Genomic DNA, 144,179 nt, shown 5'->3' with positions numbered 1-144,179 from the left:
TAAAGAGGTGATAGAAGGCTAAAACTAAATATCATTATTATTATTAGCCTTTTAAGTAGAGTGACTCACATACATGACTACTCTCACAACATAAACAAAAATCAACTCATCTCCTACGCTGAAAGATGCAGAGCCACGCATCTTGCAAAGGCTATTTCCCTTTCGATTTCTGGAGTATCACGTTCACTCCTTCCAAGTGCAGACACAGATCTCCATGTTGTTACATGCTGTGTGTATACAGAAGTATGCATAGACACACTTCGGATATCAAAATGATCCACTTTCAACAACTGATGATTACAGCTCCCCCAAAGTCAAGTTCAAGAAAGTGAATGTGTTGCTAAGAGCAGGGGCACAGAGAGTGGACCAGAGGTGCAAATCCCGCCCCCCTCCATGTTCCTGCTCCCCTCTCCATCTGCGGTTTCTCTCTGCCCGGGCCTTCCCTGCAGAGCCGCCGTCACCTGCGGAAATGGCCAGGCTCTGCTCGGAGCACCAGGCCGTCTCCCAGAGTCCTTGCGCAGCCGAATGGAGCCGGAGGCTTGATCCCGCAGCCCCTCTACACAGTCCTCTTTTCACCACCTTCCGTTTATACAAAGACTGGCTTATCCCACTTTTTTCCCTGTTGCCTTTGCAATGAAAAGCTCTCCACGCGCAGCCTAATAAAATCCTATGCCTGCCCCACCCCCATCCCAAAACTCCCTGCCAAAAAAAAGAGAGTGGGGAGACTTAAACCTGGAACTCATTTAGCTAAAGGGACTTTAGTTAACAAGAAAGTTACCCATCATGAACTGCAGGTAACACCTCCCGTGATCCTAAATCCATTAGCTGGAGTCCCAGTCCAGGCTGAGTTTGATTTTATGAACTGTGAGGTTGCGATGTTGAAAGTCTGCAAATTGGACATAAATTGGACGCAAAAGACTAGGGGAGCCTAGTGATTTTCTTTCTATTGGTGTAACAGGCTTTGGCTCTTACTAGAAATTTCTGTAATCGGGAGCAGAGACAAGGATGAGTGCTCGTGTCTGTACGTCTCTCAATTTAGGAATTCTCCCTCAAAAAAAAAAAAAAAAAAAAGGTTTGGCTCTAACTCCAGTGGCTCTATCGAGAACAATTATATTCTACCAAGTGAATTGCTGATAATTGCAATGAAGTCTTGGAGCAAAGAATGCTATGATGGGTGTGGTTGAATGCACATGCGGATCCATGTGCAGTCACACAAACACACTGTCTGTGATAGAAAAGTGGATTTCTGTGGCTTGCTTAAGCTGTTTGGCCAGTGCTGCTGCCTGCTCATATGTCAGCATCGTGTGTGAGTCCTGGTTTGACTTCCAGTTGCTCCACTTCCAGTTCAGCTCCCTGCTAATGTATCCAGGAAGGCAAGGCAAGATGACTCAAGCGCGTATGTCCCTGTCACCAAAGTGGGAGACCCAGAGGGAATGCCGGGATAGTGGCTTCAGCCAGGCCAGCCCTGGACATCGTGGACATGTCAGGGGACTGAACCAAACATGGGAGATAATTTTCTCCGTCTGTCTCATTCCCACATTCTCTGTAACTCTGTCTTTCAAATGAGCAAATAAATCTTAACAAATACACATTTTATTATTTTTGTAAAAGCAAACTATGTGTAATGTTCTATTATTTAAAGAAATTATAGATTTTTTATGTTAATGCCCTAGTAGCCATTCTCTATGAGGGAATTTTTATTTCATTGAAGAAAAGTAGAAAAGGTGAAGTTGAAATCCAAAGCAAACATCACAATATTTAATATCTCTTTCACCTGGGTAGTGGATGCACAGTTCTTTGGGCTTTTATTAAACATGTTGCAATTGTAAAGATGCAAATGGCCTCATGTCTGTCTCCAAGTACTTGCTCTGTATTTGAGCTGCACCTAAAATGCCTCAAGTGTTTCTCAAAGCAACCAAGGAAGATGCCTTTGCTCCAACATCAAGGTGTGCCTCGTACATGCTCACAACGCACCTGCTCAGACAACAGGTGCTATACCTGGTGGACTGCTCAGTGGACAGGTGGCATTCCTTTCCCCTTTGTTGACATATCTGAGTATCTCCATTGAGTGTCAGAAAGATAGAAATGTTTCCTCCCAGACACTGTGCCTCTCCAAAGGCCAAGTTAGCAAGATGTGGCACTGGCATCCCCTTCTTCACTTTGATAACACAGCTCTAGTAATTTTTGTATTAATATGTAAGCTACAGTTAGGATTCTACAGTAATGGTTATTTTCCCTTTGAGTATATGGGGTTTTAGTAAAATATCTCTTGCAAGTGTCACTCCTCTGCCATCCTCCATGGTGAAGACACAATGTCAGATAGAACAATTGTGGACTCCTTGCTGAACCAAGAGACATCTTTTGTCCCTTGGCAACTGAGCTTGCATTTAGTGACCAAACTTTAATTTTCGTTTCCCTTCACAATGTGTTTTTCCTAAAGACTTCCTAAGGCTTCCTAGCAAAAACTTTCTTGATGTAAGTGACAACAGTTTCGGCTTAAGTCAGGCTCTCTACTCGACCAGGAACTCTACTCCACATAGTCTTGCAGAAACATGTGGACAGCTTGAAACAGCAACAAGCTGGAGTCTGGGAGGCCAACACAGAAGGAAGCTAGGGCAAACCATTGGACACACTTCCATTTTCACATTCCATCATCGAAGTCTATGTTAATGATGAATTGTAGATGATCTATCAGAGATGTATTATATATGCATTGTGATAGCATTCTTTCCAGTACTTCAAGCACACACACACACAAGAATGTAATTAAAAACGGTCTTGATATCAATGCCTCTTTTGTTTACCTGCTCTCCCTATGGTACACTTAAGGGGTGACTGTTTGGTGTGGCTGTAAATACCCCACTTGGGATAACGACATCCATATTTGGAGTACCGAGATTCAGTCATTGCTCCAAATCACGGCTTCCTGCTGATGCGCAGTCAGTGAGGCAGCAGACAAAGCTCACTTACTTCAGTTCCTCACACCTGTGTGGGTAACTTGAGTTGATTCTCAGTTCTTTCTGCTCTTTAGCCAATCTCCAGCTGTTTGGGGCATTTGGGGAATGAATTTGAACACGAAATCCATCTCTCTCTCTCTTTTTTTTCCAATATGCTTAAAATCATTTCAAACTGATTCCTCCTAATCCATGGTCATCTTCCTAAAACAAAATTCCTGGGCAGATGTGAGAGATGAGAAAACGACCCTGAGGGACTAGATGATTAGCTTAGCGTTGCAAACATTTCATTGTTACCTTCTGTCCATATTCCATTGCCTATTTAACGCAACCACCTGCATGTCCTACCCACAACAACTGCTTATAAACTCTGCTGAGTAAAAGCAATGTTCAAACCAAGGAAAGCAATGATCAGCATCTCAATTCACTGATCAAGTCACCTTCTATCATCATCTATTAAAATGTGGAGTCCTACAACAGAGCTTCTTTAGGATCTCAAGAGTGAGATTATCTTACTGTTACTTACTGGCATGGCTCGAGGGAGACGAGGTAATAATAAATATCACTTCAACGTCACCTTGTAGTGAGTAAATTATTTTGTTTTATTCCATTATTAGAAAATCTAGTATTGTAAAGAAAACACTGTTCTAACATCTCATTTGCAAACAAGTTAGATCTCTGCTTTTGTTTGTTCACAGATTTTGATGGCGCATTTTGGAATTCAGAGTGTAAGAGGAAAGAAAATAAATTATTCTGTGAGTGGCCTATAGTACAACATCAATATGTAAATTCTCTGCATTCTTTCAAGTGAGGTGTGCACGTTTAATCTCTGCAGCACAGGGAATAAGCCTGGATTTTGATGTGAGTGTTAAATTTTCAGATATCTACACTTGGAAAAAAAGGACAGAGAAGAGAGGATCATGTGGTTACTCCCAGTCTTTGGTAGCTGTATGCGGTTAGCTCAAGCTCACTTATACTGCGCACTGTTCAATTAATTGCCATAAAGCAAAATCTAAAACAAAGCTTTTCTAGTGTTTTCAATTACTATCACCACTATTGCCAGAAAAACAGTCAGATGCTCCAAAATCGTTTCCTTACTCCATTTTGGGGGAGGGATTAGATGTCAAGTAGGTCCTGTTTTCTTTCTATGCTTTGGGGAAATGAAGGAATGCTATACAGAGAGAAGAAGAAATCGTTTCATTTCTTTCTCCCCTTGAAATTGACAAAGCAAAGTTAACCAGTAAAGGTGGCACCTTTAAATAGCTATACACCAACATCTACAACAGTATTATGCACTTGCATTTCATTTTGTCCCACATACAGTTGAAACCAATATATATATATACATACACACCAGCGGCTCAGGAATCCATTTTTAATTTATCACCTGATTTGAAATGCATTTTATTTACTTCATGTTTCTGTCCCTCAAATGGAAATGCAGTGTTCCCTTCTGACACAAGGCAATTGGAAAGGAATTACCTGTTGTGAGAAGTAGACATCACAAACACTTTAAGTTTAGTCATAAGAAGTGGATAATTGTCTAAGCAATTGTGAGCTCAAGTCACGGTAACAGTGAAATTGAGTCCTCAGCTGCAGGGTGTAAACTGAGTAACTTTCGTGGCACAGGGAGGCATTTTTACTTCTGCTTCTTCATTGATTATATTTCCTGAACCCTCCAATGGCAGGAAAAGCCTGAAGGCACAGTAATGGATGGCCAACTATGCTACCTTGAATGACATCTTTTATCTATTTATTTATTTTTCTTTCTGCATCTTACAGAGCCATATAAATGCAGGAAAGACTCCCAGCGAGCAATCGTTGTGTTGGTTGAGCCATATTATGGGCTGCTGATGTGCTTCTATATGGATTTTTCATCACCCTGAAAACACTAGGGATCAACTTCCATGAACATAATGTGTGTTTGAGTGGGACATTATTGGGCCTTTGTCATCATGGCACAAGCTGTACTTTGTGGCTGAATTAAGTCAAGAATATTACAGAGTAAGAATGAACATGTGGGAAAAAAGGAATAAAGCTGTTTGGATTTTTTTTTTTCTTAGCACATATGTTAGTGACTTTCGACAATTTGAAGCTGTTATTTAATTCTTAGACGTCGTATCACTAGGGTAGAGTAGGTGGAATTACAATATCCACACTGAGGTAGACCGGAAATGACAAGGCTCCCTAGGACATGTCATGAGCAGAACACAGCACTGGTCAGGTAACGGAAATGATGGGGCTCCATCTCTCCGATTTACTGCCTTCGCTGATTGCTGTTTGGGAGAGCAGCTCAATGAATAATCTGAACTAAATTATGTAATATGTGTCCTTTAAGACAGATAACCACAGAAAAGTCTCTAAAAATAAAATTCTGAGTGTTGAGAAACCACTACAAAAACAAAAATATGTAAAAAAAAAAAAACACACACAGAGTTGGTGTTGGTGTTGTGGCATAGCTGGTAAAACTACTGACTGTGATGACGGCATCCAGTATGGGTACTGATTTAAGTCCCACCAGCTCTATTTTCACTACAGCTCTCTGCTAATGTCCTATGAAAAGCAATGGGAGATGGCTAAGATGCACCATGTGCTGGGGCCCCTGCACTCATGTGGCAGATCTGGATCCTAGCATCAGCGGTGAAGTTGTGTTTGGAAGATGACCCTTTATCCCTCTCTCTGTGTGTAACTCTATAAAAAAATCAGCAAATCTTCCAAAATTGGCATAGATTGCCAGGACAGCAAGCAGAGAAAGTCCAATTTTATCTTCTGATGATTAGCAAGCATTATAACTGCCAGCTCCCAATTCTAAGATGAATAATTTTAATTCCTACTCTGTTGTTTATTTCTTTTTGGTTGGGATGCAGGGAGGCAAACTAGAGAGAAAAACAGACAGCAGACTCTTCATCCACTTGCTCACTCCGCCACATGTGTCTCCTGCAGGCAACAGATACATGTTTGTTTCTTTTTTATAAACCGGTTTGCTAATCTATGATGTTTAATTGATGGGTTAAAGCTATTTACATTCAGAGCTAATATAAATTAGGTGATGACTTGGTCCTGTTATTTTAGCAATGGGTTATTCATAGTTTGATTAATTTACTTTTGTTAATTTTACTGGGATATTCTTCACATTTGCCTTTGGTTTTGGTGGGTGCTATTCCTTCTCTCTGTCAAGAAAACACCTTTAATGTCATTTGTAGGGCCGGTCTGAAAGGGGAGTATTCTTTGAGCTTTTCTTCACTGTGGAAGAATTTTATTTCATTTTCGAAAACAAAGGAAAGCTTTATTGGGTATGTTATTCTGAGCCAATATTATTTTCCTTTTAGAATCTGGGCTATGTCTTTCCATTCTCTTCTGGCCTGCAGAGTTTCTTGTGAGAGGTCAGCTGTGAGTCTAATTGTCATTTCTCTATGGATTTCTCAATTGATTTTCTTATGTTCGCATTTAAGGATCTTTTCATTAGGTTCAATTGAAGAGATCTTGATTATCATGTGTCATGAAGATCGCAATCAACCCTGTTGGGAGTTCTGTGCTCCTCCTGTTTTCTGTTTCCCAATTCTTTCTCCAAATTAGGTAAGTTTTCCCTTATTATTTCATTGAATACATTTTTAAACCCTGCTTCTCTTTCTGCACCTTCTGGAACTCCCAGAATTCTTGTATTTGGCCTTTAGTTATGTCTCTTAATTCTTAAATGTATTTTTAGCTTGACCCAGCTAGCTCCCAGATTTCTTACTGTGACAAGAATTATCTTCCAGTTCTGGAGTATCTGGTAACTGCAACACCACATCGTCTCTGGTGCTTTCTCATGCCCACCAGGCTTCAGGTGCCCCTCTGACACTGGCCTGTACTCTTCTGTTTCCTGGAATGTACCTTCTCTGCTTCAGCCTGGCTAATGAGTCTCCGTCTATTGAAACATGTCCTTTGCTTGTTCTGCGTCTTGATTCTCCAAAACAACATTTTCAAAGATGCATGCTCATTAGTTGCAAACATGCATATGTAGCTAACCCTGTGAGCAGCATGCAGTTTCTATCCCTAAAAGTAGATCAGACTCTATAATCTGTTTTAAAATGTCTTTCAAAATATTGTTATATTTTGAACATTTTCCTATGCATGAAATACTTTTCTGTATTATAAGAAGTGTTGGTATCCATATTATTTTAGTTATCTAACTGTATCTTTCCAAAATTTTTACAGGTGTACTACAGTGGACCAGAACTAAGGCTTTGGCTAAATACTTCATTTTTCTACAGTATTCAGGGTGTATCAAATGACTGCCCAAATACTAAAAAAAAAATTATTACTTCCACCCTTTAATGCTATTCTTGAATTAATAATCAGTAGAATGCACCATTTCATTGTCTACACTGAAGGAAAACACCCAACTATTTCATGCATAGGAAGTATTCCTTTTGTTTCCTTATGATTCTGGACACTGTCTTCACTTTCCCAACTTTGATTTTGTAGGCTACTATGTATAAAATGCATGACACCAATGATCGATGCAGAACTATGCAAGATTTTTTAATGATTTAGCAGTGCATTATTGAAATTAGATATTATTTATGAGCATTATATTTTTATATGCAAGGTCAATTTTTCATCGAATTTGTTAAGTATGTCCTTTGTGGGAACAAACGATATACAAATGATATGTTTACCTAAGGTTGGACGTACAAGTAGAAAGATTTTCAAAAGCCAAAATAAGTGTATCTGGTCATAGGGAAGCAGCAGAACTTGGGGAGAAAAGAAAAAAGCCTTGAGATTGGTTTTACCTATGTTTGTGATTGTAAGCAACCAATCTCAGAAGTGATATAAACCAGTCCTTTTGTGGAAATTAGAAAGAGGTAAGCATGAGGTCAAAATGAGAACAGTGTTTTTTCCTCAATAAATCTAATTACTTGGATCACTGGATTATTTTAAGATCTGAAAAATATCCACCTACAATGCCAATAGCGGCATACTAAAATAAAACCCCAAAAACAAAAATTAAAATACATTACGTCTCTCGGGAGTTAACGGTAGCATCTTTATTCTCTTCTCATTAGTGCAAACAGGAGGTGTCTAACTACAGAATGCCAAAGGTAGGGAGAATGCTGCTCAGGATCATCACTCTCTGTGGGACACAAAGTACAATTAGCAGTGAGAAAAAAATCAAACACTCCTCTTTCCACATGTATGGGAAACATTGTGTTTGTTACAGGGAGTGTTTGCGTATTTTGGCATTCTTGTGAGAGAGTTCAGGGTGACAAGACTTCTTTCTATCCTTTCAAATACTGTATCACTTTTACGAATCCTAAACCGATATTTGAAGATTAATCTGTTTTGTGGATTTTCAAATACCACACATTTTCTTTTTGCAGCATTTCTGTAGTGAGATCGGACTGGAAAATTAAAGAAAATAAACATTCAAATGAAAAACAGTTAGCACTCACTGGATCTTTTGGTAAGTGAGGAGTGGGGTGTGTTCAGAGCCAAGCTCCTCTAGAATTTTGAAGAGAAACATGAAAACATTTCCGTTTAACTTTTGGCTTATAATTAATTTAGGACCACTAACATTATTTGGGGAAACAACAAAACTATTCCACAGCATCTCAATCCCCCGCTAGAAGAGTGTCCAAAATAAATGCTTGATACCATGTTATGAAATACATTTCTAAGAAAATCTTGGCACTTTTTCTTGGATTTCCATCACCATATACTAAAGAAAATCTTCAACAAAACCACACAGGTACCAGCTGAGGAAAAGTTTTAAAAAAAATGCGAAAACCTAAGGACCCAAAGAGCATTTTCCAGCCAGCTACTTGGCAATAGTCACATGTTTTATATTAGCCAATAGATGTTTGGAATAGCATAATTTCAGACTTATTTTCCTAATGGTTCTGCTTTCTGGGTCCGTGTCTGTTTCTCTTTATTTCTCCCATTTCTCTTTCTCTTCCTCCCATTGTTTATATGTTAAATCAGTATTTCCAACAAAGTCATCCTAAACACAGTGGACTTGTCAACATTTCAGGATCTTATTCCTGCTTTAAGTATTGTTTGAAGAAATCATAATGTTAATATTTCTTTAATAATACTGATTCTATTACGCATTTTTTACAGACACACATCACGAAAAATCTGTTTAAAAAGAAATTATTCAGAGAAAAGATTTAAAATGTGTATAAAGCAAACATATTTTTCTGTATCTAAAGAAAAAATATGCAGATATGTCTTAGCAAGAAAGAGTTGCACCTAGGGTATCTTCAGATAAGAGACAAAAGCAAAATAGGAAATAGATCAGAAGCATTCAAACAATCATATTTCTAAAATTATAATTATGTATCATCTTCATATTAAAAAGTTTTATGGGCTCTTTGAATGTCAGGAACCCTGAGATTTATGAAAGCAGAGTCTCTCCCTGGGCCCCAAGAATGAGTTTAGAAATGTCATTTACTTTAGAACGATTTGGAAATGTCATCCAAGACACCACAGAGGGGAGCCTGTTGGTCTCAGTTTTTGTTTTCTTCCTTTGAAGCCCTTTCTGGTGCTCCCCTATGGATGGGGATGCACAGACTTCTGACTCTTGGATGTGTGGCTCCCTCACTCTGGGGGCATCCCCTGGCCAACAGGCCTTTCATACCTGAATTACTGTCATTCTTGCATTCCTGTCTTCACTATCACGCTTGACAACTGTGACATTCCTATGGATGGATCATCCAGTAGCCTAAAGCTCCATTTATTTAGATCCTATGGTATGTCTTCATTCATTTTATTTCCATGCACATTGACTACATTCACAATAATATATCACTAATGCTGATTCTAAAATATTGACACTCTATGAACTACAGATGTTTAGCTTACTCTAGTGTGCCATCAATACCACCAAATACTGAAAGTCTTGTGGTTTTATGATCCATCAAACTCCCTTTAACTCTATGTCATCTCCTCTCTTCAACCATTTATGCATTATCTAGTACTACACTCATCCTATTACATGTTCCCATACTTCTACAATCACCACTATCCCCTAGACAACCTAGCTAAGTACTTAACATGACTGCACGGGAGAGAGAGAAATTTTCTTGCAGTAACATGACAGATTCATGATCTTAAATCCCAGATAATCCCCAACATTCCCAGCAATCTCAGCATTTAATCCTACCATTTGTTTCACAGATGTCTTTTTCCCACCATCTCTGTCTAGACATCTTCAACACCTTCTTTCCCTATTCTCACCTGAAGACTTCATTCAAATATCACAAAGCAGTTCCTGTTAGAACTGTTGCCGAATCACCACAACCACACCTGGAAAGCAGCAAGAATCTCCTGCATCTAGATCACCTGTTGTGACTTATTTCTCTTTGAAACATGTGAACTTTGATTGTTCTTAGTTAATGTCCTTTGTGTACTCTGGATCCACATTGGATCAACTCCCCCACAGCTTTTAGAATTTCAGAAGTTCCTTCTTTCCTTCCTACTGTACCTACTATTCATTCTTAAAACTCATTCCCGTTATGATCCAGACATGCTTTAAACTTCACCGTCCTTAAGTTGAAGTGCCTAGAGTCCACATGCACCCCATCAGTAACTGTTCCATTTCTCCAGTTCTTTGACTGACAGCAATCATCCAAGGGATTGTCTGTAATCTGTGTACCTGCTTCTTCAAAAACGATTATCTATTCACTCCACTTGGACTTTGGTCTTCCTTACTGCTTATGTTAATGCTACTAACAAGTTAATCTTTTGAAATATGTTGCTCATTTTTTGCTGTTGATGGTAAATCACCTTTCAGTATCAATTCACAGAGAATAATGTTGCTTGTTCAAGCATCCTGCTCTTTGGGATATTTTTCCAACACCAACATCCACATAGTTTAATCTCCTCCCCCAATCTTGTAACTTACCGCCCTTCTTCCTATTTTACTTCTTCCTCTCTTTAACTGGACCTCAAAACTGCAGGAGTTGTCGGAAGCCCCACAGTCAGACTTGGTATTTTGTGGTTTCACTGAACACTGGGCAGATTTAACTTACTATTTTTTTATGGTTGAAAATATTTTCTAAACTATAAAGAGCCTCAAGTTTGTTCCTCTAAATCTGTCCCTTGAACATGAACATGACACACCTGATTGCCTATTTGAGAGTCCACTAGAACATGTGTTACCATCTCAACACAAAGTGACTCCAGGCAAAGCATTGATCTTCACCTACAGATTTGCATTAATCATTTTGATAAACCAGTATGACTACCAAATTTATGATACAAATAGTGTAAGATTTTCCACTTGTTCTGTTCTCCTTCATGCAAAACATGAACTCAATTAAAAAAACCATGCCAGCTCTGTCTCAAAACATTTTGAAAGTTCAAATATTTCTTATCATTACACTGTCAAATAACATGGCACCAGGTCAGAGTCATCTCCTAACTTTATTCTGACCATCTTTCTTTTAAAAATAAAGATGTAGTTATTTTTATTCAAAAGACAGACTTACAGAGAGAAAGATCTATCCATTGGTTCACTCTCCAGGTGGCCACAACAGCCAGAGCTGAGCCGATCCAAAGCCAGGAACCAAGAGCCAGGAGCCTCTTCCGGATCTCCCGCACAGGTGTAGTGTCCCACGGCTTTGGGCTGTCTTTCACTGCCTTCCCAATCCACAAGCAGGAAACTGGATGGAAAGTGGAGCAGCCAGGACACAAACTGGCACCCAAATAGGATCCTGGAATGTTCAAGGTGAGAATTTAGCCACTGAGCCATCATGCTGTGCCCTCTGATAAGCTTTCTAACTGCCTTTACACCCATACTTTTTCTTAAGATCTACTTAATTGAAAGTCATAACTCAAGGGGGCTAGTTGGGGGGGCAGGAATAGAGGGAAGGAGAGACAAACAGAATCAGAATGAGAAATAAAAGATTTTTATATCTTCTAGTTTATTCCACAGACAATTATAATGAGCAGTGCTGGACCAGTCAAAGCCAGGGACCAGACACTTCTGCTAGGTTGGCTATGTGGATACATGGACCTACACACTTGGGGCATTTTCCACTGGTGTTCCCACTTCATTAGCAGGGAGTTAATTGAAAGTAAAACAACTGGAACATGAGCTGGTGCCCATGTGGAATCCCAGCATCACAGAGAGTGGCTTTACTTGCTATGAAACATCCATCCCTTATTTTTCTCTGCAATCCTCTTCAGCTGAAATTATCTTATATCCACCTCCACCAAGATATGAACTGCTGAGCACTTAACAAATTACAGCCAAGTTTGATGAGTCCTCAAGAATGGATTATACATGAGTGAACAACAAAAAAATCAACACACTCTCTCTGATAAGTTTCCACAAATTAATATACAGAAGATCTCTAACACAGAGAGCACACTGTACCAGAAGATCAAATATTGGGACAGCATGGTCTGGACCAGCGAGGGTGCCTGGGTGCCTTTCCTTCACGTAGGACATGATGACCATGCCTGTCAATGGAGTGCCTCTGTGTTTTGGGGTCTTTGGAAAACAACTGACTCATATGAAAGCCTTCTCTGTACCTCCTTTCCTGAGTGTCAATCTTTAATTTAGAAGAAAAGAAAATTACAGCTCTTTTATTTGGCTATATGAAAATTTATGGGGCAGGGTGGTTTCCAGGCTGCTGCTCCTGCCAGGCAGCACTCTGATGATGTATGCCTATGACATGTCACCAGGGTAGCTGGGCTCTGATGATCCATTGCGGCAACAAGTCATCTGTCATACATCACTGTCTTGACGGCTGCCCCCATCTGGGCCTCTCCTATACACTCCAGCAGGGAGTCCTGGCTCCACACAGGCTCCGTGTTCCACTAAGCTTCCATGATCACTGAGGTCACTGTGTATTTCTTACCAGGAGCGGGAGAGAAGAAAAATAATGGTTAGTAGCAAACTCTATTGGAATATTTTAAAACATTTGAAGGTAGAGCATTCATATGTTGTGATTCCGGAAGCTATTAGCAAAGACTGAATATGGGAAGTTACATTTAGATTTTTAGATTTTCATGTACTACAGCACTACTGTTCAATAGACATGGAGCATTAATTCTTTGCCAATTAGACTGCAGAGTTCACATGTATTGACTTATGTAATCCTGTAGCAGTCCTGTGGGACTGTGGGACTGTTTAATACTGAGAGAGTAGTATTATCACCATTTTATAGATGAGCAAAATGTAGCTCAATAAGATTAGCCTGCCAATTGTTGCCCTGCTACGTAGACTAGACAGGACTTCAACTAAAATAGTTGAAATTTGAGAACATTTGCGCCCAACCACTAGCCCAAAGTTGTATACATATTTTCATTGTACTATGGGTCTTAATATAGGCTTGTAATGGCACCCATCTTCTAAGATGAAATGAATATATAGACAGTGTACAGACATTTTACTCCATTATAATAGTTATTACTATTAATGATAGCTTCATTAAGAGTTACATGTCAGAGTCAAAGTGACATTGCAGGAGATTTTGTTTATGTTACTTAGGTCATTCAGTCTTGCAGAATATTGTGCCCTTTCCTTTTCTTTCAAATAGTTGGGTAGAAAAAAGTACAGAAAATATATTGAAGGTATTTTAAACACAGGTCATTTACAAAGTGATCAGGGAGAGAATCCTGAATAATTAGGAGGAAATTATAAATTTAAAAAATGAATGGGGCATTGGAAATAACCTCTCTAGAACAGTAGAAATGCAATTTGTGTGCATTCTAAATTAGCTTAGCTCAAATATGTCCAAATATTATCAACATGAAATCTATAGAGTCTACTTTATTCAATAAAAATCTGAAGTTGTATGGGAATAAAGATACGTTTACACTTTATACGTTTTTTCATTCAAAAGGCAGACCAACAGAACTCTCAGTTATTGATTCATAACCCAGATGCTTGCAGTGGCCGTCACTGGAAAAACACGTCACTGGCTTGGAAAAACATGGAGCTAGTAATTCAGCTCAGGTCTCTGTGGCTGGATCGGCCATAGCTATTCCAACAGCCCCCCATTTCCTCCCAGGCCCAATAGAAGTATGAGCGGGGAACCAAGTCTAAAGCCCAGGCACTAGGCTTGGGGACACAGACGTCCCTAACTGCTTCTTCACTAGTAAGTCAAATACTGGCTCCCCCACAGCTTAACATTCAATTATGACAGATTGTGGCTTTCCATGCCCAAAAGAAAGTAATGACATTTTATATTCATTTTAATAAACTAAAATAAGTCGCATAAATATAACACAATATATAAAATAGAATAAATAAATAAACATAAATAAAGAGATAAATAAAGCAATCTGGACTTTTTAGTATCTGTTATAAATGACCTTTATTGCTATTGCAAAGAATCGAGACTAGGAATAAAGATGTTTGTCCTACATGTTGTGTATCTAGTATAAATGACCTTTATGGTAACAGCAAAGAGTTGAGACTAGGAATAAAGATGTGTTTCCCAGGCCACAAGCAGGGAATTGGATGGAAAGAGACACTGCCAGGCTTAGAACCAGAACCATATGGGATCCTGGCACGTACAAGGTGAGGACTTTAGCCACTAGGATACCACGCTGGGCCCTAAATCCTACTTAAATTTTAAGGTAAAATATAAATGGCCACTATCCTCCAATGGAGTCTCTCTCTCTCTCTCTCTCTCTCTCTCTCTCTCTCTATATATATATATATATATATATATATATATATATATATATATATATATATATCTTCATGATTGAATTCCTGACTCTTGTCTCCAGCCCCACCCAGGCCTATTTTGCACAGGCATTTGAGGAGTAAATCAGTCCACAGAAGTTCGATCTATCTCCCCATCAGCCATTTTTAAATTGATTCAGTAATTTAAAATCAAATTTAAAAAAGAAAGAAAAAGCATTGCCAGTTAGCAAGGCAGATTTTATGTAAGATTCATTTTTTTATTTTTATTACAAAGTCAAATATGCAGAGAGCAGAGATAGAGAGGAAGATCTTCCGTCCGATGATTCACTCCCCAAGTGAGCCACAACGGCCAGTGCTGTGCTGATCTGGAGCCAGGAGCCAAGAACCTCCTCCAGGTCTCCCACGTGGGTGCAGGGTTCCAGCACTCTGGGCCATCCTCGACTGCCCTCCCAGGCCACAAGCAGGGAGCTGGATGGGAAGTGGAGCTGCCGGGATTAGAACCGGCGCCCATATGGGATCCCAGTGTGTTCAAAACGAGCACTTTAGCTGCTAGGCCATACCGCCGGGTCCACAAGGTAGATTTTTGAAATGAACTATTTTACGATGAAAAGGAAAGAGAACTTGAATTTTGCTAACATTAAGAATTATTTGCACTGTGAAATACTTAAAGGAATGAATGTATGAAAATATGAAGAATACCAACTAAAATCGATAAAGGAGTGTATCAACAAAATGAAATAAATAAATAAGTAAATGAGAAACTCAGCTTACCAATGAGGCAAAGATTTGCAGAAGATAATTTATAAGAGACATGCAGGTGACAAATAATGTTATGAACATATGCTCATCACTTGTCATCAGAAAATGAAATAAAAATAACAGTGAGCTACCGTAGCACATATACTAGCATACATTAACTTTTGAAGATTTACAGATTTACAGAGAGGAGCAGAGACAGAAATGTCTTCCATTTGCTGGTTCATTCCCCAGATGAACGCAATGACTAGAGTTGAGTTGATTCAAAAGCCAGGTGCCAGGAGGTTCTTCCAGGTCTCCCACATGGATACAGGGTCCCAAGGCTTTGGGCCACATGAGTTACATGGGAAGTGAACTGTCTAGATTGTAAGTTGGAACCCATAAGGGAGGCTAATATAAAATCCATATATAAACCAAATAAGCACATGCATGTTGACAACAGATTCCTTTACAATCTTCAAAAAGTGCAAGCAACCGAGGGGTCCTCCTAAAAGTGTGTCCCAACCCTGTAATAGAACACAATTCACCAAGAAAAAGAAATGGGCTATTGAACTTCACAAAGACATAGATAACTTTAGGTCTTGTTCATTTATTTGAAAGTCAGAGTGATAGAGAGTGTGAGAAAGTGTGTGTGTGTGTGTGTGTGTGTGTGAGAGAGAGAGAGAGAGAGAGAGAGAGAGAGAGAGAGAGAGAGAGAGAGTTGAGGCAGACAGAGAGATCTTTCATTTGCTGATTCATTTCTCGGTGGTTACAACATCTGGGGCTGAGCTGGGCTAAAACCAGGAGCCAGCAGCCTCTCCTGGGTCTTGCATGTGGGTGGCACAGGCCTAGCACTTGGAGCATCTTCTGCTGCTTTTCTCAGGTCATCATCAGGGAGCAATGGAGAAACAAATCCATAAGGAATACTGGTGTTGCAGGTGGCAGCAAGTCACTGGGCAGGCGCACAATGGTTAAGACAATGGTTAGGTATTCACATCCCAAAGTGGTAATGCCTGGATTTGAATCCCTGATCTGCTCCTTTGTCTAATTCTCTGCTAGTGCACACCCTGCGAAGCAACAGGTGAAAGCTCAAACATCTGGGTCCCTGCCACTAGTGCTGGACATCCAGACTGATCTTCAAACTACTGGCTTTGGCTTGACCCAGCTCCAGCTGTTGCTGGCATTTGAGGAATGAATTAGCAGATGAAGGCTACCTCTCATCCCTTCCCTATGTCAATAAACCTGGAATATTTAAGAGAATGTTTTATATATTCAACGTCATTCTCTTCATTTCACTTGGAGTAAGAATTCCCAGTGCGCCAGTAAACTCTTCAATCCCAAGACAAGCTCTGCCTTTGAAAGAGATCTCCATAGATCAGGATCTTGTCTTAAACTCTACCCTCAGCTGTTATATCTCCCTTTACGCGCCACTGTGTCACAGAAAAATGATAATTCCACCCCAGGTTTCCTCATTCAGACCTTTTTGCTTGTTGTTGTTGTTGAAGTAAAGGCTAATTGTTTTGAATTTCTGTGCCTCAACGATCCCCAAAGCTGGACATTCCTCCGCAATATTTCCCCAGGGTCAAACCTTTAATTTCAAGCCGAATACCAAGACCAGCAATCTCTAAGTTGGTCCCCCTGCCTCCCCCATCTGCCTTTGACAGAGTAAACATGGGGCTGCCACCAGCCCGTCTGGGATCAGCTGTTTCTCTGCCTTTGATCTGCTGGTTTAGGGCCCTCTCAACTCCAGAGGGCCTCTGCTTTAGCTTAGATACAGACCCTGTCATGCTGATAACTGTCCTAAGATCTATTGTGGCCATTGTATTTGGGGAGGGGCTCACCTGTCAAAGTGACTGGTTACAACCCCTCCTTGACTGCAGGAAGCCTTTTTGATGCAGGGCAGATGATAATGAGAGTCTAATTGAGTGATTAACTGCCTTGACTGACTTGCAGGTTTAAATGACACCACCACATTCAGGTCCCTATTTGTCAGCAGGATCCCAGTTTGTAACTGTATGGCCATGATATTTGCAATTATAAGCCTTTCCTTTTAACCAGCAGGGATTTAACAAATGGATTTGGTTAATCACAGCTAGATGGCCCTCACATCTGACTTGGTTATGGGAAAGCGTGCATACATTCAACTTTATGATGTGGTTTCATACAACTCCCTTCCAGGATGCATAGGACCGGTAAACTCAATTTCAGAAGACACAGGGGCTCATCAAAACAGATCATGACCAACGCACATTCAGCAATTCTGACACACCTTAAAGAGAAGACCTGGTGTTCGAGAGCTGTCGAACACATGATCCTTCCAAGCAATGAAAGTCTGCCCAAATATACTGTCTTTAATTAACTGAGTCTGAAGGGCCTATTAAGGCAACGTTAAAAGGAACCAGTCTCAGCGGGTTCTCACAGTGGGAAGGGTATCCAAGGCTTTCAATTTACAAGGTCTTATTACAAAAAATGCCCTGCTGTTCTGGTCCTGTTGTTTCTGCTTAGGAGCAATTTAATGATCTGCTTTAGAACAGAGAAATGGTCCGAGAGAAAACGTCCAGGGTTGTGTTAGTGATCAAATGTGTTATGGAATTCACAATGGAAACCAGGCACTTCCTTTTCATATCAAAGTAGACCCGGGACAATGACATCAATACATTTGACTTGAAAAACCCTAATTGAACAAACTGGTAATCCCTCCGTGAATGTTTGCTGACAATATGAGACCGATGCAGGCCATGGTGACCCTACATATGACACAGACTAAGAAAGCAACGAAAATGAAAAGAAGGAAAAAATGGACCAAAAAGATAGTTAAGGATGAACATGGCTTTGGACTTGAAAGCCACTTCATAATTTTTCTCTCAGTGATTCAATGTCATTCAAGGAGCAGATACAATTATGGTACCATGTTTCCAGCTCTCCGCTGTCTCTGTCTACGGTAACTGGTGTCTTCATCCTTTATACATGTAAGGAATTGTTGATAAATGGCTATAAAGTGACAAGCTTTAGGATACTGTCTTGGCAATATGAAAATTTTTCCATTTCTCCAAAACAGCATACAGAAGACCCAACCCTGCCCTAGGTCAATGAATACACAAGTGAGTATTTATAGACAGATTTTTCCAGAACTGGCATTGGCTGCGTGGATGGAGTTCCTGGCCCATTCTGTGGTCGTTTGAGGGTTGCAGGAGATGGAAGTACTCTCCTGTTTGCCTTTCTAACTAAAGGGATAAATCCTTAAAGAAGATACTGTACAGGGCACCTGGATTTCGTCTTGATTACTTGCTCTGCTTGGATCCCTTTCTCCCGTGTGAAAGATGGGATGGAGTTTAAGGCTCCTGACCATCCACACCTGGCCAAGTCGGGTATTTGAAGATAGATGGAAGATTTCCGGGCCCAGTGCAATAGCTCCCAGGTTAAATCCTGGCCTGCTGGGCCTGGGGCAGCAGCCTAACGGCCCAGCTTCCCATCCAGCTCCATGCTTGTGGCCTGGGAAAGCAGTCGAGGATGACCCAAAGCCTTAGGACGCTGCACTCTCATGGAAGATCCAAAAGAGGCTCCTGGCTCCCGGTTTCAGATCAGTGCAGCTCCGGCTATTGTGGCCACTTGGAGAGTGAATCAGCTGATGGAAGATCTTCCTCTCTGTCTTTCCTGCTCTATCTGACTTCCCAACAAAAATAAAATAAATCTTTTTTCTTAAATCCCTTTTCAACCTCTCTGCCTTTCAAATAAATGATCTTTAGCCTGATGAGTGTAGTTCTGTCTGAAATGAAAGCACAGATGTCATGAAGCATTCCAGTTAAAAAGGAATAAACATTTGTACACAATACCAAAAGAACAAGGAGGAAGCTGACTAACTCTCTTAGCTGAAATAAAACAAAACTAAAGATGGGAACTAAAACCCCGTGTGGTGAGTTCAGAGCCTCACAGAAGGCACACATTCTGTGTCGGAAATGTGCTTATCTCTTCGTTAAGGACATACATTTGAAAATGCCTCATTTTATTGTATACGTCTAGAATGCCTTTCTTTCCGAAAGACCAACGACAGGCGAAATGGCCTAAGAAAACTGGAAGACTGTTCTAGTTTTTGTTCTCCGATCACAGTTCTCCTTTGGAGCACTGTCTTATACCAGAAGGTAGGTGGATCAAAGGGCTGCTTAGACTTCAGAACGGAAGGAAACCCTCTGTGATATTAACTTGATCTTCTTATCTGGCCTGCCCTTTCAACACAGCAGTTCTCCTTTCTTCTAGTAAAACTGACTGTTGGCACAGCCCTCCATGAGTAGTTTGAGTTATCCCCTAGTCAAGTCCTTGCACCACAATCTACATTATATGACTATATTTCTCAGAATCCAGAGAGTGTCTATTTCAGAGGTGCCCTACAATCAGAATAACGAGCTCACTAATTAAGCAAGCAAGCTCTCAATGGCCAAGCCCTTTTTCATAGCATCAAGTTTGGTAACTTGAGACTTCTTCCAGTCTAATTCATGAATTATTTACATCCAAAGATAGCTCATGTCAATTAAAATTAAGAGTGGATTTAATGTGTTGGGATGCTAAGCATGTTGAATTCATTAATAGATATTTATATGAAATAATTAGAAACTATTATGCATCATATACAAAATATGCAAAATAAAACACTAGATACTATTCTTCTCTCCAAGAATAGTAACCCAAACCATACTAGATAGAGAACAAGTCGCTTTAGTACACATTTGGATTCATTTACTCATGTGAAAGTTGTAAAATAATAGTAAATCTCCAACATTAGTTATTCCTGTGTAGTTTTGTTGGCTGCCACTCAAACTGTATCTTAGCAAATGATGAGACACTCTACAGGCAGATACAATAATCCACATTTTATCTCCAGTTTTACTTTAGCCATAGTTAACCACAATATGAAATAATAAATGGAAAATTCCAAAAATAAGCCATATTAGAAAATCATTCTGTTGTTAGTAGTGTGATAAGCTCTTATATATTTTTTTCCATGCCACCTGGAATGTAAAACATCCCTTTGTCCAGCCTGTTCACACTGTGCCCAGTACCATCCCTGCCTTGACCACAGAGTAGCCATCTGGGTTATCAGAAACACTGCTGTGGTTTTATAGGACTTGTGTCCAAGTAATTCTAAGTTTATTTAACAATAGTCCCAAATGTAAGCATTGTGATGTTAGCAATTCATGTAAGTTTTCTCAGCGTGAGAAAAGAAAGAAAAATCATGGAAAAGTTGCTAACATCCAGGGTAAGATGGAATGTTCTATCCATGGAAATGTAAAGAATGAAGAAAAGGAATCATCGTAGTTTTGATGTTGCACCTCACACAACAGCAGTTATGACTGCAGTGAGTAAGTGCTTAGTTAAGTTGGAAAAGGACAATATTCAGCACCATCCAGTTTCAGGTACTCAGTCAGTGTTTGAGACAAATTACCCATGAACAGGGGCTGCCTCCTCTACATGTATTGAATAAGCAATGGGTGATGTTAACAATATGATTAGGCTGAACTGGATCAATGACACTGGGTGATGTAAAAAATTAAAAATCAATATTCTTTGATTTTTCTGTAGTCTTTGAAAACTGCTCTTCTAGCGTCATATGTATCATTTGTTAACAAATGACTTATATATTTGCCCACACAATACAATTTCATTTATATATAACTTTTGCATGATCATTTGGGTTCTCATGGGACTTGATATCCATGTACTTCCCTAAAAAGGAAGAATTTGAATATTTGGCCTCAGTAAAGGTTATCCTAAAGTGAAGGCAGCAGAAGTAAAGTATCTCTCTGACCTCTCATGCCCTCCTCTTTCTTGCCCCTCACTCTCCCCAAGGCAAGCCACAGAAGCTGCAATTCCTCTTTCCTAAGGGGGTTATGGAAACCGTAATCTCTTTTCTAAAACAGCCGTAAGCCTAGAAATATTACTTTAAATACCTCTCCCTGATCAGCCTGCCTTTCTGTATAAAAGCAGGCCACAAAGAAATTAAGATGCTTATCCTGAAAAAGTCCTGCTCTAACTAGAAAAGGAAGAAACGCTACTACTAAAGAATCTTGAGAATATGAAATACAGAGACCCTGTTGGGTTTCCTGTCAGTCTGTTATGTTGCTATTGGTTTTTACCGGGTTTGTTCCGGCATATATTGCATGGATGTCTCCGTTGAACCTAGCTATACGATGAGTAGTGTAGCCTGGGTCTTCATCCTGAAGGCTCATACGTTGTACGAGACCATGATGGAATACCTTGCTAAGCTTGTTTCTTCACCTGCTTTATGCTACAGAGGTGTCAGTCATGACACTTCCTGAGAGGTAGGAAAGCACTCAATCCCTTGGCAAACCTTGAATTAATGAAAATTAATTTGATAAATAAAACCATTGCATCTTATAAGATGTGGCTTTTAAGATGCGGCATTCTAATTTTCTTTTTATCTAAGATTTACTTATTTTTATAGGAAAGTCAGATATACAGAGGAGAGACAGTGAGGAAGATCTTTCATCTGCTGATTCACTCTCCAAGTAGCCACAACTGAGCTGATCCAAAGCCAGGTGCCAGGAGACCCTCCAGGTCTCGCACAGGGGCTCAGGTTCCCAATGGTTTGGGCTGTCCTTGGCTGCTTTCCTTGGCCACCAGCAGGGAGCTGGATATGAAGTGGGGTCTCCAGGACACGAACCAGCACCAACATGGTGTGTGTAAGGTGAGGACTTTAGCCACTAGGGTATCGCTCTGGGCTCAGCATTCTAATTTTCGAAGCTTTGGCTACAGCGATTGCATGTATCACTGATGACAGGTTATTGCGCACATAACACTTGCACTAATTAGTCTACTTGTATAGACATTAAAGAAAAATCGATCCCAGGAATGTGCCTAGCCTAGTTGTACAGCCTCTGGTTAGAGAACTTCAGCTCAGCTGCTGGCTACAGCATCTGACTTGAACATCCTGCTAGACCCTGAGAGGTGGCAATGATGACTCCACTAACAGAATCCCAGCCACCACTCAGGACACAGTGGTTGGGCTCCCAGGTCTCAGTTTTAGTTCTGGTCAAACTCCAGTGGTTGCAAACTTTCATAGAGTCCAACTGCAGATGGAAATTTTTTCTATTTCTTTCTTTCCTTCTCTGGTGAATGAATGAATGCATTTTTCTAAAGATTTTATTATTATTGGAAAGCTGGATATACAGAGAGGAGGAGAGACAGAGAGGAAAATCTTCCATCCGATGTTTCACTCCCCAAGTGAGCTGCAACGGGCCGGTGCACGCCGATCCGATGCCAGAAACCAGGAACCTCTTCCGGGTCTCCCACGCGGGTGCAGGGTCCCAAAGCTTTGGGCCATCCTCGACTGCCTTCCCAGGCCACAAGCAGGGAGCTGGATGGGAAGTGGAGCTGCCGGGATTAGAACCGGCGCCCATATGGGATCCTGGGGCATTCAAGGCGAGGACTTTAGCCACTAGGCCATGCCACCGGGCCCAAATGAATGCATTTTAAAAATCCCCCTAAGTCTCAACATTTCTTAAGTTGAAAATGAGTAGAACATGTCTTTGTTTTCTTTTAGAAATACGGCTTGGAGACATTTGTCTGGAAAATGCACACACACGCACACACACACACACACGCTGCACAGAAGAGTCACATTATCTAATGTCCCACTAGAGATAACCCTCCAACAATCTGTGGTGGGAATGGAAGACTCACTGCACTTTAACTAATATATTTTAAGCAAGTAAAAGCCTCAAAATCCCATTGCCTTTCCCCATGTGAAGGGAGATTAAACGTTGTAATTCACTAGGAGAGTTATTAGCCATTATTTTTTGGTAGAATCATAGACTTTTAGTGTCTTATGGCAAGGGAAAGAACTGGCCCAGTAACAATATGGAAATGACCTTGGATATTTACTTGTTTAATTAGTGAAATGAAAGCTCGGAGAGAATATGGCTTGTCTACAACCACAGAACCACCCTGTGGCCTAGCTGGTATTAGAACTCAAGTGTTGCTGATATGTCACCTTGTTTTTTATCTTTTCACATGCCACGCTTATTTTTACTTAAATATGGATGTGAGTTGTGTAAACACAAATATGAGTTTTTCCACTGGAAGAAAGGAACTAATGTCCACTAGTAGGGTTGCTATTGATTCGGGTTAGGTCCTATTGGAACATGGTGGACTGTGGTTTGCTTTATTTGGCTGGGAGCATTTCTCTGTAATCTGAGGATTCATTAGTTTGGAGTCCTGGCCTCTTGCCTCTCTCTAAGGCCATTTTAGATGCAAATTGTACCCCAGACATCATTTTTAAGTGACAGGAAAATCTCTGGAGATAACAAGAATCAGTCTGTTAAATTTATGAAGCCTCTGCATTTTCTAATCCTTCTTGATGAATAACTCAGTTTCCAGCCAGGGTTTGAATTTAAGACTTGATAAAGCATCAATCCAAGCTGCTGGCTACTAAATCAATGTAAGCAATGGCTTAATCAAGCCTACACACTCTCTCTGCTCGCTTCCCACACAATTCCATCAGACTTCTACCAAGCCAGGTCCGCAAGAGGCAGACAACCTGACACCCTATTTGTAGAAAATAGGCAGTGTGAGAAGAGATTGTTGGCCAGCAAAATGACTTGATCTGGCTGTGGTAGATATTTACATTCTAGGGAATAAAAGAAAAACACTGACTTAGTCTGTTTAAGAAAGCATTGCAAATCAGAAGGAGCATATTGTGACAAACCGGAGAAGCAATAAACATGATAGCATTCCAACAGCTGAGTTTATTGATAGAGAAGAAGCTTTTAAGGATGCTGTGGCCATAGATAACAGCGATTGATACCTGGGAACGAAATACGCAACATACAATATCAGGAATCGAGTGCTATGATGGCCCCTACTTACGCTGGGAGAATGACTTTTGAGTTAGAACGGGTTCACACTCTCTGGGAGCTGTGATGAAGTCTTACCTAAAGAAGCTCCTCTTCTTTTGGCGGCTTCAGAAAGATGAGTAATTTTCTGAAGCCGACGTTTTGGCTTCCTGTTTTAAGTGCAAATTAGTGTTACATAGAGAGAAGTCTACTGCCATGAAATCATCACCCAGCACCAAAGTTTTTTGTTCCAAAATGGCACTATGCATGTGAGATGGAGTGTGGTTCCCACTGAGATAAAGTGTGGGTAAGATGTGTAGTGTTTAATTCACCTGCATGCCTCCCCTCTCCGACCCACGAGGGGATGCTGGTCCCTTTCTCCCTTTTGTGCACAGGGAATTTGATTATGCCTTTCTAAGCCAGTTTTCTGGAGAAGACAGCCAGAGATAAGAAACTGCATCATTGTGGAGAGACGGTAAATTATTGGAAAAAAAGGTCCAATTTCCTGTAACCTGTTTCTTAAAATCCAAATGATGGTCATTGAAAATCTGTCACCAGGGAGAACATGCGTAAGGTTGTTTGACAATAAATAAATAACCACGAGGAAGTTGGCCTTTGTTGAGATTCAGTGTTTCCTACATCCTGAGAAACACGGGGTGGATAAAGTGCTGCTCTTCAAGGGGTGATCCAGGACCACCAGTCACACTACGTATGTCCTGAAGATCTTCAGAAAACACGTCATAGCAGTTTTCAACCCAAAGAAAAATCTACAATTTAGCTACATTTGGGGGATAATCCAAATGCACCTAGACACATGAGAATCATCTGAATTCTAAAGAATGTGCCAGATGTTTTTCTCCATTGAAGGCCTCAGAGTTCCCTCTTATACCCCACAGGTATCCAAAGTTTCTGTAGTTAAATCCAACTCTAGGACTACAGACAAAAATCTATCACTGTGATTTAAATTTTTGAAATCAGTTTTCGTATGCATGTATGCAAGCAACATTCAGGTTTTTAGATGATTGAGACTAATTTCTTTTCTGTTCTATGTCTCCTCTGTGTGTCTCTCTCTCCCCCTCACTTCATCTCCCCCCTTCACACCATCTGGGTATTCAAATCCATCAGTCCATAAGCCTCAGATTTTCCTGTGTGGGGAAAAAAAGCATTTTATCTAGCATAAACTTGAGATTTTATTGGCAACATAATGAGGTGGAGTCTATGATTTTCATCAGGACTACAACAAAGTGCCCACAATGTTACTCTGATTGCCAAAGCCATAAGGGAGCTGGATCTGTTACACAAATGTCAATCTATTTCTGCAGTTTGAATTTTTACCTAAATGGAAGGGCTTGCAAAACACAAAGTTTACTTATTTATCATTTACTTATCTATTTTAGGGGGTGAGTTTGGTGGGGAATATACTTACATAGGTACAAAGAACTTTGTGGCCAGAGGGGACTTTGTGCAATTAACCAAAAACTCACTCTAGAAGGATCTGAGTAAACAGCCCTTGTTGGATTCCCCGTTTCAATCTATTATCATTAGCTTCGACCCTTTCACACAGTCACATTTCTACTTGATTTTTATATATAGAAAGAGAGATGCAGAGAGAAGGTCTTCCATCCACTGGTTCACTCCCCAAATGGCCATGACAGCAAGAGCAGAGCCGGTTGTAAGCTTGGAGTCAAGGACCCCTTCTGGGTTTCCTAAGTGGGTGCAGAGGCCCAAGAACATGGGCCATCCTTCACTGCTCTCTCAGGCCATACACAGAGAGCTGCAACGCAAGTGGCGCAGCTGGGATAGGAAGCAGCACCCATTTGGATGCCAGCAGCACAGGGTGAGGGTTAGCCTGTTGAGTCACTGCACTAGCCCTTAGTTTGTTCTTTTGAAGTAATTGAGACCTAGAGACAGGGAGATCTTCTATTCATGCCTCAGATTGACATACTAGGCAGGGTTGAGTCATGCCGAGGCTGGGGCCTATCCCTTGTTGTCTTCCAGCGTGCACATTAGCAGGAAGTTGGAGCAGATGTGGAGAAACCATGACTCAAGCCAAGTTCTCCACGATGAAATTCAGGTGTCCAAACAATGATTTAACTTCTGCACTGAATGCCTGCCCCTCATTTCCAAATTTCTAATTAACAAGGTGGCTAAGGTATTTTTCAATAAGACATTTTAATAATGGAAAACATATTAATGCCTAAAATTCATAAAAATCCTTTAGTGAATTGAAGATACAGCGCATGAGCTCATCTCCAGCAAGAACAGCATAAAAATCAAGAGAAATGGAGCCAATTGGCCCTTGACATCCAGAGTTCCCACATTAGTGGATTCAGGCAAATACAGTTGGGAAGCATAAACCAAATGTCACCTGTTTTTAGAATTTATTCAATTTTCCTTGCCATTTTTCGTGAAACAGTGCAAAATAATAATCATTCACATTGCAACAGATACCGTATGTAATGCAGAGCTGCTTTACAGAACATATGAAGATAAGTATGGGTTATATGAACATACCTCACCATGCTATATACGAGATTGGAGAATTCTTACATTTAGACAACTGTTGGGGAGTCCTGGGATCAAAATCCCCAAGATGCTATGAGGATACTGTAATCAGGGTTATGACATTGACATTGAGGAATTGGGAGCTGGGAAGAGATTGAATTTTGCTAAAAAAAAAAATCTCAATTAAGGTACATAATGAAATAGCTAAAGAAAAAGAAAGTAAGTTCTTTGGGACAGATACCATGCAGCCTAGCTTTTCTTCCTCTGTTATTTTCCACTGCTACTTACTCTACTTACTCAGAAATAGCAAGAGAAGGAAAGTGAAGAGAACATGCTTTTGGAACAACCTGGTTCATAAGTTTTGAAACCGTGGCCACGTGCTACCTGTTAGTCATTTCTGGATTTTAAGTTTCTGGGCCAATGTGAATAATCACGTAGAGAAAGTACACACAGTCATAATGCCAGGAAGGTCTGGCCAGTCATTGTGGTCAGTCTTCTATGCAATGTCTGCTACTGAGTAACTCCACACAAGTGTGGGCCAAAAGCAATCACCCCTTCCACTCTCGGGTCTTCCTACCACAGGAGCTGTGCCTGGTCCCTGAGCACTTTGTGGCTCCAAAGGACTCCGGGGGTTGCACACGTCACAAGAACCAGTTCTTGCTTCAAAGGCACTCCAGTTCAACCTGCGATTTTTAAAAGTCTGGTGAGAAAAAGCAGACTCTCCGAGCTTGATTCTTGATTTGTTTTATTTTATTTTTATTGGAATGTCAAATATACAGAGAGGAGAGACAGAGAGGAAGATTTTCTGTCTGCTGATTCACTCCCCAAGCAGCTGCAACAGCCAGAACTGGGCCCATCGGAAGAAGCCAGGAGCTGCTTCTGGGTCTCCCACGTGGTTGCAGGGTCCCAATGGTTTGGGCTGCCCTTGGCTGCTTCCCCAGGCCACCAGTAGGGAGTTGGACGGGAAGCAGAACCCCCAAAATACAAACTGGCATCCATATGGGATCCCGGCCTGTTCAAGGGCGAGTACTTTAGCTGCTAGGTTACCGTGCCAGGCCCTACTCTTTAAATTTTTTTAAATTGACTTTAAAGGGTGAGTTTTTTGCTTGAAAGTTCTGAGGTAATCCCAAAATCCAAGATGTGGGACAAAAGTAATCATTACACTTTAAGTCATGACTTGTTTAGTTGGTTTTAATTAGATGTTTATTGTCAGTGATGGATCCTAATATGGAGCATATTAGACCTTTGGTTGAAAGTTTTCACAATCTGTTGTACCTTCTGAGACATACATAAACTCACATTTTTCTTAAATATCTACATGTTGTAAAGCTGGGTCCTTGAGACTTCTATCAGATCTCTGTAGCTTCAGCTTCCAGAAGCAGGAAGAGCCAAACCCTGCACCAATTCTGTGTAGCTTCTGAACTCACATTGCGATTGTCCTCTTTCAGTCCAACTGTGCATGTCCAAACACAGGAACGTGCTCAACAGAACAACTTTCCACCTGCCAATATTTTTTTTTCAAGCAAGAAAACAGCATGACTGTCATTAAACAGCATCCCATTTTGACACACGCAGAAGTGTAAATCCTGCCACTGAATACTTCTCACAGACTTTAGAAGAGAGTGGGAAATGTGTTGCTTAAAAATCAATTCCTGTTATACCAGTAAGACTGGGCAACATATAACCTCTCCTAAGATCATTCACGTGTCCAATGAGCTGGAAAATGTCTTTTTGTTTCTTCTGGCATTTTGTGATCCTGATTTCTTTGGTCTGAAAACACAGGTAAGCCTCTATGCTGAAGGAAACTTTTTGCTTAATTGCTTTTGTGTTTGTAACCCCATCAGAAATCTCTGGTGCAGGAACATTTCTAAGAACAATGACTTAGAGATTCATCTGCTAATAAAGGGTTCGGTGGATCTAGCGAAATGATATAAACATACCTTGTATGGCACAAGCATGTTTATTTTTTAATGTAAGTGCTTGTTTATTTTTATTTTTTTTTAAAAAAGCAAAGTGATATACAGAGCAGAGAGGGTCTGGGACTGTATTTATTCTTATATTTCTGCAAGGATGCAGTTGCACGTTTCACAAGTACATTGAAATTAGAAGAGGGCCTGGCTTGGCATTTACATCAACCTGAAAACAACTTGATAGATGGGAACTGCAGAGACCTTGGCAATGTGACGGCGTGGAAAATCCCTGCTAAGGTCTCTTCTCATGGAGGATTCAAAGTCAAGCTCTGGACTGTGGTTTTGTCCCCTGAACCCTAAGCAGCTGCTGAAAAAGAATAGATTGCATCAAATCATCTCTTTCTAAATATATCTTTAAAAATGAACCCTGGTTTAGATATTCTCTTTAAATTCGAGAACAGTTTCTGCCAGGAAGTGTAAAAGGTATGTTAGTCTTAGCAAGAAGGTGTTTATCCAAAGGGTTAATACAGATGAGTAATCTAGCACTGAAGTGCCAGTTCTCTGGAGGTGGGATTCCCACAAACAGCCAGACACTTTGAACTTATGGTTTGCACTTTACGTCCTTCTCCAACCGCTAAAACAACACACAACTGTGCAGTTCTTCTCTGCTAATCCAAAACATACCTGCCACATGGAAAATAATTCTGAAAAAAAAAAATACCAGGACAGAGAAATGCCCTCCAAGACAAGAATCAGGTTCATCTCTTGGGTATTCATGAGTCTTTTCATTACACCTTAAACATATCGTGACTATAATGCATTAATCATTCACGAATACACTGCCCTCACTAGGCTGTACCCTCAGCAAAACCAGGGTCCACATCCTATTATTTTTTTAAACTCCAAGCACATAGTAACACTCAATATGATTGTGCAATCATAGAATATTTTCAATTTTAGCCCAAGTTCTTCCATTTATTATTAATTTGAATGAGAAGCACTGTGTATACATTGAAATACACTGATTTTTAAGTACAGTGAGCTTTGATGAAAGCATGTGGTCAGGTGACCTACATCCCTGGCTAGCAAAGAGCACCCCCAGCACCACTGTGAATCCCACTCTGCTTTCCATAGAGTCATCACCACCACCTCCAACTCACCTGTTTTGGAGAGATCAACTTGTATCATTCCTTTGCTACGTATCATTTCACCTATTGCAGGGCTTCTTGTGAATGAAATTAGATCGCTTCTTCTCATTTTTTTCTAGTATTTTTTATAATTATTTCTTATTTAATAATAACACTATTCTACAATATGGTTAAATATTTTTAAAACATTTATTTTTACTGGAAATGCTGATCTTTCATGTGGTGAGTCACTCCCCATACGGCTGCAACGGCCAGAGCCCGAGCTGATTTGAAGCCAAGGGCTCCTTTTCCAGGTCTCCCGAGTGGGTGCAGGGTCTCAAGGCTTTGGGCCGTCCTCCACTGCTTTCCCAGGCCACAAGCAGGGAACCATATGGGAAGTGGAGAGGCCAGGACAGTAACTAGCATCCATATAGAATGCTGGTGCTTCTAGGGTGAGGGTTTAGCCATTGAGCCATCTCACAGGGTCCTAAATATTTTTTGGTGGCCATTTGGATGGTTTTCACTTATTTTACTATAAATGAAACATTTGTGTTTGTTCATGACTACATTTTTCATTAAAGCCATTAAATCATTATTATTGACCTAAATATTTCCATTGCTAGCTGTGAGATCAAGAAAAACAAACACTTATGTCTGCATTAAATGTTGTCTATAAATGAATCCATAATAGCTGAAAATGATAACAACCCAGAGATCAATAATAAATAGATAAATAAAAGGTAGTATACTTGTGACTTGTAATACTAGTTTTAGTATAGTTGAATGCAGAACTTTTAAACGCTCTTTCGTAAATGAATCTTGAAAAAAAAGAATGACAATCTCCAAGGGAAAAAATGTTATATGAATCCACTGTAAAGCAGAAACAAATCTGAATCTCCATTCTGAAATATCACATACTCTGATACTCAAATACATAGCATTTTAATGTTCACACCTGAGCATACAGATTGAAAGGCTGAATTCTATTACATATTCAGTTGCTTGAAACGGGATCTCTTTTTACAGAATCATTATGCAGGTATGAAGGAAAACTCAAGATAACTCTTTAAGTGGCAAATTCAAATTCATATTTTGTGTGGCAAGTAAATAAATGCTCAGTTCTTCTTTATAACCCCCACAAGCTTCTGATGTGAAAGGAAAATGCATCTCTATTTGAAATTATCCCAAACTCTATTGCTCCAGGGAAGAGTTCACGGAAGGTGTGAGTGATAAAAGTTGTCTTCATATAGAGTTGCAAATTCCTCCAAGGCCATGTTTTTATATGACAAGAAAAGCCAACGCTCACATAACTCATTTACCAATTTGGCTTCCTCCATCTACGCCCTTCAGTGAGCCAATGTCTAAATGTGGGTTGCTACAGGCAAAATGGTTCCAGACACAGAGCAAATAGAACAGACTAGACGGAAAGCTAGAGAACTGGTGAAGAACTTTGGGATGTGAATTTGCTATGGGAGATGCAAGATGATGCAGAACCTCAAAGAAGGAAAACTACCTGTTCTTGGACGCTCAGGGCAAGCTCTTAAGAAAGTTTAAATCTTTAAAGGATGATGAGGCTTTTCCATGATTCAGAGAGGTTATGGCAGAAAAGGGGCGTTTAAAATATAGTAATTGACAAGGTATAAAGTCAGAGTGCAGAGTACGCAGTTGATGTACAAGATTATTCATATTAACCTGTGCCTCACTACAGAAAAAGCATTCATTAAATGTTAACATCAAAATGATCAAATGCATATATGACAAACCCCTAGTGAATATCCTGAATGAGGAAAAACTAAAGACATTTTCCATAGCATTTGGAGCAAAGAAGTCCACGTTCCCCATTCTTTTTTATTCTAAGATTTATTTTTCACTTGAAAGAGTTACAGAGAGACAGAGGGAAGGATAGAAATCTTCTATCCACTGGCCCACTCCTACAATGGCCGCAACAGCTAAATGCATCGGAAGCCAGGAGTCAGGAACTTCTGTTGGGTCTCCCAAGTGGTGCAAGGACCCACAAGTTTGGGCTATCCTACACTGAATTCCAAAGCCACTAGCAAGAGCTGGATGGAAAGTCGAGCAGCTAAAACACGAACCTGTGCCCCAGGAGATACCTCCGGCAATACTTGGGTCCCTGACATTCATTTGGTGACAAGGATGAAGGTCCTGGCTCCTGGATTTGGCCTGCCCCAGAAATGGTTGTGTGTGATCATTTGAAGAGTAAACTGCTGATAAAAGATCTCTCTCTCTCTCTCTCTCTCTCATGCTGATTTATGAAAGAAGGAAGGAAGGAGGAAAGCAAGGAAAAAAAGAAAGAGTAAGTAGGCTAGAGAAGTGTCTAAATACATTTGTAAGTTACTTATCTAGCCAGATATAATATCCAAAATTTAACAGGAGCTCAAAAATTTCAACCAAAAGGAAAAAAAAAAACAACTAATGAATCTCATTAAGATATAGGTGAAAGACCCGAGTACACAATTCTCAAAAGAAGAAATATGAAAGACAAGTAAGTATATTAAAAAAAATGTTAGTATCACTAGTCATCAAGTAAATGCAAATTAAAGCCATGGGGAGATAAGTATCCCAGTCCTGCAGGAACGCTTGTACACTACTAGTGGGAATCACTATCGTAGAGTCACTATAGAAAAACATATGGTGATTACCTAAAATTAAAATAGAACTGCTCTATGAACTATGCTACTGGGTATATATCCAAAATTTAAAAAATCATTGTTTGAAAGAGACATGCACCATCATATGTATTGCATCAGTGTTCACAATGGCCATGATATGAAATCCAACAAAGCGACCATCGTTGGGTGAATGGCTATATATTCAGTGAAATAATATTCAGCCATAAAATGGGAATTATTTGTTGACTCTTGCAGCAAAACTGGAAGATATTACGTTATAAAAAAAGAAGACAAAAAATACTGCATGTTTTTTTCTCTTGTGTAAGAGTTAAAGCAAAAAAAAAAAAAAAAAAAAACAAAGAAAATCAAGCTCAATTTGAATACATACAGTGACATCTAGAACCCATAAGTGAATGATTAGAAGGAATCTGGATGATGGTTCTATTCAAGGTCAGAGCAACAAAATGAGTTTCTAGAGTTGCAAAGCATGGGAAGTACAGCCTTGCACACACCAGGATACCATAATCAGTTCATGTCCTGGCTGTTCTCTTCTCCTCCAGCTGCCTGCCTATGACCTGGGAAAGTTCTGGAGCATGGCCCAAAGCCTGGGGATCCTGCCACTATGTTGGAGACTGGGAAAAAGCTGCAGACCCCTGGCCAGAATTTCAAGTAGGTAGAAATACTTCAGCAATCACAATGATTGGATTTTAGGGCATCGACATACAAATAATTTTGACCCAGCTATCCCACTTTTGGGAATATATATCCAAAGGAAATAAAATCGGCATTTGAGAAAGGAATCTATAATTCTATATTTACAACAGTACAATCTACAATAGGGAAGACATGGGAACAACTCATATGGCTGTAGAAAGAGGAAGAGATGAAGATACTGTGGCACATCTCTGTGGAACACTATTCAGCCACTGAAAACAATGAAATTTGCAACAAGAATTTTCCCAACTGGAAACCATTATGTCCAGTGAAATGAGCCAATCTGAAACAGACAAATATCATATGTTCTCTCTGATATAAGGCAATCTCCATGCAAAATAGGAGATCATAGAGATATAGTTAAATATGCATATGCATAGATTCATCTTGAGGAACTGTATAAGGGTGATTAGCATACCGAGAAGTAAAAATACAGTGCAGTATGAATCTCTGTTTCTGGATAAAAAATGAACTCCCAATGAAACTGTTAAATATATGCTATCAATACGATGCTGGACTTTCGACCGTTGTCTGTATCTACACTTCAGTTACAGAATGATGGACTTGTGTCTGTTGCTGAAGGACTCTACCACTGCAATAACACCAGGGAATCCAGCGGCTGGGGAAGGGGTTTGGGGAGGGTAGAAGGGTAAATCCCTGAACCTATGGAAACATATCATGACAAAACAAAAATTAAAAAAAATGAGAAAAAAATAAAAACGAATTTGTAAGGGGGGGGGGGTTATGCCTTCCAGGTTTTCCTTTTTATTTTCATTTATTTTTTTCAGCGTAAACCAGGATAGTTACCATTTCTTGAGATAAGGGGCTTGGAAGAACACGGAATATTGCTCTGGCAACAAGCTGAGATGTGCTTTGCTCACATGTTTAGTTGGTGGTACTTCTCAAGTGTCATCGAGATCGTTGAGCAATGAACTTTGTGGTGCTGGAGACGTAACCACAGTCAGGCAATCACTGAGGGTCTGTATGCTGTTTATTTGATGAGTGAGAAGCATTGCCTGTAGGCAAGTCTAAGAATGACCACAGAATTGAGGGCCTGGCTTGATAGCATAGTGGTTAAAGTCCTTGCCTTGGATGCGCTGGGATCCCATATGGGCGCTGGTTCTAATCCAGGCAGCCCCGCTTCCCATCCTGCTCCCTGGTTGTGGCCTGGGAAAGCAGTTGAGGACGGCCCAAAGCCTTGGGACCCTGCACTCACTTGGGAGACATGGAAGAGCTCCTGGCTCCTGGGTTCAGATTGGCTCAACACCAGCCATTGCGCTCACTTGGGGAGTGAACCTTTGGGTGGAAGATCTTCCTCTCTGTCTCTCCTCCTCTCTGTATACCTACCTTTACAACAAAAGTAAATGAATCTTAAAAAAAAAAAGACCACAGAATTATTGGAGAGGATTGCAAGTGTATCATGGGACAATGGAATTTACAGAAAGGGAGATTTATGCCACAATAAAATGGAAAGTGCGTATTCGATTTTTTAACAAATGACGTACTCTAAATTTTTAAAACATTGTTTTTTCAATATTTATGTCTTAAATGTAAAGGAAGAAAGAGAAAGAGACAAAGACACATATCTCCACTCATTGTTTCAATCAAGCCCACAAGATTTCTGCAATAGTTCATGCTGGATCAAGTAAAACCCAGGAGCCTGGAACTCCCACTCTCTTGTGTCAGTGGCAGGGATGCACGTATGTGGGCCGTCACCTGGTACCTCACAGGGATGTGTGTTATCAGGGAACTGGATTGAAAGGAAATCTGGAACTTGAACCAGACATTCAGATGTGGTATGTAGATGTCCGAAACTCCATCAAAAATCCAGCTGAGCCTGCAGAACATGGTGATATCCGTTTCGATGGACGTCCCAGAGTGGGGCTGAGCATGTGGATGGGGGTTAAGTCCTCTTGGAATGTGAGTAAATGATCATTACTGAAGAAAAGTATTACTGTGACAGGAAAAGGGGAAGTGTCAAAATAAAGAAAAGACCAGTGACAGAGAACCCAGCAAGCATAGTTGAATTTGGACAGTTCAGGGACCCTGCTTTCTCAGCAGAGGTAAGACAGTTAGAAAGACAGGTAACTAAATAAAACCTTTCCTTATTTCTGTTGGAAATCCCAAACAGCAAAGAAACACAATTTCACTGACCATTAATTGATGATGCCATGTCCAAATGTCTCCGTCTGGCAGGAAGAGCCTATGATTTAAGGTGGAGAGTCTGCCTGTCTGTCTGCTAAGGGCCCATTAGATAGGGAACAAATGGGCTCGGTGAGAGGGGGAGGTGGACAGGACGACTGAAGTCTCCCTGGATCCATTTTCACTCTAATTTTATTCTCTGTGGAGGAGAACAGATGTTCTCTTTTTCGTGGAGAAAGCACCATGCTTCCTTCTCAACTTCATTTTAAATAGAAGGTTTCAAGAGAGGCCACCCACCGTTCTGAGTGTTCCCACTGAGAGGAAAAATAAATGCCAAACCCATGTGCACTGAGCTAGGAAGAGCTGCCGAAGAAAACCGAAAACAGAAAACTGTCGCCAGACCCATTGGCTAGCTTATTAACAACGTTTAAATTTACTAAACTTGAAAGAGCAAGTTCACGTTAATTGTTCACTGCCATTGATAATAGGTAACCCGTTGTCTAATTAGTGATAGCTCAAGATGCTAAATGCAGACAGTATAGCACTTCTTTTTTTTTATTAATTATTTTGCATTATGTGACAGTTTCATAGGCTCTGGGAATCCCCCCACCCCTCCCCACGCCCTTCCCCCCCTGGTGGATTCCTCCACCTTGATGCAGTATTACAGTTCAAATTCCATCAAGATTCTTTCCTTGCAAACATCTACCAAGCATAGAGGCCAGCTACTTATTGTCCAGATGGGTTGAACAGTTTCTTGGGGAGACCATTTCTGGTCCGAAGTTAGAGCTGGTAGAATATCATCCCAGTCAATTAAGAGTCCCAATGTAACATCAACAGCAATTTGCAACATTATGGAATTGACATGGTTTTGAGTAACCAGTATGTTAAAAAAAAAAAAAAAAAAAAAAAGCAAGTCCTAACCACAACCTATGATTAGCTCATTGACATTTCAATTTTAGTTTATATACAGCACCGGCTGCTATATACCTTAAAATGGCTATAAGGTGCCATTCAGCTGTCTTGTGTCTATTTCATTTTAGTATTTAGCCATTTGTTGTGTTGAAGTATAATTTTGCTGATCTTGGCAGATTTTAGGATAATCTAGACTGGCTTGTAACTCTAACAAGACATTTGTCGACAATTAAAGTGCAGAACATTTTTTTTGGGGGGGGGTGTGCAGGAAAATCCTCAACACCATGGTGAGGAGTAACTAATCTTTGTGTCCCACCCAGCGAGGCATGAGCCAATCCACGCCAGCTCTTTCCTGTCAGATTTCAAGCTCTACTTTCTGTTGTTTGTCTATTTATTTTAGGTTTTTTTTTTAGTTTGTATGATTGTTTGTTTGCTATGAGGGGTTTTCGAAGCGATCCCGATGGTCATTGCGAGGGAGGGTGGGGGTCCAGAGGTGGAGCCAGGCCCGGACCAGAGAAAGCTCTCCTCCCTGGTCCCGAAGGACGTTTATTGTTCCTCTGTTTCTGCGGACCGCTCAGGGCTTCTGGTTGTCTTTCCGATGACGTTGGTTTCTGCACGGTAGTGTTTGGACTTCTTCCATCCCCTGCGGAAGCTCCGGTTGGGGGTGTATAGCACTTCTTGAAACATTGTGACTATTTCTTTTGGGACATTCAAATGGCAAGAGGCTATGAGGCCATCAAAGATAGGAGTACCAGCAGCAGTGACCTGAGGATTTTCTCGAAGAGGAGTTGGTGGGCCCTGAGAACCTCTGGAATCAGAAGCAAACAGAAATCTAGAATTGGATAGGGCTGCTGATTTTCCAGTGTTGCTTTGTACAGCTTTGGGGGAAATTCTTTATTATTTCTATGTATCGGTTTTCTTCATCATAAAATGCTTGCACTAGCAGCACCTTCCCTACAGGGTTAGATAAATAAACAGACACATATGTGTAGTACATGCATATACCATAATATTTTTATTGATTTATTATTATACATATTTTATATTTATCCTTGTCTCTTTATTAGTATGTATGTTCTACACTGTTGGACATCTTCCAGAAAGTAGAATTCACAGATGACTAAGATGCAGACACTTTGAAGCAATATCTGCATCCCGGGGTGAGGGGCAGACGGGTGTGTCTGAAGTTGCAGTAAGATGCGCATGGCCTTCATCACCATGGCCAGGCATTGCACACCAGTGATGGTCTCACCAAGAAACCATCGATCTTACCAGGACAATAAGATGCTGGGCTTCATGCTTGGTAAATACCTCCAATGAAAAAATCTCAACTGAATTTGAACTATGGTAATGCAACAAGGTGGGGCAATCCACCATGTGGGAAGGGCTTGGGGAGGGGTGGGGGGAATCCCAGTGCATATAAAAATGTGTCACATAATGCAATGTAATTAATTAAAAAAAAGACTGCATGTACTGCAAATGATAGAGATGAAAGACAATTAGAGGTTTCACATGAGTTTTCCTTTTCCTAATGGAGAGAAACTGAGGCACAATGAAATACCTAAGCTGCACAAATATTTAGAGGTATGTAGCTTAAAGCCAGATTTCAAAATTAGTGCCAAGGTGAAATGTGGAAACAATGGGTTAGCTCTGATATATCTACAATTCCTTAATCCATTATTTTTCACTGTTTTCTTGTTGGTTGATACTTCTAGTTTTCTGTAGGTTTTAGTATCACTGTGTGGCTTCTTTAAGGTTGCTCGGCCTACTGTTTGCGTGGAAGAAGTACGAAGCCCTAAGCACTGAAGCCGTGGAACGGTATCCCTCTCTTTGTAGCTTAGCAGTTTCCTAAGATGCTTTATGGGCCCTTCTAGGGGTGCTGTTTCCTTGAATGTTAGTGGTCATCTGAATACACACGTATTTTAAGAGTAATTTATGGAGGACAACAGGCAGCTGTCACTCTGGAGTTCAAATATTTGGTAGAAATAGCTGGAAAATGACCCACCAAAGAGGTCTAAGTACATCTGTACTCTCTTTGCAGGAGCTGTGTGAACCCAGAGGCAGAGTTTGGAATCTGAATTGAGCCCCGAGATCCTGGCAAAACAGCCTGGCATTCACATAGAGATGACCACAGAAGCCCGAAGCTTAGTCCCTGGACTTCCTTATCCTGCTGCATAATGCTATTAGCAATGTTGCACATCCTCACGTCATTCCTGCCTCTTATTTGAGAAAGCACCAACATTTCTCTATCGTATTTAGCGCGGACTGACCTGCATTTGAAAAAACGGGCAAAATCAATTTTCAATTGACCATACAATTATAATGCACTCTGAGGAAAACATAGTTTAGAAGACCAACTCAAGTTACAGGCAAGCAGAATTATCTACTTTAAAATGTACTCACACTAATATACTTTCAAACTAGGTTCTTTGAGGGTTAAAAGCCTTTCAATACGCAAAGTTGTGACTTACACAGAATCTTGAGTCTATAAATGCAACAATCCTATTTGCCTCCAGCCTGCTCTCCCTGGCCTGCCCCATGCTCCCTTCCCGGCCCTAAGCAATTTCTCATGTCGTAGCTTTATTATACATGATCTTAAAAATAAACTTTATAATGATGGTTCTACTGTAGTACATATGTCTGTAATACATGGGCTGTTGTCACACATTCTGTGCTCCCAGAATCATCATATCTTTATGGAAGCTATAAGGTAAAACAAACTAGGCTAGAAATGAAATCAAAATGGGAATTGAACTTGGGTTTATTCTGTTAAGGCATATGCATGCAAAATGATTTCCACTGTATGTGTTTAAAATTTTTAAATACGAAAGTATTTTTCATGTATGAGAAATTCTTGGACAAGGCTCCATTTATTTTGTCATAGAATAAAAGATGAGATGATGGTAATGATGACATCAGAAAGAAATTCACATACTTTTTAAAGGACCTTAGAAATTTTAACAAGAAAAAGCTGAAATGGCTTGATTTTCATTCATGACCTCATCTTCCACTCGGTGGACGATCCAGAATATGGTCCTGATAAACAGACTTGGAGGGAAAGTAACTTTCGTTTTTCTTTCTTTTTTTTTTTTCCCCTCTTGAGCTTGTCTTGTCTCTTTCGAGGAGGCCTGTCCCTAGTTTTTGGCTTGTCTTGTCTCTTTTGAGGAGGCCTGTCCCTAGTTTTTGGCTTGTCTTGTTTCTGCGAGTTTGCTGGATTCACATGTGGGGCCACGTTGTGTCCACGTCCTTCTGCATTCTTGGCCTCAGTTAGATGTTTTCCTTCTGCTTTGTTTTTTAATCCTCTATTTTGTGTATTCGTAATTTAGAACACTGTATTAATGATTTGCCTTTCCTGTTAACACAGGAAATCATCACATTTGTGGCTTCAATCTTAAGTACAAACAAAGGACCTAGCCATCTGAAAGCCTGCCATGTATTCAGTAAACATGGATCGTCTAAACCAATCTAGTAAAATCCCACAGTAGATGTACACACATGTTTGTGCTAGGACTGTACACTATTCCGAAGTTCATGTCGACAGCCAGAGCGAGCATCATTTATTATTATGCTGCCAAGATTAATTTTATCTGTTTCGTTTCATCTGAGTTATTGTGCTCCCGATAAAATGGCTAACTCATGTTTCAGTTTCACTCATTTGGCCTTTCACAGTAGGGAACCAGACGAAGTCAGCATTTTTATATACTAAACTCCCTTCTAGGCATAAGGTCCTACTTAAAATAATAAATGGTCACCCTTCAAAAGTCAATTAGAATCAGAATCATAACAAGCTCTTCCTGGGAAGGATAGCTCTGAGAGACATGTGCTTCAGCTGGAGTTGAACTGACTCATGAATTTGATAATTGCTCCTCATGCTGTGAATGTTAGCATCTATTCAACAATTAGCTCCAGATACACGACCCTTTGCAACTGTACAACCTGTTCCTAACAATTGTAAGTTTGCATGCAACACTCTCCTCTTATTTGGAGCCTGTTTCAGTCATTCAGAAGTCTGAAAATGATAACATTTAATCCAACCAAAGTTACAGGAGTGAGGTCCCATTATTATTTTTCTTCAAACATCCTCTTTTAGCTCCGCAAAGAAGTAAACTTTAAAAGGTTCCCTTTAAGAAATATCTGATATAGTGTTCCATGAATGAAATTCAAATCCAGGGGCTCTCCCTGGCAGAGAAACAACTTCACATAAAATCTTGAAATGCCTTGGATGCAAGGTTTGTGTGGTTTGTAAGACATGTGTGGGCACATGCATGCCCAATTGTATGTGTATGCAAATACACATAATAAGGCCACCATATATATGCACAAACACATATGCACGTATGTATATGCATATTAATCAGCTGGATCTCACGAAAGACACTGTCCTATGGAAACACCAGTGAGTTAACAGCTCCAGCATCTGAAAATATTCCCAGGAAGAACTGGCAGAAAAGCACATGTTTAATGGAAAGGTTAAGAAGGAGAGACGGAGCCGCTAGTTACATTACACAAAATGTGAAGTGGAGCATGGCATGCGGAATGGAGCAGACAGGGACCACATCTAGGAATCTTACAAGTGATGTGCCATTATTCAAAAGACAGCAGAGGCCTGGGCTGACCAAAGTGAAGGTGGCAAGGTGGGAAGAAGCCAGGCAGCTGATTCTTGAGGTGTATGTGTGTGTGTGTGTGTGTGTGTGTGTAACGGGATGGCCCTATAGAGCTTTAGGAAGATGTAATCACAAATTTTGTTTTGAGAGAAAACTCTTGAAAGCTCTGTGCAAATTGGAATGTATGAGGAAAGCAGAACAGACTGGACATGGCCACATCAGTCCATGCTAACGATGCTGGCACCTGGAGTAGAACTTCCAGACTGGAATGAAGATAAAGCCACATAGATGCAGCATGTTTGACGTGTAAGGAATCCGTTGTAAATAAAATCTAAAATTTGCTGTATGTGTTTGTTTCACACCAAGCACATGGTGATTTAAATGAAGGCTCTTAGACTTACCATTTCAAGTTTGGCCCAATGGCTTAGTAGCTAAATCCTTGTTTGCACGCTCAGGGATCCCATACAGATACTAGTTCATGTCCAGGCTGCTCCACTTGCCGTCTAAGTCTCTACTTCCCTGGGAAAGCATCGTAGAATGGCCCAAAGCCTCAGGATTCCACACCCACATGGGAGATCCAGAAGAAGCGCCTGACTCCTTGCTTCAGATTGGCTCAATTCCAGCTGTTGTGGCTCTTTTGGGTGTGAACCAACAAACTGAAGGTTTTTCCCTCTATATTAAAGAAAACACAATATCATTTCTAGATATTTCACTCCACCACTACCTCATCATGAACTCCATGTATATTCCCCTACCTTTGTACATATGTGCATACACACACACACACACACACACACACACACACACACTGGCTGCATACCTTTACGGTGTTCACGCCTAAAGGGCCAACATTACTGCTAATTGTATCACAATTGAAGTAGAAAAATTCGATTTAGGTCTAAGCCTAGCTCTCATTAAAGTCACCTCGATTTGTAAACTTAAAAAAGGAATGTTGGAGGGAGAAGGATACGGCATAAAGTCTTCAGGGAGCTGACTCATACTCGATTCTTCATTTCACTTTGAAAGTAAATACGTTGGCCTTGGGCTCTGGGCTGCAAAGAAAATAATGGGCAATTATTCAGTTAATATGATCATTATAGACAGTGAAACCAGATAATGTCTGCTGCACTCCTCATTACAACCTCCTCCCCAGGAGCGCGTTGTTTTGTCTACACAGAAATTTCCCAATGTAGCCCAGGTATGTTGTTTCAGGAGCCGAAGCAGTGTTCGCTTTTGCAGAGTGCCCGTCTCAGTAAATTACAGAAGAAATGCTTTCTGGGACATGGGGACTACTGGCTATCAGAGGGTGTTAGGACTGCTTCGACAGCGTTGATCTGCATTTGGCTCTAAAATACACTGAAATGGAGAAACAAATGTGTTGATCCTGTGATTTTTAAAGCATATTGAGAAGGAATGGAGCTTTTCATTGGTTAGTAGCTCTGCTGCGTTGACCTATTTGAGCTGAAGAATGCATTTGATGTAAAAGCAGTAACCCCTCTGTTTTGAAGGAAATTTCTAATGTGTAAAAAGTCTTTTCTCATTGCAAGTAACCTTGTTTTCAAATTTAGGCAGAAAGAAAAAAAATTCTTTTTTTCTTGCTTTAATTTAAGTAGACTGTGCCTAAGTGCATTTTTTAAAAGGCTACAGAGGTAAAACTGGGCCATGGTGCTGATGTTAGCTCCAGGAAAAATAGTCTGATTTACACTTGAATGCAGTTATTTCAACTTTTCAAGTAATGTAATCTTAGAGAGGGTTTGGTTCCAAAAATATGACAATGTACAAAGTAGAAAAATCAGACTTCACAAGATCATTTTATTTCCATTAAAATCTACTCTGAATAGTGCACAAGGCAATATTCAGTTTTATTATTGTTAATTCCAAATATAATAAATATTCGTCTCAATCTCGGTTGATTTATTATCATTTTAAATAGTAGAATATTTGAAACTTTCAGTATATAGAAGCTATCATAGGATTTGCTCCAAACTACTGTTTCTACAATTCCCCTTTTGCTAAAAGCAGCATGGTCTAAATTCTTAGAAAGCATACATTACGGGCATGGCTTCTTGAGAAAGCAAAAATACACGTGTAATTATTAAAAGACACATTATATAAATGATTACTTTGAGGACAACAAAAATAATAATGTCAAGTGCTTAAAAAATTTTTTTGAAGATATGAAATTAGAAGTCCAGCAGCTGGTATTTGGTCTAGTGTTTAGGCCACTGGTTAGGTGCCTTCATTCTTTAAGGGAGTGCCATAATTGGATAAGAAGCTCTGATGTGTCCCTTCCATTGCCTTGGTGACGGGGCCCTGGGAGGCACTGGGGGGTTGAGGGGGGTTGGACTTCTGTCACACCTGGAGTGAGTGCTCAGGGTCTGGCTGCAACTTCAGTACAATGGGTGCTGGAGGTTACAGAGTTCTCGGTCTCTTGTGCTTCCTGCATCCTAAGTAACTCAACAACATTTTTGAAAGGAAGTAATAGTACTACTAATAGCAATACTAACAGTAATAGTAAACCTTACTGTATTTTAGCATATTAAGATTTATCATCTCAGTTTTGGTTATGTATGAATATTTAGCTCTTTTGTCCTGGGGTAACCATTCAGAAGTTTTGTACATTCCTACAACCAGTAGTTCACCTGGCTAGCTTTAGTTATGTGTAACTTGTAAATAATATCTATTTTGAACTTTGGTTATTAAAAATGGATGGAATTTTATGTCTGTTAGGTATGTATAAAAGCTCTTTAACTGTTGCCATATAGACATTGGTACAACAATTGAACAGTGATGTGTCATGTTTCTTGCTGGTGAATTAAGTACTTTGCACCTAACTGTGCTTGAATTATGTATTGTTAGCATTTATACTCTTCCAAGCAGTGACTTGTGAATGTTTTGGTTATCTGAAAAGTCTTAGTAGGCACAGATTATAATACAGTGGTTACCAGCGGCCTGTAAACAATGCTGGGAGCAGTTGTTGCTACAGCAATCCTGGTGGAGAAAGTCACAAAGCCGACTTGAGGTTCAAATGCCACATCTGCAGGATAAACCTCTAGGGAATCCAGATGTTGAATGTTTTTCTGATGGGGGTAACCGCATAAAGGGGAGAGTCAGACAGGTTAGATCGTTCTGGACTTTACCCAGCTAACAACTGGCCTTTGACTGCCAGACTGTTATTTATCCTATAAAAGAGAGGATCTTCTGGGTTACCTAAAAGCCTGTCGCAACATAGGGACGTTTAAACGTCATGCTCATTTGGCAGCAGTGGAATCCTTTACTGTTCAGAAGCAAATGAAAGCTAAATGTTTCAATTGTGGCAAGCCAGGTCCCAAACGTTCAGAGGTTTAAAATGTAGAGGAATGTTATGGCTAAGGAAAAAATTGTGATCCTTAGGAGCATCAGGTCAGCAACTCCCTGGAGGAGATCAATTGACTTCTGATAAGTTGGTTGGAGATGGGCAGTGGATTACTACAGAGCAGAAAACAAAACTACCTCAAGCTGCACTTATTCATATACGGAAAGTAGCATTGTGAGCCTGGGAGAAAGTTGACACTGGGCCTGAATCTGCAGGCAGTTATGCAAAAGTCATCAAGGAGCCAGAGAATCTTATGCTGACTTTATAGGTTGGTTGACGGATTGCACAGAAAAACAGGTCAGGTATAACAATATAGAAGCTCAGGCTGAAATTCACTGCTTTACGTAGAACCTAACAGTTGGAAAAAAGCTCAGCTTTTCCAGCAATCCCTGAAATCTGTGGATACTCTGTCTAAACAGTTATAGATAACTGGCTGGCCTTAGAATGTTTATTTGCTCTGTTCCAGTTTTGCTCACACCAATCGAAGTTGTGCATTTCAGAATTCAGCAAGTACTTGTGAGATTGCAGACCACATGGGGGCATAGTCATTGGCAGTGCCTGCTCATGAGATGGATCCACGAGCTAGGTGAGATAGGAAGAGATTTCCGAACCCCAGAAAGGCAGGGCCTACGTCCCTACTCAGCAGGAAGCAGCTACAGAAGATATGATTTTGCGTTCCTCAGCAACCCTTAAAATTAAGGGTTGGGAAGTCCAAAGGGGAAGGTAAGGTAGGCAGCTAGTTCAGGGTAATGAGCTTGAAAGTCACTCCCTCAGCATTTAAACTCCAGGACCCGGTCAGTGTTCTGGACTACATGTAACTGAGTCAATGCTTTGATTCAGGTGTTAGAAGATAAGTGGGAAATGTTATGGGGTGTAGCCAGTGATAGCCAGCACCCAGCAATGGAATGTTAATTCCATCCTCAACCACTTCCCCACCACCACTTAGGTATTCACCCCTGGACACTTGTCACTCACCTATCATCTGAGAGGGGATGGTATTACATTGTTGTGTAACCACTCCCCTCACGAGCCCCTTTAAAAGGCCTATGAAGTAGAAGCTTGCTCTCTTTCTGGTCAGGTGCCTCCGTTTCTCTGGCACCTTGACTCTTCATTGACTCAGGACATGTAATCCCCTGAGCATGATCCCTGTGTACTGCTTAGGTGGGACAACGGACATAGCAATGTTGTGTCTGGTTTGTGTACTATCAGGAGTTCCAGGAGAGGTGAGTTCTAGCAGTGATGGAATGTGGGCAGAGAAGCCAGGGAAAGGTGAGTGTCTGCAGCTTTGTGAGTGTGTCCAGGTTATTCGTTGCATGTCTCTTAGGATAACTTATATTGTTAGAGAAGCTGGGACATAGGTCTCCAGCTTAACGGATGGACTTAAGGGTAATGACCATTTGTTCCTCTGGGGTTATGTTTGGTTGGATTATGACTGGTACTTGTAATTTGTTATTTTTAGTGTGCTCTATTATCACCAAGCTTGGTTAATAAAGACTTCTTAATAAACCTTAAAAAAAAGTTAAGTTTATTTTGAAATCCCTGACCATTTGTTTTATAAAATGAATTCCCTTTCAACAATTTGGAGATTCTTTATTTATGTGCAGTTGTTCAAGAATATATATATATATATATATATATACATACACACACACATATATATACGTATACACACATATATGTGTATACACACAGAGACAAAGATTGTATAATATGTGCTATATCGGAATTTTCTTTTTATAGCCTGGCATTTTCCAAAAATTAGGCATTTTCTCGCTTATACAAGATCCCTGAATCAGGCACTACAAAATATTATCAAACACAAATATTAAAAATACCTTTCAGAATAGTCTCCACAGTAATGGATAAACTAGTGCTATTATTCTTACCATAAACTGTTAATGTGTTATAAGGATGGAGTAAATAATATCTCAAATGCAACAGGAAGTGAAAGCAAGCTTCTTGTCACTTCCTGTCACTGTGTTATCGACAGGTGGTGAGTTCTGTTTGAGCAGCAGTGCAGCATAACATCAGGGAAATATCTGCTAGGGTTCAAATTCTGACTCTTCAATTTATTATTTCTTGATCATGGGCAAGCTGTCCTTCCTGAAGTATCTTTTTGGTGCCAAATTATTTGATCTACTTCATTTTAAAAAACAAATTTTAAAATGTTTTGTAAGAGGATGAAATCATAGACATGTGAGGTTCATTGGAATTTAGGATAATGCATTATTTGACCCATAGCTGCTCAATGCTAGCCTCAATTCAATTATATTATCTTAACTAGGTGCTATAGTATTGGAGATAAGAAATAAGCATTGAAGTAAAAACCTACAAGGAAGGCAGTAGATTCCTTATATGCTGAAAAAGAAAGGGGGATGAAATGAGACCTTGGTTAAGAAAAGATCCTGGGGCAAAGGATATATTTGGGGGTTGAAATATTTCACTTATAATTTCTGGGATCAGATCAGTACCATTATTTATCATTCATCAGATTCTAAATATCTGTACTATTCCTCTCAACACTTTCTAAAAGCCTTAGAATTTAGATGCCAAGAAATACGTTTGCACTTAGGTTCAGCATCGTTTCAACACTTGCAGAAAAGGAGCAAAGAAAATGGAACATAAACTTAAACGAAACAGCACAGTTCTTCCTAACGTGGACAAAAAGATTCTTTGTAGACCATGCTTTTAAAGAACGCTAATCTTTTATTTATTGTAACTTCAATTCAGATAAGGATACGTTATAGTGGAGAAAGAGAATGTGAATTTTTTTACTCTGAATATAAAGAACATCTCTGCCAATGTCATAGTGTGGAGAGTTAATAAGCACAGCATTTGAGTGTCTTCTTTCTGCTATACAAATTACCTACAAGATCCTTTATCTTTTCTGGACATGATTAATGTGAGCCTACGTCAATGCTAGGTCTCCTACGTTCTCTGCTAAGTGTCCCTTAAGAGGATTACTTACTGTGGGGAACAATAAAAGATAGCTGGAATCCTAAAAAAAAAATTGAATCAGGCTGGAGAGAAAAATCCATCTATTTCATCACTAAACCTCAAATAAATGGATGACCCTGTTAGGATCGCCCTTGGAGCCCTAATGTGATACAAATTGATCATCAAATATTCTCTCAATGGAGACTTGTGACCTATTCAGCCCAACAGAGCCAAAGACAAAGTGAAATCTGTTAAAATATCACACCCTTGGTGCTTCAAATACGTCCTTTTGTTGCTCTTTACTTTGAGACATTTGTCAAGTCAAGAAAATATATGTCTTGTGGGAATTCCCTTGTGGAGTTACAAAGGATGCACATCTGACCAGAAATACAGGGAGTTTTCCAAAAATGTCAGGCCTCGCGTTGTTGCTTTCCTCATTTATTGCCCCATTTGTCAGCTGGAGCTGAAACGTGCTCACCGAGTCCCTCTGGCTCAGAGGAGAGCCACCACCTAGGAGCAACACTTGAATCATCTGCTAGATACCAAAGGATCTTTGCTGAAGCCAAAATTTAATTTGCAATCCTCCAAATAAAGAAAATGAAAAAAAAGGAAACAAGATCCAGGGTACAACATGAAGAAGAGGAAGCTGATGAATCTTGTGGTGTATTTTGTGTGCATATCCAGAAAAATGAGACACTTAGCTGGGATTTCTTAAACAGATTTATATTGTTTCGTGCAAGCTGGTTTCATCCCAGAGTCTTAGCTCCATTTTAGTTTATAGGGAAGATCAGCATGTATAAATTCTATGGTATATTTTGAATTTATGATTTAGTTTGGAAGAATTAGAACCTAATAAGAAATAAGCACATTCAAATAATGAAAATCTTGGAAAAATATAAACTTTTGACATTTATAAGAAAAAAAACACAAAGCAGTATAGGATGTTCCCTTAAATACATTTAGGAAATTTCTTCATCCCAATACTCTTGATCTAAAATGTCTCTAGTTCACATAACCTCAAGTTGCAACTGGATTGGGCTTCTGTTCCTACTTGTTTATTTGAAAGAGGAAACAGTTGACTTTAAATCTGAAAACTCCCAAGCTGCAGCAGACACCAAAAGGTGAGCAATAATTGCAAAAGTCAACAGCAATAGATTGCCACGTCATGCGTGCTGTCCACACACGCACATGGGGTTAATTACCAAGACGCAACTGGATGGCAGGACAAAGTTGAAAAAACTTTGCTCTTTTCCAAAAACAAGCAGAGAAACTCTGATACAATGCTATTGTGTATTACATTATATACTATTCATTACATATTATACATTATGTAGCATTTATATATGTGTATATGTATGTGTGTGTGTATAATTGATTCAGAACTCCTTTATGGAAGTTTCTTTATGTATATACATACATATAGAATCCTATGAATGGAAGTATGTCAATAAGAAGATAATGTGGAGCAGGATGGCAATTTTTCACAGGGAAAACAAAGACTGGTTGGAGGATATGTCATTGGAGCTGTGCCCTAAACCATTTTTGAGTAAAGGAAAAAAATTCACCAATTTATTTGCTCATTTTTTAAATTACTCACCATTTATTAAGCAATGACAACATAGGCGGCTGTGAGATCAAATAAAGCAAAACCTTTACCTTTTGGCATCATTACTTATATAAAAAGCAGCTAGGAGATTAGTTCATCTGCACTATAAAACATCTAGATGAAAACACAAAGCATTACATGGGGAAAATGGTTTAGGAAGTAGCTGTGAGGGGCTTGGATCTCAGCTTAGTCTTTATTTGATAGGCAGCAGGAGGGACATAGCATCCACAGCTTATACAACAACGCTATAGAAGTAAAAGTTGCCACATAGGTTGAAGCAATATTGATAGGTCAAAATAAGATAAAGCTTGATCTGGACGAAGAAAAACACAAAGCTAGCACACACATATACGTTTATCATGGCCCAGGGCCTCTATTTTCAAAACCTAAGGTGGATAATTCCCTTTGTCTATGGAATCACAGCTTCTTCCCAGTGGCTCTCTTGAGGCCTTTGTACAGGAGGTCAACATCTGAGACCTCAGGAAGACATGAAGGACTAAGCCAAAGTGGATCAAGAAACTTGGAAAGACAGCAAGATTCACCAAGGCCATAAAGTGAGTCAGAGATGCGTCAGGATGGGGCTGTGTGAGTCATGGCTTCCATTCAGTTCTCTGACCATAGTACCAAGCCCCTCCCTAGCAACCAAGCGACCACTCAGTCCAAACCTGACCAGGTGTCCAAACCTGCTGTTTCTATCTCTAGCCTCCATTGATGGCAGAACCATGTCCATAGCATTTGTTCTGTAGCCTGGAACAGAGACATTTTGGACAGATGGAGCAGTGATAGCAATGAGCTCATTCAGCTTCTAGTACTGGCCCCAGACCGCCCACAAAGACAGCAGGGCTAAAGCAAGAAGCAGAGCAAACAGACTACAAGGAGTGTGAAAGGTGGAGTTGCAGTTGAAGCAGGTGAGAAATTCAGCAAGTCAGGAACACATGGGAAAGAGGAACCTGGATAGAATGAAATGTACAAAGCACTGTGTCTTTCCAAATAAAGCACGTCTGATCTGGGATAGTGTATCAGGATGGGAAATGAGTGCATTAGTGGAAGATGGGATGACAAGTTTGCTAATACTGGCATGGGTGGTTTTCACTTTGTTAAGATGTATTTTCTTGTTACTGTTTCCCCAACCTTGAGATTCTAATTTATCCTTCTAGCAAAGATGATTTTTTTGACAGTGATAAAACATTGCAAGCCAACTTTTATTGGAAATTCTTGTTCTAACATAACAAGATCAGCTGTTTGGACTATTGGTGCACATGCCAGTGTCCTTATTGTGGTACCTGGGTCTTAAACTTGGCATGGACCCAGGCTCCAACTTCCTACTGATATGGACCCTGGAGAGCAGTTCAGGTGCCTATGTCTTGACTGTATAGATTGTCATTCTGGGCCTGGCCTAGCTCTACCAGTTGCAGATTTTGAGGAGTGAAGAGCAGATGGAGCGGGTTCTTTCTCTCCAGTCCTCTGCCTCTCAAATATTTTTTAAATAAATGGCAGATTTAAAAACTAGATTTAAATTTTAAATGTATCTACTGTTGTTGAGATTATTTCTATTTGTCAGTCATTTTTTAAAACTACCGTTTGGATCATTAATATTCTTAAAATTGTGTTATATGTTTTGTATGTTTTTGTTTTTTAGTTTTATCTGTTCTTATTGGAAAAGCAGATATAAAGAGGAGGAGAGACAGAGAGGAAGATCTTCCATCCTCTGATTCACTCCCCAAGTAGCCACAATGGCCAGAGGTGAGCTGATCCAAAGCCAGGAGCCAGGAGCCTCTTCCAGGTCTCCCATGCAGGTGCAGGGTCCCAAGGCTTTGGGCCGTCCTTGACTGCTTTCCCAGAACACAAGCAGGGAGCTGGATGGGAAGCGAGACAGCCAGGATTAGAACCGGTGCCCATATGGGATTCCGGCACATTCAAGGTGAGGACTTTAGCTGCTAGGCGACCATGCAGGGCCCCATTTTTGTTTGTTTTTAAGATGCTCGTTTGTGTAGATGCGCGCATGATGCACTGTAGCCGACATCCAGTTCTTCAGAAGGTCTTCCTGCTGTCAGGTGCACTGCACCAGCTCCATCCTCGCTGCAGTGAAACGTGGGACTCAGCCCTTGTGAGAAAGTGATCGCTGTGGGCAGAGGCGTTGTTGGAGTGGGGGTGGGGACGGTGATCCTCTGGCATCTCTGCAGAGCTGGGGATGAGATGGTGGAAGAGATGAACCGGGGGACGACGCAGCATTGCTGCCCCACAGTGGGGCGGCGTCTTCGTCATTGGTAAGCACAAGTCATCTTCTCACCGATGCCATCCATTCATCCGTGCCATCCCAGGGTGTGATGCCATCTTCTTCAATCGTTGTTACTTGTTCTAGTTCCTTGTACTACTCCAAGTTGTATTCACAGCGCTTTCAGGTGTCTCTGCATCTGGACTTCACAGTAAACCCCTGTGGTGGCCCACACTGGTCGGAATAGCCTCGTTTGGTGGTCAAGAGTCCTGAGCTGAGGTTAGGTTCTCTGCCTGCAGCCTCACAGGCAATCAATGGCTCTACCTATTAGAACTCAAATACTCTGCTCTCAGTGTAGTGCTCACTGTATGTCGTTATGTGCATATTGACCAATATTCACTGATTCAACAAATAATATGTGCAAAATACACACATATCGTGTTCTCCAATAGGTTTATTTTTAATTTTATTTATTTTCATTGCAAAGGCAGATTTACAGGGAGAAGGAGAGACAGAGAGATCTTCTATCTGCTGGTTCATTCCTCAAATGGACACATTAGCTAGAGCTGATCTGCTGTGGAGCAAGGGGTAAGGAGCTTCTTCCAGGACTTGGCCATCCCCACCTGCCCTCCAAGGCCACAAGCATGGAGCTTGATGGGAAGTAGAGTTGCAGACATGAACCAGCACCCATGGGGGATGCCAGTTGGAAGTGGAGGATTAGCCAGTTGAGCCATTGTGTGTCCCCAAGGGTTTAATCTATAACATTAAAACTTAGCTTTAGTGGTGTGGAAAATAAGTATTCCTTATAAATATATATATTTATGTATATTTGTACACAATATATGTATGTGTATATTATATAATATATACATATATATTTATGTATATATTATATATAACATATTTATATGTGTGCATTATATATACACACATATACATGTGTAAGGAATATTTCAATTTACACACACACATATATATACACATATATATATATTTACTGTTCCAAGCAAGGGCAAAAAATGAATCATAATATTTGTCTCTTCTGAAAAATCAATTTTGGACAATTAATGTTCATCACTCTTTTGGATGAAGGACTTATACAGATTTAATTTTTCTGTTTGTACACATAAGACAAAATTTTAAAGTTGAATAAGCTATATGTGCTAAAAATTCAAGCAGTAAACATCTTGAAAAGCTGGGCCATGGTGTTGAAAGACGGATACATAGATGTGGACATGGAAATACATACACATACAAGGAGTATCACAAATTCAGGTTCAGACCACCACTGGGAGAGGCAGGTTCCTTTTGCTGTTGTTTGTTTTATTTTGTTTATGTCAGAGGTGTACAGGGTGAGGTACACAGTTCTTTCAGGGACTACACATGGTCTATTTTTGTTTTTACTTGACTGGTGTTTATATATATATTGTGTTGTTAAACTGTCCAAGTGTGCTTTATGTAGTTTTATATCTGTATGTTATAATTCACACACACACAAAAAGGTTTTTTTTCTTTTATAAAGTTGACGAATAATGAGAGGATGTAATGAAAAGCATCCGCTCTAGCGCCATTGGCTCTCAGCTTTAATCACTATGCAGTGGGTGTAGCTGCTCAACAGGTTGCTAAAGATGCTGATTCCGGTATCTCTGAAGACAGTGTCTGTATGGCTGTCTCTCATGTTTAGAGTGGTGGACATGACAGTGCCACTTCCCTCTGTAGCTGATGAGCAGTCAGTCCGGTATTCATCATTCAACAGGAATGCCCTTCTCTCACTCCTGCACTTACGGAGTGGGCTCAGCTGATTTTCAGCCCCCACTTTTTTAGGATTGATCGTTTTTTGCATAAAGCTGAGCCATACTGTATTTTGATATTATATTTTTCTCTGTTTTGTACATTTTTATGCTGCCCTTAAATAGCTGCTCCTGCTTTGTTTTCTTTTGCATTCGACTCTGTGTAACTACCATGTATTTGTCAGCAGAGATTTTCAGAGCGGAAACATAGAATTTCCTCGGAACACTGCAGGATAATCTAGCAGTTTAGGGGTGTGTGTATGTGTGTATCTTTCTTAGGAAACGTTCTGCTACCCCAACCAACACAAGCTAGTGTTTGAGCTTGTTCTATCAGCTGCCTTCCTAACACTTTGCTTTACTATCATCCTGGGAGTAGTCTTTAGCTCTTCCATATTTCATAAACACTCCATATTCCTCTTTTATGGATTACTGCCTCAGAGTGTGACGCCAGGGGCTTCCTGGAAAAGAGACGTAGGGCAGGCAAATTTGGGGAAGTTGACAAGTCTGAAAATATCTCAATTCTACTATTACGCCCCCTGATGGTTTGGATAGGATTCTAATTCTAGTTTTGGATGCTTTTCAGAATGTTGAAGATTTTTCTACTCTCTCTCATTGCCAGTAATCTCATTCGTGATCCTCTTTGAATATGACTTGGGAGGTTTGCTCTAAAAGCATTTGGGATGTTTGCTTTATACTTGGTGTCCTGAAATGTAGTGAGACAACCTGATGTTCATCTATTTTCTTTAAAGTAGGATATTGAAAATCTGCATTAAAAAAAAAAATACTGATTTAGGGGCCCAGCATGGTAGCCTAGTGGCTTAAGTCCTTACCTTGCACATGCCAGGATCCCATATGGGCATCAGTTCTAATCCTGGCAGCCTTGCTTCCCATCCAGCTCCCTGCTTGTGGCCTGGGAAAGCGGTCGAGGACGCCCAAAGTCTTGGGACCCTGCACCTGCATGGGAGACCCAAAAACAGCTCCAGGCTCCTGACTTTGAACGAGCCCAGCTCTGACTGTTGCAGCCACTTGTGGAGTGAATCAGCAGACAGAAAATCTTCCTATCTCTCCTCCTCTGTATATGACTTTCCAATAAAAACAAAATAAATTTAAAAATAAATACTGATTTAAAAATCATCATTTTACTTATTTGAAAGGGTAAGTGACAGGGACACACAGGGAAACAGATATTCCATCTACTAGTTCGCTTCACATAGGTCGTATTAGCAAGGGTTAGCCAGGCCAAAGCCAGGAGCCAGGAACTCCACACAGATTTCCCACAGGAATAGCAGGGGGCTAGGTACTTGGGCCATCATCCACTACCTTCCCAAGTGCTTTACCAAGAAAACTATTTCAGCAGTGGAACAGCCAGGGCTTAAGCCAGTGCTCAGATACGAGATACCAGCATCGACAGTAACAGCTTAAACCGCAAAGCTGACCCCACAGACAATGATGGTTTTGAATCCAGAGAGTCAATTCTATGTAAAACTCCTATTTTTAATTAAAATTTGTTTTCTAATTCCTGATTTGCGCTATCCTCTTAGATGCTTGGGTCGTCTTTGTCTTTTATTTTTATTTTCGTTTTCTTCTGTTTGCCTTGCCCTCTCATTATTTTGTGGATATTCATTTTATGAAACTTTAGCCTCTTCTTGTTATTCTTCTTTCTACTGTGTATGAGGTGCCTTTTCACAGGATTGCTTTAGTGGCTCACTACTGAGTCCACAAATGTTTGAACGCCTTTCTTAAGACAAACATCCACCCCTCAGCATGTTTTCATGACTTAGTTACTGCTTAGCTGTTAAGCTAAGTCACAGCTGCCAAGCACCATCAATAAACTCTTGCACATCTCCTAGTTTTCTAAGGGTGCCATCCTTATCTCTTGCTTGTCTTCTTTGTATTGGCTAATTTCTATCACTGGACATAAGCTGGCTGCCTAGTTCCTATTAATTCAAATGCGGATGCTCAGAAAGCATTTTCTATCACACCTTTCTGGGGCAACACGCCCTTGGCTGATGATGTGAGGCTGTTCTGATTGCCAGGCAGCATGATGCGTCCCTCCCTTCAAAACATCCATCACATCATTTCATATTTGCTCGATTATCTTGCATGTGATATATTTTGTGCACTCTCCTTGGGGAGACCATGGGTCTGTTAGGTTTGCACCGGTGTCCCTGACACATGCTAAGTTCATGAGTTACAGTTTGAAGTCAGTTTCTGCCAAATGAACTGTTGCATGCATTGAGTGCTTAGAATGTCCCATGACTGTTCTATATGTACTCACTCACAGAACTGACACAAAGTCCGAAACAGGCTGCTGCTATTAATTTGCCATTGTAGAAATAGCAAAATTTAAGTGATTGGAATTTTTATTGATCTCAACAAAGATATTTTGACTCAGGTCTATCCACTGCAGCCCACAAGAATGAGTACATGAAGAAACACAGACAATGAAATTCTTAACTCAACCATGTCTGAAAGACAAATAAATCTCAAACTATTTCCATTTAAGTGAAGTTGCATAGAAAAAGGAGCTGACTTATGCATATTTTGCTAAATGTATCTAAAACAGTTTTGTTACTCACTCTACATATGAAAACCTATGCAAGCTTCTATATTTGTGATCTTTAAAAAGAGCCTTTAAAAATATTTCAAAAGGTTATCTAAACACAAATACTCCCCTTATGTTGAAAATATAAAATATCAAACTAATGTTTTTATTTCTCAAATAGAAAAGACAACATCATATTTCAAATCTCTATAAAAATTACTTCATAAATATTCATGCTTGAATTCTGAGGCATGTTTCTGCATAATTTGAATGCATGATTTGTGTTTAGGAAGCTTAAGCAGTTGTATATGAAAAGTTTTATCACAGATTATGGAAGAGTCACTGTGAGGAGGTTAACAGACCATAAAACCATGTCTTTTCCTTCAAGCAGGCATCCATTTTGACTTGTTTCCAAAAAAAATCCTTATCTCCCAGATTTTTTTTTCTTATTACCTGACCTTATTTCTAAAAAAAAAAAAAAATACTGGTTGTATAAACAAATCACTAGGCTGTATAAGTACAGACATAAATTTTATTTTTTTGCTATTTTATTTATATGTAGGGAATAGATTTCTTGTACTACATGAATACAGTTATAAAAACATATTGATGTTTCCCACTGAACACTCCTGCACTCCCAACCTCCCCCTCCTTCTATTATTTTTTCTTTTAATTTTTGCAATGACGTGTTTCCATGTTTCTCTGCAATCACAAGCTTAACCCTCTGCTACCACAGATGTAAATAGAATCACCGTCGTTCCTCAAGAGCATAGGCAGTAACTATCAGCTATAACCAAAACTCACAACGTCAATTGCACTCATATACATTACATTTGTTTTGAACTCTGTGTATTAGTTCCTGTAAGTCTGGGGAACCTCTGATATTTGTCTACCGGAGTTTATTTAACTAAGCAAAAGACACAGAAGTCAAGGCTGTGAAATAGCTTTAGGATTCTTTCCAGACTAAACCTTCATGGCTGAGAAGACTCATTAAAGGAAAATTGTGAGTATCCATTCTGTATCTGGACAAGAAGTGCTGCGTGGCTGAGCAACCTGCATTACCTGTATGCAGCACCTTGCACCTACCAGAGCTCCATAATTTGTTTCATGTTCTTCTCATTCCATCTTGCAATGTGCAATGAATTTTTTAATAAAAAGCTCACATTTCCACTTTGTGTTGCATTCCACAACTTATGCAGCTGGAGCTTCCCTAGCAGATGTTTCTGTATATCAGAGAAAGAGGTAGTTGAATGGTCAAAGCAGAGAGCTGGAGAATTGGACCGGCTAGGTTTAACACCAGCTCTAATTTTAACAATCCATCCAAAACAAAGCCAAATCAATCAAATTAAAAGTAAGCAAACAACAGCAACTACAAAATCCATTCTCTCCTATGAAGTATTCATTTGATTCCTTTGTTACGGATTTTACTTTTATGGTGGTTCTACTATCTGCTACTTCCAATATAGTTACATATTTTTGAAAATTTATTGTTTGAAAGTTTGAGAGCGAGAGTGAGAGAGCGAGCGAGCGAGAGATCACTCTTCTATCTGATGGTGCACTCTCCCAGCCTCTGTAACACCCGAAGCTGGGCCAGGCTGAAGCCAGGCACTTCTTCACAGTCTCCCATGTGAGTGGGACCCATGATATCCTCCTCCCACCAGGCCTTAAGGAGGAAACAATTCAGAAGTGGGGCCACCATGATTCCTGTCCATGCAGAATACCTGGATACCCGCCTATATAGGATCACAAGCAGCGGTTAATACACTACACAGCAACACCAGCTCCTCACTATTTATTTAATTCATAGCCTCATCATCATCTTAACTAAGCCGTTTTGGAAATAGTTTTATTTCTCTGCAGTCTCTTCTTCCATTCTCGATTTTCACGAGCAGTAAGATTCTCTTTTCGAAAACTAATACTGTCCCTCCTTTTTGTCCTTTTCTTCCTTATTAGACTACTGCTTTTTCAGGCATGAGCAGATTGAAATCCCTGATAATTGTATTAGGTAGAAAGCAGTCTTTCAATTGCAGATGGCAAAATATTCTGTCATATTATTTGAAAAGAAAATTATTCATCCAAAATATTACAAAGTCTGTAAGTAGCATTTGGTTTCAGGTATAATTGAGTTTGGAACATACAACATGTTGCTGCCACCTATAATCTCTGCCATGAATGGCATTTTTTTTCTCCTGTCTGTGGGTGGTTTCAACAGTCCCAAGCTCACATCCCTTACCATACCAGGCTCTCTCAAAATCACAACTATTTAAGCATGATATTAAAAATGTTTGAGTTAATGTTTGAGTTTTGGGTCTGGCGTGGTGACCTAGTGGCTAAAGTCGTTGCCTTGAACGTGCCTTGATCCCATATGGGCGCCGGTTTCAGTCCCAGCAGCTCCACTTCCCATCCAGCTCCCTGCTTGTGGCCTGGGAAAGCAGTTGAGGATGACCCAAAGCCTTGGGACCCTGCACCCACGTGGGACACCTGGAGGAAGTTCCTGGCTCCTGGCTCTGGATCGGCACAGCACCAGCTGTTGCGGTCACTTGGGGAGTGAATCATCGGACGGAAGATCTTCCTCTCTGTCTTTCCTCCTCTCTGTATATCTGGCTTTGTTATAAAAATAAATAAATCTTAAAAAAAATGCTTGAGTTTCATATTTATTGACCTTGAGGCCACTTCAGAATGGGGTTATCTGACTGACTTGTGTTCCTGGATTTCTTCCTGTCTATGGAGTAAAGTTACTTCTACATAGATCCTAACAGAAAGAGAGGGTATCTCTATTTTGTTTTATTACAGGAAGATGAAGTTAACCTTAATTGATTCATTTTCAAAAATATTATTCAAGTTGCTAAAGTATTGAAGTTTTCAAGAATTTTGATAAGGACCCTTTCTCTGTGTTCCCTGAAAGCCCCTGAAAGTCCCAAGCCCACCCCAACCAGTCTAGTGACATTCATAGGACCACCCTGACCTTCCTAAAATCTTCTTCAGTTGTCTTCATCAGTAGTTTCTTGGCCTCTACTCCAAGGTTCAATGAGCTTAATCAAAAACTATTTTTACTTGTTATATATTCTTACACTACATGCGGGAAAAGATATTTCATCTTTGGGGCTATTGGAATTTTGAATTTTAAAAGTTATTATTGGCACTTAGAGTTTCATAAAGCAATACAGTTTGTTTATTAAACAAATACACATGGACTATATGTGTATGACAGAAAGAGAAGCATCCATAAACAAAGCAAACATGTTTTTCTATTGGAGAAAGATGGATAATGAATAAACGAATGCTATTGTGTGTAATATATTGGTAAATACTAAGGGAACATCTGGAAGACTGTATGGGGGATTGCTAGCACTGGATGAGGGGATAACTTTTAAATAAATTGCCTCATTGGCAAGTTCATATTTAAACTACAGAGGCAAAGATGTAAGTTATGCAGTCCCATTGGAAAAGAACATTTTGGCTCAGGGAGAATGAAGTGCTAAGGTCTTGAGATTAGAACATGTGTATCTTCTGAGCAGGAGCAAGATCTGCATCAACGAGGTCATCTATCACAGATGCTCATTCGATTAGTTAAGACTTCATCTTCCACTGTGAGTCCAGTGTGAAGTTATCAGAGGGTTTTCGGAAGAAGTGGGACCTGGTGTGCTTTCATGTACCTACTGTATTATGACCATGAGAAGGAAAAGAAAGTACTGGATGCTGCTGAAGAAATTTAAGAATATAGTGTATGGAAAGAAGAAAAAGGCAGTGCATTAAACACAAAAGCCATCATCCTTGGCCCACCAGGATGCATTAGCAGACTCCGCTTCAGAAGCAGGCTATCCAGGACTTAACCCGAATGTTCTGACATGAGTTGCAGCCCACCCATACCCCAATGGTTTTATCACATCAGAGTCAGCCCAATATGTCTTTACACTCAAGACTATACACCTTGAAAACATTATGTGGTGGGTTTTCTTTTAATAATCTAGTCCACTGAATTTATTTTGTATTTGGAACCCTCATTCTAGTTACCTAGGCATGATTAAAGACACATTTACGTTTCAAAATGGTATTTTTCCTTTGTTCTTTTTGCCTGTGTATGTAATACATGGGCATTCTTGACCCTCGAATGAAATCTCCTATAAGGAATGAAAAGTTATGTTGTCCAGGTTGTGCATAGCGCACAGACACTGAGTCCAAAGGGACAGACAAGTGCATGATACTATTCGGTGCATGATATGAAAATTTAAGTCAAGTTTTAAATCATTGTAAATGAATTTTTATTATATTTGTCGCATTAACTTTCTGATGGAAATAAGGAAATGTGTTGGAGGAGAAGTATCTGCTTAAAAATTGAGCAAACATATCACATAGATGATAATTTGATTTTGACTTTGCTATGCATCGGGTGCTCTGACTCTAAGATACAGTAAGCCACTTCAAAGCAGGGTATTCAGAAGCCAAACTGTAAAGCTTGGGAGTCAAAACGTGTCAGTGCCTTCTCAGGACTTATTTTCATTTCAGTGACACTCAACCTGCTACTCTTCATCATTAATGCAGTCTATACAATCCTATGCATAGATGTATACAATTCCACGTGGTGTAGAAAGTAGTGTAGTTTTATCGTCTTATCTCTGGTTCAGAGAGGGTAGCCTTGGAAGTGCCGTACTGGTACGAGATATTCTGCTGTATTCATTTAGACAGCCTCTGGGTTTTCACATCCAATCACTTTACTACTCCTGCCCAGCCTCCTCCTGGTTGCCAAGATTGACTAAGAGGTAGTCGAACTCTCTGACACCGTCTGTACCAGCAATGTCAGGGCACACTTAAATAGGAGGCTGATGGAATTATGACTCTTTATTAAGCATTGCACTACTTACTGTAGCAACATGGGAAAATCTGTCAGGGGGCAGGAGTTTGGGGGCAATCTCACGTAAAATAAAATAAAATCAAATAATAAAAAAAGGTAGCCAGTACATGAGATTCTCTATCTTCAGGAAAGAGTGCTGTCTATGTCCTGGTGCCTCGCATAGCTCTCGGGACTCCACCTTCCCTAAGACTTCTGACAGCATCACTGTTATTGGCTTGTCATTTCTGCTCTCAGATAAAACAGAGCTATTTTGCTTTTATTGATTGTTTTTAGCAAGGGATTTTGCCTCTGCAACTTAGCTATCATTACCAAAAATAAAAGTCCATATTTCAAACTTTAATTATTTTGCAATGACTTGTAACATATGGTATAAAATAGAGATACAGTTTCATGATGTGTCATATGGCAAACCCAATTTCTTACCATTATTTACTAATTCCCTTTTCACATTATCTAGCCAGATTTTCTTTGTCATATGTCAAGGTTCCATATGTGAATTGATTTCATTCTGTACCATACTTGTCCCATTGACAAAACATGTGTCCAGTGTAACACAAACTATTAAGGAGTGATTATGTGAAAATGCAGAGGAAAGATGAGTCAGAGCGTCTATCAGGAAAACAGCAGAATTCATAGCTGGTGGTCTTCACTTACCTTGGCCTATCTGTTCTATAACTCAGATAACCACGTAAAACAAAACAGGGTAGGAAGTGGGTCAGAAGGTGAAATCCAAACCTGGCTGCATGTGACATTAAAGTTAGTTTTGCTTTTGCAGGCTACCTGTCATATACACCAAGCTGATTCTAGAGCTAGACTTTTAGAAAAAAGAAATTTAACTCACTGATCAAGTCTGTGATTAATCTATTACTGCAGTGCAACCACGTGTTCTTTGCCCATATGCGTGCCCAAGTTCTTTTCCTGGCTGGATTTATTTTCTTAATGCTTTTTCCTTGGTCCTTTTTAATCAAAGTATAAGCTCACATTGTTTAGGTTCTCTACCCTGCCTCCTATTGTCCTTTTATTTTCTTAGATTATCTGTCTGGAAATTCCAACTACTAGATTTTCATTGAAACTGCCTTGCTTTTTCCTTTACCCTTGATCAATAGTTCCCACTTTTAGGATTCACAATGTGAGTGTTTCTATAGAAACTCAGATATTTGATTAAAGGGAGCACACATTTAACACATACTGAATAAAAATAACTGAATGTATTGGTTTTGTTTAAATATTTTTCCGTGGGGGTTTACATGGAAACAAAACAAGAAGGAAATAAGTTCTAAACTTGGCTTGTTGCCTCATTTAGTTTATTACTACCTTATTTTATTTTTTACCTAGACACAAGTTTGTTTTCTCAACTGAGATAAAGAAACTGAACAAGAAGCTCCCTTTTTGAGAATTTCGTCTCATTTATTTGACACCACCCAGACATTCTCCCTTCTTTTCCACCACTGCTTGACTCGCATAACGTTTGCCAACGTACGTACTAGGCTAAGAGTGTAAGGACCCTATTTTTAAAAATTTCTTATAAAATAGTGTGATATTGGTCATGACCAACAGGTCTAAGGCTCCTTTGTAACCGCTAAATGTAGGAAAAACCACAAATTACCATCGGAGAGGGATTGGTCCTAGGCTCTGGTTTTAATGACTCCCCCCACCCACCTTAAATTCCAACACCCGCGTCTGTGTAAACGAACATCTCTAAATGTAGGGTAAGGGAATATTTATCAGGATTACGTTTCATGCAAAATTAGCAACAAAGAAAAATTCTAGGCTTGCAATTAAATAAGAAAAAAGTAACTTATTAAGGGGTGTGCTCCCGCTTTCTTACATGGGTAAAACTTGAACCATCGTTCTTTTGCATAAACCCTACTGACTGAATTTCCAAGGCATTTTTTATCTTCCTTCCTCCAAAGATAAACTGTAATGATACACATTTACTGACAAGAAAGCAAGTTCTATCTCTTTCCCTCACATTTGACATTTTCAAAATGACTGAAATCAAACCCATGTACTCCAAACAACCTTTAACCCTGTTCTCTAACCTTCTGTGCATGTAAAGCTGTGCTTCACACGCCTTGAAGATTTGTAAATGTATTTATCTATGCATTCATTTATTTCGTGTTTCTTTTAAATGGCTGGTGTTGGGGAGGAACAGATAGGAAGGAAGGAAGGAAGGAAGGAAGGAAGGAAGGAAGGAAGGAAGGAAGGAAGGAAGGAAGGAAGGAAGGAAAAAAAAGGACCTCAGAGGTGAGAAGAGGAAAGGAGGGCACAGAGGAGAGGAGAGGAGAGGAGAGGAGAGGAGAGGAGAGGAGAGGAGAGGAGAGAGAAAAGAACAGGCGGGAGGGAGGGAGGAAGGAAGGAAGGGAGAGAGACGTCTTTCACCCTCTGGTTCATTCTCTAGAGGACTGCACCAGGCAGCTCTGGGCCCAGATGAAGTAAGATACCAACAACTGCATCCAGGTCCCCAGCATGGGTCTCCGGAACCCAAATCTTGGACTCCTCCTTTCTGCTCCTCAGGATGCACCTAAAAAAAAAAAAAAAAAAAAAAAAAAAAAAGAAAGAAGGTGAAATTGAAAGAGGCTGGGGCACAAAGCTACGCACTCTGATGTAAGAAGCAGGCTCCCAAACTGCCTCAAATCTTACTCTAAGTTTTAATTAAACGCTATCTGGCATTTCTCTAAACTTATTTTAGATGCACAGTCTTTCACAAGTTGTGATAATCTACCATCAGACAGAATTAGTGTGGTGAAAATGGAGTTTGCCATTGTAATGCAAGTGTTTGGGGGTAGAGGTAGCATTAGGTGTTTGTGTTCTTTTGGTAAAACACACACAGTATGCAGTATTAGTAAATCTAATTTATAGAAATAAATTATGTTCAGAGCACACAAAAATTTTGGAATTCAGAATTCACATCTAATCTGGCTCTTTGTACTACAAAACATGTACCAGAGAGGAAACATGCCTAATATTGCTTAATCTCTCACAACACTTTTCTATGTTTTATAAACTTTATTTTCATCCTAAAAGGCAAAATCACCTGGCATAAGAAAGGCCGAGTTCTTCCACCTGAAGGGGCTTTCTTCAAATGGTTGCTACTTCCAGAACTGTTTTGGGTTGAAGCCAGAAACACGGAACTATTCAAGACTCCCAGCTTGGTAACAGACACTCAAGCCTTACTGCCATCATTTGTTGCCTCCTACTATGCACTATCAGGACACAGGATCAGAACTGGAGGGACTGGGAATTGGTAAGACGGAATAATGATATTGCCCCAACGTCTTATGCCACTGTACCAAAACCCATGCTCCAGTATCTCACAGTCTAGAATAGTGCTGAACCCAAAGCAAATGCTCAAAAACACAAAGTCTGTATTGTCACTCGTTCTTCCTTCTACATCTGCCATCCCAGTGAACAAATACAGGGAGTAGGTATTTAGCCTGGTAATAAAGATACCCACCTCCAGTACCGGAGTGTCTGGGTTCAATCCTTGGCTCTGGGTCTAGCTTCTTGATAGTGCAACCCTTGGGAGGCAGCAGCGATGACCCCTGTGTTTGATTCCCTGCCACCCACATGTCATGTCTGAACCGAGTGCACATCTTCTGGCTCCAGTCCTGGTTGAAGAAGTGGGTGCACTCTTTCTTTGTTTTCCTGTTTCTGGCTCTCAATCTCTTTTCCCTCTCTCTTAATCTCTGTCTCACAAAGAGATACAATAAAGCTTAAGTTTAAACAGAGCGACATATGGATTGCATAAATCGGTATTCTAATATTCATATGAGTGCATTCTTTATATTTCTTCAGACTTAAAATATAGTCACAATTATTGTCTATTTATCTGTGCTACCATGTCTACTTTGTTAGATCCACCGCTTGTCAAAATATTACATTCCCCGACCACCAAAGAATAACTCAGCCGAATATTTAAAAAGAATTTAGATGGCCTTTATTTTAGGGAACCATGGTCACAGGCTCCCCTTTCCCATGTAGCAGGCAAGAGGCAAAGGGATGGACTGCAGGGAAAGGAGAGCAGGGAAGAAGCGGGGAAGGACCTTTTTAAAGGAGGAGGTCAGAGGAAGCCAAGGGCTGCGCCGCTGGAGAATTCCGCCACCTGTTCCAGATTTGGTTGGAAGCAAACTCAGCCCTCCTCCAGTTACCGTGGTAGCCATCATACTTTCTATGTATTTTAAGTCTTGCTATCATTAGTATAATATTTAATCTGATTTGACCCATTTTTGTGTTTTCTGGCTTTGTTTTCTTTAAAGTTCCATTGCTTGATAAAGTTATACAAGTGTGGCCCTTGAGCACCTGAAAAGCGAATGATTCAATGCGAAACTTTCTGAGGAAGTCTTGCAACTTGTGAAAATTCTTGAAAGACACCTGTTGTAAGATTGGAGGAGAGAACAGCGGGGCAGAGAGGAAGCTTGGGGGGTGGGGGAGATCCCAGTGCCTATCAAACTGTCATAAAACAATAAAAAAAATTTTTAAAAAAGCAAAGTGAGTCTTCCTTTACAGGTAAAACACACAAGAGATTTTTAAACTGTAATACAAATGTAAAAATGCAAAAAGAGATCCCTCCTACTGAACTGCTGATCTTAGAACCCCAACCATGAAGAGACTGTCAGCCAGTGGACTCTGAATAGGTTTCATTGTGATTGGAACTGCGAGATTGGCAGCAATCCAGAACTGATGAACTATCAAAACTGTTTGAGCAGGACCCTCGAAGTGCGCCTCCTGTTGGGGATATGGGATGGGTGGGAGGCTGGGTGGGGCTTTTCCCTTTGTTTCTCCCCTGACCCCAGATACAGGGGAAAATGATAATATTAGTGTGGAAACAATGGTATTACCCACTTACACCCTGTAGCCCTTGACCCTTTGTACTCTAATAAACTAAAAAAAAAAAAAAAAAAAAAAAAAAACAAAAAACAAAACCAAACACCCTAATTAGTGATTATTATATTGATTATTGTTTAAATATTTTAAACTATTAGACTATGAGGACATTAGCCATTAGGCTACCAAACAGTTATTTTAAACAGTATTTATTCAGTTACTGAGTTAGTGTCAATACATTGTGATTATCACGTTTTTTCATTTGTTACGTTAAATTTTTTTGTTTGTTTCTAATTCTGAGAAAAGTGATATGGGCAAAAAAAAAATAAGCACTATGGTGAAATTCTGGTACATTTTTTTAATTATATGAATTGCTATATCCAAGGAAAAACATTTAAACTCTTAATTTGAATTCTTCCATGTCTGCCATGGAGTTTAACTAAACTGTGAGCAGAGAAACATAAAAGCAAGCACTCCTATTAGTGGAAAGACACTCCTATTAGTTGAGAAGCATGAACTACCTCGTCACGTGGTTCAACTACGGGCTGAAATCCTTTCCGGTTAGGCACCTCCAGTGTTCACACCCACATTGTTTTAAAGCCTGTGAAACACCCCCCGTCAAAGGGGTGATGGCAGGTTGCTTTGTTAAACTCACAGAAGGAAAAACTCCACTGCCATGCCGTGTGCACAGACTTAGACGTCACACACAAATGCACTCCTATTAGCTATGTCTAACATATGTAGCCGTGTATCTTAGAATCCTAGCTAACAGACCAATATGAAGCTCACACAAAAGGAGAGGCAGAGATGGGCTGTGTGTATGTGTGTGTGCGTGTGAGGAGAGAGAGAGAGAGAGATTGGAAGATTGTCCTAACCCATGTGATGATAAATTTTCCTAAGAATTCAGCTCCTGTCCTCCATTAAGCCTTACTTTCTATACTTTAAAATAGTGTATGTTAGATTATGCTCTAACAAAGTATTCATGTCTGGGCAAAATGTCTTCAGTGTGCAGACAAAATGTTCATGAGGCTCTCTTTACTGAAGTATCTACCTTTGTTTAAGATAGGTGTGGGACTCCAACACCTGAGGAACGTCCCTGTGGAGGTGAGGCTTCAGAAGCAAAAGGCAGAGTGTGTGATGTTGAATCGCTAGTGTTCTGGAGCTGTGTTGCTTAAAGTGTGTCTCAAGGACCAAGAGTGTGAGCCTCACTTAGAGGCATGTTAGAATCTCAGGCTCTTCCTCACACGGAGTGCTGCTCTGTACTTTATCAAGACCCCCAAGAGACTGAGCCATATATTGAATTCCAAGGAATGGTGGATGCCGAAAACGCCTTCGTTCTTTCTTTGCAGGTGACTGGACTGTTTTAACCAGGGTAACTCCACATTAAGCTACTGATCCTTTCCCCAAAAAAACAACAGAAGAATATAGGGAGAACTTTCCTGAGTCAGTACAGGTCTGACACCCCTAGAAAATGATAGAAAACTTCACAAGGCAGGTGACAGCGATGTCCCAATGCAGACCCATTGATTGCAACACTCTGTTATAGGGTTTCTAAAAATACACATTTTATTTCATTATTCCACAGGCAGAGAGAAAGAGACACAGAGATTTTTCCCATCATCTCATATGTTTCCAGATGCACCCAGTAATGGAGTCTATGTTTGGCCAGGAGCTCAATCCAGGTCTACCACATGAGTTGCGGGACCCACTGTCTCAGAGGATGGAAGACCACAGTAAACCACCGTGGAACCCAGACGGGAACTCAATCACTCCCACATGGAATGCACGTGGGCCGAACCACTGTGCCAAACTCCCAACCCTGATGCAGGAAGTTGATAGACAGACAGAAGGGCTACTGAGTCTCCTCTGTATTTTCTTCTCAATTTTGTTTTAAATGTAAAATTCTCATAAGAAATGAATTTATTTTGAACAAACAACAACAAAATAGAGTGAATGATCCTTTGCGTGACTTTACTTCAACTTTGCTTATGGGCAGTCATAGGAAAGATTCCTTTTCTTTAGAAATATACACATCCTTAAGTCATCTCATCACAAAAATAATCGTCTAGAAGAAATGCTCTGTTTAGAAAATTCCTCTCCATGGAGTCTGTTACAGCCAGAGAGGTGGCTTGTCAGCAGTAATGCAGTGTGGATAGTTGTCTTGTTTAGAAATTTTCTCTATTTTTTATTATTTCAATGTCTTATTTATGAGTCTCTGAGAAAAATGAGGGTTTTTGTGATATAAAAAAAGAGAGTAAAACTGTGTTACATGTGTAGACTTGAGGCACTAAAGAAACAATGGCTATTAGGGTCATAAAACAATTCTTAGACATTGCAAAATGATCCTTGTTCGCAGGGATTCCGGGTAGGCATTAAGAAGAGCGCAGGTGCAAGACCCCTCCACAGTCTTATCAGAGGGTGGTGTTTGGCACCCTCTGGGGGATGTGGTCATATCACCTGAGTTCTTTGATCTCAGAACCTTCATCTTTGAACAGCAGAGAAGCATTCATATTTGCTTTTCTCTTGCTTGAGGCCTGAAATCACTCTTAGCAAACTCGTAAAATCAATGACGATGATAACTTCCTGAGGATCAAATAGGCTAAGAGCATTTCATAAAAGCAAGATGAATAATGGTGTCATATTTATCTCTTTCAAGAATTGGCTGATAGAACGATCAGATATACAGTAAGAAATTAACAATGGACAGGCAGGTGTTCGGTGTAATGGTTGAGATGCCACCTGAAACACCCACATCCTCTTTCAGAGTGGGGTTTGAGTCCTGCCTCTGCTCCTGGGAATACCCACCCTGGGAGGCAACTGGCAGCTCAGGCACTTGTGCCTCTACCTCTCGTGTAGGAGACTCATGTGTTCCTGGCTCCTGGTTTCCACCTGTTCTAGCTCTTGCAGGCATTTGCGGAGTTGGACAGTAGGTGGCAGACCTCTCTGGTTGGCTGTTGTTTGGTTTGTCTATTAAAAAAAAAAAAAGCATACATACATTTAAAAGTAATAATGAGGCATTCAAGAATAATTTTTCATCGCGGCACTTGGTATTTGCAACCGTCTATAAGTGAGTTGGCTCCTCTTGTAGAGGAATTGTTAGCGATGTATTGAGCACTTAATGTGCTGCATTCATGCTGCTTGGTCCTTTCCAAGCACCACTTCCTGAATTCTCACCTGTATCTATGATAAAATACCATTATGATCTCCAATTTAAGGATAGGGAAATTGGATCACATTTTAAGAAAGCTGCCCAAGGACAATATTTAATAACTGTTGGAAGACATAGAAGCCAGAAAGAAGTATTATGTAACTCCCCCACCTTGAGCACACATCAGAACCACTGGGAAAACTTCTTACATTACAAGTCTAGGAGTCCACATCAGGGCTTCTGATTTAGTGTATAGCATGAGTCTGACCCTCTAACATATCTACAAGTTCCTAGAAGGCAGCTGATATAAATGACTGCATCAGAACTGCTGGTGGGATTTGTGCAGCACTCCAACACCAATGTCTACCACTATCATTCAGCAGGAGCTTGGCTGTTCTTGGATCTGATTTAACGTTAGGCTTGAACAAATGATATGGAAGCCACATCTTCTGGCCTTGTGTTCTGTAATCTCCGGCTGTATAAGCTTCTTCCTCTTGGCAGTAGCCAACATTCACACAGTGAGTTCTGTGTTGTTTACCAGCCTTGCCATGTAGGAAGGTTAATTATTTATTTCTCTAACCTTGGCTCCAGTGATTCTGCTGATAGGCTTCATGCCAGAAGGAGTGTGGAACTTCTTTCTTGAATAGGGCTGCCCTATTAAATGATACTCTAGCTCAGCCCCCGATACCCACAGAAAGCCTTTTCAACAAGTTGGTATACACCTACTTCCAGCCCCCACTTCCTTTTCCAGTCTGGAAAAAAACCAAAAAGGATAACATTCTGAAACCACATGGATGGGTAGGAGGATTAGATGCAGGGGGTACTATAGAGAATAAAGTTGGCCACCTCTGGGTATTATGGAGAATAAAGTTGGCCACCTCTGGCCTGTCTCCAGCTTCCTTTGCTCTCTGTTCTTTGAGATTTAGAAGTACAGTGGTTTTAAATTAACCTGTTCTTGGCATTGTTTCCTGTTTCAAAGAAAAAGAAGGGATGTCAGTGGTGTCTGATTTCAAATAATTTAACCAGAAGGGTAGCTAAGCTAAAGCAAAGAGAGTTCAAGGCTCATTTTTCAACAGGTTAACAAGAAGAAAAGGAAAGCTTCCGATAACATTCATTTTGATCTGAGGCATGTTGACCAAACACCTATTAAACTCTTTGAAATGTTCTCATTATATTGTGAGCTGGAAATAGATGGGTATTAAATGAATTTATTAGTGAAGTCATTGTTGTGTGCAAAAATGAATGTATGTTGATTTTTGGATCTAAGAGTTTTAAACAGCTTGAGAGGAGGCATGTGAAACTTTGGTGCCATTAGCTCCAATAAGAAAGTGATATGATATAATAGACGAAGAAGATGCTATGGAATTACAACACATAATATATGTGCATTGACCAGAGCAATTACATAATTAAGGAACTGTTTTTTGATGTTGAAACTTCTGCATATCCTCTTTGAAGAGTTTGCATCATGCTGTTAGAGGGCGGGGGAAACACCTCGTGGAGAGGTAGAAGAGGAACGCAGGTACTTAGGGAAGCTTTCAAAATCCATTTTTGTGTGGGTTTGAAACGTTCTAAAATGTGTCAGGAATTACATATATATTTTTTAATTGGAAAAGCAGATATACAGAGAGAAGGAGAAACAGAGAGAAATATCTTCCATCCCCTCGTTCATTCTCCAAGCGACCACAAAAGCTGGAGCTCAGCTGATCCGAAGCCAGGCGCCTCCACTGGGTCTCTCATGCAGGTGCAGGGTCCCAAAGCTTTGGTCCTTCTTTGACTGCTTCTTCAGGCCACAGAGAGGAAGCTGGATGGGAAGTGGAGCAGCCGAGACATGAACTGGCACCTGTATGGGATCCTGGCTCATGCAAGGTAGGGACTTTAACCATTAGGCTACCATGCTGGGGCCTCATGTGTCAGAAATTTTGAAGAAAAGGTATCTTAAGTAAAGTTGCAGAAAGTTTGGTATGCTCTAAATTTGGTATCAGTCTTCTGATGCTATGGATTGATTTGGCATATTAGTTCTTTACAGCTACTGCAACAAAAAGCTAAAAATGGGGTGTCTGACTTAAGCCAAATATTTATTTCTTCATAGTTCCAAAATCTAGAAGCCTGAAGCCAGAGTGTTGATAGGGAACATTCACTCACTCTGTCCCTGCTGTGCTTTGGCCGTCACTGACAGTGTGTTGGTGTTCTTGGGAGCATAGATGCATCTCTCCAATCTCTGCCTGCGTTTTCCTATGACAGCCTTCTCTCTGTGTCTCTGTTATCACACGATTTTCTTGCAAAGACATCACCATTGATTCTGGACCTATCCTACTGCAGTATGATTTCATCTTAACTAGTTGTACCTGGAGACCCTATTTTCAAGTGAGTTTACATTATGAGGTTTCAAGTGGACATGAAGTTTAGGAGGAGATCATGCTCATCTACTCCGCCAACTTTTTGAGACTGTAATTTGAAGATCAGAACATTACCAACACTCTTTTCACTAATTTCCAATTCTCTTTGAAACATAAGCTGAGGTAACCAAAGATTAATTCCATATCTTTCTTTAAAAACTATTATTATATCTTTCTTTAAAAATTACAGAAGGAAGGAAAGCCAGAAAGAAAGAGCAGAGAAGGAGAGAGAGCTTCCATCCTCTGGTTCACTTGTCAAATGGCTGCAATGGCCAGAGCTGAGATGATCTAAAGCCAAGAGCCTGAGCTTCTTTCTGGGTCTCCCACATGGACTCCTGATTGGAGTTAGGGGCCCAAGGATTTAGTCAGCTTCTACTGCTTTCCCCAGCCTTAAGCAGGGAACTGGATCAGAAGTGGAGCAGCCAAGCCCCAAATGACAGAAGCTTAACCTACTAAACAATAGTGCCCACACCAGGCTAACTATTTTGAAATTTAATATCAATTAAAGTCAAAGGAGGAATCAAGATGGCGGAATAGGGTAAGGACACATTTAATCGGATGGAAAAACATTTAGTCAGGATGAAGCAGAGAGGACATATTCCAGGAAATATGAACGGACAGAACAACAGTAGAGGGGTGCCTAGAGATTGACAGCCACAGGAAAGCAGCGCACACAACGGTGTGGTGTTGCAGTGACTGATACTCCAGCAGCATTCAGCTAACAGTGATCCGAACTCCACCAGCACCCAGAACTCCAGCAGCAACCAGGTGGGAAGAGACTTTCACTGGGAGCTTGGGAGGTGAACCCAAACAAAGAACTGTCCGTCCTGCTGTTCCATTTGATTTGACCAGGAGCAGAGACAGAGCAGCAGATCACAGACAGGCAGTGTGAGAACAGCATGGATTTCACAGCCCAGTCAGCCCCCTAGAGCCGATTTGGGCACCATTTTGCATAAGGAGGCGAAGGCAAGAGAAAGGACTGAGCATACTCTGAGCTGGGAGTGAACTCATTTCTGACTCAGTGAACTGCAGCAACGTGGCATTCTACAGGCTCCACCCAAGACAGGTCTGGGTAGACCTAAGACCTGAAGGCCAGCAGATCAAGAACTGTAGTGGTGGTACGTCAGGTGCCATTTTGTACACTGTGGCAATAGCTTTAGGACTGTAGGGGACAACAGTGAACTGCGCATGTGCTGAGCTCGCAAGAACTGAGTTTCATGGACTGCACTGGTCTCACAGATAAATAATACTGACTGTGGCATCGTATGGGTCAAAATAGGTCCGTGTGGCACCCAGACCTAATGGCCAACAGGTTTCGGCAAGATCAGTGCCATCAACAACCTAACTATATAGCACACCTGGTGTCTCTCTAATCCTGGGACCTGCTCCAACAGGAAGTGGGGGAAAGGTTGTAGAGACAACGGTGCAGCCTCAGCAAAGTATCATAGGAGGTGAAGAGTGGTGAGTCAGGAGCTGGGGCTGTGGAGACCACGGTGGAAATCTAACATAAGAACCCAGACCTGGAACTCGCTGGAGGTTGTGGCACAAGTGGCTGCAAGCAAAAAGTTGTGTACGAACTGCAATAAGTAAAATCGCATTGTAGACCTCTGGGTGATTGAGCTTAGAAACCTACCCCAAGGAGAAGACTCTGCTAACCAGAAGTGCAATGATCAAGAGCAAAAGAAGAGATAAAGGCACAATGAATATTACCAAAAACTCCCCTGCAAAGGAACAAAACCCTATGGCAACCTCAGAGTTAACTGAGGAAGACATAGAAAGAAAATGGGGCATAGAGAATTCATAAAACTCATTTTAAAGCTTCTGATAAAAAAATGAAAAGCACATTCAAGAGTTCAAAGAATTTAAGGAAGCAATAAAGCAAATCAAGGCTGATGTATCAGAAATTAAGAACACAGTAGAGCAAATTAAAAGTACAATGGAGAGTCTCCAAAATAGAATGAAACAAGCAGAAGAAAGAATCTCAGAATTGGAAGATATTTCCTGTCATCAGGGGGAAGCAAACAAAAAGCTTGAAGCAGAGCTGGATCAGGTCAAAAAAAGTATTCAAGAATTGAAAGACACTATTAAGAGGCCAAAAAGAAGAGTTATGGGAGTCCCAGAAGGTGCAGAAAGAGAAGCTGAGTTTGCAAATGTATTTAATGAAATAATAAAGGAAAATTTCCCTAATCTGGAGAAAGAATTGGGAAACAAGATCCAGGAGGGGCACAGAACTCCCAACAGGCTTGATCAAAAGCGATCTTCACCAAGACGCATGATCATCAAGCTCTCTTCAATTGAGCACAAGGAAAAGATCCTTAAATGTGCACGTAAAGAAAATCAATTGACATATAAAGAAATGCCAATTAAACTCACAGGAGATCTCTCACAGGAAACTCTACAGGCAAGAAAAGAATGGAGTGACATATTCCAGATTCTAAAAGAAAAAAATTGTTGGCCTAGGATTATATATTCAGCAAAGCTTTCTTTTGTCTTTGAAAATGAAATAAAATTCTTTCACAGTAAAGAAAAGCTCAAAGAATTTGCCTCTTTCCAACCTGCCCTACAAATGATACTTCAAGATGTTCTCTTGACAGAGAAGAGGAATAGCACCTACCAAAACCAAAGGCAAATGGGAAGAACATCCCAGTAAAATGAAAACAGAAGACTAAACCAATGAACAACCCATTCCTAAAATGACAGGACCAAAGTACCACCCATAAATATTAAACTCTGAATGTAAATGGCTTAAACTCAATCAAACATCATAGATTAGTAGACTGGATTAAAAAACAAAACCCACCTGTTTATTGTCTGGAGGACACACACTTCACCAGCAAGAAACTATATTGCATGAGTTGTGTTGTTTTCGGTTAGTTTCATCTCTTCAAAATACTTTCTTCTGAGTAAATCATTCAATGACTCGTAGATCACATAGTAGCATCATTTTCTTCAAGAAGGTTCTTGATTTTCATTTCTTCAACTACACGTTAGTCATTTAGTAGCATGTTATTTAACTTCATGGTGTTGTTCATTTCTTTTTTCTCCCTGATGTTGACTTTGTTGTGGCTTTTCATTTAAGGGGATGTATAGTAGCTGTGTAATGGAGACTGGCATATCTAGTAACATGTCATTTAACTTCATGGCATTGTAAATTTCTGTTTTCCTTTCTATCGTTGATTTTGTATTATGACTTTTCACTTGGGGGGATGTACAGTAGCTGTGGAATGGAGACTAACAGTATGCATTTCTACTTCCAGACAAAGATGGACTTACAATGAAACTGTTTACTATATCTTGACAATAGGATGCTGGACTCTCTGCCATTGTCCATGCCCGCAATAATGAACATATGACTGTGTATGAAGAACTATATTTTAGTAATGATATAGAGGAACTAGGTGGGGGAGGAGGGAATTGGGGAGGGGATAAGGGAAATGCCAGGAGCCTATGGAACTGTATCAGAAAATGATGATAATAACAATAAAATATTAATAAAAGTCAAAGGAACAGTTGCAAGGGTCTGGGGAGTCAAGAAGTCTACCGATGTTGAACTAACTACAGGAAAAAAGAAATACCTACATGACATAGCAAGATGGAGAAAGTTATTTTCAGGTAAAACCCATCCTAGTTTCTACCTAGAATCATTCATGCTTAGAAATATTCCAATTGGACATTTTTCTTGTTCTTGGTCAATTTAATTTTCCTTTGTATTTATGCACAATATCAAAAGTTTTAATGTTGTGGATTTGTCTTGAACTTGATTAATAAAGTGGCTTCCTGTGTTGGCTATGATAAGATATTCACCTGATTTAGGAAATAACGGATCCGTGTTTTCAGACAAAGATCTTTTGTCTAAAGAACCTTAAGATTAGAATGACAATCAGGGGACATTTGACCCAAATCTCAGAAAGTCCTGAGAATAGATTTTCTCTGTTTAGCACATTGCTACAGTTGAAAACATTCAAACAGCAGAGAAATGACTGGGAGAAAAGCTCCCATTTACCTTGCAGAAGTAGAAGAACCGACGTATTCTTTCCAAAAGCCTTTGTTTATACCCCTCCAAGGAATAGATGAATTCTAGTTAGGTGTTTTGGTCAGTTTTATTAGGAAATTGAGTCAGGTCACAAATCTTTAGGAAGTGTTGAAAGCTGAGTCATTTCAGACGTGTAAATCCTCTTGCAACAAATGCCACACATTTGCTTATTTTGGACGTCTAGAGAAAGGAAAAAAAAAAGAAGGTCGATGTGAACTGAATATCAAAATGGAGGCAGACTGAGAAGGATGAAAATAGTGGCTCAGGGCCAAGGAAAGATACCTCTCCATGCTGCCGTGTACAATCACCCTGTGCGGCACAGTCCTTATCCTGGCAATCCCTGCCCATCCTTATCCATGACAAGGAATCTAGAGAGAACTCTGGACTCACGTACAAATTCAAAGAATAAATTGTAAGATTTACTCTGTAGAGAAAATGAACTCTAAACTGAAGACTAAATATTCCCTTCTTACAGAGAACAGTAAAAATTATTCTAAAATAAATTGTGCCTCAAGATTTACCAGCTGCCTTTACTATGTTTCAAGTTGATTCTAAAACAATGGCTATTTCTCTTTTGAAAGAAATCTGTGTGAATCAAATAGGGAAGTTAACAAAGATTTTCAAATAAATTATGCAGGTATTAGTTTTGACTGCTCAGAATGTTAAAAGTCTTTAAAATCACCTGTTAAGGTTTTTCAACAGCTTTTATAAGACATTTAATTTCTGCTTAGTAGTTCATGAATGAGCAGAAAATTCTTTAGTGATTTTTGTTTCTCCATAAACCTGATGATCTAGCATGTGGAACAAAGGCTGATATGTAGAGGACCCATCTCCCTGTTGGCTGGCTTAGACCATACCACCACGAATGGCCGCATGTCTCGCCCTGTGCCTTGGCTTTGATGGCAAATATTTGAGCAGTGGAACCAGTGAGGACTTGAATAGTAAATATTTTACAAGGGAAAATGGGAACTCCCCTTTGCTCTGGCCTTCCCTCACATTAAACAGATTAATTTATATTAACATGGAACCATAAAATTCTCTATTTGCCCCTGTCAATAATTAGTCATCATTGAATCCTGAATCCTGGTTATATCACAGATAGGATACGTGACTTCATTTTTTCCCCCTGATCTGGCTGGAATAAATCTAAAAGGATCCAATGGATCAAGCTCTATTAGCAGACTTAGGTAAAACACAGTGCCCATGAATAATCTGGTATCAACAAGCCAATTTTCTTTTCCCTGCTTTTCCCATCCAATCCCACCTTCATGTGATTTAGAAAGCTGTATTTCAGCTGTTAATTCTTTGTTCATCCAGTCTTCAGAACCCCTGGCAAAATCTTTCCTCTTTTCCTCCAAGAGACAGCAGCTGGTTTTCATTATGTATCAGACGATGATGCATACCAAAAAGACACTGGTCACAATGAATAGGAGGCGGGCGCTGACCGGTCATGCTGTGGTTTGTTCCTGGGGGTGTCAGGTGAAGAATCCATTTTGTCCAGCACTACCCGACTCCATACGTCAATGAGTGAAAAGGCAGTGTTTCCTTAAGAGGCCTGCTGCCCCTGTCCACTGTGAGGAAGGCCTCTCCATTTCTGTTTCTTCTTCCTTTGGTGTGTCGCTAATGCATTTTATATGTCCTTTAATCTCAGTTGCAAGTCTGTCAATATTTGAACTTATCTTCAAGTGAAGAACTCCAGAGGAGACGTAAAGAAAGTAAATTATCATGCCGGAAAGCAAATAACAATTATCTCATGAAACATCCAAAACATAAAATATTTCTTGGGCCAGTTCTTGAGGAGTCATAATGAGTGCTTTACAAACCCCCACATTTTTCAGATGAGCTGTTGTTCTGTGAGAATGTGGTCTCTGTTGAAGTCTATATCTTTGGAACAACTAATCCTGAAGATGAAAAGTGGGTGGCAACGACCTGTATATTGAGCCTGATTGACCAACTGAATTTATTAATGATGTAACATCAGTAAGAAGAATGACACAGAAATCAGCATCAACCACATGAGGCATGAACTGAGCTTAGCCATAGATCCTTGGTGGTGCTGTGCAGGTGGGAGTCTGAATTCACAATTACAGGAGTACCACAGTGGTCTCTTCAAACAAATAGTCACTCTCCCCTGAGTTTCTATAAACACTGGAAATTGTGTTATCTTAATACAAGAGAGCTCAGCTTTTACAAAAGCATTGCATATATGCACTACTAGTTGCACATTCTGTAGCCTCTTAAGCATAAGCCAGGAGAGGCTGATGGGCAACTGTTATCAGCCTTGGCTTTTAAAGTCTGCAATGAGCAGAAACACACACACACACACGGCAACACAGAAACAAGGACCTAGCATTACAAGTTGAGAAAAAGGATGGAAAAACCATGGATATGGCTAAAACTTTCACATTCCTTTTTCCTTCTGTGTTCTAGTAGGGACAAGGAAAAAGATGCAGACATAGTTTTATCATAATAGCGCAAAGAACTGTTCCCAGACACTGTGTGAAAATTCAGTTTGTTTGCAGATTCCACACTCAGGGGGCAGATTCCACACATTGTCCTGGCTCTTTTCCCTTCGCTTTCTTGCAGCTTTTATGCCATAGGAGATGCTGGCTCCATCCTGCTGAGAAACAATTAGTGCTGAAGGGATGACAACCAACCCGGTTGTGACAGGGCCAGGAGCCTGGAGAGCAGAAAAGGGGAGAAAAGCAAGGAAGAACTAATGAAGGAGCAATAAAGGAGTTGAGGAGTGGAGCCTGCTCTCTCTGGGTGCTGCTAACTCAACAGCCAAATGGGTCCCCAAAGTTGAAATACTGAGAGCTTGGGTTTACACAGAAACCAAGAGTGAGGAGACAGCAGTGTTGTCCAATAGAACCTTCCCCAGTGAGGCAATGTTTTACAGTGTGATCTCCTCAAAGCACTGGACCCTAGCCACATGTAGCATGTCAGATGTTGGTAGTGCAAGGGAGGAATTGAACATTTGGAATGGGACTGAGTTTTTGTTTTTAATTTTTATAAGTTTTACTTATTTTTATTGATTTGAAAGGCAGGGGAGAGAGAAAAAGAGAGGGAGAGAGAGATTTTTAAATGCCCACAAGAACCAGGACTGGGTCAGGCCATTGCTAAGATGCTATAACTCATCTTGGACATCCATGTGAGTTACAGGGGCTTTAGTTTTTGAGACATCAGCTACTACCTCCCAAAGCACACATCAGCAGAATCAGCAAAAGTCAAAACAGAGCCAGGCATCAAACCAGGCACTCTAATACGGAATACAAGCATCTCCAGTAACATCTTGACCATTATGCCAAATGCCTGTCCCTATTCTATTCATGCATTTGAGTGGCTACGTGTGACCAGTGGGCAGCACATTGAATGCTTTAGGCATAGTAGAACTATCCACACTTTGATTTTACGAGCCAAATAGCAGACTGGTATCAAGCACATAAATTCCAGTCAAGGAGTTTCTACATATTATTACAGATTCTTCTAAAGTGTTTATCTAACATAGGGAACACTTTGGACATGGACTTTTCCTTCTAGTCTGTAACAGTCCTGGGTATAACAAGAAATATATATATCTGAAGTGCTACTAGAGTTGTCTCAATCAATGTCATAGTAACGAAAGATTTGAAATCAGATAGAATTAAATTTACATTCTAATATCACCACGTTCTACCTCTATGATTTTAGGTGAGACAAAACTACCTTATCATTTTTCCTTCTCATTTGCTAACTTGGGATTTAAAAGACTCTTCTCATTCAAATGCTATTATGACTAATGTATGTGAGGTTAGCAAATATTTCAATAGATTCCCCTGCCTCCCGACCGCCCAGTGGCTATGTCTGCTGTTTAATCATATGCAATAGTCCAGGATTATTATAAGTTTAAAAATAAAAATGGTAGCAAGAATATTATTAAAAGCTATGACCATAATAAATAATAAGGACTTCAGTTAGTACCTAATTGTAATGTGTCCTGTGTGCATTGACTAATTACCTGTGTTGTAACAAAGAAAGATTGACTTAAGTAAGAAAGCTCTTTCGCTATCACATGATGGCCCTGAATTGGATGATTTTGGATGGGCTGTCTCATAAACTCCACTTTAATCCATCTTGTTTCTCAATAGCTCTTTCAACCAAATATTGCCTAATTGCAGTCCCCTGGTCAAATCACTTTGTTATCTGTCTCTGCACATAGAGTTGTACCAGCACACAGTAATATCCAGTGGTTTGTGTGGTGTCTAGGCTGCTGTGGTGTTCCAGTGGCAGGCCTGAGTGTTTCAACGACCTTAAGGCCTATAAATGTCTGTGATCTGACCTTTAATTAAAAAAAAAGTTTTGCCAGACCCTGCTTTAAACACCTGTGATCCTCTGCATGGTCACAGATGTACCAAAGACTGAACAAGACAACATTTTTTTAAAAAAGAAGCATAATTTGCACGAATTACATTTTTCTCTATGTAATTCATTTCTCTTATCATTGTGCTACATTTTGAATATCCATTTGTGCCACCCACAATTAATGTTACTTGAAACATAGCCACTGGTGAAAATTTAGTCCCATGGCAACCCATGGCCACTAGAATTTTCAGTCACAAAAGAGATCTTTCAGATGAACTCTTTCAGCTCCTTATTAGTAACACTTTTTACTTTGCAATTGTAATAGAACCACGTGATTAAGAAAAGAAACGGAATGCATAGCTTCAAAGAAAGATCAGGATGAAAATTATCTGGACATTTTTGTTTGATTAAGCTTCCATAGTAGAAGACTGAGTTTCTTAAATGTTTATCAAGCTTCTGCCTATGCAAGACTTTGGGAATATAGTGCTGAAAAAGCCATGTGGGTTTCCTGAATTTACTGCTTTGAAGTCCAACAAATTGATACATAATGTATGTTCTTTATAAGATGCTTATGATGGTAGTTTGAAAAGCTCATGGAAAATATATATTTTTTAAAAATTACACTTAAATTTCAAAATTCGTGTGTGTGTACCAAAATGAACTCAGTTTTACAGTCCATTTTTTCCCAAGAATTTATGAGTTGCCTTCTTCTTTCATGTTCCTATCCTCAGTATTATTTTATTTTGTCTTGAGTATTCTCTGTTCTTTCAAAGGCAAGAAATAGGATTCTATGCTCAAGTGTTGCTCTACATGGAACAATTAATTAATGAGCTTAGAAACATGAAATGGATACATTATAGCAAACAATTCTGATTGGAAAACAACTATTTCATTGAATTTATAATTTTCCCTACTGTTGTAGTTACAGTAGAGACAAAATAACCAAATAACAATAGAATAGACATATGTATTAATTAAACTTACAGGACAACTTCACAAGTGTGAGTGCAGGTAAACTTAACAGAAATCATTGAGTATAGATATGATATAATAGATTATAAAGCTAGAAAAAATCAAAATTTGGAACCAAATCTTCAAATTCTGATGCTAAAAAAAATCTTAACTTGAAAAATCAAGACTACGCTAGTTGCAAGTTAAAAAAAAAAAGCTTTTTGTAAATAATTTTGTGACCATAGTGTGGTATTCCAGTTTGAATATTTTATCTGTATTCATTTTTACTCCATTATCAAGTCAAAGTGACAGAAACACACACACACACACACACAAACACAAACACACAGAGATTTTCTGTTTGCAATTTCAGTCCACAAATGTCTACAGCAACTAAACCTAAGCTGTCTAAAGCCAGGAGCCCAGTTCTCAGTCTGGGGCTCCTATATGGGAGACAGGGAAGAAGGTATTGAAACCAATGTCTTCATATTGCTGGGTGCCCATGAGCAGCATCCTGGAGTTAAAGCAGAGGAGATGGAACTACAAACAGGCTTTTGATATTGGGGCATTCTGAGCAGCAACATAGTGACTTCACAAATGCTAGCTCCCAAAATTGGTAGACATAAAAGCAGAACAGAGGGGAACGAGAACACCAGGATTAAAGTACTGTGCTTTTTCCAAACCCAGGTGTCTGGTCCCAGAGAATCGTAGTATCTAGAAATGGGCCACTGAATGAGTTGACTGTGTGATCTGATCAACAGTCAGACTGAAGGACTAGAATCTAAGAGAGTGCTCTTGTGTCTTGGGGTAAGTTGAGAAGTCTCATGACAGAGGCTGGAAGACATAATGGGAAAGAGAAAGTGTTGTGACCGTGTGTTCATTTATTTGTCAATAAATACGCAATAGACACATGTGACATGCCAGCTCTATGTTAAGTACTAAGAGATAATGGTGAGCAAAGAGAGTCAGCTTTTATTTATTTATTTATTTATTTACTTATTTATTTATTTTCTTAACAATTGCTCTTGAGCCAAACAGCTGCAAAGAAGCAAAGAGAGCACATGGTGACAGACTGGATAAGAAACATAATGCAGAGGATAATATGTTTTTAAACTGGTCCAAGACTTTTTATACTAAATAGAGAGATGGTATGTATTCATGTAAATGCAAGAACTTGGAAATTAAATGCTAATAACGATATTTTTTTCCCTTTGAGTTCCAGAAAGACTGAATTTCAGCTGATGTTAATGCATATTGAATTCAGAAACACCACTGAAAAAATTTAGGAATGAGAGATCAGGTACATTTTGTGTACCTGACAGATATATTTATGCATAGGCAGAAGAGTATTTGAATCCAAGCATAAACGAATGCATTTATAAGAAAAGCTTCATGGCAAAAAAAAGTTCACCTTTGATACTCACAGATAAGAAGTAAGAATGAAAGCACAAGACACTGGGCATAGTATTTAAAATTCTGCTTGGTATACCCACACTCCATACTGAAGTGCCTAGTTATACATCTCAGCTCCGTGGTGATTCTAGCTTCCTTCTCATGCACACCCTGGGAGCCGGGCATGACGCTTATGTAGTTGGGGCCTTGCCAACCATGTTAAAGAGTAGATTGAGTTCTGATCTCCTGGCTTCATCCTGGCTTATTCCTGACTGGTGGCAGGATTTGTGGTGTGAGCCAGTGGTTGAGGGCTCTCTCCCACTTATCATCATCTCTATCATCCACCTACCTTTCCAACTCTGTTTCTCAGATAAGTTAAATAAATACATATACAGAAATTAAAAAAAAATATCCAAGACCTAGTGATGATGTTAAATAAAGAAAGATGAAGCAATAATAGCAGAAAAAAGTAGACAGAAAACCACACAGCTGGAATCCAAGGAAGAATTTCAAAGATGAAGTTGAGGCTACCAAGAGGTCAATGACCATGAGCTGGAAACAGTCATTTGAGTAAGTCAGACCCCATGCTTTTGAGAGCAGTTGTGTGGTGCTGATGACTCAAGAAAGATTTGAGGGAGCTTGATATTAAATAGGCAGATAAAATGTAGTAGCAGCAAGACGGCCCACCATGGAAGAATAAAAATTTCAAAATTACCTCACAAACAAATTAAGTTAAAATCAGTAGTTTACTTATAGAACTGAGTATTGTTGAAAATTCAAAAGAGGAAGTACTTTAAAGTTATAGAAAAAGAGTGGAAAATTCTATAAATGAGGAAGAAACAGCTCCAGGGAATTTTAATAACTAGAAAGAGCATACAGTATTTCAAGCCATTTCATTCTAAAAAGGAACACCAATATCCATTTAAACGTAATTGTTGACTCAACAGCTGTTCTTGCATTTTATTGTTTTAAGAGTTGGACAGAGACGGAGGTCAGTTTTCAGGCCATTAGACACTGAAATGACTTTTCCAGGGTGAAATTCCCCTGGCTCCATAAACACGTTGATCCCTGTTTCCCCAGGTAGCCACCTAACCCCCTCTATTTTTTCCACCAGGTGGCAATGCCCCCTTACTATTGAAGAGCTGGAAACTCGGCATGATAAAAACAGTGTAGAAGCTGCAGTTCTCAAAGAGCATTCCAATAAATCTCTCTGTTTAGAAAGCTGGCATTTTCGTCTTCATTACCTCTTGGGAGATCCATTACAGATTTCAAACTGTCGACTATATAGAGCATCAGTAGATAGCTAGAAGAGGGTGACAAAGAACCTCACATCCAAAGAAAGTACCTTAAAGTCTTGAGTTCAAAGGGAGTTGTTCACAACAGAAAAAAAAAAAAAGATTTTTCATAATGTGAAAATTCATGGAGGATTGGAATAGAACAAACCCTGTGATGTACCCTCAAGAATGAGGGACTCAGCAACTCTCCTCAGAATTTATCCAAATAATTGAAATCAGCATATGAAAATCTCCCTGAGTCTACCGCAGCTCAATTCACACTAGCTAGTATATAAAATCAAAACAAACATCCATCCGCTAATGACTGGATAAAGAAAATGTGGTGCATACACAGTATGGAATACTATTCAGCCTCAAAAAATGAAATCCTTTGATTTGCAATGAAGAGGATGCAGCTGAAAAATCATCAAGTTTAGTCCCAAAGAGACAAATATTATGTTTTCCTTGATTGGTGGTGACTAACATACAAAGTACAAAAATATGCATTGTATATGAGTGAAATTTGATGCCTTGGGATTTGCTTATTGTCGGGAACTGTTGTAATTGTTACTGAAGAGTAGCTGTTTTTCTGCTTACTACTTGTGTCAAATTCTTTGTCTGATGGAGATTTAAACTTGTGATTAGAAAATTCACTGAAATTATCTCATGGTAAACATTAAAATAAAAAAAAGTAGGAAGGAAGAGAAAGGGTGGAAGGGGGCAGAGAAGAGGGTAGGGTGAGAAGTATCATTATTCTCTTAAATACGTACATATGACATATATGAAAATTTCACCTTGTGCAAATAAGACTGCTTCTTAAAAATAACAAAGTTGTGGATAAAACAAGTGATTGAGAAAGACTGCAACATGGGAACATGCAGAAAAAAAATCAGAGATTTACTCAACAACTTTTAAAATTGGCAATCAATAGCTGAAAGGAAAGCAAAGATTACATGATCAAATATGATATTCTAAGATCCAGTCCTCCAAAAATCGCTGAACAAAGGTATACAATTTTTAAAAATTCCTGTTTAAGGTTGGCGTCTGGTGTCCTTGAGAACCATCCATGTAAGGCACCTGTGTCTGACACTGGAGTGCTTCGTCTGGACTCCGCAATGTTCCTGATTTCAGCTCCTGTCCCTTGGGAAGCAGCTGCTCATTTTCCATGTACCTGGGGCCCTGGTACCCACATAGGAAAACCAGAGAGACTGGCTTCTGACCTTGGTCAGGCCCAGTCTCAGCTGTTCCAGGAATTTAGGGAGTCAGCCAGTGGAATGAAAGATTCCTTGCTGTCAGCGTCTCTTCCTTTCAAAGAAAATTTTGTAGGGTACAAAAATAAATAGTTTATAGTATGCAATAGGATAAGGGTTCCCATCCTATGATTTGTATGGCAAATCTGGCTTTCTACATGCTTTTGTAAATTTTTGTGGTGGGGGAACAGCCGTTTTCATGTATTTACATGTTGTGTACGACTACTTCCATGTACGGTGATGTAACTACAAATGTTTGTCACAGGCGACCTGAGCCACCGACACTAAAATATGTACTATCTGGCTCTTTACATTAAATGTTTGCAGATTCTTGGAGTGGCATCTAGGAATATGATTCTTGCATCCAGAAAAATGTGGATCACAGTCCCATTTTTATGACTTAATAGATGTTTGACCCTGAATAGATTTTAATGATTAGTAGCATGCCTGTTCCTAAAACACTTGGCACTATATTGGCATATGGATATCATGTTCCTGTCCATTACTATGTTCTTACTTAAACTCCACGAGCATAGGAGATAATTCTCTAAACTCTAACCAGCCCTCAAACAACAAAACCAAATTCTATCATTATTCAGAGAAGGGTTCTAAGGAGCAGTTGCAGCTCTTCATCCTGAAGCATCTGCCCTCTCCCATCCCCTTTCTGTAAGTCCAATCACCGATCATGCTATTCAGCAGTCAATACAAGCCGGTACACTGATGCCTGCCCACACAGGACACTTTCCACACACCCAGAAGAGGAACATGATTCCTAACGTGTATAAAACACAATGCAACCATGTTATAGAAATGATTTGTGGTGAGTGTTTTGAAATGTACTCTATGTGCCATTGGCCCTGGATAGCTTGGGTCCAAATCTGGCTCACGAATACAAAAAAAAAAAAAAAAATGATTTTGGTGGTTCTTGTTCTAATTTCTAAATAATTGACTCCCAGTGAGGGCTGTTGGCAAGCACCTATAGGAGAAGTGTCTGAAAGGCAATGTGTGGCTCACTGGAAATGGGAACTCTGTCAAAATAAGGGAATTAAGTTCATTAAAGGTGTGGTAGCTTAATTTACTGTGCCAGCTCATAATGGTCAGGGTTGGCATCAAATACCCAGCTAGTGCAATCCCACCCAAACTTGGCAGGATAAGTGACCCCAACCCACCCAGCCTCTTGGCTTTCACTCTAGGTTAAATGGCATAAATTAGTAAAAAATGGGTTTGGACTTTGGGTTTTTCTTGTCTTCTGCACTGGACCTGGGCTGTATCAACAGCGTGAGGATATATGGCAAGGAGAGCATTGCTCATGGGACGTTGTGGTTCACATCTCCAGGTAAGAAAATTCATTTCAGACATCTCATGATCCTTGGGAGAGAATCAACAGCTACATGAACTTATGATCAGCTCTGTAAATGCACGTTTTCAAGACTACATAGAGATGACAGCATCTTCATAAAAAAAAAAAAAAAAGTGAGCAGATCCCTGGAAACAGGGACTCAAGTGCCAAGTGAGGCTGCCTCTGGGACTTTTAAACCATGTTGGCCAAGGCACAGAGTCCATGGGCAGTGGGCAGGATGCAACAGAGGCCACCCACTAACAGAGACCTTCAAACCTAACTGAGGTTTGTGTGGGCATGTGGGCACAGGTCAAAACACAATGTGTTTGCTGCTGCATGCAAGTTACAGGAATTTTCCAAGTAATAGACGAGAAAAGATACTCCATATCCTATGGGACAAATTCTTCAATCAAATGAATATGTCTCAATTTTATTTTCGCAGGATTTACACAGCTCAATTGATTCAAATGAGATTTATTTTGCATTTCTGTAAGTGCCCCAGGTTCAAAATGAAAGTGTCTATCTTTGACCCCAAAAGAAGTTAACATTTTGAAACTTGAAATGGCTTGCTCCACAAATAATTACACTTTAATTTTTTAAAAATAGTAAATATAAGATAACAACAGGGTGCTACATATGTGAGGGATCTTCAGGGAGTCTGTTAGTGTGCTTTTTTCCATAAATATTTCTCTGTTACAGAGGAGAAAGTCAAGAAAATTAATGTTCCCTCAGTAGCTTCCTATCCTTCAACATGTTTTCCTAGAAGCAAACTAAGAGTTTCTTTTTAAAATAATAGCTGTTGATTGATGTTATCTCCAATTTTTTGATTCTGTGTTGCACTGGTACCATTACATTTCTCAAAACTGAGCTTAAAGGAAAAGAAATTTAGATAAGAATATTTAAAAGATATATCTGTGTTTCGTTACAAAGGCATCATTTCTTTGATGTTTCTCTCAATCATAAATGTACAAGTGAAAACATTAGGTAAGACCTCAGTAGTAGCTTCATTCATCATCGCACTAGCATTTTTTAATTGAAGGTAAAGGTCTTGGAAAGATAAGCTAGAATAAGGCATAATTGGTCTTGCTTTTTTATTAATCATTTATTTGTTTAACGAAAAAAAAATAATGTTGACAACAGCTAGGGGCACATTGAGATATCTTAGCATCACAGCTGAGTATTTCCTAACTGTGGTGAAGCCAGAGTATATCCATTGACAAAGGTTATTATCCAGGTGACTCAATTAACATATATTGAACACCTGCAATGTGAAAAGTGCCAGAGAATGGGCACAGGATGGTCATGAGCAAGACAGCCGCCCACCCTGGCCTTCTCATTGGCTGAAGGAAACAGATGCTTAGCTTCCCAGTGATGATGCAAGGGAACTAGTGAAAAAGATGTTAGAAATACAATTGCAGTCGCATGGAAGGTGGAAACTGGGTGAAGAAGAGGAAAGACATGCTAATAAATGAAGACAAACCTGGCTTGACGTTACTAACTGGAAGAATTCTTCATGACCTTTTACTCCACCCTTTCAGTTTTGACTTTACTGATATCAGTGCACTTTGCATTTGATGAGACAAGGCAGTGGTAATATGAAAAGCAAATGTAGAGAATGGCATGGCGAGGGCAAACGAAGGTTAATCATGAAAGGGGGAAGCGAAAGTGCATGGTACCTGGCTTCTCTTAAAGTAAGGAAAAAGAGGTGTTTAAAAATCTGTTATACAAAAGGGTATGCCACGGCCAAGAGGTTAACCTTAGGGAACAGGCCACGGATTTTCGACCCTCCTTCACTTTGCTCTGATTTTTCTTGCTTTGTTCCGTTCTCCATGGACTTTCAATTGCTGAGTTTGGCAGAAAATATTCACCAAAACTACTTTTGGTAGTGCCAATGCATTTTCCCTGACAGTATTTACAGAGAAATTTCAAGGAGAAAAACTTGCAAATGTGAAATATGAAAGCTATTTCTTAGTAGGTTTGCTAGTGCGTGCCTGTGGTTATATAAAGGAAAAATTGTGTACTTTCCAACTTTGCATGGTGAGATACCAGGAATTACAGGTAGGGATATAGTTTAAAAGAGTCGTATAATTCCTAGGAAGGGCTGAAGCTTGTTATTTTACAGCATTCAGAAATAATTTTAAGAGAAACCTATAAATAAATCTACGTAAGTCTCTCTCTCTAGACAAAATTTACGTCAGTTGGAAACAATATCAAAACAAATCAATGTGTAGTTTGTGTTTCTTTACCAATTGTACTCTGAAAATGTAAAACCTTCAGTGATAAGATGATCAAACATGCATCTTGTATCTATAATCAAAGAACTGTACTTTCTATGTGCTAGACACTGGAGTAAGAATTTATATATAGGAGCTCAGCCCCCACAACTACCCAGGAACCATTCTGTCTTACTTTTTAGGTGAGGAGACACTGAGACGATGAACAGTCAGTTGCTTACCTCTATTCTTTGTCCAAATATCTACTGCTAGAATGCACATCGCTACCCAGGTGTCCATTTTAAAGCAACAACATGTTATAGAAACGCATGCGTGTCGTCACATACTTGACGGTGTCAACATGACCTGGGACACTTTTGTTCTTTCTTTCCTCTAGTCAAATAGGGAAATATATTCAGTGCAAAACAGCACACAATTTGAGAGAATCATGTGGGACAATAAAGTCCGTCGTGGTTGCCGTACCGCTCATTTCACCTCTCTTAGAGCATTAGGGTGCCCCTTGTTGTTCAGTGTTTTTACTTTTCCGTGGAAATGTATCAGTGACATTGTCCCTGTTGTAATTTCATTTATCAATGCATCATTAACATATTATCATGACCTCTAATGTTCTGAATCAGAGATTCACATAAGAGGTCAGGAGAAAATGACCTTTTTTAATGAAAAATAAATTGTTGATGCAACACAGCCTTAACAATTTATTTTCATAATGCCTATGTCCATTTGGGGGAGCTACATTGGCAGAGCTCGGTTATTGTCACCAAGACTCTCTCCTACAAAGCTAAAACTATTGATTTTCCTTTTCATTTCTGATTCACATACCAGTTTTCAATGAGCTAGCAGAATCCCATAGTAACATTTAAATAAGCACTGGCATATGCAACATTTGATGTTTCTCTGGAATTGCAAGACACATTGCTTCAGCAATTTAAAAAATTGAGCCATTATTTCCTCTGACAAAATAAATATCCATTCAATCAGTTACATTTCATAGACTTCCTACGAGACCAGTCTGTAGGGGAAAGGGTGAATTCTTCAATGTGTAAGACAGACAGGATGGTAACACGGCACTCAGACTGGAGTGAACTAAACTCTACACTCACTTCCTTAGGCTCACCAAGCTGATCACTGTTTTCTCATCTCAGAAAAAGACTGCTTCTGCATTTTATTTCCACAATTGCCAAATTTTCTCCCCCCCCCCCCCATTTTCTCTTTTTCCGTCTGAATCTCTCTCAAGAAAAGTAACTGTCATGCGAGGTAGGAGTGTGATCCAGCTTGCTTCGGGTCAGCCCGTTGGTGCTGCGTCATCAACAGAACGTTCTGGCTATTTGTTTTTGAGTAGGTTCTCCAATCTTCACTCCTGTCTTGATTTCGGACAACATTCTCCGCACAATTTGTTCGTTGCAGAGTACATGAGCTTTCTGTAGTGTTACAACCATTAAGGTGAACATTTAGGCAGGGAAAAAGTGTAAGAAGAAGTTAAAGAAACAAGGCGTTTCTTTCTAAAGAATGCTCCATGGTGGCCCCAATCGGGCCCCTGCTCGGAAATGCTGGCGCTTGTGTATGAGCCCTTCAGTGGCAAAGGAAAACAGGCCACCCTTATTAGAAATTTTCTACAGCTAAGGATGTAACATCATAGCTAATTTCAGTCGGAGACAGGTCGAGCAACAAAAACCAGGAGCCAAGGCAGTCTAGTCGGCTCTGAAATTTGATTCAGGCACCAGATTATGAATAGATTTAACTAGTTCGCCAAATGAAAATGTAGATTTTGGCACTGACTGAATTTTTCTTGGGGGGGAGGGAGTGGATTCTATATGTGGAGTCCCAGTACACACTGAGGGATATGAAAAAGAGCTTTTTATATTGTATAACTACTCAGTGTATGTTAAGGGGGGGGGGAGGCAATTAACTCAATAAATGCCAAAGAAATCTAACTGCATGAATATCCAGCCTCTCTTACCTTACTCTATAATGCAAACTTTTTTTGTTATATAAGTGACACAGCACCACCCAACAGTCAATAGCCTGATCATTATCCGTGTAAACTTATTAAATAGCATGCATCCGGTCCATTCTGTGTAAGCGAGAGCGCTGACATGACAAGAGCCCAAGTCCCACAGCAGGTAACTTGCACGTTGTCAGCAAGGATATGGAAATCAAGTTGTAATTGTCCTGAGGTTTCTCAGATTCCCTTTCCTTTCCTGGAGAGGGTGGCAGAGTGTGCCACTGACACAATGAACTTCAATTTCCTCCTATTTCCTTACGTTGGCCGCAAAGCACTATGATCTCATGTTTTCTGATGATAAACAAAGATTAAAACAGTGAAGAGATCCATTTTTACCTAACCGCTTGCAATCTGCTTCTCTTTAATCTTCCGCTTTGGACCAGTTTATTTTAATAAGGTTCCCAAATTGTCCTTTAAACCAAACCATTCCAACATCAAATACCCAAATGAGCTTGAAACACTACTCTAATGGAATTCAATGTGCACAAAACACAATAGAAAGGTGTTTGAGAAAACGGTTTTTATAGGGCCCTGCATTGTGATGGAGTGGATAAAGCTGCAATCAACAATGCCCGTGGGTGAGATGGGATCCCAGCTGCTGCACTTCCGATCCAACTCTCTGATAATACATCTGAGGAAGTAGCTGGAGAGGGCCCAAGTCTTTGGGCCCCTGTCAGCCACAAGGGAGACCTGGAAGAAGCTCTTGACCCTTGACTTCAGATCTGCCCTGAAACTACAGTTATAACAGGGACAAAGGCTTAAGGGTCCAACTCTTATTCTACCACTTGCCTAATGTTCAGGTTTCTCAGCAATCAGAGAATATTGCTAATCTAAAAAGATTTACAAGTCGGCTAGATGCTGTGTGAAGCATTTCTCCTTTGAAACCTGTTCAGTGAGTATGAGTCCCTGGGTAGGTAAAATCAATGAAAAACCTTTCTTGTTCAGAAAGAACTGATCTTCCGAGAGTAAACATACTGTTTTGGTATATCTGAGGTTAAGAGGGACCAGACAGAACAAGGAGACAGAATAGAAAACAGGAAGTTGATTTCTTTGGTGGCGCCTCACTCAAACAGCACACATCAAGAAAGCTGTGCTGACATTCGCTGCTGTTCCTCCCTGGAGTGGGACAGATACCCGGGGGAGCTGAGTTCTCACCGGCACTTACTTCGAAGGAACACCAGGTGATACCAATGGATCCACATTTATCAGGCCAAGTCAGTATCTAAGAAGTTGTGAAAAACCAATTCATCTCTCCAAATCCAGGCAATACCCCAGGTTGCACCAGCTTTCACTCTGCCATTCATCATTTATGTAAACAGGACTTACAGTGGCTATAGTTACACAGGTACAATGAATTACAGAATCGTAGAGTTTCGCTGTTAGAAAAATTGCATTTTACTTAATCCAGGTCTTTTGAAAAAGAGCAATCCTAACTAGAGAAATAAAATATCGGGCCCAAAGTAATGAAATGAAGTAACAGAAATAAGCCCTGTTTTCAAAGTTTTGTCTGATTGATGCTTTAGCTTAAACCTAAAGTTGAAATTATGTCAAGTATCTATCCAAATGATTGCATGTTACAATAGCATGCTTTGTGTATTGAAAAGCATAATTTTTTGTAAATACTCAATAATCTCTATAACTTAGGTTTAATTAAAACTTTTACACACCTCACAACCTTTCCATTTTTCCTTTTCCTTTGGCATTATTCAGGTTTCTTGTTTGAAACAGCAATAATAAAATTAAAACACACACACACACAAGTCACTTGAAAGCAGTAGTTCTTAAGGAAATATATGTGTAAAGGAAAATATTGACAGCACAGCTGACTAGAAGAGAGGACATACAAAAAGAAAGAAAACCATTGGTTTTATTCTTTATATAACCTCGCTTTGTTACTTTTAAAAGGATGAATATTGCTCACCTCAATTAAAACAAAAAAATATTTTAAGGAGAACATATTTGAGCAGTCGGGAAAATTTAAGAATTTCAATTTGTAGGGATAATAACTATTTTTCAGAATGACATATGTTTCTCGGTTTGATGGAGTAAGAATGTTCACAAACCTTTATCAAATTGTGAACGCAACATGATTCGCCTAAGGTTTTACTGGTTTCCCCAAATCACAAGTAAGCAGAGTTCGGACGTGAATGTCAGGCAGGAAGTGGTGGGACGTTTCCAGGAGGAAGAACACCAGACATTGGCTGTTTCTCAGTTCTAGAACTTTGGATGTGAGTGTGTGTGTGAATGAGTGTGAGAGTGTGTGTGTGTGAGAGAGAGTGCGTGTGTGTGAGTGTGTGTGTATGTGTGTAAAGTTGTGCCTATAAAAAAACTCTGTGTGAGAATTCTTGTAAAGTAAAACAGATTCTAGAATTGACTTGACTTCAAATCTGATGTCCATCCCTATTTTTTGAACCTGAGACGTAAAAGCTGTGTTCCAACAGAAAGCAACCCGTCAAGAGGCCTGAGGTGGTCTCTGCATACCCACTCAGGGGGAACCAGGGACATGTATTTGCAGACAGTTCCAATATCGAACAATATTCAGTGAATGTGTTTTAAATATAATAAATTTATTTTCAACCTTCTGGGAAAGTATGAGGAGAAAGAAGATGGCATTTCAAACACCATGAACTTCTGAGTATGATTTTTCTAACATTTCTCTATTTTATTTTTGAGATTTATTTTATTTATTTCAAATGTGGAGTTACAGAAAGAGAATGATTAAGGGAGAGAGAATCTTCCATCCATTCTTTCACACTCCTAAATGAGCATAATCGGGTCTGGGCCAGGTCAAAGCTGGGAACCAGAAACTTCCCACAGCTGTCCCACAAGGATGAGGGGCGCAATGACTTGGACCATGCATCTTCCGCCGCTTCCACAGATGCGTTATCATGGAGGTGGACTCAATGTGGATCAGTCATAGCTCCGGTAGTGGACTGCCGCTGAAGGCAGCAGGCTTAACCTGCTAGGCCACAACACCAGCCCCCTAACTTTCTTCATATCTTAAAAGGACACTAATAGGAAGTTTCTTTTCCTAAGTCAAAACAAAACAAAACAAAGCAAAGCAAAACAAAACCACTATTAATGATCTGTTTATCAACTTTTAACAGATTTTTAGTATAATTCTTTATTCCATTTTCATACTGTATATATATATATATGTTTATCATGGTTTCATGATTTTTCATAGATACGATTCTAGGAAGATCACCATACTTTACTCCCTCCCTCAATTCCTATCTTTTCTTCCTTTCTTGTTTCCAGTTCATTTTGCAAAGATACCATTTCAACCCACTCTATAGTTACAGGTTTAACTTGCCATTAACCATAATACTAAACAAGTGAAATGTAGGAATACCACATTTCCATGGCAGTTATAAACAATGATTAAAAACAACAATCATGTCACCAACTGGAACTGTTGAAATACATGACAAAACTCTTGCTTTCCCTCTAGGATATAGATCTAACGGCATTATCATTGAGACTGTCACACTGTACTATGACTGGAAAGTGCTAGCTGTCCTCATTACAGAATGCATATTTCCCAGACTCTTTTAGAATGTTCTGGCAATGGGAGAGCTTTGGGGGATGTAGAATTGTCGTCCTTCACATGGTTTACTTAGTAACCAGTCCAGATTCTTAGCATTGTGCCTGGATTACAGGTGTCCCCTAATGTTGATAATTTTATATGATTTAAATAATTTCCACTTTGTTTACAATCTGTGAATCTGATCAAGGCCAAAACATTATGCTGAAGTCTGACTTAGGTAAGATACTGCATGTATTTTGTAGAATAATGAGATGCTTTTTGGAAGACATTGAGGTGGGTATCTTGCTCATGTATTCTTTTAAGCAGAGCAAGTCTATAGGTAACATGTGTGCAGATTCAAAACACAACAAAACAAAGCAGGGTCCTCGAGAGGTATATTTTGATTATAGCTGCCAGTCCCTTCTGGTTGAATTTCATTCTGATTCCATTCATGTATGTGATGTAGGAAGTAGTAAAAGGCAGATGCTTAAAAAGTAAAATGCAATATAGTGAAAGTGCGAAAGGAAAAGCCTGAGCTGTGCATGTTTTGTGTCTGTTGGTGGAAACATAAGGTGATGAAAGGTGTGTATGTATTTAGGGTATTTCACTAGCAGAGGAAATACATATACCTTTTGTATTTGGTTTTGTGCATGACACGGTTGCAATTTTAACCTCACATTCTTGTCACTTAGTAAGTCCTTTGCTCTCAGCAGCAGGAGTAATAGTTAAGAAGGCAATTAAAATGGAATAATTTACTTTCTTATGTAAAATATGCATTTAAAAAACAAATAAATATAAAAAGGAAAGCCAACATAAGGAGTGAAATAAGTCTATAATTATCTGTACCTTTTCTATTTATGTTCCAATTTTCTGTAACAGATAACCACAAACGTAAGACAAGATGTAGAATTATCCTTTGTCTTTCGGCAGAGGTGAATGAAAACACTGGGTACAAAAGAATTTTAAGAACTGGCATTATGAATGCTTGAACATTGCATTTAATGTGGTATAAAATTGACATAACTAAAATGGATTCAATATGGTATGCATCATGAATGACAATGGTTACTATTTGGGCCTCTAACTCTCTGGGCCTCTATTTATCTATGTGTCTGTTTCTCTCATCCAAACAGAAATACATTTACAAAGCCACAGTCATTCTTGATAATGACTTAGAAAACTAATGGAATTGAAGCGAATGCTCTTCTTTGCAACACCCACTTTGCTTAGAGTACACTCATGACCTAGTTGTCTCAAGGAATTAGAAGGAAGTGATATAAATCTGATAAGATGTCCATTTTAATTGCTATGCATTACTGTAAGAGGAAGTGGTTATTTAAGAGACAATGATATAAATGTAATTCATTTGATCTAATAATGTATATATAAATAATATAGGCACCCATGTGACCATCTGTAAACTCGTTCTTGATTTGTAAACAAAATAGTTGTAACAAAGTATGAGATATCTGCACAGGGCAATAAGGTATACTTTAAAAACCAAAACAAGACACAGCCATGCATTTATGGTAAAACTAGCACAGCATGTTTTTAGACAGATATCGACGCATTGTCACAATATGTGACACGTATCAAAAATATTTTAAGGTAATTAATAGTTTATGAAACATACTTAATTTCCACTGTGATTTGTGAATCATATATTTTTAATATATGATTTTTTCACAGACTATGCTACTAAGTCTGTGAATCATGAAACACTTTCATTATTGCAGCTATGGAGAAGAGGGTAGTTTCATGATTGTTAAAATATGATGTTCGTTACATTTTCTAGGAGAGAATTTAATGAAATCTATCACAGCTAGGTGGGTACTTATCTTTTGAATCAGTGATTCCATTTTCAGAACTACACCATAAGGGTATAGCTTCAACAATACGAAATTTATTGTGTAAATTTACCAGGATTCACAATCGATTGTGTCAAAGCATTAATAATAATCTATTATCAATCTATTTCAGGAAGCAGTTCAATTTACTATCTGTAAATCATCCTTTCATATAAAAAAGAATCCTTAAAGAACAAGAATATAATGCATCTTCTGAATTGTTTAAAAGTAAACATAAAAGGAAAGAACCAGAACCAAATCCTGTTGATCAACTAAGCTGGGTGGTTACTAATAACACAGAAGGAATGGGGAACTTGGAAGAAGGCACAAAAGATGACAAAGATGTAATATTTCTTCAAGTAAAGCTTTTTTTAAATGCAGGCACACACACATATAGATACACACACAGCAAATTAGCACCAAAATATTTAAGGAGCTGGAGAAAGAAACTTTAACTAAATGCCCATGCTGCAAGTCTACAGACAAAACAAGTCCATGCAAACATTATGCTCTAGTTAGTAAGTGGATTAAGAACACTGAAACTATCTTATTTGTATTTTAGGATTCAGAAAATAAGCAACTATACTGATGAAAAAATGAGATCCAGGTTTCATACTGCTGGAGAGAGGAATTTTAAGCAAAGAGAGTGGGAAGCTAGAAAAAAACTTATGTTAGATTAGAATCAGGTCTTTGAAATCATTATTTTAATGATATAGAAAGACAAATATTTGTGTACATACATTTATTTGATAGCTATATCTATTAAGAACACCTCAAAACAATCATAGCTTAGGAGAAAATAGAACATAAAGTCTCAAACTTTGATTTTTGGGGTATAATCTGCAAGTAAAATAACATTGTCTTATTGGTCTCCATAGAAATGCATAAACACTTGGTTCATGAGAAAAGTATCAGAAAGACTCAAGGAGGAACATGTCAAATGAGCCTCTCTTCACAAGTGCCAAGGCAATGAAGAGCAAAGAAGCACTAAAGAAACTTTGTTATCCAATGTAATATTTCTCTATAAAATGGCCCATCAATCATATTGTTTGAACATTGTGTATTAAATACTTCCATGAAGGTTGAATGTCTGTTTGTTTTCTATGTTTGCTTCTACGATTAACTTCAGCAGAAACATTACAATGCAGCATTCCATTCATTCTGTTAAATATTCTTCTAGAGAACTGGCTTAGACCAGAATTGCTCAGTATGTGGGGTTATCTTGATAACTTAGTTTTATGTCCATATGTAGAAAATAGGTAATGCCTTGTTTCCAAATCATGTGCATATACACACATATAAAGCAATAATGAACACAGACATAACAAGTTATCTACATACTATTGTATAATTGTATGTATATGCAAAATGTTGTATCCAAAGAATAAAATGATGTATATTGCTACATACATGTCAATATGTGTTGTGCATATGTATACATATATGTGAAGAAATTCTGTAGCATCGTAAATGTGACTTACAGACTTACCTCAAGGTAAATCTTGTTCATATTTTTTACATTAAAATATCAACACATCAAAATTGTACATATTTTGTAGTAATATGCACTTTCAAATTTATCTCTAAGTGTATATTGGTTTAAAACAGATTAGAGCAGATTTCCTTTTGCCAAATGGCAAGGGACACATGAAACATTTATGATCTTTCGTTGCTGGTTTTAGCAAAGCTCTTAATTGCTTGAAAAGCTGTCTTTAGAATTTGTTTGAAAATCAGAAAAAGAGGATAGGTCTTAGCTCTTGAGCTTACTGTACATCGAATCTGTGGTTGTTGGATAAACTAGTTACTTCTAATTTTTTTGCAATAAATTGAGGAACAACAATAGAACACTGCCCTTCATCTTCTATGTGTGACAGAAAAAGGCAGATTCTCCACCTTGCAAACCCAGGTAACTGTGTTTGGGAACATGTCTTCCCCTTGCCTTTGAAGCCCATAGGTGCATTATTTTAATCCAGAAATTATCTCACTTGGTTGGAGGTCAGTGGATTTGTCACTGGGTAAGACTTCCACATAGGGAATCCACATGCTGGTTTGGATATCCATTAATCACCTAGCTAATTTGTTTTAGCATAAGGGTGCTGACAGCAAAAGAATGTTATTCCAGCAATGGTGACTGCATCTTCCAGGCTGTTACAACATTGACATTTACCAAGCTGTCAGGTCCATGTTCATGTAGGGTTATGTTCTTTCAGTCCAACTGTAATATCGATATTTATATCTCATATTTAACTCACAACTGTTACAGTCTTTGGATGAACACAACACAACCAAAGGTATAAAAGGTTAAAAAGTGGAGTTTTGTTTTTATGGTTTGTTTTACTTTTTTAATTTTAAGATCAATAGGTACTTTGAAATTCTGGAATTTAGAATTTTTCAGACACATGTATGGGTTTTCTTTTAATATTCTTTAGTTCAAAATGAAAGGAAGTTTTACCATGCAAGGTACCATGTATTTGTAGTGTGAATTTAGGTGACTGACATAAATGATAAGACATTAATCAAACTAGAAATGTGTTTCTCTATAGGCATATGGGGAAAGTAGATGTTCATATGGATTCTTTTACTTTTCTTATTTAGATTTAAAATATTTTGTAGATATGCGAAATTTTTATTGACTTATTTGAGATACATCCAAACACTCAAAGACAAAGAAAGGGAAAAAGAAAGGAAAGGCGTGAGTGGTGGAGGGAGAAAAAGGGAGGAAGGAAGGAGAGTGGGACTGAGGGCGGGGGAGAGCTACATTGTGCACTGGGCCTGGGGATCATCCTGAATACTCCTCCTGGGTGTGTTAGCTCATGGCTTACCTGCTAAGCTGTATGTCTGACTCTCGTTTGCTGTTCAGATTATTCAAACTCTGCATGGCTCTGCAGCTTCCAGAGAATACAGATACTTTCATTTTTGGAAATTTTTGTCCTTGCTGATTCATATTTCTTTTAGTTTCCCTCAGATGAGACTTTTTTTCCTCATCTTTATTGTATAGTTTACATTATGCTTAACCAGAGTAGATAATACGTTTACAGTGTGTTACATGAACAGTACTTGAATTCTCAGATTCAGGAAGCAATCACTCAAAAAAAATATGACATCTTGAGTTATGCATTGCCTTGATGATTTTCATCAAGAGCTTGGTATCCATAGCTCCAACGTCAAAGTGAATCTCCTCCTTTCTTCAAACACATGTGTACATTTCTCCGTTAGCATCTTTCAAACAGCCATAGCGAAAGGGCAACTACTTTTCTAAGTTGTGATTTTTTTTTTAAGGATCATTATTGTAATTTTTTAACAGTGTTCATTTAATGTGTTCCCTGGAAAAAAAATAGTAAAGGCCTTTAATTGACTGAGGGATATACAATACAAGGAAAACATCAAGCTGTTTAAAAGGATTCCTGTTCACCCCACCAAAGGAGTAACAGGAGAAATAAATGATTCTTTGCCTGAAATGTTTACACTGTTATCTGCAGTCTTTTAAACAGTAGCAGAGCTGTGGTTCTCTTGATTTGCTCACTCATTCTGTTATTAGAGAAATTCTTAACTTCTTCCAGGGGGAACGATTTTTCTGTCTTCACTCTTTTCCAAGGACCTGTTCCAAGTCCATCAAGATATTGTTAGGTTGTTGAAAGTCCAAGTATATATTTTTTGCTTTCCCTAGCTGGTGGAGTGGCTTGGTTTCCTCACACAATGCTCTCATGCGTTTATGACAAAGACCATCAAAACACCATCAGTTCATTTGTGGAATACTGGCTGTTCAGTTGTCGGGTGTATACTAGGAATAAAGCTTGCTTTTACAGGGCTAAAACAATACATACCAAATCTGTAGAATTTTTTTCCTGTTCAACCAAATCTTTGTTTTGCATATCATACAGAATGAAATGTTTTGATAAAGCAATGCAACACATTGCTAAAGCAATGAAATTAAAGCAAAAATATATCCCTCCTAATTTAGAGTTGCAACTCTGAATGATAACTAAGTAGCACAGATTATGTGTCTTATAAATTAGGATTTTAATTTTTGTTTTGTTTTGTTTTGTTTTGTTTTGTTGTATCTTAGGAGGTTTATTCTAGTGCGGCAGGAATGGGACTGGGGTGGTGAGGAGGCAAGAGAGAAGGGAGAAGAGGAGAGGCCATAAATTAGTTTTTTTAAATTTCTTCACCAAGTGAAATCAGATAATTGAAGGAACACCTTATCTGAGTTCTGAACTGCTTCATTTCGGGGAACAGGAGCGGAATATCATTGTATTTAAATGAACAGTGACAAATTTGAATGAATAAGTTTTTAGTATATACTATTTCAGAACCAAATGCAAACATTAGTCCCTTGTAGGTATATTTACACAAATATTTTATTATTTCAATTTATGATCTCAACCCCAAACCAGTGCTCCTAGTTAATCAATTTCATGATTATATTCATCAGACTTTAGCAATGGCTATGAAAGGCAAACCAGGATTTAAAACACTAGAGGGCTAGTACCTCTGCTAAAATGACTAAAATGAAACCGTATTTTATACTATCATTTTAATTAACATTGCTTTATTCAAACAAAGTGAAACTGCTTGTGTTTTATAAACTTGAAGTGGCCACTTGAGCATGAGGCATTTTTCTCTTTGGTTAGTCATAACTAAGTTTTACTCTCCCGGTTACATGAGATAGTGTGTAAGTCAGCTAATTTGATAACAATTATTAAATAGAGAAAATAATTACAGTATATTTTAGAAGTTGCAATTAGCATCTTATCTGGGAATTTGAGTACTATTATTATTATTTAATTTATTATGTAAACATGTAATTCAGTACATTTATATAATTTGTTTAAGCAAATTACCCTTAAGAAAATATATAGGATACATGCTTTTGTCTGGAGCCAGACAAGAGCTTCCCCAGGGCATTTCAGGGGTACTTGCTTCCTTTCATCCAAGACCCAAAGGCAGAGGTTATACCAAAGAGGATTCATCCTTCAAAAAGCAGTCATAAGTCAAAAGTGGAGGATAGGCCCCCACATTTTAATATATGAATACAAATTGATTTGAAAATCATTCTGTTGTAACATCATTCAGTGAATGCAAAACATTTTGTTCTGCCTGTTTGATATTTGGCTTACCTTGTTAGGAAACTTTATTTCTTTACACTTAGAAATATGCTTGCTAACCCACTTGGTATTTGAAAAAGTGCTAAGCCCATATATTGAAGAAAGAATACTTTCCAAGTGGTAGTACTGCTACAACGTACACATCCAGCTGCAGAATAAGCTTACTCCTGTCTCTTTTTGAACTTTTTTTTATGGTTTTCTACAACACTATTCTGTAGGGCCAGGGATTTCTTCCTTCCCTCTTCCTCTCTCCCCATTTTCTGCTCTCCCCAGTCCCTCCTGTATTACAGTAATAGAGTCCATTAGTTACAAGGTCATCTTCCATGAACTTCATGCAGATATCTTATGTCAGTGTTGATGTTATGATTTTATTTAACATAACTAAAGTGGACTTCTAATAACATCAAAGTAAACGTCATCAAAACACATTTTTTGAAAATATTTTTCAAAAAGCCTTTTAACATATTAAAATCACACACATTTACAAAGTAACATGACACTTTATGCATGCACACATCATGTAACATCTAATTAAAACACACACATTTATTTCCTCGAACACTTAACGTTTCTTTACGAAAAAGACCTCAAAATCCTGTAATCTATTTTTGTGTTGGTGGAGAAGTAAAACAGTCCCTGAGCTTCAGAACTTGTTAATCCGTTATAATGCAGCACCCACAAAGCACTCTTTCCAAGTCCTTTTCTTCAGTCTTCCCTTCCCCGACCCTGGCAACTACAACTACACTGTGAGCTTCCTTGAGATCATCACATTTAAGTTTCACACAGGGGTGGGGTCATGTGGTACTTATCTATGACTGAGTAGTATTCTGTTCTGGATGGATCACATTTTCTTTAAAACAATATATATAACAATATAATATTACATATTATATTATAAATTATATCATACAGTACATTAATGTATACTAATTAATATGAATATTGTATGCATGGTATATAATACTATCTAGTATATCGGTACATGTTATATATTGTACATTATGTATACTATTTTATAATGTAAATCAAAAAGGCCAGTCATAATTTTGCTACCTACTCGAGATACAGATACAATATTCTTGTTCAGCAGGTTTTTTGGAAATTTGACTAATATTACTGAACATAAAAGACTGATTTATCCGTTTATAGACACAAGAGCTGTGAGTTTCTATTCAAGTAAGTGCCACTTATTCCTTTAAATTGTAATTGGTTATGTGACTTATTTTTCTTTGTTTTATATTTCTCCTTTTTTAACTGAGAATGAACGACTGGCAATTTTTAGTTTTTCACAGCAGTCATCAATCTTCTCTTTCATGCTAGCGTAGGACGTAAAGAGCAAAGAGGAAGTTCATTCTCATCCCACAGGAATGAAATTTGAGCATTGTTGTTTAAAGATGAACAAATAACTTTAAAGACAGTCATTTCCCCAATGGATGGATAGATGAGGGCTCTTTAAAACACCATGTATAATGCAATGAGGAAATACTAATGCGTGATTTTCACATTTTGCATTGAAATAAGCCTTTCTAATTTTTCTGAGATAGCTGATTATTTAGATATGATTTTTCAATAAGCCAAACTTGTATTTTTACATTCACAAAAATATAGAGCTAATATTTTATCATATTTTAAGAAATTTTCTTTTATTTTATATAATTTCACAGTACCTGTGATCTCTATATAAACTCACATCAAAATTCTTGTTATTGTCTGCAATAGTGAATGACTAAAAAGTATAGAGTTGTACTGTCTTTGCATCTCAGCAAAATTTAGAGAAATAATTCATTACAGCAAGCAGTGTAATGGGTATCTGATTTCACTCTTTCTTCCCCACCGTTTTATAATCTGCTGACGTTTAAACCATGATTCATTTTATTTTTGATGTTTTTTCTTTTCTGTATTGAACTAAGTTGCCTCACAACCATGCTTATGTGAATCTGTACATGTTCCACAACCCACTACATTTCAAAAAGCTACAATGATTGAACAGGAGAGCCAAAGGAAGCGTCCACGTTTTGCTAGAGACGTTTTTCAGATAATCTAAAAATAGCTGACGAAGCAACATCAGGTTAATGCACATTGATATAAGCCTGCCAGTGACCACAACACAAATACAGATCAATTTTATGTTGAAAATAAAGTACGTTGTCTTTTTTCTCTAAATGTAACTATTGTGTGACTATTTTCTTACTCTTTATACTCTACGTAAGAGCTCGTGCATGCTTACCTTAGAGAAATTTTTCTTCATTTCCTCTAGTTTCTCAAGACTTATAAAATACACAAGAAGCATTTAAAGCATGTCGTGACTTCTGACATAGTCAAAACCAAGCCAAATGCTTACCAACATCATCCAAAAATGGTAACTTTAACCAACGAAGGGGAAAATAAGTAAGAATTTCTTTTTTTTTTTTTTCCTAATTTATTTCGAGTTGGGCTGGAACAAAGGCAGGGTGGTGTGGGGCGGGGGGAAGATTTGGAGCAAACTCCCTTGAGAACAAGATCTCAAGGCATTTCTAACCTGATTTCCAGGCCAGAGAAATTCTCTTGACTAAGCGAACTTTGAATAGCTATGCAAATCAAATTTAGAAATCTTTAGAGAGCCATCCTTCACGAAGCCTGCTTTCGGTGGGGAATACACAGCAAGAACAGATGGGAGGCTGAGGCAAAAGGTCTCCACGCAAATCATATTAAGACCAAACCCACGGAAAGCATACCCATGATAGACTCTTGATTGTTTCAGCACCCCCAAATGAAAAGGTGTTTCAAGGGTTTATGACAGGTACTGGATGATTTTTAAAGATGCCGATTTTTCAGTTTCCTGTCACTTGGAGAGTGAATCAATGGACGGAAGATGTTCCTCTCTGTCTCTCCTCCTCTCTGTGTGACTTTCCAATTAAAAAAATAAAGTCTTTTTTTTTTTATAATGCCAATTCTTCTCCTGAATATTTTGCATTTGGAAGGGACAGCGTTCTCAGATAAGCAGCAATGCACACTTACCCTCAGTCATGACACAGTCAACCAGAAGCAAACTAGAGCATCCTGCTTCCAAGTGCAGGGAATCACAGGGGATCTGGGTGGGGTGAAGGAGATGGAGGTTCAAACTCACTTAGGAGAAAATTCAAAGTGGGAATTGGAGGAAGGTGCCTGAACCTGCACATGTCCTGGATCCAGAGGATAAAAAGCTAAAGATAGTGTGCAGGCTTGTTCCAGCGGTTATGCTCTATTTTTTGGGTCACAGAGCCACGGCATGAAGCTTCCACCCAAGGGCTGCTAATGAATGGCACAATAGCAGGCAAGTTTTGTCATTTTCTCCATGCATTTTTCGTAACAAACAAGGCCAGACACTCTAACTCGTCAAGAGAAAATTAAACGATGAAATTAAAGCATAAACAAAATCAGGGGAACATAATTCCTCTTGGTAAAAATGCAGCCTTGCATTTTCCAATGGTGAGCTGGTTGCATCTCCAAGGATCTAAAATCTCCATTCATTGATGGGAAAATTAGTTCAATAGATGCTCCATGTTTCCACTCTGTGCATTCTTCTATGCTTGACAAATCGGTCATTTGACTGCTTTGCATTCTATACCAAGGAGAGAAGACAATGCCTCTGATTTTTCCCCAAGCTCAAATAACAATCAAAGTGAAATACGAAAGTAAACGAATCTAGAAACACTGTTGGTGACATTTTCTTTCTCACAATCTATCCATTCTCGTTGTTCTCAGATTCCCTACTTCCGTTCTTTCCTACTTCGCTCTCCTTTTTTCTCTTTTCTCTTTCATTTCTACTCTCTCTCTCACACACACACTCTCTCTTTTCCTCTGTTTGTGTACACACATGTGTTACTATTTCTTTCTCTTCGATTATAACTTAAAATGACCCAAAACACCAAATTGCAGAGCTCAACACTTGGAACCCTGTCTGTCTCCTGGCAAGGGGCAAAGGATTTATTTATTGTGACAGAAGAAAGCAACAAAACGGAAAGTGACAGTTTTTTTTTTTTTTTCTAGCATTGTCAGTAGGATTACTAAGACCTTTGAGATGGGATCAGGAATAAAAAGGTAGGGTTCCTCCTGAGGCTTTTCTTCTTTTAGTACCTAATACTGAGTGTAGCTAATTGTCAGCAGCATTATGAAATTCTAAACCCAATCCATGAACGTTTAGTTAGAAGCAGATTTTGGCTGCAAATGACTCAAGCAAACTTTCCTTCTTCCCTTCTCCCTCGTCCCTCCCCTATTTTTGGTTGTTTTCCCTCTATCCATTGTATGACATCCAAGATTTCACATGGAAACACCCCATGGCTTGTTTTTCATTGCAGGTTAAAATCAGCTTTAATTCTGTTATTTTTCCCCCTAAGATGTCGCCCATCCCATTAAGATGATTAGGCTTTTCTTTTGAATAGTTACCTGAGGTAAAATCTAATTGGCATATCGGCCACTGACAAATAAAGCCAGCGGCAGGAGTGGTGCCAGCCAAGCTGATGCATGGCAAGCCAGCATAGCTGGGACTCCATTTCACACCACGATTTAAGATACCGTGTGCGCCGCCCTGATGACAAAGTGTCTCTGGTTGTTAAGCATTGGAAAATAGAGCTCTGTTTCCTCATAGAGAGGAACAAACCAATGTTAAAGATCACATTTACGTGCATAGCAGCCATATATCGAATGACACACGGCAACAAAGGGTCCTGCTAGAGACTCTGAACACTTGCTTCAGCTGACTTCGAAGTTTTACGCTCTTTTGTTCATTCCTGGAAGCTCCAGCCTTGCCAAAGTAAGTTGCAAAACCATCCATTTAATGGTATAAATGAAATTATGTTTTACAAACTGGCTTCGCAATGTGGTAATATGATGCATTCAATAGTATGTAAGCAGAAGACAGAGGAAAAGGTTTAAATAACAGCTTCCCAAGTTTCCTTAGCAAAACAACATGGTATTTTACAATCAATGGTGTATTATAACTGAAACCAAGCAGAGATAAAAAGATTGTTTTTAAACCAGACTGGAGAACATTTCTTTCAACAAGAACTACTTTTTTTTTTAGGAAAAAAACACCTTTATGGTAAAGAATAAAAGAGTGAATAAACAATAAAAATCAAATTGAAAATATTTTTCTTTTTTCTTCACTTTTCCACTTACTAGTACATATCCGTTACAGAAAAATTCTGGTGAACTTGTCTTTGCCTTGCAAAACTTCAGATATTAAAGTTACATTCTCAATGTTTGAACAAGAAGAAATTAATATACGTACTGGTAGCAATGGCAGGGACATAATATCCATTCTTTGGTATCTTGCAGTGCAGTTCTCCAGGGTTCCATCTTTCTTCTTGACGTCATGTGACAATCCAGGACTTCTCCATTGAGTAAGACAAGAACAGTACTCAACTGCTAATCCAAAGGCTGTCTACATTTTTTAAGATTATCATTTGTTGTTTTGAAAGGAAGACTTCCATAGAGAGGAGAGACAGAGAGAGGTACATAAGGAGAAAGGTTTCACGTCCACTGGTTCATTCCCTAAAAGCCTGCAAAAGCTGAAGCTGAGTCAGTCCATAGCCAAGAACCAGATGCTTATTCCAGGTCTCCTACACAGAAGCAGGACCTCAAGCGCCTGGGTCGTCCTCTATTGCTTTCCCAGGAACGGAAGCAAGGAGATGAATTGGAGCAGCTGGGACTCAAACCAATGCCTCAATGGAATACTGGTGCTACAGGCAAAGGCTTAAGGTATTATGACACAGCTCAGGCCCTGGCTGAATTTAAAATGAGAAAAATGATCTTCCTATAGCCAGGTCATTACTCCATGAAATGGAATGCCTAAACCAATACAGTTCATTCAATCACTTTTTCAATTTTCAGTATTCAGAAGATCTGTTGCAATCATGCATGTTAAAGTTAGTAATGCTGTTTGTTAGTCCATGCTAATACACTTTAAAAGCTGTTTTATTTATTTATTTATTTGAAAGATGTAGTAAGACAGAAATCTTCCATCAGCTAGTTCACTCTGTGTGTGTTACCCACATTCGGGGCTGGATCAAGCTAAAGCAAGCAATCAGGAATTCTGGGTCTCTGACAAGGGTGATAGGCACTTCAACATTTGAACCAACACCTGTGGCCTCCCAAGAATATCAGCAAGAAGCTGGATGAGGATCTGAGCTAGGATTCCAACCCAGACAACCTGATATGGGAAGTGGGTATCTGAAGCAGCAACTTAACCCATGGTTCCCCTGATACACCTCATGTTAAAGCATTTATTTATTTTATTTATTTGCAAAGGAGGAAGAGAGAGAAATAGCCTGGTATTATCTCTCTGTATGCATTTTTAGGAGCTTATAATCAGTATACAGACACATTTAAAACGGAATTTCATCCTTTACCAATTTTGCCATTTTGGAAATTTGCCTTAAGTTCTTTTTTTTTTTTTTGATTGTGGTAGTCATTTTTATTTTTTTATTGTTTTTAATTTGTTCATTAATCACATTGTATTATGTGACAGTCCTTTGAACCTTCTTTTGCTTCCTCATTAAAAAATATTAAGAAACTTGGGCCCGGTGGCGTGGCCTAGCGGCTAAAGTCCTCGCCTTGAACGCCCCGGGATCCCATATGGGCGCCGGTTCTAATCCCGGCAGCTCCACTTCCCATCCAGCTCCCTGCTTGTGGCCTGGGAAAGCAGTTGAGGACGGCCCAAAGCATTGGGACACTGCACCCGTGTGGGAGACCCGGAAGAGGTTCCTGGTTCCCGGCTTCGGATCGGCACGCACCGGCCCGTTGCGGCTCACTTGGGGAGTGAAACATCGGATGGAAGATCTTCCTCTCTGTCTCTCCTCCTCTCTGTATATCCGGCTTTCCAATAATAATAAAATCTTTAACAAAAAAAAATATTAAGAAACTTGATACAGCACAAAATGCATACAAATAACTAAATAAATCAAAATCTATGATGTGAATTTTTATCCTACTGATTGTGTTGGAAAGGGAATCTAGAGTAACCTGTTCATTACACAATAACAGTTTTAATAAAAAAAAAATGTTCTGTCCACAAACTAATGACAAACACAGGTGTTATCACATAATGATGGAAGCAACTTCTAACGGTACAAAAACGAAACAAAGGGTGTTGGGCAATGAGATGCATCATGCCATGTGAGTCTGGGCAAATAATCCTTGTTGGTGAAGTCTGTATTAAGAACCACAAAATAAGATTGTAAATGTCGTTCATTTTCAATGGGCACTGGACTGTTAAGTATTTCTGAGCATCATGGGAGCTCAAAGAATCTTCCACGAAAAGGCAGACCAGGCAGGAGGGATTTGGGCTTCTGCATTGAAAGGTGTTTTTCTTTAAACAAGCTCATTTAACATCATATTAATATGGAGTTTGTACAAACTTTGTAAAGCAATTTCATCCCAAAAGAACCCACGCATGGTGACTGGATAAGCAAAATGTGATATGAGAGTGAAATATTATTTGCTAATTTAGAAAAGGATTGACACATAAAACAGCACAAAATATCCTAAAAATCAGACATGGAAGTGTTTGGCTACAATTCCACTTGTACAGAATATTCAGAAAATGCAATTGTACAGACAGAAAACAAACTTACTTGTTTTGTGGGAAGGGTGATAGGAATAGGGAGGGCCTGAAAATGGGTGTCAAGGCTCTTATGGGGATGATGGACATGTTCTAAAATTGAATTTTGAGGTTTGGGTGCTGAGCCTAGCAGTGAAGATGTGTTTGACATCAAAGTGAATGGTTTGATTCTTGATTCAGATTCTAACTCCAGGTTCCTGCTGATGCAACTCCTTGGAAGTTAGGTGGTAAGGGTTCAGGCAGTTGGGTTTCTGTCAGCCACATGGGAGACCTGGAAAGAGTCCCTAACTTTTGGCTTTGGGCTTCACTCAACCCTGGTTGTGATGGACAGTTGGAGAGTGAGCCAGTGGATGAAAGCGTAGTGTGTTTGCCTTTCTTTTTTTGTGTCTCAAGTAAAAAACAGTTTTTTAAAATGCACTATATTAATGCTTACACAAATTTGCAAAATTAGTAAAATCATTGAAGGTAATGTCATTCCTTAACCTGATAAACATCAAGAACAACAAAAATAACAATTTTTTTTTCTTTTTCACCAAACCGTTATCAATGGGAGAAAGCATTGTCTTATCTATTATTATCACCCTAACAGTTTTGGCTGTAGGTGACAAACTTTGGAAAACTTGTAAAACTTGGTCATCAGGAAAACATCTGTGCTCAGAACTTGTGAAACATCAGAACTCCTGAGTTTCAGCTGCCACAGTACTCATGGTGCATGCTCACAACTCTTTCTCGTGGCCACAGCTGGCGAGGGAAATACAGAGGACACAAATGGAAGAAACTTCAAGCCTCAACTCAGGACGTCTGCATAAATTATCTTCATTCCATCTTACATTTAACAATTTATCTAAGATGTTGACCTACCAAGCGTCATCCGAAGCAGTGCTATAGAGTCATTTCTTTATTTGTGTTTGCAGTGCCCTTTCTGCACCATCAGATGTTTTACAGATTAAGGAGGGGCAGGGACGGGGGAGTTCTGCATGAGAGAAAACAAAACTATGGCCAAGTTTTCTTTCTGTCATTACCCTCCTCTCTCCCCACTTCTGCCTTTTTTTTTTTTATTTGTAGCCCCTCATTGCGACGTTGACAAATGACAATGCAAGAAGAGAATTTATGTAAGGTCTTGGAGATTAGCACATTATCACAAGCAAAACAGAGCCCTCAGCCTCTGTCACTTGGGAGCCATTCAAAGAGTCTTTGGATATGATGCATGGGTCAAGACCCATTTCTGAAGAAGTGGGGATGCTGTTATGCCTGGACAAGTCTGGAGAAAGCCCCTGGAGAGCCAGGTGAAGACACTCAGCATAGGACTAGGAGCATTTAGCCAGAAAGCTCATTCTATAAAGGAAAGAGGAACCGGGTACCTCCCTAAAGACCACTGTGTTGAATGATTTAGGGCTACCTGTAGGAAATGCCTTTTGCTTTATTACTTTTTAGTCTCCTTTCTCTTAGAAGGGAAAACAAAGCACAAGACAGACCTTCCTCACCTTCAACACCCTGTCTACCCAGTCCCATCAGAATTCTCCAGGAAGTTCAGTGGGATCTCTGTCTTACAATCTTTTCTATAAGGTGGTTTTCACTTCTTGGATAAGGACAATGGATGCATTCTGGGTTGTGTGAGACTAAAATGTCACATACCCACTGACGCCTTTTTCCAATTCAACAAATACTATAGGTCATTCCCCAAAGGGTAAGAAACAGAACATAAGACTCTAAACCATTGAGAGGGCAGACTTTTTTCTTTTAAGGCCAGGAGCAAGAGCAAGGAGATTCCCTCCAATTCAAGTGCTATTTGAAATTATTTGATAGAGCTTATCATGTAGAACATAGATGGTAAAAGGAAATGAATCTATGCAACATTATTCACAATTCAAATATACTTAGAGGCTTCTTACAGAAAGAACACATTGGTAGGAAGATTACTGAATATTGGTGCGGGCAGGGTTGGAGACAGAAATATTAGAAGATAGTTTTAATATTAGGGATGAGAAATGATGGACCCTATTAATGCAAAAACATGGGAAGAAATTAAAAAATCACAAGTCACTCTGGGAATGATTTAACACAGACTTGAGAAATAGGAGTTTAGAAGGCACTGTCAGATCCTTGTTTCCGTATTCTATATACTTTTGCAATGTATTTAATAAACCCGTCAGCAGCTCTCACTACATAACAGGGATTATGGCAAAAAAATTTAAATACTAATTCAGTTAATCAAAATAATGGTTCGTATTAAATCTGTAGCATAATTGTCTCCTTACACATGAACGTGTGCACATGCATGCACACACACACACACGAGGGTAAAACAGTACTTGTGCAACAAAACATTAATATCAAATGGTGAATCTTAAACTTAATTCAAGCAATAGAGGCTGCCACATTTATACCTTACTACTAATATTCAATGGGTGTATGAGAAAAAGAGCAGCCATGTGGAAAATAGAACACATTCTTGGATCTTTACTTTTTCTTTTTTTTAGTATTTTTTGGAAGATTTAGCATTTCCCTCAACAAATTAAAAATGTTGGTACATTTTAAGAAAATATGAGCCAAGATGTTCTGTAATGCTTGGAGTCCATTTTTCTTTAAATATTATAAGAAAGCACACATTCTGGGAAATATTCATGTAGAATGAAACCAAGAAATGTAGTAGACCACAGGGACATATTACCAGCCCAATAATAATAGTAACAAACCAGAATAACAATAATAAGTTTGTGATCTGTGTATTTAAAAAAAAAAAAAAGGTCTAACTGTACCTAATAGACCCGGCAGTGCAACCAAGTGTGTTAGCACATTTTTAAATTTTATAAATCGTTTTCACTGACATTGCTGCATAGACACTGCTGTGGATGTTAGTGGCTGCTTTCTAACCACTGTCCACCCCTCCAAACTCGCAGTCCTCCTCATCTCTGTATTTGCACCCACGTTTGTGTCTGTGCCTGCACCTTCAGCCACAACGCCCATGACTTTATCCTGGCCCTAGCAATTCTCAGGCTTTCCAGGCTTTTCCAGTTGAATCATCATCCTCTCCTTCATCTGTCCCTTCTGCAAAATTCCTCCCGTATTCTTTGTTCTGATTCCTCTGGTCTACTAAAGAATCTCCTGTTAGAACATTAGTAGATGCATTCTGCTACCACATTACACTTGGTTGGCGATTTTCTGGACAAAAGGACAATTCATAAAAGCGGAAATTTCTGGACAATTGCAGGATTGTGGAAGATGTGATATAGTTAGGAACTATCTCAAAGCCAAGGTTTGCTCTGAGTGTGCCAATATATCTCTTTAGAGGGACATACTAGCAGAATGCAGATTCATCAGTTCTCTAAAGCAAATCATTACAGCAACAAGAAAGATAAAATTAAGCTAGCTAACGGTTTCAAAATTTGCTTTGGGTAGCAGTCAATGTGTAAAACCATTGTTTGTATCTGTAAATATGCAGGTAGGTGAGTGTTATAAAGTTATAAAGACATGGATGACTTATCAAGGCAGGGCACGTCATAGGCATTGGTTTAAGTCTGACATTATTCCTACATGCAGTGCCAGAGAAGAGACATAGAGCTCTTTGAAACTGGCTTATCATTGTCTCCTCTGAACGCAATAATGTGTAGGGCAATACTTAGCTTTCAAAACCACTGTACCCCTGACTTTTAAAAAATGCACTTACAAATAATTTTGACTAGGCACATGGTATATATTTGAGTGTGTGTGTGACTGTAAATGGACAGATAGGCACATGGATAGTATCCAGATACATAAAAAGAGCAGCAGTTTGCATTGAAAGTTTTCTCTGTAGTGCAAGACCAACCAACATTAATCTGAACTGACAAAGGTGCCCATATGAAGGCTGAAGCCCTTCAAGAGGTACTTGACTCATCCGGTATCTCATAAACTCTAGATAAAATGTAATCCAAGCTTTGAGGAAGAGCATTTGTGATGGTGGACTATTGCATTAAGGGGAAAAAATACTATGGTCGGTCTTCAGCTTCTCCATGTGGCATACAAGGGTTGGGTTGTTGGATTGTGTAGACTTGTGTTTACAGAGAAAACACAGACCCTGTGCTTCTCTGAGTCCACAAGGCAAAGACATCACATATGAAAAAAGACTGCTTCAATCATAACCTTTATGGATAATCTAATCCATAAGGAGACCAAAATTATTCGGCCCCTGTGAATAAGAAGAAAACCTGAAAAACTTAATTATTTGCGAATTATTCATGAAGATTTTGATCCTGGCTCAAGGCTAGAGTTGAAAAAGAGAGGCAATCACGAATTGTTGCCAATCAGCATTTCATGGAAGAAAAATATGGAATACTTCAATCTCAAGATAACACCCCATATTTCCAGGCTATTTTTCATAAAAAAAAAAAACCTCAGAGGTGTTGCTAGAGACAAGTGAACCTTGGTGTTTTATGGAAACAAAAGCAGACCCTCTGAGAAAGAAATGGGATATGAACTGTTGCTGGGGAGAAATTATTGCAGCAATGTATGCTGTTTAGGTATAATGTTTAAATTATAAGTTTCATTTTGTGAGAAACATATGGCCACGTGCTAAACATCCATATGCCAAATTTAATAAAATTGAATTCCACTGATATACCTTGTGCCCCTGGTCCTAGTCATCTTAGTGGTTAAGAAATCTATAAATATGGGAACACACGTGCACACACACACACACACACACACACACACCAGTCACCAACATGTCTGGGGGTTACATATAACTCACGTGTACTTGGTGCCTAATATGAAGGGTTTTTACCAAAGCTACAGAAACAAGAAAACTGATCATTTCCAAAATGTGTTAGCTATGCTTTTCCATAACTCTGGAAAATAGGGGAGAGGGTGGAGGGTGGGGTTGAGAAGGAGTACTTTACCTCAAATGTTTGAGGAAAACCTCCCTTGAGGAGGTAATGTTTGTTCTGAACATGATTAATAGGGAAGGGTCAGCCAGTGTGTATTTCAGTGAAAGGAGTTCCAGTCAGGAAATAGAACAGGCAAAGTTCCTAAGTCTGGAAGGAGTTTAGCCTGTTCAAGAAAAGGCCAGCATGGTTACAGTATCATACAAAAAGACAGTAGTATATGATGAAGTTCAAAAGGCAGTCGGTGAGTATATCCTGGAGGTCTTTGGGGGCTAACTTAAGGGATTTGAGTATGAGGCCAAGTTCAACAGAAAGCTGTTGGAAAGTATTAAGGAAGGACTGGTGAGCACTTACGAGTGGCAGAAGCCAGACAAGTTTTCAGGTCCTGTAGTCATCCAGCAAGGTGAAGTGGAGACAGGGACCAAGCAGAAGCCATGGAGATGAATACAAGTCGCTGGAAAATGAGTAAAAGGTTTGGTACGCATTTTGGACACCAAACTGATAGAACTGGATGGAAATCAAGACACAGAGGAATCAGGGACACCTGTATCCAACTGATGTGATCTTCAGGGAGATCTGCTGGAATCTTAGTTCAGTGCTTGCTATGTACTAGGAAGCACACTTCAGGGTCTGCTATGATTACCAAAATATAAACTCTCCTCCACGGGCTTGCTGTGAATTCATACAGTTGTAAGCACAGCACATATTGGAATCTGCCATTTCCCACATTTTATATAGAAATGACTAAAGGTTAGTAACTTGGTTAATTAATCAGCCTAAAGATGAACAACTAACAATGAGTGATGTTAGGAAAGGGAAAAAGAACCACGGGTAGGTTTTGGACTTCAGGATTAACCCTTTTATTTTCTATAGCATTCAAGCCATTCACATCTTTTGCAGAAATTCAAGGTATGGGTTCTTTATTTAGTGATATTCGCCCCTGCTTCCAAGTGTTTCTGTGTTTGTACAGTAATAATTAGGACAGCTAACTCCCAAGCGTCAGGCACCCTACTGGGCATTTTCCAGTGATTAAATTAGCTTAATTATAACAAAACACTATGAGATTAATACAAGTACTGTTCCTGTTTTATAGATGAGAAAATTAAAGACAGGGATTTTATCTTGAACTGCTCTCCCTTCTCTCCCCCACACACCCCGAGCTAATTATTTTAACATAGAAGTGTTTTGGAATAGGCTGTGTGCACAGAAACAGTCCAAGGTCTGGGAACAGCGAATTAAAACAACATTGAGGTTTACTATACGTCCATTAGAATCAATAGCTGGAAGAGGCTGGCAAAGCTGCATGTGGTAATGGCATAGATATAACCAGAACTCTCACACAGTGTTACTGGGAAATGAACATGGTAAACAGCTTCAGGAAAGTTTTTATCTAGTGCTAATCAAGTCAAATATACACTTCTTTTTCCCCTGCGACCATGTGATGCAATGATTTTATGGAGGTTATAACAGTTCCTGTATTTACGAAGTAGCAGCAAGGTACCAGATAGAATGTTGCTTCAGACAGGGTTCTCCAGTCCCTGGAGAACCTTCTGGAGGTTTATTATAAGGAATGGGCAGCTGTGATTGTGGAGGTTAAGGAGCCCAAACTCAAGAGAATCCATACATTTTAGTCTAAGAACACAGATCTAAGAAATGAGAGTTGATGGGGTTACAGCCTGAGTAAACCTGAAACCAGAAGTTCTACGTGCAGCTCAAAGGTCATCAGGCAGGAAGAAGGAATTCTTCTTGCCCAGCCTTGTGTGCTATTCAGGTTCTCTGTGGATTGGACTAGGCACAGGTACACTGCGGAGGGCCACGCATTTATACATTCTGCTGATTCAAGCATCTTTCACCCAGAAACGCTATCACTGAAATATCAAACAACTGGGGGCCCTGTGACCCAGTGAAATCACACACGAAATGGACACACATCATCAACCATCACAGAGCAGATAGTCTACACTATAATAATTAGGACAGCTAGCTAGCATTTGTTGTATGGTTCCCATGCGTCAGGCGCCCTACTGGGAATTTTCTAGTGATTAAATTAGCTTGATTATAACAAACACTATGAGATAAAACATTTTCAAGCTATCTAACTGACAAGAAGTTAACACTGACAGTGAATAATGAACTCAATTTACTAGTGGAATACATAGGTAATACAATTTATAAATAGATCAGACATTTCTTGCAAGAAAACACAGAAGTGGCAAGGTACAAATGAACAACTGCTGAGCAACACAAACATCAGGTGAACAAAAAATCAAAACCACAATAAGGCAGTATTTCACCCTACTATATCAGGATGACACAAATAGTAAGTTTTGGTGGGGTGCAATGCAGGGCAACTTTTAAAAACAATTCTAATGCTATATATGACACAAAGAGAAGGATCTCCCATCCTCTGTTTCATTGCCCAACTGCTCACAACTACCAGGATGGGACCAGGGAGAGGCCCATAGCAGCAGCATTCAAAGACCCCTCATTATCCAGCTCACTGCATCATTTACTGGCAATGCCTGCGTACTCTCTCCACTCTAGGCCTTCTGAACAACTTGGAGTGTTCCCAGGACCTCTTGGCCTCCTTACATCTGAGTTCAAGAGCTTTAGAAATTCTAGTCCCTCCTCCCAAGTCCTAGCAGTATAATTATAATGCCCCTTTCTGGCTTCTGCTTGAGTGTCGTATTTTCCTTTAAGCAAAGTCTAGCTGCCACACTCTACACTCATTATGTCCTAACACTTACTAAATTGTATTTTACTTAAATTTATAGTTCTTTGCGACTTATGCATAGCTTTGTTTTTCTAGAGAATAGACTACCGACTTGTAAGGATTTATTGTTAATTTATTCACATCATATTCCTAGAAACCTCTGCATTTTCTGATTAATAATTGGGTTTAGGTGAACATTTTTGCACAAATTAATAAATGAATTATTTTCCATTGTTTCCAAGAAGTAATGAAGAACAAATTCACTATGAAATTAAAACAATCTTTGGGCTCTGAGTGATAGCCTAGTGGCTAAATCCTTGCTTTGCATAACTGGGATCCAATATGGGCACGGGTTCATGTCCCAGTTGCTCCACTTCCCTTCCAGCTCCTTGTTTGTGGCCTGGGAAAGCAGTGGAGGACAGCCCAAAGCCTTGGCATGCTGTACCTGTGTGGAAGATCTGGAAGAAGCTCCTGGCTTCAGATTAGCTCAGCCTTAGCTGTTGTGGCCATTTAGGGAATGAATCAGCGAATGGAAGATATTTTTTCTCAGTCTCTCCTCTCTGTGTATCTGACTTTCCAATAAAAAAAGTAATAATAAAATAAATTTTTGAAAGAAGCAACAGATGGGAAAATTCCTCCATTTTTTTTAAAAAAAATCTTTACATAAACGCATAAATAGATAAATAAATTAAATGGCAGCATCAAACTGATAACTAGAATGGTTTAGGGATACAAAGGAGGATTGAGGGTATTTTATTTTACATAACTTGGCCTTGAGGGACTTTCCTAAAACTAATTTGAAACTTGAATCATAAAATTCAGTCTCTTGATGAACTCAGGGGGAGGGAGAGAATATCATTTGATGCTGAGGAAATAGCAATTAGAAAGCCTATGGGGGTAGCACAATAGCTCAACTGGCTAAACTTCTACCTCCAAGTGCCAGGATCCCACATGGGCACTGGCTCCTATTCTGGCTGCTCCACTTCCCAACCAGCTCCCTGGCTGCACCCTGGGAAAGGAGTGGAGCATGGCCTAGGGCCATGGTACCCTAAACCTGTGTGAAAGACCCAGAAGAAACTCCTGGCTCCTGGCCTCAGATGGGCTCAGTCCAGTCACTGTGGCCATTTGGAGAGTGAACCAGCAGATGGAAGATCTTTCTGACTCTCCTCTCTGTGAATCTGGCTTTCCAATGTAAACAAATAAACCTTTAATTTAAAAAAAAAGCCTAAAAAGATAATTTGTGGTCAAATGATGCAACCTAAGGTGATTGTAGTAAGTGAAATAAGCCAAGCATCACATATTTTACCTTATTTATGGCAAGTAACACGTAGCGAGAGGACAAAACTTATGTGGATTCCAATGAATTGGTATATGGTTAAAATATTGCTTCCCTAAGTCATGCCATACAAAGAACAATATATTCTTGTTTCACATGTTTCAAAATATGAAGTTGAGAAGGGAGAATAAAGAGGATTCTTGGGGTTCACAATAATAATGCTTTGTTCTTAATTTGGGTATTGGCCATAAGGGCAACAAGACGACAAAATACTTAGTGATCCATATACTTACGTGTATATACACTGTATGTTAATACAATGTTTAAACATTTTTAATACACATATTTTAATTTTATTTTCCTTGTACCTTTTGAAGCTGTCTTACATATCCAGCTGGTCTTTGCTTTTTTCTCCGCTGTAGTACACACGTTTCAGAAGTCAATATTCCCAACTTCAAAGAATAAAAGGATCAGCACACAGGTGACAATGCTCCACTACAACTGATCTCGTGAAGTAACACCCTCTGCATCACCGTTTTAGTGAAAACAATCATTGCCATGGGGAAAATAAGCTGAACCAGGAGAAGTAGAAAGGAGATCTGGGTGGACTGCCTGGGGAACATGGCATCTGGCCAGATGTGTGTGGGCCGCCCATACTCTTGGGGAAGAGTCACAGAAGAACTTGCTGAGGGATGGGATGTGATGGGCAGAGAACAAATCTGAGAGGCGAGCTTTTAGGTTTTAGGCCTATGCATTAGATAGAAATGACCTTTGAAAAATTCTTAAAAACTTTCAGGAGAAAGGCCTGGAATGGGCATTTGTTGAAGCACTTGATTCTACTTGGAACATCTGTGTTTCATCAGGATCTGTGTTTCATCCTCAGTCATGGTGACGATACAACTTGCATGGATCACGTGGGTGAGCTATTGATACTTAGGTCTCTGCACCTGCACAAGTTGTCCGGGCTTAGCTCCTGGCTCACAGCTTTGTTTCAGCCCCAGCTGTTGCAGGCATTGGAGGAATGGATCAGCAAGTTTAGCAGATGGAGTATCTGTCTCTGCTTCAGTGTCTCTCCTCTCTTTTAATACGATGAAAACATTTTTAAACATTAAATAATGCTCTGATCTACCATACACATTAATTTTCATGACTAGTAGATGTTGCTCCTCCAAAAAAGTTATTAAATATACCTACACACATGTGTGTGCAAACAAACCAAAAAACTTGCATTTATTTCTGTGTCTGTCATGTTTCGATGTACATGAACTTGGGGGAAAAGCTGTTTTTTGGTTTTTTAAGTCTGTAATCATCAAGACGATCACATTGCAAGGAAAGAAAAACAACACTTCTGTGTCAAAGGCCCTTTTATTTGGAGCACATTAATGTAGGTGGAACCATGAAGCATTACACATTCCCAGTTTTCTGTTCATTCATCTTCATACTATGGTCTTGGAAGAACATTTGGCCTAGTGTTCAAGAAATGAGTTGATCATGCACATATCTCTGAGAGTCTAAGTCCAAATACCAGCTCCACTATCAGTCCTAATGCTTTTAGACAATGAGCATGTTGGGAAATGGAAGGTAAGGACTTGTAGGACTGGGTCCCGACACCTATGTGGGAACCTTGGGTTGAGTTCCCAGGTGTCAGCCTTGGCCTCTTGAGCATTTGCAGGAGGGAATTAATATATATTAGCACTGTCTTTCTACCTCATCAGGAGTCTACAATACACTTATAATTATTCCAGAGTGCAACTGGTTTCATACCATTACTAAAACTTTATGAGGATCCACTGGGAGACAACATATCCACTACATTAAAGGATACTGAATGATACCAATAATGCCTATAGCTGTTAGGCTTTTGCTGAAAGCCTGCATCCCAACAGTTATCCACCTCAAAAATTATCTTTACAAAAATGATACATGATTTTAATAAGAATGCTACTTGAGGAAATAATACAATGTGATGGTCTACTCCTCCAGTGGCTGCTATCAGGAGTGAATGAGTGTTAGAGGTAGTACATTTGCAATCATGCCTGACATCTACTTAGAAAATGGAAATGCTTCACTCTTAATAACAGCATGAGTATTCCCCTAAACATTTACTTATTCATTTGGCAAGGTACATAGCATCCTACACACTTTATGAGCACCAAAATAAGCTCCTAAGACCCCTCCAGAAGATGATCCACTGTTCTTCCTATTTATAACAAGTGGATGAAGGTTCCGAGAAATCTGAGAATTTTTCCAAGGTCAAATGCTAGGAAAGAATCATGCATCCTTGTTATTTTCTGTGTCTAGAAAGGAAAAAAAAATCTCATGAGGCAATGGGACATGATTCAAACATGTTTGCATAAGGAAAATGCTTGGAAATTTTCAGGAGAGAAGATTCTACCAAACCACTCTCGTGGTAGGCTCTGAACTTACACAGAATGTTATGAAACAAAACGAGGGAAAAGATTCAAAAATGCTGATAAGAGAAAAAGATAAGCAGCACTATGATTTACAGGTCCTGGAGATTAACCTGTAACTTTGTTAAAGTTTCATGGATGCCCCCAAAGGAATCAGGCAACTTCTACTTGAGGAAGCAAATGGGAATGCTTTCCCTCGCACCCCCTTGGTAAGGTCATTGTCGGTTTCCTTTACCCAAAGAACAGTGTCAAAGTGCTTATGAAGTAGATTTATACATTTTTTTCTTTATGAATAAATCCTAAGACTAATTAAACCTTAAACAAAAGAATAATTTTGTTTCTAAACATCTACACATGTTATATTTTCTAATGAGAGTATAGCCTTTTTTTCATACGAAATCAGAGTTTATTCCAATAACTTCTGTCTTTTTAACTAAAGAATGATTACATTTAGCATAAGATGCTTAAGAGGTAATGAGATCATTTACTGTTGCTAAACTTTAATAGTGTCTCTAAATCAGGAGTGTCAGTATTTTTTTGTTTCTTGGCCTGTTTATTCTCTTTCTATTGGATCAGTAGCAGCCACTAAATGACATGATGCTAAATCAGACTTTTTAGTTTTTTTCCAATTTGAAAGAAAGAAAAAAAAGCAAACCTCACCTAAGCTCCAAATGAGGCAGTTGGTGCTGATTTTGGAAAAAGAATTAGCTCCAGAGAGAAAAATAACAAACTCAGACCTAAGGGCTTTCCTATATATTGAAAAGGCCAGTTTGGAGAGGAAATACGGAAAAGCAAACAAAAGGTACCCCTATTGCTTTATCGTACCTGGAGAAGGATACCCTCACACCCACACTGCCATGCCCTGGCGCCACGTCTCTGTAGTAGGGTTTTTTTTGAAATGGCACCCACTGCTCTATAAAATGATCTATTGGGACTCCAAACCTGTGGCAATTGCATGTGGCACAGGATGTAGGCAATTAATTATGTGATGCTTAAATGACAGGGTGTAGGAAAACTAGGGAAGGAGAAGAAAAAGGGTTTTTTTTTCCCTAAAAAAAAAAAAATCCAAAGTAAACTGAAAGACCTGGTTGTCTGCCTGCCAAGAACCAGGAGCAGATAAGGCCTCCGGTTGCTCTGGAAACCCGGGCCTCCAGGAGCCAGAATCCAATTTCAGAAACCACAAAATCAACATAAACGTGTGCAAAAATAAAAAGGTTTGTTTGGCAAGTAATAAGGAGAAGGCTACCAATGTATAAAACACATGAACCAAGGTGACCTCAGCAAACTTAAGCCAGAATGACAATGGTGTCCACAGTAGACATGGCACCCCTGAAACGAACGGCCCACGAGACACAGTCCACCTGACCTTCTGCTATCAGCTAATGGCGACCTTCTTGAAATATTAACTGCCCACCACTTTTTCCCATGCCTCACTTCAGCAAACAGAACACCATATTCAAGAAAGCAATATTAGAGTTATTGATTTTAACCGCAGAGCCCAGAAAACGAATAGCTAGACTTTCATATGTTCGTCAGACTTAGAATTACATGTTCTACTTCCAAACAAAAGAAAAATGGATTAGATATGCAGATATCTTTGTTCCAAGTGAAAAAAATAACTGCAGAGGACAATATCTTCTAAAATATAAAGGAGGTCTCCTTTGTGAATTCAGATCAGGTAAGACCTAAGCAAGTCCTGTGAGAGTAAACAACTTTTAATTCATATTGTACTCTCAGAATTTGCACCTACAAAATTATTTTTTCTGCTTTTCCTTCCTGTGCTTTAGAAAATAAATGTTCTCTTAGACTCAGGTCAGTTGCTTTGGTAAAAGCCAGTTTGCTATCTTAACATTAAGCTTATGAAGATTTCAATACAGATTTCAGATTATCTGCAAATTCAGAATCAAAAACAAAATAGAGTAATATCTTAGCTCTGACAATCGAAAACACACTTCCAGGAAGAGAAATAAAACGGCGATTTTTGAATTCCAGAGAGACAATTCTGTTATGAGAGAAATGACAATCAACATACAAAAGTATCAAAACTTAGGGTTAGCATATGTCCTTAAGCTGTGAGGATACTTATGCAAGTTACAACACCCCTTATTTGATACCTGGCTCTGTCTCCTAACTGTCTCCCTGACATTGTAGACTTTGCCAACGGTGGAAACGGCCCAGGATTTTCTGTTTCTGCCACTCTCGGGGAGACCTGGATTGAGTTTCTAACACCTGACTTCAGTCTCACACACGTTGCATTGCCACAGGTACTGGGGTGTGTTGGGAGTTCCCTTTGTCTCCCCTTCTCGCTGTTTCTCTTCCCCTCTCAATTTTTACACACACACACACACACACACACTTAAATTCAAATGTGTCAACTCATTATAGAAATGTCTCCATCTGTATTTCTCTCTTTATCATAAGTTTTTACTTTTCTAATCAAAAACGAAATTGAAAAGGTATAGCTCTTTGAAAGAGCCACATTTACTGTTGCTGTCACACCACCTCCACCTCACCTCAGCCAACTGCTAAGCTGTGTCGTAGTCTAACAAATGTTGCCCAAAGTAATTAGGACAGAAATGATAACCACCACATTCAGGGGGTAGGATTAGAATTTCTGAGTTACCACTTGGAGAACCATGTAAGACTGTCACGCAATCAAAAATACCCATCTAGGGCCTGGTGCAGTAGCCTAATGGCCAAAGTCCTTGCCTTGCATGTGCCAGGATCCCATATGGGTGCCAGTTCAAGTCCCAGCAGCCCATTTCCCATCCAGCTCCCTGTCTGTGGCCTGGGAAAGCAGTCAAGGACAACCCAAAGTCTTGGGACCCTGCACTCACATGGGAGACCAGGAAGAGGCCCCTGGCTCCTGGCTTTTCATCAATTCAGCCCCAGTCATTGCGGCCACTTGGGGAGTGAATCACTTGGGGAGTGATAGAAGATCTTCCTTTGTGCCTCCCCTTCTCCCTGTATATCTGACCTTTCAAAAAATTTTTCAAAAGAAATATAGAATTTGTAGAATGGATAAATAAGTTTTTAATGTGCTGAATCTCTAAGAGTTAGAGAACTGGATACGTCATTGCACACCCTATCTAACCCAACATGCCTCAAGAAACATTGTACCCTCTGTAGAGAAAACTCAAAACCCTTAGCCTGTATTTTGAATGACAAACAGGGTCAGCTACAGTGAAACACTAAGAAATGCACGTTATTTTTTGAAACTAAGTGATAGAAAGTTCAAAACCTTTAGCCGTTCACCTTCATGCTGTAATGGCCAGGTAAATAGTCAAAATTTGTACAAAATGAAATTCTAGGAGAAGAGAAGTATATGATACCAGACATTTGAGAATTTGATTCGCAAGTTCATAAGGTGTTGACAATGGTTTTTAATAACCACTCAGGCTATTTTAAGAGAAGAAACATGATATTGCAGATAAATTTATTTGACTCAGCTAATGAGGTCATATCCTTTTGTCACTAGAAGTTATAGCTTAAATTATGTTTTGTGTTTACTTCCCTAAATACTGAATATCTTCTTGTTAAAGGTACTACTGGTGCGTTTATGTAATGGACATTCATGAAGAAAATAAAAAAGATGAATCGAAAAATCATTAACAACAAAACATTTTCACATATTGTAAATGAAAAAAATCAAGAGGTGTAGCATGATGTAAATCTAACAATAAAAATGTTTAAGAAAGAGATTGAAATGAACAAAAGGATTCATAAGCTGTCCCTACTCAGGAGCAATGTAAGTGATTCTTATGCAATTTCTTCCTTATAAATCCCTGTATTTCGTAATGTTACCCTTTAAACATATACTATGATTTTCAAATATGTATTATTTATGAAAATGTATTTTTTATAAATATGCTTATTACTTAATAAAATATGCATTTCTTATGGGAAAATATGGAAAAATAGTCAAATAAAATTGGAGTTTGCTTTTAGCTACTCTCTCTTACGGCAAACAGGGAAAGGTGTATTATAAGTATTGAGCCTTCTATTACACAAGCAGGAATATTCATTCATCTGAATACATAAATGCTTGCTTCCTTGGGCCTACATTTCCTGGGATAGTGTGTGAGCACACAGAAACTTTGAGTGTATCCTTATACAACACACAGAAGTAAAATCCAGTCCAGAATTTTTTAAAAAAAGGCACAAAAATTATTACCTGAATTCATGAGAGGCAGCTTTTGGAAGCTTTCATTTTTCCCCAAAGGTAGGTAGAGATGTGTGTGCTCCCTCTAAGCGGGAGCTCTGTGTTACCTTTCTACTCTCTCCCAGGGATCCGAAAGTACTGCCAAAATCAGAGTGGAGAAGAGGTGCGGGGTTTAGCCAAGTCGCCTGGCGAGACAGTCTTCCAAAGTGACTTGATTATTGTAATAATGTTGCACACTAAATCAATTTGTACTAAGTAAGCAAAACCCACACATCGTGATGTATGGCCTATGGGAGCTCTGCAAATGAGCCCCAAGCTCGGCCAATGTTTTGGTCTCTTGCTGCTTCTTTTATTTTACACAGAAAATTAAATTTTAGCAGTCGGGCTCTATTTTCGATTATAATGTCCATTAAAAGTCTGGCTGTAATGTTTATGAATACCCAAACAAGGCCACCAGGACACATATCAGCGGCAAGCAAATTTCAGTTCGAGGTGTGCCAAGCCACTCTTCAGACATCAAAAATAATACTAATGTAAAAAGCATGATCTACAACAAGCTGCAAGAAAGAGCAAAAAAAAAAGAAAAAAAGCTGACCATTTTCGAAACTATTACAACAAAGTCGCTTGATGTACTTTCACTATCTTTTCTTCCTATGACTTAGTGGGCTTAGAGCATGGAGAATCATATTCAGCGACACGTTCATCACATGCTATTTTAAAACCTCATGGAAGACATTTTAAAGGGAACAGTTCAATGTTTATTGGAGAATAATTTGCAGTCAAGACTGAAAGCCCAGTAACTAAGAAGGGTTTTTCAGCACAAAATGTCTTTTTCTTTTTAGTCCGAATCTTGCTGTCTTCGTAATGTTTCTTTATTGTTTGTTTACGGTAGACAGAAAGGTTTGCTTAAAGATCAGCTGGGAGTGGAGTGTGTAAGAGGAGACGGATGACTTGCTGTTGTATTTTTTAGGAGCCCATACTTAGTAGAGACAAATAATGATGAGGCACCTTAAAACAGAGCAGCCTCATCAATGATGACCCAAAGCACTGCGGAAATGACATTTCCTTTGGGAAAAAAACAGTAAATTCCTACTTACTTTTCAACTGGCCAAATATCATCAAAATATACCCATTTGTCAAATCAAAACGGAAATAAATCCTTGAACATTTGAAAATATAATTATGTGCACACAAATTAATCTGAATCCTCAGTTTCAAAAAATCAGCCCCAGATGTTCCGTTGACTGCTTTGCCTGTATCAAAGCCTTTTTCTTTCTTTCTGGCTGAACTTTGCAAACACGTGACTGTCAAGACTTTAACACCTACATCATTCATGCTTGTTTTTATATTATTATTGTCATTGTTATTGTTGTTATTATTAGGAAGGCAGAGTTACAGAGAGAGAAGCAGAGGTAGAGAAAGAGCGGTCATCCATCTCACAATTCATTCCCCAAACGGCCGCGACGGCCAGAGCTGGGCAAGTCCAAAACCAGGAGGCAGGAGCTTTTCCGCATGTGCCAAGCAGATGCGGGGACCCACGCGTTTCAGCCATCTTCCACTGCTTTCCAGGGCCATTAGCATGGAACTAGATCAGAAGCGCAGCATCTGGGTCTCGGACTGGTGCCCCTATGAGAAGCAAGACTGCAGATGAAGGTTGAAGTGTTCAACAGTGATCTTTCCAACTCAACATCAAATGGGAGCGGAAACGAGGAGAAAACATGAGAACACAAGCCTCCTTCCGCTGATGTGGCTCTCCCGGCACTCTCTCAGCAGGACAACTTCTCTTTCCTTTCTTGTCACCCTATGAACCTTCTGGGGAAGAAACTTCATTGATTCACCCAGAACTGAATCCTTATTACAAAGCTGGCTTTTGCATTTATAGGCACAAAGCAAAGTTATGCCATGACTGGTCTTGGGACTATAGAGATCTTATTGGCTTCTGGCAACACTCTCACTTCTGTGTGATTTTTTTTTTTTAATATACATTGAAAGAAAGGAAGCCTCTCATTTAAACTACAAATATCGAAAAATGCAGAAAGAAGAAAGTGACCTGCAGCAAACGGACAAAAATAAAATGTCATTTAGATGTTGTTTACAAACTTCTTATTCGCTCTTCAATGGAGTTTGATGTAGCAGCATTTTCTGTATCACTGGATTAGTTTCCTCAGAGTGTATCTGGGTGCACCAGCATGGTGTGTGTGTGTGTGTGTGTGTGTGTGTGTGTGTGTGTGTGTGAGAGAGAGAGAGAGAGAGAGAGAGACATGCCTGTGTGCACAAGAGAGATGTACCCTGGGAAGTATGCTGCAGAGAACCTATGAGTTAACAGTCATTCTACCCATGAAACAGGCATGGGTTTCTTCCCTTCAAAGGAACGGCTGTGTCATCTGGGCCCACCTGGATGTTGGCAGGACAGGATTGCTCGCATCCATTTCTCTCTGCTTCCAGAAAGGCACAGTGCCAGTCCTCTCGGGTAATCACACACACTCTGCTATTCCCAGTTCCCTCGATCATTTCATGCCGCAGACCTTTTGAAGTGTTCTTTCTCTGGTTATGCTCACTTTCTGCCATTCTTCAGAGGGCTTTGCATAACATGCGGACTGTAATACCATGTTAGGAAGTCAAACCCTTCTGGAATCAAAGTCATGAATATTAACACTGTGGAAAGTCAGAATCCGAGTGTATTTTTTTTTCCTACCATCTTCTTTGCCACCAGAGCCCATCCTTTCTGAGAGCAGAAGTGTAACATTTGGGGTTAGTTTGTGATCTGTTCTTGTAGTGTTCTTTTCCTTTGGTGGAGGAAGAGTACCCGTGACCAGAGATCACACACTTGATTTTGAAATGGGCTGACTTTCATAGATAGTAGACTCGTGGTGGGTCCTCCATGCCTTAGGTTAGTTGAGCTAGAGAACATGATCAGGAGAGACTCCAAGTCACATCTGTGAGAGTTCTAAACCAGCCTAATCCAAATGAATAAGCAATGGCTTTCAGGGACATGGTTAGGCTTTAAAAGAAAAATGCTTGGTGACCGCAAATCATGACTACGAATAGCAGGATCTCAGGCAACCAGGGGTGGATGGGCTGCAGGAAAAAGGTAAAAAATCAGTTTTGTTTAGTTTTGTTTTTTATAAAACTCACTTATGAGGCACTCAGGGTGGCAGGACAGGGGAAAGCTGAGTGTGAGAGTCACACGTTTCTGACGATCCTGAGTTCTTACATCAGGCAGCACGCCTCCAGCGACATCTGCTTGGACCCTTTAGTGGCTCTGCTTCTGCATAAAATGAAGCATCTTTGATGTATCCCTGCTACAGTCCTGGAAGAGATACCGAGCTCAGAGAACATTTAAAGCGCCAGCTGGAGCCCCAAATTGAAGTCTTGTGAGACAGCTGTGAATCCACTCTCCCAAACCATCCAGATAATCATTAGCACATAATCCTTCACTCTTTGATGAAAAGAGGTTTCCAACGCTAAACACGGTGATTTACCCACAGGTTAACTGATGCATCAGAGAATCATGCTGTATCTTTTGAATCGACCCTGTATGACATCACTGGTGGCGCACAGAAGGGCTAGTTTCACTTTGATCAATTTCAATAAATCTTCTAGCCAATTGGGCACACATATTATTTAAGCTGATCAGGTATGCATAAACCATTTCGTCACTTAGCTCAGTTGTTCTTATTATCATTGTTATGTCCTGTAGTGTGGCCAACCACCCCAGGTCCCTGCCCTGCTGCCTGGCAGGTGTGGCTTAAAGTCTACTCCCCCATGGCCTGCGTGGAGTGTGACCTCCAACATGGTGAGAAGGTCAAGGACAGTACCCGTGAGCATGACCTCTGACCGGTACATCTAGAGAAACAGACGTGTCATACAGCCACCTTTCGTGTCTTTGGTGGCCACAGGGTCCACCGGAAGGCTCCCTCCTGTCCTCCCCTTCCTTACCCTTCCAAATCTGTAACCAGTGCATAAGAAACTGGACATTCCTCACCCGCTTTTCCCTGGTGCTTCTTGTGGCCAAAGAGTACCATTGCCTTACCCTTGGTGACCTCAAGTGTCTGCTGGCAGGGCTAAACCCTGAGACTGTAGGTAATATTAAGTAACAATAATTTTCTTTTAAGGGGGAAACCACTCATGAAGACTCCACCACTTTTTTTTTAAAGATTTGTTTATTTTTATTGGAAAAGTGGATATACAGAGAGGAGGAGAGACAGAGAGGAAGATCTTCCGTCCGATGTTTCACTCCCCAAGCGGCCACGATGACTGGAGCTGAGCCAATCCAAAACCAGGAGCCAGGAGCTTCTTCAGGGTCTCCCACGCGGATGCAGGGTCCCAAGGCTTTGGGCCATCCTCGACTGCTTTCCCAGGCCACAAGTAGGGAGCTGGATGGGAAGTGAGACTGCTAGGATTAGAACTGGCGCCCATATGGGATCCCGGCACATGCAAGGTGAGGACTTTAACCACTATGCTATCGTGCTGAGCCCAAGTAGCAATATTTTTAAGTGAATTGATGATAGCATCATCTTCATAGGCATTGTTACTATTTGTGAACCCTTAAAAGCTAAATGCAAAATATATTAAAGTCTGTGATTGCTACTGTTCTGGTTTCAGACACTTTCAAAGCTTAGGTCATGTTGACAAGGATATGGGGCAGTATTTTAGTAAAATTACAACAAAATGATTTAACTGTAACTCCAAAAGCAAGAAAATTATTATAGCTATCTTCAAATTCAATCAAAATGAGTAAGCAAAAAATAACAACTTATTCTCCCACTGGAATAAGGAGGAAAGTAAATAATCAACGGAAGACCTTGGCAAATTGGGCGCAAATTTGATGGACAGAGCAAAAATCCTACTGGAGTCAATCTTTTGCTATCAAAAGGACAACATGTCATGTCCATGACCATGGATAGTAGGTTAACTACAGGGTGACTAACCCCCAGAAACATGAACGGGAAGCCCTGGGAGGTCCTTGATGGCCAGGAGAGACTGTGAAATGTTGTAGTTAACTCTCTGCTATCACCTCACACAGAGAACTGAATGTATTTACTGGCTGCATTCCCTTTTCCTGTCAGTGGTGCCACCATTCTCCCAGCCACCCAGTCTCAGCATTTTGGAGTTAGTTTTCATTATTTTGGCTTCTTAGTCCTCAACCCAGTCACTTAGCAAATCTGTCCAATTCTTGATGTCTTTTTCCCATCTAAGCCTGTCTTGCCTGTCCAGTTGTAAGACCCTAATTCAAATACATATTATTTTATGCCTGTTTCATGGTAGTGTCCTCGTGTTTCAATTTCTTTTTCCATCTCACTGTCTCTGTGTATTACCCAGGGTAATGTACAATCCCCAGATTAATGTTCTTTAAATCTCTCTTCAATCATGTTAGACATATTCAGTATCTCTGTCTTGTATTGTTCTATGTGGAACGCAGAGGTGATGAGATCAGCAACAAAGAGCCATGTGGTTCAATGTATTTGGGAATGACTGCTTGGCATAAACTTTTAAGGGAAATTTACAACATTCTGTAGTGCATCAATGATTTAAACAATGATTTCCTATAAAAGAATCTCATAATGTTTAATGTCTTCATTTCTCAGAGTGGTAATTCGGGTAAAAACCATTAACATCTCTCACATATATGCCTTTTAAATTTTATTTTTAATATCATTTACATAGCTGAGATGGATGCATGCCCCTGTGAGTCTACAATTAGGATGGGGCAGGTTGAGCTATGGAGGAAGGTGGATGAGACAAATGTTTTAATTTTTTTTCCTCCTGTGCCTCCAGGGTGAGGAAGAAGAGGGGGCGCACTTTGCTGTCAAACTACATTAGCACTCAGGATTGGGGGGACAGTCATTTGACGGCACCTTAGAGACCCTGATGCAGTGAGGAAGAATATTTTAAATAGCGTATTTTAGCAAGCAAGCGTGGGAACTTAAATAGTCAAGTTTCTTCGTTTGACATAAGTCCATGTAAAATTAATGAGTGAGTCTTAGTTGAAAGACAGAGATCCTACGTGAAGAAGGGTGAGTCTATAAATATTTCTCATCCTTTGGTGCTGGTTCACTTTCCAAACACACACACACACACACACACACAAACAGGGGTTTGGAGAGGCTAATCCTGCCACCTCAGTGTAGGACGCTCACCATGAGTGAAAGACAGGGATCCAATCATGCTGGCCACCACGCCTGTCCACAAAGGTGCACGTTAGTAGACACTGAAGTCAGAAGTGGAGCTGGGACTTCAGCCCAGCAGCCACAGGTGGCGTGTCATCTGCTGCACCGAACACTCCCCCATCCATGTTACTGCATGGTTATGTCCTTATGTTATGCTAGTCCCAGTTGCAGGTAACCATCACCCATCTGTGAGAGCACTTCCAAAATGTCATAAGGAAAGGGAATTGAAATTTTATGGAGATACAGGAAGTTTCTGAAATGCATGTACAGGTTTAGCAGACTGTGCATTTTCCATGAACCTTCTCTGATCACATTCATTTCCCTTCACTGATCTTCCTGGACTAAAAGACATCATTTCTGCTATTCAAGAAATAATTACTTCAATACCACGTCTTTTATAAAGACCACATAAAATTCCAGTTCCAAAAAGAAAATCAGATCAATCTTCTTTGATGTGTAGAACTAAGCCTTACTGAATCGTTCAATTCGTTTTTACCAAAATTCCATTCAGACTTTCTAGGGGTCAGGTGTTCACAGTCAGGATATTGATGGCATGATATCCTACACCAGAGTGCTCACAGGTATTTGGAAAATTGACATCCTTTAATGAGTGATGTGAAAACTATTAGCGAATCCTGGTTCATCCTATTTGGAAGTTAGAAATAGTTACTTAAGGGCCTGCACAGGGCCTGCACTGGGATCCCATATGGGAGCTAGTTCTAATCCCGGCAGCGCCACTTCCCATCCAGCTCCCTGCTTGTGGCCTGGGAAAGCAGTTGAGGACGGCCCAATGCATTGGGACCCCGCACCCGCGTGGGAGACCTGGAGCAGGTTCCTGACTCCTGGCTTTGGATCGGCACAGCACCAGCCATTGCAGTCACTTGCAGAGTGAAATCATAGGACAGACGGTCTTCCTCTCTGTCTCTCCTCCTCTCTGTATATCTGACTTTCCAGTGAAAATAAATAAATCATTTAAAAAAAAAAAAAGCAACCATAACAACAACAAAAAAGAAAGTGACTCTCATAAAGCTACCTGAGCAGTCAGCTCCATGTTTACTTGAACCGTGAATACATTGTCACCATCGAGCAGCTAAGATTTACCCGTTCTTGGCTTAAACTCAAAGCCGCATTCTACGACTGTGCTTCAAGAGACAGAGGACGCTCAGCTGTCTTGACAAACTAAGAGTCCCATCAGCGTGAACACTGCTATTCAGTAACACTTCGGCGTAGATTCCTCAGGCTATACAAATGCCTTTATCACTTCTCAAAGGTTTGATTTGCTTGGTTTCAATCATCATGGTATTCGCTGAACTCTATGGCCTTCTTCACTCATCGACAACCAAATCAAGGGGTAGTATTTGATTGAATTAAACGCCCAACATTTTTTGAGAATATCCCAACCCGATGCTATAAACCTTGGCTATGTACCAAAAATGTTCTAATGGCCTGTCCATACGGCATTACATGAAGGTGAAGACATTTTAAAAGTTCTTCTGAGTATAATATTAAACTATTGAAATTCCCAAATAAGCACAGTCATTCCAAACCAGATATTTAACAGTTACTTTTCATTCCTATTATTTTTAACAAATGGATACATTAAAATATTTACGATGTATAGATGCTTACAAATGGACATGATATATATATTAAGCATATAATTATATAAATCTAGGCAAGGTATAATGTAGTTGCTGTTTTCTTAACATAAATAGGGAATGAAAGTAGAAAGTGCCCTTAATCATGGATGAGAATCCCTAAAGTAAATAAATCTTAATATTGCAAATTTATGGTACAATTGGCAGAAGGAATGGACATCTCACTGATAACTGGGTGGGAATTACACTCATAAGACATACGTTAGAAGTAAGCATGGCAGTGAAAAATTAGTGATTATTCAGCATGAAGTGCTTGGAAAAATAACCATCAGACCAGAATAGTGTGCTAAATCAATCCATCTCTAAATAACAGGGATAAAATAACAATATTTTTAAATAACAAATAACTTTTCCATTAATAGACTGAATTTAAAATATACTTCAAGGAAAAGAAAAATATTTCTAGGAGGAAATTCAAGATGTAATAAAAAAGCAAAAGGGCTAAATGCTGAACATTTTTTACCACTTATTAGAAACAAGTGATTTTTAAAGAGTAGTAATAAGAGACAGGAAATTGATGGCATGTAAGTTGGAAGATATCAAGTCCTCATGTGAGCTGTAACATTCTTTTGTAAAAAATGTCTCTCAAGATCAATACAAATTACAATAGCAATGGAATACAAGAAGTCCAGATATAGCTGGTTTTAAAAAGATGACTCAATGAGATACTTCTGATCTATAAGTTTAAAAAATAAATAGCAAATTTTGTAAGCAGTATTGGTTAGTATCCTAAGAATGCTTGAATTCACAATCTTTTTAAGATGCATAGCTTTATGATGGGCACAGTGGTTGGAATGGCTATTTCTTGGGACCTTCACAACCCATCATGGTTTGAGTCCTGGCTCCATTTCTATTCCCGCTTCCTCTTTTGTGCACACTGGGAGGCAACAGAGTGATGATTCAAGTACTTGGTTCCCCACCACTGTGTGGGAAGACTAGATGCAGTTCCTGGCTCCTGGCTTCATCCTAGCCTTGCCCAAGTGGCTGCAGGAATTTGGAAAGTGACACAGGAGACCAGAGATCTCTCTTGCTTTCTTACATGTTCTACCTTTCAAACGAATTTTGAAAATCATTTAGAAACGATGCAAATATATGCTTGTAAATACTCATACAAAAAACAAATCAGCAAACTAGGTTATGTAAAAGGTTCTTTAAAAAAATTTTTAAAAATCTTTTTAATGTCACTCATGTCTTCAAGAGAACAGAAACTCATTTATCGATTCTTTGTATGAACCCAGGATAGAATTGGAATGAGAGGCTGGAACTATAGTCGTGGGTAAAGTTGCATCCCAAATGAGTGCCAGTTTGGGTGTGGTCTTTCCTCTTCCAAGCCAGCTCCTTATAATGGCTTGGGAAGTGCAGCAGAAAATGGCCTAAATATTGGGGCCCCTGAAGCCCTTGTAGGAGACCAGATGAAATCGTCTGATTTAGGCCTGGGTCAGTCTTGGCCGTTGAGTCCATCTGTGGAGTGAATCAACTCAAGTAAAACCTCTTTCCCTCTCTCTCAAATAATTAAAAATGAGAAAGCAAAGAAATTAAAAGGGAACTTTCATTTATCAATGAATGCAAAGGGACATTTTTGAAGAAACTAATAACAAACTAAATGAACGCACCATTTCATAAAACATATCCAGTTAATACAAATTTGGAATTGTTTAGCATTTTGAAATATGTCAATATTCCTTGCTGTATAACAAAGATCAAAGGTACTCAAGACCCAGAAAAACTAAGACAGCAGCCCAAATATTGCACCCACCAACTGGCAGAGTTGGGTTATACGTGGGGAAGATTTAAGAGTAATGACCTCATACAATGAAGAGGTGAAAATTACATAAGCTCTGGCATACACACAGCAACGGAGGACGTGGACAATGATCTACCAATGTTAGGAAAAATTTCATACAACCATTCTGTGTGCTGACCCATTCTGCTCTCCGCATTCTTCAATAACCACTGAGACCTTAGAATCAGGCATGGAAAAAAATAATTGATTAGAGAAAACAAAGTGACTTATTTATTAACTAGCTCCTGGATAGCCTACAGGCTCTTTAGCACTTTTGGTTTGACATTTTGGGAACTGTAGAGACTGAGAAAGCTATTGTCTACAAAAAGGTACATGGAGCAGTGTTGCTTGACTCTGATTCTCTAACATCCAAAGGAGCGAAATGGTTGCGCCACTCCAGTAAACTGAGTTCTGCCTTGTGCCTCTAGACCCTGGCATGGAATCAGAATGAGTTTTGAACTCCGGTTTCAGTCATTTTACTTTTTTTTTTTTACTGCCTTGTATGTAAATAACAGAATCGCTTTTTAGTGTCATTTCACATTTCTGAATGTTCTCTCTAGGCCCCTGTGCTAATTCCTGGATTCTCTCCATGTAGAGTTGGAGGCATAATCAGATTTGGCCGCTCGACACCAAGGCAACTGCCCGCGTGTTTTCTTTCCACTGTATCACGGGACGCCAGCACACAGCTTATGAAACAGGGAAAGGAGGTCTGTTTCTTGAGTTGATTAAGCAAGACAAAGTCAATTAACATCTGATTCCTCACAGGTTTCTGCAAGCAAATTGTTCCAATTACCGCAAACCAGTGAGCAAATTGTGAGGTAATTAAGAGAGGCAGTCAGGACTCCTTTGACATGGCTCTGCCACTGCACTGTCAGAAACTCTGATTAAAGAGCAACTTTCAACATGCAAATTTTGCAGCGGCAATGTCTCTGTGCAATCCCAGTGAATATCCTTAAATAGAATTCTATATTTTATTTGATTTCAAGTACATTTCAAACCTTAGTGGGTTTATCTACAGTCTACATTTTTAACAACGACTGTGTTCAATAAAAGCAACATCTTTACAAAGTGTGGGTATATGTATGTTGTCACAGCCAGAACATTTTACAACACGGTAGAATAAGAGATAGACTCCAATGTTACTGTTTATAGTCTGCAGTAAGCAACATAAAAACAAACTCCACATTAGTTATGTAGACAGCATACTTTTACGAGCCTGTTAAACTTTGTTTTCACAGGCTACTTAGTCATTTCAAAATAAAGCCTAACCAAACAACCCATCTATTTATTCTGTTTGTCACCAAGAATTAAGATCTGGTCTCATGTGGGTGGTCATTGATTCAAGGTTGCAGAAGAACCTATGGAAGTGTCTATAGAAGAAGTTATATCATCAACCAATCTGGAGTATCAGATTGGTTGTGACAGGTTATTTTCTTGAACTGGACACATTGTTTCAGCATCATATGAGCTTTCAAACAAGAGAAACTTAAGAATTTTCCAAATGGCGATGGTGTGGAGGAAAAACTTGCAAGGTACTTATAAGTAATGACATCTCAAGGCTGGCACCGTAGCATTTCAAGTTAAGCCTCTGCCTGCAATGCAGATATCCCATATGGGTGCTGGTTCTAGACCTGGCTGTGCCTCTTCTGATCCAGACCCATGCTAAAATGCCTGGAAAAGCAGCAAAAGATGGTCCATGGGCTTGTATCCATGCAATCATGTGTAATGACCATGATCAAAGAAGTTACAATTCAATATTTTTAAATACACCAATACTTGGAACTTTTAGTATGTCAAATGTAAGTAGAAAAGAGAAAGCAATGTTTTGAAAAGCCCACTTGCCACAAATAATGACACTCATTTGATATTTCAAACACCTACTAATGGGCAATAGCATAGTTAAGCATACTTAGTCTAATTTTCATTATAATAAAAAAACACTACTACATATTAACTTAGGAATATCACTCAGTAAGATAAAACTGATATCCAGAAAAAGGAGATCATTTGCCATCATCTGAAGAGAAAATCGTTACCTGGAAAACATACACAAATTAAATGATTACTTGATAGCCAGCAAAAGGGAATTCCATATCACACATAGTGTGAAAATATTGCATTTGTGATGCTATATATAGTTTTAATAATAGAACTTGCCTAAAATCATTTAGCAAATGTGAGTTGAGACATATTCACACACATGCTCATATATCCCATCTGTTTATTGGTGCAATCTACATTAAAATTTCTAATATTTTCAATCATTTTAATATACATGTATCTGTTACATATATACTCACATAATAAGTACATGTTTATGACACACACATATATGGTGGCATGCAATGTATATTTCTTTAAGTAATTCTATTTGCTTTAGGTCAAAGGACACATGTACAAAAGTTTAAAAACAAACTTTCCTTCAGAAACTTTGTACAACAAGCTCATGAGGCTTGCAGACTAGAAAATGCAACATTTTTGTCTTGTTTTATGGGAAAATTTTTCTTCACTCTCTAACTCATTAAAAACTACCCCTGGATTTAGGAATAGGAAAGAAATGCAGATGAAAAGAGTGATTTTTAATTTCAAACTTTTTTGAGCTGTAGTTAAAATAAACTCAACAACCTAGAACGATTTCAGCTTCCAATAACCTGATTGGTTTTCTCATTTGAGCAGCTTTGGCTTTTCTTTTGCTTTTCTTTACTGTTAACATCACCACAGAGAATCCCCAAATGCTGGTTCACTCCCACAATGGGAACAGACCCAGACAGGAGCTAAGGCTGGGTGCGGGGAACTCAGCCAAGGCCGATGTCTTTGGTGGCAGGAGCAAAGCTCACTAAGCCACCTCTATTGACTCACAAGGTCAACATGTACAGGAAGCTCGAGTTGGGAATCCCTAAGTGGGACACAATTATTCTAACTTGTAGCTCAATCAGGAAGCCAGAACATGCACTCCTGTTGTGTCTTTCACATAACGATTACATTCACATCTAGAAAGGAAGTTGGAAGAATGCAGAGCCTGATAAGAGAGTACAACACTTTCTCTTAACCTTCAGATTTAGCCTGAACATCCAATCATCTCGCTTGAAATGTACAGTGACAGGGAAATAGGCAGTATGACCTAACTGATCCCAGATAGCCAAAAGACGATAGCATTGACTCACTTGTTTGTTACTTCTAAACGGAGCCATCAACAAAAGTCCACTCTAACTAATGGCGTCCTCAACCCTTCAGGAAGGATACTGAATGAGCAGGACAGTGATTCAACATGTGGCTGCATGACAGAAGGCAACAGAGGTGCCTGTCTGTGATTTCCATTACTGTCATGCAGCAGGCTGCCACTGGCTTTGGCCAGGGCATCAAATTTCCCCTTTACATTTCTAAAGTACCTTGGCACTCTGCATCTGCTCCACTATCTCAGTTGTCTACCTGAGGTCACTCAAGGCCATCCAAAACTTAGGCTCTCTTGGGTCCCCATCAAATTTGTCTTGGCACAATGCAGACAGATGAAATTAGCACATTATTAAGAAGGAAAGAAATCTGTCTCCCTTCTGAAAGTCTTATGATTCATTCTCTGATGGCTCACAGGCCATTCTGGACAACGGTGATTGCCATCTGGTTTCTTTGGGGATGATAAATTCAGCAATAAACATGGTCCATGGTCCTCTGTCCTCCAAACCCAAGTCACAAATATTGTGAGTCAGATGTTCCCACCCAACAACACATCGACTCCTGGGCTCAAACATTGCTTTGACATAGCCCATGCCACCCAACTGTAATTTTGCCTGGACTGCATTTCTTTTGGAGGCATTACAACTTTTTTTCTTTCAGTAACACACATACACACACACACACGCACACACAATATTTTTATAAGGAGGCAGAGGCATCCAGCCAAATAAACTACGTTAAGCAGCGGGTTCCATTTTAGGTGTTGACAGTGTATAATAAATCCAGGCCTACCTAACATTTACAGGAACGTTATAAAATGAGTGAAATAGCATGAGCTGGTTGCCAGGCCAACCAGACAAACACAATAAACAGGCAGCAGTGACAGGAGTAAGTTACACCATCTCTCCGGTCTGAAATCTATCACTTTACATTACTCTTTGACTCTTTTACATTACTCTTTGAAAGCTCTTTGTTTTCTATTTTTCAAAATGCTCTTTTACAGCATAGATTACCATTAAATCTTTTCAGATGAGGAAGTTTCTTTTTTTTTTTCCTCTCCTCTCAAACTTGCAGAGGTCCAGAAAGCAAGCATTTATTTTTATTTTAACCCTAATTAAAAAAATAAATTCAAATCTCAGGAACAATGTTAAGGCTCAAATCTTGAAGGTCTCTTCTGGCAGATTAAAAAAAAAAAAAAAAACACCCTAGACTAGAAAGAAAACAAACAAGAACAGTAGTTAGTGTACTTAGTTGGTTTAAAATGATCTGTTAAAATGGTAGCATTTTGCAGTAGCTTTTAACTCTGAAAGGTCAGTTTTACTCTGAAGTCGCTTTGCTCCTAACAGAGAGAATATCTGACTGTAGATATGGAATACTACGAGTACTTCAGAAATATAGGTCTCAGCATTCTTACTTGACAGTGGGAAAAAAAACAGAACTATGATAAGTTGCCGTTTTAATTATTAAAGATAATGAGATCATATTTCTGCTGCTTATACTATTTGAAAATATTGGATCTGTCTCCTCTAGTCAACATTCCCATAAGTGAAAGAAGCCCTGCCTCACTTCTTGCTTTGGGATTAGGCTATGAGCCACAATGGGATGGAGAACAATTTACAATTTTCCGTTGAAAATGAAATAAAAGTGTGATTCCCGTAAAACATATATAGAATAATTTAGCACTCAATTTAATCAAATTCGTGTGACCCATGCAAAATATTGCCAATTATCAACTGTTCTTCCAAAATGCATACTTGGAAATTGGGTGACTTACATTTTGCCTAAACATTACAAGCATCATAAATTTAAGTTCTGCAGAAACAGTACCATTTGTTACTCATCATATCCAAAATGGAGTCATATTTTAGTGTAAATGGCAAAGAATGTATCCCACCAACTTAGGAAAATGCATTGTTCTGACTTTCTGTGCGCAGAATTATAAGTGCTCTTTCATAAAATATCTTTTATCTTTAATCATTTTTTAAAAATATGTATTTATTTTTACTGGAAAGTCAGATATACAGAGCGGAGGAGAGACAGAGAGGAAGATCTTCCATCTAGTGATTCACTCCCCAAGCGGCCGCAACAGCTGGAGCTGTGCCGATCCGAAGGCAGGAGTCTGGGTCCTTTTCCGGGCCTCCCGTGCAGGTGCAGTGTCCGAAGGCTTTGGGCCGTCCTCAACTGCTTTCCTAGGACACAAGCAGGAAGTTGGATGGGAAGCAGGGCCGTAGGGATCAGAACCAGCCCCTATATGAGACCCTGGCGGGATCCTAGTGCCTTCAAGGTGGGGACTTTAGCCGCGAGGCTTTCGAGACTGGCCCAGCGTTACATTTTTGACCTTTCCAATGTCTATGTACAACTTCACATTCTAATAGATTAGTTTTAGAAAACAAAGTGGTTTTTTTTTCCAGATGTGTGTGTGTATGTGTGACTACGTATAAGAATATTTGGGTTAATTATGTTCACAGTCACAATGTTTCATTACTCCTTGTTCCCACTTCCTTCGCCACATAGAACTTTGTAATCCCTGTCTCAGAGTGGGTGGAGTCTCTTTTCTCACTCTCTGAATCTGTGCCACATTTCAGTCAACGCACTGCTGAGGAAGTGCTGCTACACCAGTTCCGAGCCCAGGCCACAAGACACCATGTGCCATAAAAGCTCTCTGGTTGGCTTGCTAGAGGTTGCCAAACACAATTGCTGTGCAAGTCGCAGCTGGCAGTCATCTGCCTGCCAGACCCTAGAGTGAACCCACCCAGATGAGACCAGGAGAACCCGGCCTAAGTCAGCAACCTTCTTTTAGGCTCGTAGCTGTGACAGTTTTCACTGTCTGTTAGGAAACAAATTTTGATACAATGTGCTATGACATATTAGGGTGACAGTAGATAACATTTAGGAAATAGTAAAAGATCTCTATAACCTACCACCAAAATACACACACCCCAAAAAAATCAGTAAAAGGATTTTGGTGTTATCACTTGGTTCAGCCATGTTAGATATTCCTAGCAGCGCTCCTGGATTCTTTGCAGCAAGCCGCTCGGGACCTGCATGTCACACTGTCACTCTGCTTCGGCACTCCCCGAAGCACCAGTACTCATGACACTCTCCAGCTTGGCAATTTTGACCACAAGAGATAGACTAAACATCTGCCAGGGAATTTCAGCTTCAGGAGCACACACTTACACACATCATATTGTTTTCATGCAAAGAGGTACTTAGCTCTCAAATGGAAAGCATGCGAAGGAGTTGGTTTAGGGAAGCCTAGCAAACACATGTATGTAATCCCCGTCTCTGAGCGGGTGGATTCTCTTTTCTCATACATATACATATGCATGTATGAAATGCTAATTTCATACATATTTTCAGTTCTGAAATACAGCAACTAGCCACCATGAATGCAGCTAATTAAACAGTGTTACTCCAAGGGTTCTCACCGTGTTTAGGATAATAGCTTTATTTTGGCACATGCCAATCCCTTTAAACACACGCTGGAGAGCTACTCCAAAAGCTATCTAATGCATAGAGCACACGTAGCAGATATACTTTATAACCTATTGCGAACTGGCAAGTCTTTTTTGGTTCTATTGCATTACAGAATCCAATGGATGATTATAAATATTAAAATATAAATTGCCTGAGATCTGATACTGCAAGAATTCTGAGACATGATACATTTTAATAAATGAATAAAGTAATACAAAAATTGAGGGAGAATGCACATTAACCTAGTAGTTAAGACACCATTTAAGATGCTTGCTTCTCATCTAGGCGCAAGAGTACCTGGGTTTAATACCCAGCTCCTCCACCCAGCTTCCCACTAACATGGACCGTGAGGAACAGAAGTGACAGCTCTGGTACCCACGACCATGCCTCTCACATCAGGTTGAATATCTGACTCCTGGGTTCAACCTGGTCGTGTCACAGGTTTTGTGGACGTTTTGGGAGTGGATCTGCAGCTTAGAAATCTATTATGCTTCTGTCCATGAGTCTGAAAAATAAATATTTTTAACTTTGAAAGATTGTTATATGTCATATGAGAAGAGATGTTTTTAAAAGTAGGCATAATAATTGTACTAGTAAAGCATAGAAAAGAATGCTTATTGGAAATGAAATATTCTGGGGGAGGGGGCACAGCGGGTGGGGCTGCCACCTATAACTCTCGCATTCCACATGGACACCAGCTCATTTCCAGGTTTTCCACTTCCAATCCTGCTCCCTGTTAACAGTCTGGGAAAAGCGTCAGAAGATAAACCCAAGTGTTTGGATCCCGACCACTCACATGTGAGACCTGGGCCTAAGGGAATGAACCAGGCAGCCTCTCTACTTCTCTCGCTCCATAGATAGCTCTAAAATTTCAAATCAATTAATCAATCTTCCTTTATAAAAAGAAAGAAAATATTACAAGATAACAGAAAGTAAGACATTATCTCTTCACATATAACCTAGGGGAATCCTGACCATCTACAAAACAATAATTCTCCTTGGACCATAATAAGAGACATGTTTGTCTTTTTCTGTGTAACACAGGCAACCTTCTCAACATACAGCCATCTATGCTGAATAGTTTCAAATTTAGAAAAAATCTGGAAAAAAATATATACAATTGACCAATCGTAGCTACTTCCATATTTGACATCTACTCTCAGAAAAATAATAAGCACTCAGAAGGTTATGAAAGTGACAAGAAAGGGATAATTATGAAAGCAATTGCCTTCTCTAAAAGTCTTAAGTTTTGTATCCCCAAGGTGAAGGGGATAATGATTCATTTAAATGACAAAAACTAAAATAAAAGTTAGCAGTGACCTGTGTAAAATGTCTCAGTGGCAGAAACTGGTCAATCAGTGTCTGAGTAGTGACTGAGTACTCCGAGGGTGAGAGGCCACTTTTAGCTTCTGTTCAGATTCATCTCCATGTGCTGTTTTCCTTAGCTACCATTCCCAACCCTAGCCATGATGTTTGGAAGTCTCCTAAGGAAGGGTGGAGTGAAACCCATGACTCCCGCTCTCTTGCCATTTTTAGCTGCCTGCAAGCTTTCCTGGCTGCCACAATTTATAGACTTGGGCTCAGTGGCCCTGCCAAATAACAAGCGTCTGGCTCATGAATCCTGAGGTGGACTCCCATTAAATGGAACGTGTCCACTCCACCATAGGAAAGCCACAAAGGGGCTCAAAATGTCAATGTGTGAAAAGTCAAGGTTAATGGAGTGCAGGATTTTTACAAGAGAACTACCACCCTGCAAGGACTAATTAAACCAAGCAAGGTCCAGATGGCAAGCATCTTTAAAGATGCCTATTACAGATTCAAATGTTTTGTGTGACACTGTTTTCCTAGAAAGTTTAACAGTAATGCTGATCTGCTTTTCGTGTGAGCCACAATTTGATTCCATCAGAGTTCCAGCCAATGGCCTGACTACGCACCATATACGTCCACACTAATGGTACTTTCATAACGTGAGTTATGAGTACAGAGTGGACGCTAGTAAAGTGCAAGTTATTGGTGACCAACCCAGGAAACCAGGAAAGGGAATGTGTCTCTTACTAATGAATCACGTTTTTTGTTTGTTTGTTTGCTTGTTTTTGGCACAGTCTCACTCTTGCATGTTGCCTGGACTTGACTTTAGGCAATTTAATCAGAAGATACTCGTTGTTGGAGCTCAACTAAAATCCCATTAAGTTCTACTTTCACAATTGCCTTCTTAGGGAGGACTCTTAAGATGATTCAAGGATTCGAAAGATAAGAAGGAAAATTAAGCACACCAAGAGAAGTGTCCACGTTGAACAAAGGCGAAGGATTCAAAGCTATTGAGGCTATGACCATCTTTGAATAAATTGTACTCAAATTTTCACTGCAAAGTATGGAAAGGTCAGATTGGCCACTATTCTCCTCTGTTGAGATGAATACGTTGATATTCCTCAGCCTAATATGTTGCCCATTGACACTGCACAAGATGATTCTGGAGATAGTATTGAAATATTCTATGTTCAAAACAGTTTAGCAAAGATCAAAGAAAATCCCAAGGCATCATGGTTGTGGCATAGTGAATTAAATTAATGCCTGGAATGCTCGCATCCCATATGGGAACCGGTTTGAGTCCCAAGTGCCCCATTTCTGATCCAGCTTCTTGTTCATGTGCTTGGGAAAGCAGTGGAATACTTGAACCATTACACCCACATAAAAGACCCCAAAGCTGGATTTTGGCTTTAGGTTGGATTTGGGCTGGCTGTTGCAGCTATTTTGGGAGTGAACTAGCAGATGCAAGATTTCTCTGTCACTTCGTCTTTCTCTCTGTAACTATGCCTTAAAAAATAAATAAGCTGAAGGTTCCATTAACAACAATTACGTTAGTAACAATCGGGATCAGGGAATAAGAGTAAAATTTAGTTTCACTTTCGGGTAACTGGAAATCTTGGAAGGATCTCAGGGTTCAATTGTGAGAAAGATACACTTCAAAAGTCATACTTCTTTTAAAAGTATTCTAGCAGAACACAGAGTCCAGCAAAAATAATATGCAATTCTGATAGAGGTGAGATTTATCCTGTAAGGAAGAAATGGATGGATGCTTCTTTTCATGATTCTCTAATATATATCTGCACTGGAACATATCTAGGAAAAGTAAAATACAATGAAAATGAGCAAAATTTAAAAAGGATTAAGGGAGACATGTCTTCATAATTTCTGGACTATTCCAGGGGTATACCAGTGAGTATAATACAAAGGTTAACATGTACACAGATGATTGTATTTGTGTGTGTGTGTGTGTGTGTGTGTATGTGAACACTTGCTGAAGAACAAAAGGAGACTTGGATAAGAATTGCCTTTAATGGATATGTACAGTAACAATTTCAGTTAATATTAGTGGGCACTTATTAAGTATTTCACAGAAATGATACAAATTTAGTCATCAAAAGAGTCTTATGCAGGAACCACTCACTCTACATTAAAACATTTATTCAAGTTTAATGTATATAACTAAATGCTACTGATTTTAATTGCAGAATCAATGCTTTTTTGCAAATTTTCTGTACCATGCAACATTTGATCCAATCTGGACCTGCAGATGTTTGCAGTTTCCAGCCACTACCTCCTAAGCTCCAGGAAACATGAATCTAATTTCCCTATATGTATTCTGAATATAACAATATCTTCTCACCCTTGTGCAGCTTACTAATATTTTATCTTCTATACATGAAATTATTCTAATTAGTACCCAGCATAAGGAATTGAACTCTGAACAATTATCAAAAGTAACAACAAAAGCATCAATAAGCCACTACTAGAAACAAAATGGCTTTAATATGATGGAGTTTCCTTGTAATTAGCTGGTGTTTTCCACATTCCCCCAAAATAAGCAAAGGGTGACAACAAGGAGTCCCAACAGAAGCAGGAGGATCCTATCACATTTTGGCTAGAGCCGAAAGAAACTTGTATGTAAATGGATGCTTTACTGTGCGCTGAGTCCTCACATGGACTACCTAGGTGAAGTTAAAGAAACGTAGCAAGTCTTGGATAAAAGGTGAAAGGCAGTTGTGTTTCAGAGACAGCCTAAGTAGTGAGAAAACTCTTTGGATTTTGCCCACCCTCAGAGAACAGGGCAGAAATTGACCACATGGAAATTGGCCATCAGAGACGTTTCATCTGGAAGGCAAACTTTCCAGGCTGATGATGGCTCAAAATGTCAACTGATTTAAAAACACTGTGATGTAATAGACACATTGCACTAAAATCTTCAGAAGAAAAAAATATACATTTACGGGTGTATTGATGTATTCCCAAACCTGTCAACCTGTCCTACTCACCAAAAGAAGAAGAAGAGGAAGCGTCAAAGATTTACATAAATAATTTGAAAAAGCATCCCTTATGGCTAGATTTGTTCCCATGTTTCTGATTCGCACTGAATTACTTGGAAAATTTCTATTGAGTCAATATTATTTTTCCCCGAATGACTCAGCCTCTTTCATTTGGCCAAGGTGCATTTCTAAATTCTGAAAAAAAAATACTTTAAAAATTTGATATGTATATGAATATTAGCCTCATGGATTATTACAAAGACGGGGCTCAGACACAAAAAGAGATGTGTTAAAAACTGCCTTACATATGAACTCTCCATTAACAGTTCCTAATCGAATCTGTGAAGTAGAAATCAGATATCTGAGTAGACATTCAAGATAAAAAAAAAATTGACAAGAATAAAAGAAACGGTGACTCTTCTGAAAAATTTTAAAATCGAGTCTAATTATACAAATCACAAAAGGGAACTCATTGTCTCAGAAGATGTTTGTGGCCATGTGGAGTTTCTAGTGTGTTTGCTTTATCCTGTGTCATCCTTGAAAATTGTAGTGAATATAATAAGCTGTGTGTCTATTTTGCAAGGCCGTGCGTAAAAGAGGGCTACCCAGTTCTGGCAAGTGTCCTCTCGGTTTTTGAAAATTTCCCTCATCACTCCTCTCTCTTAATGCCTAGCGTTGCAGTATCTTTTCCACACATGTGTGATTGTTCTATTCTTATACAGAATCTACCAGGTTGCAAAGTGATTTCCATGTTAACCCTGCCCCACAATTGTTTTATGTTTATATAAATAATTAATACAACTAAGACATGAGAATTAGGAGTGCTGACAGTCATGAAATAAGTGTCACTGACATGAAGAATGCAAAGAACCTAAACATAGGGCGAAAAATTGGTGGCTATGCTTTATAC

This window comes from Ochotona princeps, chromosome 17 (genome assembly GCF_030435755.1).
Source record: "Ochotona princeps isolate mOchPri1 chromosome 17, mOchPri1.hap1, whole genome shotgun sequence".
Classification (NCBI taxonomy): domain Eukaryota; kingdom Metazoa; phylum Chordata; class Mammalia; order Lagomorpha; family Ochotonidae; genus Ochotona; species Ochotona princeps.
Note: the sequence above shows the minus strand (reverse complement) of the source record.